Raw genomic sequence first — 144,179 nt, forward strand, 5'->3', positions numbered from 1 at the left:
TGACAGGAAAATTACCCTCTGACTGGCTTACAAGAACATCACAGACTGACTGACTGACAGGAACATCACCAACTGACTGACTGATATGTACATTTTTTTTGTACATCACCATATGACTGACTGACAGGTACATCACCATCTTCCAGGCTGACAGGTACATCATCATCTGTCTGGCTGGCAGGGACATCACCATCTGACTGGTTGACAGGGACAGTATTTTTTTGCAGCATCTTCCTGAGAGTTTTCTTTGTCACATTTATTACCTGTCCTCTTTTTCTTTCTTGGTTCATATTGCCTGTAGATTTTTTTTTTTTAAATTGCATGTAAATTTCCAAGACCGACACCAATTTTGTTGTCAATGAAGAAAATACACTTCCAAAAAGAATATCTATATTTAGAAAAAAAGATGAAGTTTGATGGTGGTAAAACAAGTTAAATTATCAATAATCTCTTTATAGAGCAAAAGAGTTAGTAAATGTTATCAGTTCTGTTCATGCGTGTAACATTGACAGAAAAGTAAAAGGTTGTATGTCAATGTTACGTACATGAAGACCATAAGATGAAAGTGGTGTGCTTAATAGTCAACTTTGGAGAAATAATATTATTGCTGCTCAGTAATATCTAATTAATCATTTAGGTTATAAAATGTTATATAAAAGTCTGACTTTAAGGAAGTAATACCATGTAATACCTTTGCATGTAACATAAAAAAATCTCGACACAAAATATTGTTGTCAATGTTACTAACTAGTGTTAAAAGACAAATTAAACAGGAAAACTTGAAAACGCTTTCATTTGTAAAATAAAAATAAAATAATAGCTCCATATGCATGATATGGTAGTAAGTTTTGTTTACGCACATAACACTGGCCTGAACATGTAAAAGTCTAAATAATAGACTGTGTCAATGTTACATACACAATTTCTTAATTGAAAAAAAGTTTAATTTGGGTTTACTTTATACATTATTTTTTAAAATAAGTATCATAATAATAACTTTGAATATTAAAAATTAGATTAACTGTTGATTTCATCACAGTAAAATCTTCTCATGTAACACAAAAAAGACCTGACACGAAAGTTGCTGTCCATGTTACTCATAAAGTTATCATATAAGCATCAAAGAAATTGTGTGATGACAATATTTCAGATGTTAGATAGTCATTTATAAACTCAGATAAATTCATTTTAAAGCTCATATCAGAGGTTTGGAAATCAATGCTTTTAAAACATTATAATTCTGGGTTATGCATGTAACATTGACAGGAACACCAACAAATGATGAGGAAAAATTGTTAGTCAATCAAGCAAAAAAATAAACACAAATAATAAAAACTCATTTATTTCTTTAATATCATTTTTATGAAGCAAATTTAAATTTCAACAAGATTTTATTGATTGAATAATTGTATGAACATTTATTAGGTTGTAGCATGTAACCTGGACGCAGAAGATGGTGTCAATGTTACATGCCTTTAAACGATAAGAATTACAAGTAAATATTGTAAAGTCTAGAAATCAAGAAAGATCAACAACTTCTCTGTTAAGAATTCAGCATAAATTTATATTTGATTTGATATTATGCACTGGCCATTTATGCATTAAGTGTAATAAAGTAATATTGTTTTTATTCTGGTGTCAATGTTACATTTTATGTTTTCAAATTAAGTGGCCAGTTATCTTTATAATGCTGAGAAAGAATACAAGTACTAATTAATCAAATTGGCAATTAATCTGTGGTATTTCATGTAAAAAATTAGATTGATAAGGCAAACCGTACAAAAAAAAGCTCTTGCATGTATCATAGACACCAATCCTTGGTAAATATTTCGTGTCAATGTTATGTACAGAAATCTCTCCAGCAATAAAATGAGTATCGTAAGGGTCAAACCTGTTTAAATACAAGATAAACTTATATTTTTTGATAAAATTGCAAAGCAAGTCACACATCATTATCAAAGAACCTAATCTACTCAGAAAGTGCATGTAACACTTCATAGTGAGGTCAAATTAACCTGGTCCCACTCTCTTATCATCTTCTGGATCACTGGTAGATGCCAAGTGTGAAAGATAACAAAGCCACCTTTTAATGTAATTGTCAGCGGGTTGAAATGTGGAAAAAATAATTATGGTAATGCTTACTATAAAAAATGTACAACTGTTATAAAAAGATGAGTATTATTGGGCAGTATTGACACGAAAATGAAATAAATTTTCTTACCTTCTATATTTTTCAAACTTCTATTGATTGATGAAAATGATGAAATCCAAATTGTACCCATTGTTGACACCTTTCAAAATTTGCAATGCTGGACCAATAACTTGTTTCCAAAGCTAATTAGCTGGTAAAAAGGTGCATGTAACATTTGTTGACGCGAAAAGTTACATGCACTTGTCCATTTTCAAGCATATTTTATTTGCAGAAATAATCGGATTCTGTACAAAATGGGGTTTCTAATCGATAGACTGATCATTTTGCAGTTGATTTTCATCTATTACAGTAGAACAATTCTTCAGGTATATTTTAAATATGACTTGGGGTTTTGCCACTGCAGAAATGTCACACTTTTTGTCTACAATTTTCCACTGCCGGCACATAACAAGGGCAGATTTCTTGTTGATTTTTTTAATTGGATCCATTTTTTTTGCATGTGGCAATAAAGATTAACCCACTTTGATATTTAAACAATGTTTATTCTCCATATTTGCATGATTTCTTTATTTTTTTATTGGATAAACACTATTGACCCTAAAATTTCATTAGCGAATTCCTGCCCATCATGATCTACAAAAGAACAGGAACTTAGCAATGCAACATTAATATAATTATGCTTCCAGTTTACTAGGGAATGCATGTCTACGGACAAGACATTTTTTCACTTTATTTTGTATATCCAACTTTGATGGCATATATCTCCAGCTAGGGTACTGCAATTTTGATAAATGAGGTAGTTTTTGATAATGTATATACTAGAAGAGAAAACAAAACACATAATAGCATAAATTTGATTTATTTTTCTCTTTTATCACTACACTGAGCAAGCTAAAAACAAAAGTACAAAATTCCATAACAAGCGCATAGTATTCAACTTTTTATCATAACTTTGTAACCACTGAAGATTTTTTGTTGCAACAACCAGTAAAAGAAAGATGAATAAATTGTCTATAACAGTGAACCAATAATGTAGTTCAAATTAAGTTCACTCATTAACTATCAATTGACAAAAACAGCTAAATTTTAAATGAAACAATATAACGTGAAATTTTGCCCATTTTCAGCATGTATTTTGGTGGTTTTTTTTCAAAACGGTAACACCTATACATGATATTTGATATTCATTGTGAAACCCTACATTCTCTTCTTCAGTTCAAAGATGTATTACTTATGTAAAGTTTATCTTCTGGTCTTTACAAGCCTATAACATAGACCCAATATGAAATGCACATCTGATCTTGGCTAGGCCGATAACCATGTTGTCTCATTGATTTCATGTAAGTTAATATTATAGTTCTAATGAATGGACTCAAATTATAAAAATAACACACTAAACCAATAAATAAATGATGCTGGTCATGAACTTAAAAATAAATAAGAACAAAATAGACTGAGTAATATTTTTCTTTTTCTATTTGAAAAAAATAATAATAACATTAAAAGAAACTATGCATTTTTACATTTATATAAAAGTATTTCAGAGCAGTTTCTGGGGGCTAAGTCAACAATTATGTTTTAGATCACAAGTCAAAATTAAGTCACACTTTATGTCAGTATGATAATGCTTTGAATAAGATTGATTAAAATGATACTCTGAAAGAGATTGTTTGAAGGCAGCAACCATTTGTTTTCAGGGAGGGGGGGACTATGGATTAAATTCATTTTTTTCCAGACAAGTTGAAAACAATTCTTCTCTTTCAATTTTAGCATTTCATTTAATGGCAGTTGAGGGTAAAACAAACATTTTTTTTTCTTAGGGTCAAAAACGAATTATTTTTTATCCAAAAATTGGAAACAAACTTTTTTTCTTCAAAACAATCAAAAGCCACCACCCCCTACCCCCTGCAGAAAATCAAATGGTTGTTGGCTGCCTAAGTTGAAATTTATGACAATACTTTCTCATTTACTTTTGCTGGATTCCTTTATCACAAAAAAAAGTATTATTTTAAACAACGAATGTGTTTTATGTCAGTGCATCTAAAGCAGTTAAAGTTGTGCAAAGACAGTATAAGATTTCCTTACCTTGGTTTAGTTAAGTCATACATTTCACTGACTTAAAGAGAATAATTAATCCAGTCAAATATTCACAGCTGATCTCGCCATTACTTTTTCAAACAAACATACTAATTAAATGTGTGTACATTGACTGTGTTCAGATGCAAGGTGACATCGATGTGAAAGACCGAAAAACTACAATATCAAAAAATGTCTTTCTTTTGGAATTTAGTTCAAACGGGGTTTCCCAAGGGGTAATAGAACGTTATACTTTATGATATTTTAAAATTTTGAGATACGTATTATTAATTGTTTGTATAGTACATATAGTCTTTGTTAATCTGTGAAAAACAGAAGAAAATAATTTTAAACAACGATCAACGGCATTACGGGATCGTTAAAACACGGCCAATTTGACATGTTTGAGATTTTTTTTTCCTTTTGATAATAAACTCCATGCTCAACAAATCGAAATAAATCTATTTCAGACCCTTATGGCAAGTAGGAAACTGAAAAAAAGATAAACTTCCAAATTGGCGCCAGATTTGATAGAACATACAAATCAACTTTTACAAGCCTTTTTATAATACTCATCACATAGCAGAAATATGACTAAAATTTTCACTTTAATAAGTCATGTAACGCTCCCTTTTCCTATTTTGCCCTGTCACATGAAATACTGTGTTTACTGTGTTTTTCTTGATAAATTATTTAAGTTTTACATATATATAGATTTCTGTCAATAGTTGTGTCTACGTGTTTGATAAGTACAGATGATTGGTTAATAGCCAGTGTATTTTTCACCAATTTACTGTTATCAAATGAATATCGTTCATTTTTGAGGAAGCTCGCTTGTCATGTTTTGGAATTTTGGTAAGATTTTCGGAATTCTAAATTGAACACTAAAAATGTTCTAATATTGTAATGGGGAGTGAAAAAAATTTTCTTCGTTTCAGAGTCAAACAGACGATGAATAAGGGTGATTCGTACTATGATTTGACGATAAATGTATTTTAGCTGTATCGGCATATAGGCAAATTATAGTTTGGTAAAAACAAAATGAAACATTTTACAAGAGCGTATTTATAAGCGTGCAAATGATTGATTTTTAATATAAATCTTTTTCTAAACGACTTAAGTTATTTAGGTTTTTTTTTTTTTTTCAACAATGTAAATGCGTAAATGCTCATGAAAACGTTGCTATTGTAAAAGCGTTCTGGTGTTGAACATGATGCGTTCAAATTTACCATTTTCCCCGAACGCCATGTGTTCAAAACATGTCCGCGTACATAACAGTGCGTGACGTATTAATGTACCGGAAGTTTGGTTTTTGATCGTGATCGAAGAAGCTTCACTTAAGAAATTTAACAACAAAACTTGATATAATAGGTATGTTTATCTATATTTATAACACATGACGAACATTAAAAATATTTTTTTTAGTATGAAATCAACAAATGTCTACTTGGACAGGACACACTGAAGTATAAATGGAAGAAAAACATTTTCGAACACAAAACTGCGCCCCTCCCCTCCCCCTTAACGGTGCTGTAATGTCATAATTCGATTAAAAAAGTAGGCGGTTCTTTGAAAGAATCAAAAAATTAATTATCATGTTTTAAAAAAAAATTAACCACTGTAAATTTATACGTAAATGTTAAATGATATCGTTGCTATTGTAAATGTGTTCTGGTCTCGAACATGTTGCGTTCAAGCTGATCGTTTTCTCTGAACATGACTCAAACATATAGAAAGCATTAAGAAGATCAAACGATCATCTACACTTTTGAGGATGTACATTTTTTAATAAAATAAAACCAATGCATAAGGATTTGTTCACAAATACAAAAACTGTCATGACATTGCAATGTCAAGACAGAAGTTTGTAAACAAAAAAGTCATAAAGCAACACTAATTTTAAATTTCTCATGTATATGTTATTTATAATAACTTTGTAATTAGTAATTCTTTTTAGCAAATGTCCACCCTTATGCACTGCATTCATGTATTGTAATGTATTCCTATGTTACTTTTATAGGGTACAAACACAACTACAGACTCGTGCATACCGCGAGAATAAAGAGAACATGTTGCAGTTCAAGAGATGACTACTTATCCTGCACCATAAAAGTACTATATGTAAGTTTAAGAATTTTTAATAGGAGTGTCCATTGACTTCTTACAAGTTTTGTTATTGCAGATTTATCAATAAAATGTGCACCATTCACTTGTTTACATTAATCAGAAAGCTATTTGAGCTAAATTCGATGCAATTACATCAATTATCCGTATACAGATCATAAGTGAAAAAATTACTAAATATCTTTCAAAATAAAGGCAAATGGTAATTAGTTTCTTGAAATGTTAGCAGTTAATTTAGTGACAAGTCTAAGTTGACGATAAAGCTTTGCCTAAAACACCTATGAGCAGTTGCTGGACACTTCCTATCATTTTTTTTTAAAGATTTAGAGCACGAGAGCACATATACTTGAAAATACATCTTATCTTATAAGACAAGTATCAGTAATGGAATTACAAAAACGAAAAGTTTCTAATTCTTAAGGAATGTCGACATGATGAATAATTTGTTTACTCATACACTTCATATTTTACATTTTAGAACTTACGGTTGATGAATAACAAGGTTAAAGAGTAATTATAACCCAAGGAGACGAATCGTCTAAAAATGGAAGCTCAAAATCAGTTGTAGACGACTCAAATCATGTTTAAAAGTGCCCAAGGAAGCAGTGTTACATGAACACCGACTCGACTACTAGCAGCATATACACAGGGATTTTATGTTTGATATTGACTATCTGAGTGCTATGCAGCCAGTGGATTATGGAACATTTTGGTGATAAACGAGCCAGTGACATCAGTATTTGTAAAGAAATTCAGAACAGTGTTTGACTTAAGAAGTTGCAAACGATGAGTTACACTATGTTCATAAGACACTAGACTTTGTTGCAACATAATAATTTTAAATATATGACGAACATTTTGTTTATGAGTAAATATTTAAACACATTTTGCAAATTACAAATGTTATATTTCTAACTTGTCTAACTTTTCATTTTAAAGTTGCTTCAATATTTCACATTTTATTGTACTTTTTTTAAATGTTGCCTTTTTAATCAATAATAAAGACGTTTTAATCAATTAAAATATTTGTTTTACAAGACCACAACAATGTTTCAGAGAATATAGCACTTTTTCTGGAACATGTAAAATTGTATTCCAGTAATATACACTATGTGTTCTGGATATTAACACATATTTCTGGAACACAGTCCGAGCGTTCCAGAAGTGTTACAAGGCTTAGAACGCGTAACGGCATACAATTTTGCTCACAATGACATGTTCCAGATTCAAACACTAGGCGTTCAAGGAGTACACGCTATCCGTTCAAGAATAACACATAGCGTTCGAAAGATGCACACATGATGTTAAAAACTGGAACATGAAAGTTAATATCTAGAACACTGTTACGCGTTCCAGATTCAAACACTAGGTGTTCAAGGAGTACACATTTTCCGTTCAAGAATAACACACATAGCGTTCGAAAGATGCACACATAATGTTAAAAACTGGAACACCAATGTTAATATTTAGAACACCGTTACGCGTTCCAGAAGTGTTACAAAAGGACGTTTAAAAAGTGTTCAGATTCTTAACATCCTTATTTACAGTGTATCCGACTGGACGCTTGTAACGTCACGACCATCAATGCGTTTTATTACATTAACATTCGGTGTAATTAAACAGATATATCATGTTATTGAGGGGTATTTGCGAAAAATACCAGTCTTGAGAATGAATTTCCCTCGCCTTACGGCTCGTGAAATTTAACATTCTCTCGACTGGTATTTTTCGCAAATACCCCTCCTTAACATGATATATCTGTTCATAAATCGTTCATAGGTAAAAAAAATTTCAACATGGATAAATTTGTTATTTATTCGAAACGAAAGAAAGATGAAGAGGAGAGTCCAAATTGTTAGACTAGGACTGCAACTGACGATAGTGGAGAATCATCTCAGACTGAAGCTTCTCTGACAAGTAATACATCTTCATGTACACATCCCCCTTACCCATATATCGGGTCTTTACAACACCAACAAACAATACCTGACAAGAAGATTGCTATCTTAACACAAAAATGGACGGAGAGTCACAGCTTTAAATATCGTTAGCAGAGTATGCTGAATGTCTGAATAAAACAAATTTTTTTTTCGCAGAGTTTTGTATTTGATCAGAAAGCGTTCTTGGTCATGCTGCTATGAGCATATCAGGTCCGTCCTGCGTCTATGACATCGTAAACTTGTTGCGTAATTACTTGAGGATACCTGTATTATATACACTACCAACAATTTGACTTGCATTTACATGTACATTAAATGCCGCTATATAAACAGTACTTTTAGGAAACATCACTAATCAGTACATTAAATGCCGCTATATAAACAGTACTTTAAATCAGTACATTAAATGCCGCTATATAAACAGTACTTTTAGGAAACATCACTATTCAGTACATTAATTTTTATATCCTTTTTAGTAATGTTGGGGAAAAGTTGTTTACAGTACTGAAAATTTCATTCATTTTTCAGTACTGAAAATTTCAGTCATTTTTCAGTTCTGAAAATTTCAGCCATTTTTCAGTACTGAAAATTTCAGACATTTTTCAGTACTGGAAATTTCAGCCATTTTTCAGTGCTGAAAATTTCAGTCATTTTACAGTACTGAAAATTCAATCATTTTTAAGTACAAAAAGTTGTAGTCAAATAGTTATCAAAGGTACCAGGATTATAATTTAATACGCCAGACGCGCGTTTCGTCTACATAAGACTCATCAGTGACACTCATATCAAAATATTTATAAAGCCAAACAAGTACAAAGTTGAAGAGCATTCAGGATCCAAAATTCCAAAAAGTTGTGCCAAATACGGCTAAAGTTATCTATGCCTGGGATAAGAAAATCCTTAGTTTTTCGTAAAATTCAATGTTTTGTTAACAGGAAATTTATAAATGACCCCATTTTTGATATTCATGTCAACACCGAAATGTTGACTACTGGGCTTTTAAATCAAGACCTAATAAAAAAAAAACCCGGTTATGCTATCACAAATATCATAAGCCCCAAGGGCGAGTTGGGAATAGAAATATAGAATATATATATAGGGAAGCCGTATATTGATTATTATTTCTAATGCAGCAAAAATACTGCAATCTGATTGGTTGACTACCCCGGTATAGATAACAACCCACCCTTGTTCACCCGGGGATAAATAAAATTTTGCCAAAATTTAAAAAAAAATGAAATTTTGCCAAATAAAATTAAAAAATAAAATGTTGACAAAAATTTTCTGAATTTTTCCAAAAATAAAGTAAAAAAAAGTATTTGACAATGTGCAGCAACATGGACATTGAAAAAATATTACGCTGGAAAATTTTCATCACCATTTTTACAATTTTACATCCTGATTTCAAAATGAGTAAAGGAATTGTTCATAAGAAATAAATTCGTTATCTTGGTGTAATCAGGGGTGTACGGAATTTATGTCTATGTGGACGACAAAACATACCAATAAGAGGTCATGTAGAGGAAAGAAGCAACTTTATTGCTATTTTACACGAAATAGCTAGAAGTGATGACAAGCTCTCAGACTGCATTGACTGGCTGGCGTTCCACGCAGGAAGTCGGACGACATACTTGTCGCCTGAAATCCAGAATGAGAAAATTAACATTGTGGGGCAACATGTGCAGGATAGTATTATCAACGCCTGTCGTGAGGCTAAATACTTCGCTATTATTGCTGACGAATGCACGGATGTTTCTATACGCCCCTGCAGTGAGTGTCTTTATGTACGTCATTTCCGAATAATTTGGGCGGGAAGAGGCTCGTGAGGGTAAAAAGGGAATGTCCAAAATGGCAAATACCACGACATAGAGGGGAATTTGACCCAAATACACCGGCAGTGGTAAAAAGCATGCAAATTCGTTTGAAATGAGAAAAAATGGTTAGAATATGCGAAAAAAAACACTGGTTTCCAACCAATCAAAATACAGCATGCTCATTAACATATAAGGTGTAATTGTATATTGTAAGGTGCACATGTCCAACTAACAGTATTCATCTGTATTTGAACACAATTTCAAGATTCATTAGACAATGTTAAGTTTTTTTGGTTTGGTCTATTTCTCAGATACATGTACACGTATTATTACCGTTAGGGCTACTATATTAAGTGTATCGGATGATTGTCAGGTGTACATGACTTTTGTCTGGTTTGCAGGTGAACTAAGTTATCATTGATTGATGGTTGTTTATGCCACTTTCAGCAATACTGTGATATTTTGAGGCGGTTTTCGATGCAATTAGGTGCCCAGAATATCAGATGTCAACCAATCAGAATCCACATAGAATATTATTCATTTGTTTCCCTTGCCCGAGGGAGATATGTTGATTTGTTCACCTAATAAAATTAATGTTTCCCCGAGGCCAATGCCCTAGGAAAATGTGACTTTTTTTTTATGGCGAACAAATCTTTATATCACCATCAGTCAACAGTCAATGAAAATTAATGTAACTTTTTACTTTCTGAACATAAAGAATCAATTCATATACAGGAGCAATGTCTTTATCTACATCAGTGGCGGATCCAGAACTTTTCATAAGGGGGGCCCACTGACTGGCCTAAGGAAGGGCCCGCTCCAGTCATGCTTCAGTGATTTTCTGTATAACCAACCAAATTTTCCCCACGAAAGGGAGGGGACAGGGGCTCTCAGACCCCCTTTATGTGCTTGCTATAATAAAAAAAAGCATGACTTAAACATTTATTATAAGGTATAACTACCCTGGCTACCGACGAAGTCTTTAGGGAACTTTAGGTTTGCACTCCGTCAGTCTGTCTATCCATCCGATGGTCAGTCCGGCAAATACGTTTTCCACACTTTTTATCTTCACAAGTTACACATCGCTATTTGCAAAGTAGTCAAAACGTTATGTATATGTACCGCTTGTAAAATCACACGAGATAGTCCCGATCTTCAAAGGATAATATGAAGTTTCGTTCAATGTCACAAGTGATCGTGGTAACCAAACCAAAACCAAAAAAATACATACAGCGTTATGATATCTTGTATTAAAATGTGTTCTTAAATGTATGTATTTTTTTCAGGAAATTTAATCTAGAAGCCTACAGATTTAAGTGTGCATGTTCCTTTTTTGTAAGACCAAGCAGTGAACATTCATAACATTATAACAGTGTCACTAGACCAACAAACAAATCTTGAGTAAAGATGTTTCTGTTTGCTCCAACGATCAATCCATGACTTTTTATCTAAATACATTGTACATTGAATGAGAAATGCCAGAACAGAACTGCCAACTTCAGCTTGAGAAAAAAAGCAAAGTTTAAGCAGTCAACCTTTATGTTGATTTAACTAAGAAAACAAGTAGCAATATTGCCTCTACTAGTGAACCATTTTTTTTATCAACATATTACCGATGGACTTGGAATTGAAGGGAGGTATTCTTTGATCTCTTTTGAAGAGTTGTCTCATTGGCAATCACACCACATCTTCTTTTTTTTATAATTATTATATATTGATAATATTTGTGTCAAGTAATTCAATCAACAAACTGTTTGGCATTTTATGATATAAAAACAAAAAATCCCTCCCCCAGCCCCCCGAAAAAAGTATGAAATAAGAAAATTAGTCGATTTTTGGCAGGAATCAGAAGACGGTTAGATGCGGTTATCTACGAAAGCCGAGAAGGCTCACCTATAATTCAGAATTCAACATTCGGAATTCGGAATTCAGAATTCGGAAATATTTGTTTCATTATGTTATAAACTTAGTTATTATTGTAAGAATTACTATTTTTTTTCATTGTGATATGAAAATTTAATACCTGTCTTTATATCATCTACTCCTTATATAAAGAAATTCTATTTATTTGTCAATGGCATAATCTATATAGGAGGGTTTGCTTTCATTTCGACTTTGTGTGTTTACTGGTTTGAAATCGACCCCTGTAATCCTATGGTTTTAATTTCCACCCTTACCACCATCCCAACATACACCACTACGCTGTTTATATTCCTTGTCCGTTTATTTACTCTCTAAAAACATGCATGTTCATCAAACCCCGAAAATATCTTATTTCGAACAAAAAGCGAAAATCCGATTAGCGTTAAAATTCAATATAGAATTACATAAAACTTAGGTAGTAAAAGCTTTTTCATGATCGAAAGATAATATCTCTGGCAAAACTTTGTAAAAAAAGTATTCTCAATTATCCGTATTTTGACATGTAGATACGGACCTCCATATAGTTTATATCTATAATTTGGAAGGGATTATTTAAGGGGAAAAAGCAAGGCGACAAACAGGTGACGCGGATTCTAGCACTTTTCTAGCTTTGAGCTTGCTCTTTCTCAATAAAATTGAGAATGGAAATGGGGAATGTGTCAAAGAGACAACAACCCGAACAAATAAAAAACAACAGCAGAGGGTCACCAACAGGTCTTCAATGTAGCGAGAACTTCCCGCACCTTAAAATTCAGTTCAAGAGAAGTCCGAGTCTGATGTCAGAAGATGTAACCAAAGAAAATAAACAAAATGACAATAATACATAAATAACAACAGACTACTAGCAGTTAACTGACATGCCAGCTCCAGGCTTCAATTAAACTGACTGAAAGATTATGATTTCATCATATGAACATCAGGCACAATCCTTCCCATTAGGGGTTTAGTATCATACCATCATAACATATATGAGAAGAACATAACCCGTGTCATGCCAACAACTGTTTTTAGAATAAATGTGTTTAGTTCCGATGCAAAGACCTTATCAGTGACTCAATATTAACGCCAAAATATGCAATCTTTAATGACTTGACAACAGTATCGTAATTATATCCCTTCTTAATAAGTCTATTCAAAGGTTTTGTAAGTTTCTGAGGTGAATACTGACACCTTTGTGCTTTATAAAGAATATTTCCATAAAAAATTGGATGTGAAATACCTGAACGTATTAGAAGTCTGCATATTGAGCTATATTTACGAATGATGTCTTTATACCGATGATAAAATTTAGTAAATGTTTTGACTAGTTTGTGATATCGAAAACCCTGGTGTAATAATTTTTCAGTAATACATAAATTTCTCTCGTTAAAATCTAAAACATTGTTACATACACGAGCGAATCGTACAAGTTGAGATATATATACACCTTCTCAACACTATGTTACATAGTTAGGAGTCTACTACAATCTCTTTTTTGTCATTTGCCCTTGTATAAACGCATGTTTCAGAAGGGAATTTACTAGTTCCGTGTTTGCTCCAACGATCAATCCATGACTTTTTATCTAAATACATTGTACATTGAATGAGAAATGCCAGAACAAAACTGCCAACTTCAGCTTGAGAAAAAAAGCAAAGTTTAAGCAGTCAACCTTTATGTTGATTTAACTAAGAAAACAAGTAGCAATATTGCCTCCACTAGTGAACCATTTTTTTTATCAACATATTACCGATGGACTTGGAATTGAAGGGAGGTATTCTTTGATCTCTTTTGAAGAGTTGTCTCATTGGCAATCACACCACATCTTCTTTTTTTTATAATTATTATATATTGATAATATTTGTGTCAAGTAATTCAATCAACAAACTGTTTGGCATTTTATGATATAAAAACAAAAAATCCCTCCCCCAGCCCCCCGAAAAAAGTATGAAATAAGAAAAAAAATAAGCAACCCACTTTCATTAAATAGATTTATAGAATGTTGCCTATTTTAGTCTTTCAACTTAAAACTCCAAAATAATAATAGTCATATCTAGTAAAAGTTGTTTTATAGTTTCACAACAAATAGTTTAAGAAATGAAACCAATGTTATCCATATTCATTTATTTGCCTGATTTACTTGTTATCTTATTATAATCATTGCTGTTTCAACTTTGTAGAACTTAAAATTTGTTTTTAAATTAAAACTACAATCTCTTAATCTTACTATGTATAGCCTAGTATAGCATGTGGATCGACAAATGTATGCATTATTCGACAGAGATCAGTGGCCAATAGCTCAATTAGTAGGTTACCCCTACATTGAAATTAACAATACAACAATAAGCAGATAGCCAAATCCTAAACCAAATTATACATGAGTACCAAACCATTTATGTATACTTACATGTATATAATATAATGCTTACACAATTTTGATTTAGTTTTATTTTTGTAAACTTCCGTCAAGTTTAGTTATCAAATCTTATGTTTTGATAGCATGGTTAATATGTTCAAGAAAATATTTGCGACACCTATGTAAAATGAAAAGGCAGCTAATTCAAACCTTGAAATTCAGTTATTCACCAAAATGTAACCAGTTTCCAACAACTTGCATGCAAAATGTATATTTGAGATGTCGAATCAGGGAAAATAGGAAGTCAAAGGACCAACACAATTTATTTTTATTATTATTTCATCCAATTTTAAAATTTTTACTTTAGATAAAAGAACTTTCAAAAATTTCAAATATATTTTATAACACTAATATATAATAGGTTGATAGCAAAAAAAAACCCCGGTATATATGTTTCCATTCTGTTACAAAACTAGAGGGTCCAAGGACCCTGTGTCGTTCACCTGATATATTTATTTACAATTGATGCATGACAAATGCAACTGTTGTACTGTCGTTTAGTTTCAGAGATATAATACTAAAAAGTGCGTTTGAAACCCGTTTTATTTCAGCCATGTGGGCAGGCAGGGTCATCATACACAGTGGTCCGTGGATAACCTAGTGGTGATTTAAACCAAGTTTGTTTAAATTTGACAGTTGTTTCAGGGGAGAATTTTGTAAAATTTATCTAACGAGAAATGCAAAGTAATGAAAAAGTTGTGAAGTTGTTTCGTTGTTGCGCAACCTCCCCCCCCCCCCGCTCCCCATTTGACAAAAAAAACCAAAAAGGTAATAAAAAATTATCATACAAGGGCAATCTATCCTATTAATGATTACTGCAAAATTCAGTTGATTGTGCAAGGGTTGTATAGCCAGCTGGGGTCGTTAAAAACTCTCTTTTGTTGTTCCAGATAGATCTTGACCTGATAAACAATTTTACCACATGTCAGATTTGCTCTAAATGCTTTGGTTTTTGTGTCATAAGCCAAAAACTGCATTTTACCCCTATGTTCTATTTTTAGCCATGGCGGCCATCTTGGTTAGTTGGCCAGGTCGCCGGACACAATTTTTAAACTAAATACCCGAATGATGATTGTGGCCAAGTTTGGTTTAATTTGGCCCATTAGTTTCAGAGGAGAAGATTTTTGTAAAAGATATCTAAGATTTACGAAAAATGGTTAAAAATTGACTATAAAGAGCAATAACTCCTAAAGCGGTCAACAGACCATTTTTGTCATGTTGACTTATTTGTCGATCTTACTTTGCTGAACATTTTTGCTGTTTACAGTTTATCTCTATCTATAATAATATTCAAGATAATAACCAAAAACAGCAAAATTTCCTTAAAATTACCATTTCAGGGCAGATAAATCTTGTCCTGATAAAAACTGCATTTTATCCCTATGTTCTATTTTTAGCCATGGCGGCCATCTTGGTTGGTTGGGCGGGTCACCGGACACAATTTTTAAACTAGATACCCTAATAATGATTACAGATACCCTAATAATGATTACAACATGTAGCATACAGTAGTTGTCTAAGTCTTAATTTAAATTGACAAAGTGTAATCTTAAGTCATTTTCAACACAGGGTTTTCATAGATTTCAAAATTATTTAAGGATGCACACATGTGATTCCATATCTGTTTTAAGAATATAAAGAAATATTATATCTACTGATTCCATTCAAAAGTTTTTGTATTCTAATGACATAGTTTTGAGCCCCGTGGCTTAATGTTTTGTCTTGCAGATATAGTTGTATTGTGTTTCACATTGTTTGTCGTCCAAGAATCCAGAGTGTGTGTAGACTGCTAAGCATTCTCCTTGACCATCAGGTTGTCCTGGTGACCATCTAGGAGCAGTAAAAGCTGGATGACCAGTGCCCCAATTCCATTGGCCGTTGTGTTTTTCTCCATTTGTCCAGACAAAATTGGTTGATGTCTGTAATTAAAGAAAAGAATGCATCATTCAGGTAGCTGGAAGAAGCAAACCAGCGTGGGGCTTACATGGATATAGTTATACACCCAATTGTAATTTTATAGATGTATCCATTTTGCCTTCTGTACCAGCCGGGATTCGACCCTGGGGACCCAATGTATAGTATTCCACCTCTCTTCCAAATGAGGTAAAGGAGTACTAGTGCAGCTAATGCCGGGCGGTTACTCTATACTAGGTAAGGAGAAATATAGATTCCTACACTGCAACAAGTGTATTACGATATTTCTCCACTCGAGACAGTTAATTTTATTATTTAAAGCGCGAGGCTTGCCGAGCTCTTTAAATAACTAAAATTTAACTGTCGAGAGTGGAGAAATGTCGTAATACACGAGTTATAGTGTAGGAACTTGTTTCTCTTATGATATTTATCCTTCTTTTTCAAAGATTTTCTGCGACGTCATCAGGCATGGTCGCCTTTTTTCATGACGTCACAATAGGAAAATTCAGAAGAAAACAAAACATTTAGACGTCATAATCAAATTTCGACTAATCATTTGCCGAAAACAGATTTTTCACTAGTGAGGAGAAATATTTTTCTCACACCGGTCAGGAAATGTGAAAATTGCACAAAAATTAGAGAAGCACCGCTACACTCCCATATCCCAAAAGGTTTATACTATATAATGAACATATCAACATCATGTTCCCTGGTTAGGTATTTCTCTAACCTTGGAGTTGGATTTTTTGGTAGGAGCCAGTATTTCAACAGGAGAGCGTGATTTACCTTCCAAAATCAATTACTGTTCCAGTCTGATTTTGAACCTTCGACACCTGGTTTAGTGAGCCGCTCTATCAGCTAAGCTGAATTAGTACTCCCATAGCGCAATTTATGGATGGCGCCTTTATATATATCTTCTAGGCACGAGAAAGCACCGCTTCATTTTCCCATTTCAAGAGTCATTAAACTATAAAGAATATCACTTATCTTGATTATGTATTTCTCTAAAAGAAAGACATAAGATTCCAAAAAGGCAGTCACATTTTAATTAAAAACACGAAAAACAAGCTTACAACGCCATGGCAAAAAGCAAAGAACGACCAAAAGACAAAAAAAAAAAGTATACAAAACACAACATTGAAACCAATAAAAGCCTAAGCAAAATGAACTTCACCAATATCCGGTGATTATAGCAGGTGCTCCGGAAAGGTAGGCAGATCTAGAAGTGGGTTTTTTAGTTGACTTTTGGGTGTCAATTTTTCAACAGGAGAGCAAAATAAATTGGTTGATATTATAGCAAATTCTGTCAAGATGAAAATAGTTGTGTTTGCATCATCAGATTAAAAGAATATGCATTCACAATAAAAGTAAAAATACTCCGCCTTTAATTTTTGCTTCTATACTATTGGTACCAAGTACTATATATACTATGGTTCTTTCGAATTAACATAATTAAACAAACGAATCCGAAGGATGAGTTTGTTTAAATATGTTAATGAGTAAGACACATGGTATATACAATTAGTAATATAAATAAAATGATTGACAGCTTGAACTAATATAAGAAATTGATCACGTTACCGTTTTATCCAAGGAGATGAAAGCTCGCGCAAGTAATTTTTGCGCCCCGTGTATGATCGTATGCGCAGGTAATTTCATTATGTCATCAGAAAGTAAACAAAGATGTCGAAAGTTATTTTACAGAAACTATAGAAATGCTTGTTTTTTTGCCCCTTTTGGCCCTTAATTCCTGTACTGTTGGCATCATAACCCCCAAAATAAATCCAAACCTTCCACTTGTGGTATTTCAGATTCATGTGGTACAATTTCAGAGCAATTGAAATACTTATACAAAAGTTATTATTCTAAAAGTAGAAAATGTTTGTTTTGGGCCCCTTTTTCCGAAACGGTTGAGACCGCTATCCCCAATATCAATCCCAATTCCTTTTGTGGTATTGAACCTTCTCATGAAATTTCATAGAGATCCATTCACTTAAACTAAAGTGATTGTCCGGAAACCAAATGTGTCTTCGGACGACGACGACGACAACATCATACCATGATACGATCCCAAAATTGTTTCTGTGGTCGTATAAAAGGGGTGGAGCTTCAGCCATGGAATAACATGAAAATGAATATTTTGTACCATAGTTAAGCTCAGCCTTCTTTCCTTTGGATTCTAGTTGAGTTGCATATGTACTTAGCAAAGTATGGTACAACACCAAATTGCAGATAATATACCATGGTTTTCCCTCAACACACTTTTTAAGCAAATTATGTCATTAAAACATCCAAAGAAAAAAATCAATTTATGTTACAAATTGATAAAAATTCAACCAAACATTAATTTACCTCACAGTTATTTCTTATCTTTATTTTATAGGAAAATAAAAGTTTTTAATATGAATATATTGAAAATTGAAAAATTGAAAAATTGCATAAAGTAACGAATGCCTATTGTATAGTTGATAAATATAGATTCTACAACTGTATCGAGTGTGATACGATATTTATCGCCGAGCGTTTTTGATATTTTAAAAAACTCTCGAGTGTGGATACATATCGTATGGCACAAGATTTCAAGGTCATTGGTCAGTGAATTCAAAACGGAAGACTGGAGGTCAATCACTTGTATAGTTGTGGAGAAATACTGATTTGAAATACATAAGGGGAGAAAACTATAAGGGTTATTCAAAACACTTTGACTGAAATAGGTTGAAGTTGCGCCTTATTGTAAACAGTTATTTGGCTAACACATCATATCATTTACTGTCACAGTTTCTGTGGAACAACGATAACAAGCAAAATTCAAAATTTAGAACATGACCTTGACCTCAATTTCCTTCAAATGGACCAAAGATTTCATATCAAAAGACTGTAGGCCTCTACGACTTATAACGTATGAATTTATCCAACAAATCGCCCATCTTAAATTTTCAAAGGGAAATAACTCCCATAAGATGTCTTCCGATCACTCAAGTCAAAATAAACCAAATCATTCTCAAGAGTAGACGAACAATTTGGTGAAAACAGTTTGCTAAAATCTTTCATGGTTTTACAGATATAGCGATAACAAGAAAAAAGGGACGCGGGGAGATAACTCCTATAAGAATTAGTGTTCGGTCACATAGGGTGAGTTTTGAAACCCCCATTGGCTAAAAAGTCCATTCGATATGTTGTAAGACAAAAAAGCATCTCAGACGGCAGAAGAAAAAAAAAAAAAATTAGAAGAAGAAAAACAAAAGGTCTTTCCACGGAAAGTGGAAAGACCTAAAAATAATCAACAGGTCAGGAAAGGGATGAATCGATTAAGAGAAACTGTATTATTTCATACGATAGTTTAATTTCATAATCAGGGATTCAACTTGTTTTCTCCAAAAATCTTATGACAAAACTTATATTGAAATGTTTATGACTTGAGAGTATTTTTTGAGAGAATGTTTATAATCTGGTGAACTACTAACTGTATAAAAATATATCTCCAGGAAATACATGTCACTGGGGAATTCAACGTATAGTTTACCTGTAAATGAACATCCAAGGAGCTCCTCATACTGTATTTAGTGTCATTTCAATTTAACATAAGAGTATTCATTTTTGATATTTGATTACGTATTATAATTTATATGTTAGAAGTATATTTCCTCTGCTGCATAAATATTAATATATGCCAAAAACAAATATGTGTGATTCAATTTAATTTGAAATATAGAAACAATAAAGGGGACTAACATGCACCCAAAGTAGAACTGTCACTAAAAAATGTTATACTTTTATCTATAACTAATAAATGCTGAAAAAGGGAAATATCATAGCTTTAATAATACACTAGGGAATGAAAAAGATGTTTGGAATGTCAACTTCTTGCTTTTAGAACTTTGCTGACTATGGCAATATTTCTCTAAAACTTGTTCTTTGCCATTATATACTATCAGTAATATGGTTTGCAACTGACCGCTTACGGATCCATAGAGGGTTACATATAGAAAAATCCATAGGGGTGAGGCCGAAAGCTGAATCTCCTATGGATTTTACTAACCCTCTATGGATCCGTAGGGGGTCAGTAGTGAACCATATAACGAATTTGTCGCACACGGGACTTTTCCAGCTTAGTTATGTATAAAAACAAGCAATGAAATACAAAAACATTAATCGATGGCGTCACCATTTATAGTAAACGTGACGTCATGAACCCAATATGAAATCTACTAACACCATATGGATCCCAAGGGTGTCGCCATGTGACGGCGTCAAACCAACCATATCGTCACGTAAACGGCTAACAGACGTATAAATCAAAATTTGAAGGGTGGGTCATTGGATTTATGATGTTAATAAAAATTGGAATGAAAGACAAATCATTTGAATTTTGGCACTACAGTAGAAAAAAATAAGGAAAATTAAGCAATAACTTTTTTACTTTTTAACACCACTCTAACAATTTGTTTTATGACGCTTCTTATACAAGTACTGGGAACATTGGATGTTTGTGCCGGACTTCAAAGCCTATGCTCCAACGACATTAGTATTTGGACTCACACCAGAGATCAAATTGGAAATTTTTGTCGGTGTTGCTTGCTTAAAAAGTTATATCAAAATCATCCTGAAAGTAAAGTTTCTTTTGATCGTGAAACAGATGGTTGTTATACGTACCTTGACTCTCTGAAGAACTTTCTTTAGAAAAAAACTTTCATAAGGTAAATCTGGCCAAAACAACTCTCCTTTTTGTTGTTTGCATGCTGCCTACAATGGAAAGAAAATTACTATATAACAAGAGACTGTCAGAGTGAAAGCAGACCGGATTTTTTAACATTTATTCAATATAAGAAGGACCATTACTCCTGAACGGTAAAAGTGACAAATATCAATATTGAACTTGACCTCCATTTTGTCATCACTAAAATTTGAAAAGCTTTGGTTGAACGGTCCATGAGTAAAAGCACGGACACGACTGGAAACACTATTTTAAAATCTTTAAAGAACCACAACTCTTGAAAGGTGAAAGTTATGCTGAGTTCACACGTAATTCGAATTCGATTCGCATTAACTAATTCGAATTAGTTTAATTCGCATTCGAAACGTTTTACGTCCTAACGTCGATTCTAATTCGAATTGCAATGCGCGTCAAATTCGCTTTACTGTCCAAACGACGTTAACTTTTAATTCGTATTAACAAAAGCGTATTTCTAATGCAAATTGAATAATTCGAATTAGCAGCTAATTCGAATCAATTCGAATTAAAAAGAAGAACGCGAATTCGATTCGAATTAAATGTTCGTGTGAACGAGGCATGAATATCGTCAATATCAAACTTGACCTCCATTTTGTCATCAGTAACAACATTTTAAAATTGAAAAACGGACACGACTGGAAACATATTTTTCCAACCTTTCAAGAACCGTAACTCCTGAACGGTGAAAGTGAAAATCGAAAATCGTCAATATTGACCTTGACCTCCATTTTGTCATCACTAATCTATAATACTAAAATAACGAGGTCCAATTTGTCAGCCGTCATCGGGTAAAAACGACAAATCAAAAAATTCAACTTTATATATAGCTAATATAGGACAATGGTGTAGAATTTACACCACTCTAGACCCTTTTGTTTTCCAAATAAATAATATAGCCAAAAATTAACAAGTTCCGGATCGAATCCGATACCGATACCAAAAGTATATTCACCTGTTACCTATTATCTTATCTGTACTTTCCGCATCTGATAGGCGCACCACCAAACGGTGTATTTAGGATTTTGCTATATATACACGGGTCATAATCACAGGGTTGACACGTCTTAATTCAATCGTTGTCAAATTTTTCCCTATTGTAGTATTTACATCAGTAAGACTTTCTAAGATAACAATACGAATACTAAAATCTGGACTTTAAACAAGGCGTATAGGTACAGTTTTCAATTTGTTAGCGGGTATGACGTAAAACAGCGAATCAAAGAATTCAACTTATATAGGACAATGCTGTAACAGTTGATTAAAAAATACTCCGTTCTTGATCTGATGAGATAATCCCTTTTGAACTGGTTTTATAGTTTGTTCTTATGTTGTACTGGTTACACAACTGTCCCAGGTTTGGGTAGGGTTTGCGTCTTCAAACATGTTTAACCCCGCCACATTCTTAATGTGCCTGTCCCAATTCAGGAGCCTGTAGTTCAATGGTTGTCGTTGGTTCATGCCTGTCATATATATTTTTCGTAAATAGTTTTGTTATAATTCACACCGTCCTCCTCCCTCCAGCCCCAACTGCATTATAAAAGTGGCATGTTTTTTCTAGATTTTAAAATGAGATCGCTTCCCCTACTTATATATTGGGTGTCATCTCTTATGTCTGATCGACCGTTATGAGAAGTGCCGCGTACTGTCTGTATTTCATGGATTCATATTCCCAAACATGACAATCATCAAACCACACAGTTGGCGTCTTGGTAGGAGCTGGAGTTGTTCATCTTTTCGGAGCACCTAGTTCGTCCTGTTTGTCATCTTTTTTCTGGGCCCTAGGTTTGTATTTGTCTCGTGATTTTCCTCATTTTTGACTGACGCTTCATTTGTCGTCATTTTTCGGAACAAAATTAAATAAAACTTAGTTGAGTGATACAAGGGGTTGAAAGTGTTACGACCGAAGAGGGCGGGTAGGGTTATCAACTCTGGGATATTTATTTATGTAGTTGATAGTGGCGAAACCTCACTCCCTCGATACGAAAGGGGGAAAACGAAGATCTAGTAAAAAGAAGGTAAATCAAGACACAAATACAAAACCTAGGACTAGAACAGCACAGAATGACAATCGACACAGAAACGCCGAAAAATAAAGACAAATAAAATACATGGACTTGTAAAATGACAAGGGGAGGACGAGGATAAGGACTGAGCAGTTGCAATGCCAATAAGCATATGTGTCAACTCCGATTTTTACCTTCGGAAATCCGGTTCAAAAGCACAAACATTCTTACCTGGGCCCCACTGTGGGATTGTATATCAGCAAAGGCAGATATGTAGTAACAGAAACCAAATGCATGCCTCCAGCCTTCATTACATGCTGAAATAAAAAATAGAACAAAATTGGAAACTTGCAGATTTGTCCACTTCTATGGTTTTAAGGTTAAGGAACAGTAAATGTCACAGATTTTGGTTTAATTTTGCATGTAACTTGGGCTCAGTGTATTTGTTTGTGATTAGGTCTAGTTTATGGTGAACCACAAGTGGTTGGTCAATCATATTTGGTAGTTGTATTAGCACATCTCATTTCCATGAAGATTATTTGGCCCTCCCTGTCCCCTCAGTCATGGTCTTTTGAAACTTTTACTTATTTTACATGTATTAGTTTGTGATTGAGTCAGTTCAAGGGAAACCATCAGTGGTAGGCCAATGTTAATTGGTATTCAGTTGTATAAGCATTTGCACTATTAGTTACACAGTATGCAATTGTCCTAATACGAGAATTTATCGGGTCAATAAAATTCATATCGGGTGAGGCGAAGCCAAACCCGATATGAATTTTATTTACCCGATAAATTCCGTATTAGGACAATTGAACACTGTGTAACGAATTTATCCTGATTTTATTATATTACATATTATTATATACAAATTCAATGTTAGGACAATATCAATAAATATATTTTAGATATTAAATTAAAAAAATGTGAAAAATAAAAAATATTATGACTACAAAGCAACTCAATTGTTTTTTGTTTTTTTTTATTAGGTCAATGGTATAAGGGAGATAATTCCTATTGACGTAATAAATAAGGGAGATAATTCCAATTGACGTGATAAAAAATTGTACTGAAATTTATTAGGACAATATCAGCCAATCAAATTGCGAGAAATTATTCTAAATCAGGATAAATCTCATTTCCATGGAGAATATTTGGCCCCACCCCTTTGTTTTCATTTATTATTTTGTCAATAGATGAACTGCTAGTGTTAAGTCAATGATATTTGGTATGCAAATTTATTGGCATTTGCAAGAATCGTTTCCATTGAAATTATATTGGCCCACCCCCTCTTCGTGGTTCATTGACTTTGAAACTTTTACATAGTTTACAAGTTAATGTTAAGGTTTGTTTAAAGGGAACGACTTATAATAATTCAATGGTATTTGGTATGCAGTTGGCATTGGCACATTTCATTTACATGGAGATTATTTAGCCATGTACCTCTGTCATGGTTCATTGACTTTGATATTTGCATAACTTAGGTTACATGTTAAAGTATTGTTATTTTAATTTCAACATTCGCATATAAATCAAAATTACAAAAAGGCGAGACATCTCAGTGATAACAGTTTATATATGTATCAACCAATCCGTTAGCTTGTAGGTAGTGAAAAACGTTATAAGTCGACGTTTTATGGTCTATAACGCGATGACGTTATGATGATTTGGACGTTTTTTTTTCACCTAGTACACAACTTTGATCGATGTATACCGTAAAACGAAGTCGGTGACCCTACTATTATTTTACATTATAGAAACGGTAATTTTTGTTCCAAGAACATCTATAGTTTTTTAAGAAAAATCTAAGGAGTAAAATTTGGAAATTTGATGATTGAATGACAAATTTAGTGCTTTCTAAACAAATTAGGGCACCTATTTTGAACTCTTACGATTTTTTTTATATATTAACTATTACTGACAGCATGTATTTAAACGAATATTTCATTCAAAATCACAATGGTTTATTTGGTCTTTCCATGTAACTTGCTCTCTTGAAATGTTATTAATCAACTCTCTAAGTTTTTGCAGTTGATTCTTTTTAGATTATCATTATTTTAAAACTGGGTACATCAAAAGTTCGAGTCCTTATGTTTAATAACATTAACGGTACCAATTTTTCTGCACGCTATGCGCATTTCGACAAATAATGTCTCTTCAGTGATGCTTTAATGTACGCGTAATGATTATGAAAATAGAATTTTATATTATTAATTATGATGCATCAACAATGAATATAAAAATGTACTGAAGATACAGTTATAAAGATTTATGAAATATCAAGATTTTTACGAACTTAAATTTGCTAGATATAACAAATTGCATAAAACACCATGTAAGGAAAATACAATAGTGTATGGTGTAAACATCAACAAAATTAGTGTTTCAGTCTTCACGATGAACTGTCAAATCTACAGGCCCGGAGCTCAATTTTTATTTTTTTTAGTTAGATTCTGTTGGCCTGTAGATATGATTTTTACAGGCCCAAGAGCAATTTTACAAGCCTGGGCAGGGCTGCCACTCAGCGTGAAGACTGGTGTTTGCAAAAGAATTTTTACTTTCAATGAAGAAAAATAGTGAAAACATTATACTCACATCCCCTTTCACTTGCTGATATTTGTACTGGTGCTGGTGCTGAACCGCTAGACCCTATCAATTAAATAATATACATTGAAAACAAACAAAAAACGAATATATTTTTTTTATATATATATCATGTTTGACACCATTCAAACAAATATCGACACACACAACACTCACCAGTCCAAGTTAGCAAACTGCCAATGACCATGACATGATTGGGACCATGGCATGGTTGATACCATGGGAACGATTATTAAAACATGACACCAATCAGTCAAATCCAGCAATGACCATGGTTTGGTTGACACTATGGGAACGATTATCAAAACATTACACCAATCAGTCAAAGTCAGCAATGACCATGGCATGGTTGACACCATGGAAAAGATTATTTAAATATTACACCAATCAGTCAAAGTCATCAATGACCATGGCAAGGTTGACACCATGGAAACTATTATTAAAATATTAAACCAATAAGTGAAATTCAGCAATGATCATGTGATGGTTGGCACAATGGAAACTATTATTAAAACATTACATCCATCAGTCAAAGTTAGAGTCAGCAATGGCCATGATTGACACAGTGTGAACCATTATTTAAATATTTCATCCATCAGTCAAAGTTAAAAATGACCATGGCATGGTTAACACCATGGGGACAATTATCAAAATAATACCCTTGGCTAGCGAAGATGGGTTTGGTCTGATTGGGACCATGAGAACGATTATTAAAATATTACACCCATTAATCTGTCCATAGTTGACACTGTGGGAACGATTATTAAAACATTACACCTATCAGTCAAAGTCAGAGTCAGCAATGGCCAGGATTGACACCATTGGAACGATTATTAAAAAATAACATCCATCAAAGTCAGCAATGAGCATGATTGACACCGCGGGAATGATTATTAAAACATTACACCAATCAGTCAAAGTCAGCAATGGCCATGATTGACACCGTGGGAACGATTATTAAAACATTACATCCATCAGTCAAAGTCAGCAAAGTCAAATAAAAAGAACTCTTTATATTATTAATTTCATTCATTCGTAACGCTTGTCTGAATTTACCTTCGTACACCATGAACAGGGTATAAGTTTCTGAAAGTTTTTTTTTATTTGTGCGATTACTTTTTAAAACATAACACTTGTCAGTCTATATCGGAATTACCTTGTATTACAAAATGTAAACTATTTCTGAAACATTGAAACAGAAAGCATCAAACAATTACAGTAACATACCATGAGTTGGAGGTGACGTTCTTGTTTCTCCAGTCACGTGGTTTATATAGATGTAGCCATTACCATTAGATTTTTTCTCCCAACCATATGGCATACCGCGTTTTAGTCTTAGACTTTCACCTACAAGAATGAAAATAGTATTTAAGAAATGTTTGTTAATCTCATTTTTTCAACCTTTATTAATCTGAAAAATTTAACTCTGATAGAGATGCTCTATTTGACTTTCTTTGCCATAAAATACCAAACTTTTCTTTACTGATCTTTATTGGACAATCAGCAAAATATATTTATTAAGCTGTGAAGACAATCAGGTTCTTATAAATGTTATTGGAAAATTTGATCAAGTGAATAAACTATAAACCAAGGACCATTTTTACAGTCGAAAATTGTATTGTAATTGTGTATTCTAAAAATTCTATGTATCTATGCTAATCAATGTTCTTTTTCCTTATACGTCACGTCGTGTATTCTCTCCTTAATTGGTAATAAAAATATATCTTATCTTTTCTTTTTTTTTATTACGTTAACAATTGAATATTGAACAAAAATTCAATGTGTTCTTTAAAAAAAATCATAAAAATGATAAATGATGTGCCTGTGCTAAATCGATCTGCCTCGGCCATTTGTCGTCCGTTCTTTTTCTGTGTGCATTCTGTTAAGTATTATTGATTTTTATAATCTGTAGTACTATTATGTTTTGATGATACATGTTACAGCCGATTCCATTGAGCGTGCAGGCAAAGGTAATATCTTTGGTTAACTTGCTTGCTAGCTGAACCGTAAAGTCATTATTAGGTAAGGCATTCTACGTAAACCCTCCCTTCGAAGTAGCCTAGTCCTACAGACAGAGATTAGTTTAATATTATCATTGAATCGGATTTTAGTTACTACTTTGTCATGTTTTTTGTGAACTTGTGTCGTTGATGTTTATTTGCGTTGTTTAAACTTGAAGAGTGTTGCAAATTAAATTCGGTGTATTCCTTTGTAATAAAAAGAGTGCAAAAACAGTTTATCAGTGTCATTACCCGCACGACACGAGACACTTACTTTTAACATATAAATGAAAATCACTCTCTGGATTTGTAGAAGCATGCATTGGTGATTACGGAATAGAGAATAATTGTCAAAAAAAAAGAGGTAAATGGACAAAAAAATAAATCATAAAGAATGATAGGGTGTTAAAATATAAAGCATACCTGCAAAAAAGTAAAAAAAATGGGTAAAAATATACTGATTACAGTACAATGTCGAGTTATTAAGTAATTACTTTATATTTTTAAAGATTAAAAATAATGAGCAAAAAATTCAAGAATACAGAAATGAAGTACCCCCAAATTGACGTTTTACATTTGAAGAGAAAACAGGGATTCTATTAAAAAAAGACGAAAAGAAATGTACAATAGATTTTTCTAGAAAGAGAAGTTTAGATATAATGCGTACTATTCCTCTTTCTTCTGTGTATAGATTTGGCTTCAACAATAAGTGCCGTACAAACGACGAGTAGAAGTGTTATCATAGCAACACGTGTCATGATGATTTACTCTCTGCTTCCCGTCTTGAAAATATTGTCTGAAAAATAGAGGATATAACAGTTCTAATAACCAAGTCGTCTGCTGATTTTTGGATGAGTCTGTAAAATCAATATCTACCAACTAACTACATGCTTAGAATACAAAGTAACATGATATTTGATATGTGAGTAAACTTCTATGGAAAAGGGGATATGTGATCTTGCTCGCATAGCTACTTAAGTAAAGGTTCTTTTATATAAATTATATGTAGGACTCACATTAATGGCAGGTTCTAAGGCAGATTTCAAATCTATGGTAAATAGAATAGAATAGAATAGAATATTTTTATTTCCCAAATTACAGGGCCCATAAAGGGCATAAAATCAGATACAATTGATTTGAATTCATGACATCCCAAATCAATAGCAGATTTTTTAAAATGCAAATCTATGGCAAATTACTTCGAACTAGTTTCCTGATCTATGGCGGATTTTCTAGTTTCCTAATCTATGGTAAATTTCTGCGAATGGGGGAAAAGTCAGTACTGCCAGTACACGTCTGACCACTGACTTGCCTTAATAAAAAATAAATATAACTTTCACCACCAGAACAGATATTTGACAAAGGCCTAAATATAGCTAAAATGATACCGATAGTTATTAGAAATATACGACAGATTTTTTTTTTTTTAGTTTCGAAATCCAAAGAAAGTTTATGATACATTATACATATTAGACAGATAGTCGCTGTAATATAGCTGAATTTCAAAAATGCAGATATTATATTTAAAGAAAATTAGAGAGTACGATAGGGTTTAACAAGTAACAAGAAAACAGCATAGCATAACAAAATAAATAGCAAAAAACATACCAAAGTCACAGTAAAAACTCGTAAAATCAAAAAAAATAAATAAAGACAACGCCAGCAACACAGACGAGGAGAAAAAAAAAAATACAAGGGGCGGAAACAAACACATAACACAAACACCGAAAACACCAAAAACCAAAGCATGGAACAATTAATGTGAATTATAATGAGAACCGAGAGTGAACTAAAGTGCTCCGGAAGAGTAAGCCTTTCCTGCTCCGCATGCATCATCGATTGCTAAGGTAGCACTCCACAGTTAGGTGTGTAGTTTCGCATTTTGGCCCCTGTGGATTTTTCAAATATGAGAGCTAGTGTGCAATAAAATTCATTTTTGGATAGCTGAGTATTAAAATAGCCTTAGTATTGGGTTTATATGAACATCAAGAGTATGTAATGTATGTAATATAGGCTGTTTTCTGTATGACAGTCCGTATTTGCATGTCCCTACCATACATTGGTCCGGCAATTATTGTAATGTTTTTTTCCAACTTTTTATCGCACGAACTTTGTGATTGGATTTTACGAAAAAAAGAGGCGAAAGACACCCATGTTTTATTTGATCATTAGGAAGATTTATGAAAACAGTTTCTAAAAAGGTATTACTCAAAGGCATTGAAATTCTAGTTTGATCCAAATTTTGGGGGAATATGTGACATGTCCACCCCCCTTTTTGCAATATTCTATGGTAAATAAATGCAGAATGTTGCCATGGATACACATAAAAGGAATTTATTTTCACTCTTTTAACTTTTGAAAATCAAATCTATGGAATATACTGATTACATACATATGCACACGTACAACACAAACAGTTAGGTTAATGTATTAGAAATCCACGAATAGGAGATGATAAAACATGTTGTGGCTCATTTTTAATTTTATTTTCTAACTGTGGAGTGCTACCTAAGTTTGGACATTGACACGGATTATTAACCGTCATCAAAATGGGGATTAGAATATTTATTTAGGAATTTTTTTTTATCATAACCCCCCTCCTCTTTTTGAAATTAATAGTAGTTTCCCTATAGGCCCGCTTTTAAGTACAAGTCTATAAATTTTCCTATTATAATCGAAATAATTCTATCATGCCATGCTTTATGCAAATTTTAATATTGTTGGAGAGCATTATATTTGTCAACATTTTACACCTCGCTCACGCTTGGTATACAGATATTGACAAATATAATGCCTACCCATGTTAAAATGAGATATAGCATGGCATGAAAGAATTGTTTTTTAAACCTAACCTGTCATCTGGAATGGGATTCGAATGATCATTCTATGTGTTCCGTCAAAGTTAGTGGCGGCGATGGCGTGATATGACGCTATAGTTTACTCTTTTAGCCGGAAAATTACAAAATTTCAAAATCTGCCATAGGCATAGATTTGGAGAAAATAAAAAAAAACCTGCTAAAGTGCCATGCTAGATCTGGAACCCACCATATGATATGATAGATTTGAGACATACAGTTGAACAGTGTAGGAGATAAAACATTTACAAAAAATTACAACATATTTTTGATTCCTGTATTTGTTGGGACACCTATAAATCTTATTTTTTACTTTAAATTTTCAGTGCAGAAACTTGGAGATGTATTGGAAGATTTATTGGAAAACTTATCCTCTCATATTATAGATAGTTGTAGTAAACTGTAATGACCAGTGACCCCCCCCCCCTTTTTTTAGTTCAATTTTTACCCAGTTAATGAGTTATATTATTTTATAACAACTGTGCTCGTTGTGTTCTTCTGCTTGTATATTCTAAAATTCATTGAACTTGCTTCAATCTATAACATTGTGTCTTTAAACAAATTGAATCACTTGTAATCATTAGTACGAAATTAATGCTGATTAGTCTGCTCCTTGTGGGCGCTGTTATTAGCAATAACATATTTGTTTGTTTGTTTGTTGGTACCCGAAACGCGATAATGATACAGATGTTCCCTTTTTGTTCGTTTTTTGGTTTGTTAATTTGCGGAATTGTTAAGTGTTAAGGTGCATTCACACGATACGATTTTCCATTCGATTTTCATTCGATTTTTACCTGTGCACCTGCTTTCGACTAAAATCGTACCGTGTGAACAGTAAAATCTGAAGTCGAAAGTGAAGTCGAAACGTCGTTCTGAAATCGAAACGTACGCTATTTCCATTCGACTTTTTAACTGGAATCGGATCGTGTGAACGCTAAATCGACTACATTTTTAGTCGATTGAAAAAAAATCAAGCAAATAATTCTTATCGACAATATTCTAATTTTCACATCATTCGCATCGTTTTTTATCGTAAAGGGAACAGTGTCATCTTTTGCTCATAAAGCTGGCTATTGACACCCTACAGTATATATATTATGTCAACCTAGTATTTTAAATTACGCTGATTAAACTAGAGATTTGAGAAAAAGCTTTTTTTTTCGGATAGTGAGGTGGCCCTATTTTAGAAAAAAACCAAACCATTTATCCTGATTGCACCTGATTTTCAATATTTAAAAATCATTTTTAAACCATTAGCATTTCAATTTGATAATAACCAATTTGAAAGGCTAAAAATAGGAATATTGAGAATTTCTCAAGACATTTAAACGGTTTTAAATGAAATACAATGTAAATATATATAGAAAATGTTTGCGTGGTTACTGAATTACTTTTTGAAAAACACTTACGTATACGTAAAATATTGTTCGTTATTTTTTTTTAAATGCATTTCATTCCGGACCCCCTTTTTACAAGACCTTTACTTATGAATTACTAGTACACATGTACTTATTTGAACTTACGAATGAGAGTGCAATGCAACACGTAAGCGCGTTTGTTGACACTCATTCTCTTAACATGGCCGACATGATAGCCGTCGAAATATTGGACAATAACGAACAGCAGAAAGTATCAGAAGACTTGGATTTCATAGACCTATATGAAAACGAGCCATCTCTATGGGACGTAACTTCCCAAGTGTATCATGATAAAATTGAGAGGAAAAGGGCCCTACAGAGAATTGATGGTAAAATAAACATAGGAGGTAAATGCTTTATATGTAATGAATATACAATATTTTTCAAAAAAATATTACCAAGTAACCGTATGAGCGATTTTTATAAAAAAAAGATACCAAAAGATGTAAAAATGTCTGAAGTTTTATTGTTTATTTAGTCATAATTTCGTTTTCATCATCTGGACTGGGTTGCTCAAATCTATGGCTAAAATTAGCCATAGGTTAGCTTATCCAACGGCTTATTATGTTATCCAGTGACTTACTATCCGTTGGCTATTTTTCAATTGCTCCAAGGCAAAATGGGAGTATGGTTAGTAAGCCACTGGATAAGGTAATTTAACCAGTGGATAACAGCTACTCTCTTTTAATTTGTCTTCATGTAGACGTTGCTGTTTTTCCCCAAGTTATTTACACTAATCAGAAGTAATCTGTAAATATTACATAACCCTAAGTTCAACTAAAGATTGCAACTGCGAGTGTTCCTAAACACAGGTTCAAAAGGAGATAGTATTTAATGCAAATATATACTGAATATTAGTTAAATATTACGGCTATTTAATTTACTACAGAAAATCTCAACCTTTATTTCTTGTATACCTTTAGTCACTGGCAACGTAAACTTACAAAGAAAAAAGGGTGCTCTCTAACACGACCGCGTTGATGTCTAAAAAAAGATTGTTTGTAAACCCGGAAGAAAACTATCACCACAGATTATTTTAAAATTCAACATCAAATTTTTATCATCATCAGTCATTTCTTATATTGTGAATAGATATTTATTTTTAATTTGTTTTAATTTTTATTTTCGGGGGGAAGGGAACTGACTGCTATTTTATTTATTTTTTGGGGTGGGGTGGGGGGATATAAAAACAAAAGCTGGGTCTGTTTTGAATATTGTTTTTTACTTTTATGTTTAAAAATAAATAAAGAAAAGAGTGTAGATCTCCTAAATTTTTCTTAATTATCAATAATGTTCCCAAGAAAATTATACTCTATAACTTCAAAAGTTGCGCACAATATTCCCTCATCACCATTAAGTTCGACGTCAACATGGTCAACGAGCGTTTTCTGAAATTTTGAAATCGCTTAAGGTGGCTCGGGACTATTCGACTGCGCATAATTTCACGCATGAATTATAAAAGTATTTGTCTTAAATTCGATTTAATTTTTTTTAATATTTTGATTGATTAGAAATGTCAAATCATTGTAGTTATGTAACTAATAGAATATTTTCGTTATTATCGGTATTTTTTAAAGGGTCAAAATGACAGTTCACCCATATTCACCATTTTCCCGCCAAAATTTGGGTTTTAAGGTAAAATATTTTTTCTCCCTTATCGGTGACCTATGTTTTTTATTGGCTCATTCTTTGAAGCTATATTCCAGCTTTTCATATAACAGTTTTGGACCAATTGTCATAGAACGTTTTTTTGATATTCCGAAAAAAATATGTCAACAACTCTATTTCCCCTATCATTTCATTGAAAAATGGCCCCTTTTACATACCTGTTTAAAAGTAAAATTTTGAGCTTAAATGGTCCGTGACCCCCTATTTTTTTTTGACCAATTTGAATCATTTTCTTTAAAGAATAAAATAACCAAAAATACGACACTTCTGATAGAAACTTTGAATACGCCCGAGCCACCTTAATAAAATGTGTTAGTTCCATTCATGTGTTTTTTACATGTTGTTGATTGATTCTGTCTGGTTCTTTTAATGTCTTTTAACCATATATTTGAGTAAAACACAAATGCAAATGTTTACGATTTTAATTTGGTTAGAATAATAGCAAACGTTTCAAGAAATATTTTTTCTTTGTGTGTTCATCTCGTCAGAAAATTAAAATGAGCATCACTAATATTATAATTAAATAAACAATAAAACTTCAGACATTTCTACATCTTTTGGCCAGGTACTGTATATTATGAAAATCGCTCTACGGCCTTCGTAATAATTTTTCTAAAAATATCGATTTTAGTTGAAATGATAGGACTGTTTTTGACTGGGAACTCACTTTTGTCCAGTGTATAATCAAAACTTTCCGTTCACTTCATTTTTAGAAGAAGAAAAAGTATCAATGTGTTTTCATTTACTCTTTTCGACCTTTGTATTAAGCAGAATTTTCAGAAACATTTGTTGTCCTTCTGGTTTGATATAAAAATAACGGAAACAAAGTAATGATATAAATATTCGGAATCTGCGATTTCTTTTCTGTCCAAATTGATTAAAAAAAATATGCAGTAAAGAATCTGAAGTGCGTCATTCACAATCATTTATCTGACAGCTTATGGCGATCGAGTTTGTGCATACATATTGGTTATACTTATAGTTAGATGTTTGTTTTTTTTTTCAGTTGATAAGATCAATAAAAGAATCAACAATTTGAGAACCTATTATAAGAGGGAAATGAATAAGGTGGAAGATTCTAAGAGAAGTGGTGCTGGGACATGTGAAATATATGAGAGTAAATGGCCTATGTACCAGAGTATGGACAAATTTCTCAGAACTCAAGTCAGAAAAAGAGTATCTAAATCTAATATTGTAAGTACATATGCTGATATCCTTCCTATCCACTTCAAAGATAAAGTACAACAGAAAAAAAAACCGATAAAAAAGTCAGTTTGATATATGCAACTCGAAAATGAAACTGCTTCTGTGTTAGAAATAAACAGATTGCTAAACTTACACAAACTTCTTATGAAATCGTAAATCGACGAATTCTACTAGTTGAAAAACGACTTGTACAAGCAAAATAATGCAGAAGTTGCAAAGTCGCACATTGCGTGATGTAAATATATGCTTATGTTATCGAGATACCGTACAACCCCTATATCTTATTCCTTTTCGGACCCCTAAAGAGATTTTTCGGGACGTCGTGATCGGGTGTTATTAAGATCGGGATTCGGAATTGACTCTTTAGGGATAAGGGATGTCTTTTTTTGGAATTTCTGGATGTGGGGATTTATTTATTTTTTTAATTCGGGACCTCGGTATTTCATGTTTTAAAGCCCGGTATTTCATGTTTTAAAGCCCGGTATTTCGGGATCAGGACACTCGCCTTCCCCTCCTTTTTCCCTAAACACCTATTCGAAAAATAATTAAAGCTGTGGTGCACATTTTATTTGCTAATTTTTAAACGATAACTATTTTGTGAACGTCGATTGAAAACGTATCCGCAGATTTTACTTTTTCGGTGTATGGTAAATTTATGACTTATACTATGAACGTTTTGCGTTTACATTTGTTGAAGACGTGTATAGTGTTTAATTGTAAAACTACAAGTGGTTTAGTTTTAATGAAAACTTGTTAAATTTCCGCAGCTATTTTTGTTGAATACGTGGCGCAATTTGGGTACTGTGAAGCTATTGGTGTAATATGTGGTATAATTGCAAACGAGACAACTCTTCACATGAGAGCAAATGAAACAGTTTTTGTCAAATATAAGTAGTTATCCCATCATGTAGCTGAATAATTACATATATTGTGATCATGTGACAAGGAAGAGTCACTTATAGAAAAAAAAATCATCCTTTTCATATCTAATTATGATTTTTTTATTGGCACTGGCTACGGTTACATGGAAATGTAACAATAATAAAAATATTATTGTTACATTGGAGACTAATTGCCGGAATGCTAAGTTGGGTGAGGAACCGATTAATTACAAATGTAACAATAATTACTGAGGCTACGGTTACATTACGTTATTGTTACATGAAAAACAGCAATGTACGCTAGATTGATTAAACTTAAATCTTCTATAGTTGTATTGCTTCATTCTTTCATGTGTACTAAACAATACTTGTCATGATATTAATGGTTTTAAATACTAAGAAATTCTGTATGTACACGTATCCGTGGAGGACGTAATTTCGTTCATCAAAAATGTGTCGGACTTTAAAAACAACTTACTGGATTTGTAGAAATTGTCATTGTAAATAAAAAATTACAGTAAATAAATTGTATGTTATAAATGTATGTAATAAATGTCCTCAACTTTTATTATTTAGTTCATATTACTAGTCCCATCGTACATTGCTTTTTTTCAAGTAACAATAACGCAATGTAACCGTAGCTTCAATAATTATTGTTACATTCGTAATTAAACAGGTCCTTACCCAACCATGCATTCCGTCATTTAGTCTCCAATGTAACAATAATATTTTTATTATTGTTACATTTCCATGTAACCGTAGCCAGTGCCTTTTTTTATTTCGTCGTTTACCTTTAATGGACAAATTACAAAAACTATATTATTTTGAAGCCAATCCCATCTGAGAAAAAAATAAAAAATAAATATCCGTTATTTTTGTTTTCTTATAAAAAGAAGTCATGATCATTTTTTGTTTTTGCAGAATTCTTCAACTACCGAAGGAGATGACAATGCAGATGACAGCGGAAGCGATTCTGTAACAGCAAATTCTTCCACAAGTTCCACAACTGCTAAAAAGAGGAAACAAATGTCGAAAGACAATAAATCAGATTTGCTTTTACAAAAAGCAATTGACACACTAAATATACCAGAAGAGGAAGATTCCAATGACGCAATTTTTGGAAAATATGTTGGTACATCCCTCTCGGCCATGCCAGAAAATGTTAACAAATTTATTTTAAAGAACAAAATTCAAAATTTGGTGTGTGAAACACAAATTTTAAATCTTAATCAACAATACCAAAGTTCGAATCAGCAGCAAGTACCTCGAAGTCAACCCCAACAAGTGCCTAGTCAACCACAACAAGTGCCTCGTCAACCCCAACAAGTGTCAAGAGATATGCATTTATATCCAATGAATGGTAGCCAATCCCAAAACCAAGGCTACACTCAATATATAGACGGGAACCAGTACCTCAACCTTTAAAATAAACATGTTCAAATCAGATATTTGTTGTCATATATTTTTTTTTATCTTATACATGATTCACTTCTGTTGTATTATAATAAAATAGTTAGGTCTATACATTTAAATTAAGGTTATTATCTATTTACTGAATTATTGTAATATAAAAAGTGTGTGACTTTAAATTCTGTTCATGCGTATTCAATAGGGATAAAAGTAAAAAAGTAAGGAAATTTGTATTTATTTATCTAACAACATTAGCCTGCCACGGAACCTGGCCTGTAGTGACAAAGTACTCTTTGAATTCATCCCGAATTTGTCTTGCCTGGCAAGAGTTGCGACTTCCTCCGCGAGGAACTTTCAGAAGCCCTGTTCCAATATCCTGTCCATTCTCTGCATCGTTTGCAGTCTGAATTTCTGGACGTAAATAGTTGTGTAAAGCGCAACAGCACAAAACTATTTTCTCTACCTTGTCTGGTGAAGAAAGAATTGGGGCTCTTAAAACACGAAATTTGTTACATAAAATGCCAAATGCATTTTCTACTATTCTTCGGGCCCGAGAAAGTCTATAATTGAAAATTCTTTGTGAATCATCCAATCCACACCTTTGAGGATAGGGTTTCATCAGGTATTCTTTCAGAGGAAAGGCTTCATCGCCAACCACAACAAAAGGTACTTTTTTGTCTCTTCCAGGTAATTCTTTAGGACCCGGAAAATTTATTAACTCATTTTCAATGGATTCTTGCAGTGTGCATTGTCGAAAAACTCCTCCATCACTCACACGACCATTACTTCCTACATCCACGTAGGTAAAGCGGTAGTTAGCATCAACAAGAGCCATCAGAACGATACTGTGTGTGTGTTTGTAGTTGTAATAATACGATCCACTGTTAGATGGTGCTTGGACGACAACATGTTTCCCATCTATAGCCCCCAAACAATTCGGATAATTCCATTTCTCATAAAAATCTGTTGCAATTTCTTCCCATTCTTCTGGTGTCGATGGTACCTACATTTATAAAGAAAAAAAATGTACATTAAATAATTTTTAACCTATGTCATGAAAATAACATAGGCTATGGTGTAAGGCGAGCGTTCATATTTCAGATAGTTGTATTAAATAGTACTTGATCAACATGCTTTTATAAAAAAGAAGATGTGGTATGATTGCCAATGAGATAACTGTCCACAAGAGACCAAAATGACACTGACATTAAGAACTATAGGTCACCGTACGGCTTTCAACAATGAGCAAAGCCCATACCGCATAGTCAGCTATAATAGGCCCCGATAAGACAATGTAAAACAATTCAAACGAGAAAACTAACGGCCTTATTTATTTTAAAAAAATTGTACGAAAAACAAATATGTAACACATAAACAAACGACAACCACTGCATTACAGGCTCCTGACTTGGGACAGGCACATACATAAATAATGTGTCTGGGTTAAACATGTTAGCGGGATCCCAACCCTCCACCTAACCTGGGACAGTGGTATAACAGTACAACATAAGAACGAACTATAAAAATCAGTTGAAAAAGGCTTAACTCATCAGATGGACAAAAATACAAATGGACGTTGCCGGGTACTTATAAATCACGACATTTTACACGACAGTGTTACCACACTGGGTAAGCTTTCTGAAGTTAGACATGTCACTCTACTAGGACACTTTTTCTGACTCCGAGCCGAGCAGTCATTTTTATAATAACCTGCAATTACTGATAAAGAATCTTGTTCAGATATGATTAACGATGAAATATCAGTTATCAGCCTGTGGATTCACCTAGAATTGCATATGAGTGTTGATAATTTCCAATTACCAGTAGTATATTATATTGGTGTCTCGGGTTGATACGGATGCGATATTGAAAACGCCATATGTTATTCTCTATATATAGTGCAGCCTTAGTGGTTGAGTGGTCGTCTTGCTCGTCGGGCATAGTGCAAGTGATTTGGTGCCACGATATCTCAGTAGCATGAATCGAAAAAAAAGTATTCTGCGTTGCTAAACATTTCTTTCTTTTGGCGTCTTTGATCTGATAGAGATACCATTCTTTTGTCAAATTTTATACAGTAATTTTAACCAACATGAATAGATATTGCAGTATTACTTTACTAAATACCTTCATATATGTATCTTTTAATGCTTGGTACAGTGCATCACAAACTTCTGGGATGATACTGCATACAGTAGAAGGTGCAATTCTAAAGCTATAACTCAAACTACGATAACTTTCACCTGCAAGAAATTACACACATGAAAGTCTGATTTATTAGCTTGGACGATACAATTTACTTTTATTTATATGCGTATGATTCGAATACTGTTGGACCAATGGTTGTTGGAACCCCCTTTTTTTAGCCGATCAATGCATTTAAATGGGGACATATAGTTGGAATCCACCTTCCCCTTTATCCTTAGTTGCCCCCTTTTAAAATCCACCCCTGTGGGCTTAATACTTTTAAATAATTGATGTCTGCAGTTTTTTTTAAATATATATAGGAGATAATCAAGTGTATACGATGATTTCGATAGATCTACGTTTGCCATGAAACTACACCACAATTTCAGTACAGCTAAAAATTTAACGAACGTTTTTTTTTTTAAAGCATAATGGAATTAAACCACCATCTAATACTGAGTTATTAATTCTTCAACAAACTTTTACCGCTTAAAATTAACAAAAGTTGAACAATGACTACATTAAGCATATTATATTAATGTACCTGTTGCCAAGTATCTCAACGTCAGTGATAATCTCTCCTCCGCTGTTATACAGGTACGCATATTGGTACTGCACTTTGTTATACTGTCTTTTACCATATCCAAAAGGTAAGCAAATTGCTGTGGACTGACTCTCAGAAAGTTGCGAAATGAATCGCTATCTTCGTTTGACAATTCTTTTAGCAGAGTTTGGCAAACACCAAGATCTGCTCTTCTTGTCAACCATGGTTTTATCCAATTCCGCCTAACCTTTTTCATTCGTCTTTTTGCGGCAATAGCAGCAACTATGTACTTCAAGGCTCTCTTCTTCTTACTATTCATTTTGTAACTTTTCCGTTCTTGGAAATGTCGAAAAATGACGTGTTCGGACGAATGACGTATAAATGGTCACCAAGCATGACGTCATAAAAATTCTGTCATAATGTATCACAGAGATTCGCGAAGTTCCAATTTTTAGGTAATCTGTCCCCAAAAAGTCATGAGAATAATTATCATTCATTAGCATTCGGTGTTCGCCGTTGACCGTTTGTTCACATTTCACATTAAGTCAATCTACTTGTTTCAAACCTAGATGGAAACATAATTTTGAATAAGTTATCTTGGAAATGGGTTTTGGCATTCATTAGAATTTATATAAATAAATTATTGAGGCTTTGTTTTTCAGTATGACAGTTTTTTGTTAAAAAATTATTTTCTTAGCTACTATGAATAAGAAGAGCGCTTACAGGCTCCAGGGGACCTCTGGTTAAAATTCATTTACCAGTCGCCAATCAATATTTCGATAATATTTGTTACATCTTTTTATAATATAATTGCCGACAACATGCCGTATAGACTTTAACGTATAGTTGCTGTGTTTAGAAAAATAAAGCACTTGTTCAAATTTGTTCAAAATCGAATGGAAAATCGTATCGTGTGAACAGAACGCTATACGATTTACCTGTACGACGGTATCAAGTCGAATGGAAAATCGAACGGATAATCGTATCGTGTGAATGCACCTTTACACGGACCGTTAGTGACGTCATTATATGGACACGTTTGAGGGATGGGACACATATATTTTAACCAAATAGAACTGCAGAGAATACACCTTATCGTTAATCCCGGCTGACCCGGCCGCTTGAACTTTTGACGTCAACAACACTCACTTCTCCATTGTGGCGTCAGATATTTTGTTTTATGACGTCAAAATTTTACGGGAACCTGTGTGATATCCAGTAATGGTGGACAAATAGCGATAAGGTGTATTGTTATACTTCTATCTGGTAAAAAAAACCACTTTAATACGGCCTTCAACAATAAAGAGCTAAGCTGCGCCATGAGCGCATGATACACCCGTCACTTTTCAAAGAATAAAGTTTCATAAAACACTCAGTCTTAACCGAAATTTATTTTAAAAAAAACTAAAGGGAGGTTATTTATAGGAACGAATCAAATATATTTTTTACAGGACATGATCGATACAAAGTAAAAATACATCTTACAAAAACACAGTGGACGTGGCATGGTACTAATACACCCCAACAACAAAAAGACACCCAGTTACTGACAGCTATATAGTTCAAACTCAAAGCCAATAACAACTTTTATGTAAATCATGCATCTAGCATAATTACTAAATTAGATAAACAAAAAAAAATGTACAATTCTGAAATAATCTTGGTCAGCCACACTTGACCGGAGAGGTATATGAGGTAGCGACACTTTTTTCCAAATAATAATGATGTCTTGAAAGCTATATTTTTTCGCTATGACGCCTTCCTCAGTTACTGTCCAAATTGACGTTATACAACTATCACTTTTCCTTTATGGCGTCAGACATTTTCTCTTATGACGTCAAAATTTTACGGGAACTTCTTCTGTGATACCCAGGAATGGCTGATAAATATCGGTCATAAGATTTTGCTCAGTAGTGAGTACTCCGACAGTCCTAGAGTACACAATTTTTGCTCGAAACACTATCATCATCATGACTATGTTCTGACTGACCCAAGGTGTATAGATAGGTTTAGAATAACCTTATTTGAGTTGGAGTCATTTCCCTTGGCCGCCATTTTGAAGAGATATTAAAATGGTTGACTTTTCTAGCTGACTAACCAAATTGAACTAAACATGGATACACTCAAGTCTAGTCCAAATAATTATGACGTCTTTAACGACTATTATATTTTTTTGCTTTAACGCCTTTAAAGCAAAAAATATAATAGCCTTTCAAGACGTCATAATTTTTTGGACAAACTGGCCAGCATAGCATCCCCCCACCCCCGACATCACTGTGATATAGTCACTTTAACATTTGTAATACAATACACAACATACCATCAAATTTGTTTCAAGAGATGAGTATATCTTATTTTACATCATACCTGTATTGAAAATCTTTTTGATCAATAACCGTACGTTTCAAACCTTCAATTGATGAGTCGTTTATGGCGTCGGTATTCAAGTGTAGTGACGTTAGTATGAAATGACGTCACAAAATTACGTCAAAACCACATGATAATTAAATCAGGAAGACGTTTTAATCAATGTGGCATATTTTTTGGACTTCAAGAAGTTCTTCGATTCAGAAAACATTGCTGGTAGGTTCAAATAACAAAAACTTCCCAAAGGCAAAGAAAAATAGCCGGCCCAGGGGCGAAGCTAGGTAACCAATAATCTGAAGGCACAAATTGCGGCAGGGGGTTCGGGGGAGAGCGGTCCCTAGCAGATTTGGTAGGGGTTCAGAGGGGCGAAGCCCCAACGTAAAATGGTTTTCACTTGCAGCATTTTAGTAACAAAATTTTAAAAACACAAAATTTATGGCCATATTATCGTGATAATATGCACGAAGAAAAGTTCGAAGAATGCATTATACATAATTTTACAATAACATCTCACAGATGAATTAACCGGCAGTACAATCGGATATATAAAAAAATATTTTTACAACAGTGTATCCTAAATACTGTCTGACCGACAAAATGTCAGACAAAAATTCATTCGGTCAGACACAATCTCATTAAAATCCGATGTTCTCGGAACATCACAATCTCATTAAAATCTGGAGGGTAGCGTATCAGAACATCGGATTTTAATGAGATTGGGTCAGCCAAGTTTTAAGTTAAAAAAATAAAAAATTAAGAAATAGGCATGTTTACACTGACACTACTATATTATAATAATATTATCCTTTGGACTACGCATCGACCATTCATCTTTTGATTCTTAAACCTTCACCATCCCCCGGCCATACAAACGCATACACACACGGTGGAAGCAGGGGTGGGGGTTACCTCGATATTTTTTTGGTAGGGGTGTTCCATTTTTGCCTAAAAAAAAACTTACACATTTTAATATAACATTCACTGAAATTCAGTACCTATAGTTATATAAATATCTAAAAAAGAATGACCTATTCTTATAATATACAATATTTAAAATATGACCCATGCTTATATAAGCACTAACTCATCATCACTAATAGTAATAGATTAAATGACGTCAAAAGGAGACAAATTTCCGGGGTTCATTTGGGAACTTATTGGAAAGGTGAACTTTTTCAAATGCATTGATTTAATTTAATATAATAGTTGACCATTAATAATGTAAGATTCTCAAAAGTATATATGATATGTAGATCATACCCCAAATCAATATACAGTTATCAAACGTAAATGCATTTTAATATAGGATGTCATTAAAAAGGAGGGTCATTTTTATATAAAGTCTCGCAAAATTATTACCCATATTTTTGGCACATCCCCGTATACCCAATACTAGGATGTTACCCCCCCCCCCCCCTTGTGACATACACAACAGACTTTCAACAGACTGAATTCAGTTTGAAGATTTTCAAATCTATATCAGTCAAATTACCAGTATTTAACAATTGACTTTACAATATCACAATGTACGGGGAAACGCCCCAGTTTTAATAATACAGCATAATTTACACTTCTTTATTTTTTGTTTGATGATGGTATTTTTACCAAAAAAAGTAAACGAATCATGTATCTTTGTAAAGAGACTTCTCCGACTTTCATCTTCACTCGAGTACATTTAAGCCTCTAGGGGTTACTGTTCCAGGTGTGATCTCGGTTGGATTGTAAGACAGGAGTGCGAGTTTACTGCACGAACATAAAAAAAGAGGGAGAGGGAGAGGGGTCAATTACCTAGATCGCCGTGGTATATATATTTAATTTAATTTGCATAAGCTCACTTTTAAATAAATCATGGTATGTATTTCACATTTATGAACGATGAATAAAAACGATGTAATAATAATGATGCTAAATTAATTTTAAAAATAAAAAATGGGATAATGAAATAATAAATAAACTACGAAATGTACAATTCGGCATTAATCTTGGTCAGTCATGTATAGAAAAAGGAAAATAGTATTTTTATTTATTTGGTGTGTACGAAGTCCTTTTCCCTTACCTCATCCAGTCCTCACCGCTCTAATCCAAATATTTGAAAATACGATTTTTGGAATCTGTGTTAAACCTGTGATGCGTCCGACTTTTATGATTCATTCGAATTAACCTCTCACCTGTAGCGAATTCACCCTCGAGTCTATTCATGTAAAGACCCAAAGATTGTTTTTTTACAATTTTTTCATAAATTAAAGTTTTCCTTCATAGCTAAATATTTAAGAAGTCAATTCGTGATCACAGGATGCCTATTTTGCGCATATGATTATTTTCTCTAACAATTTTGTATTCATATGAATAAGAGAGTATTTTAATAAGAAGTTTTATGTTAGGTCGCTTCTAATTTAGCTAAAAATGTCCGACTCCAAGTTAAGAGAGTACTGAGAGTGACTAATCACTCAAATGCGGCAGATTTTGACAAGAAACAGCTTGTTACATAAAAATAGGCCTTTCGTTTCGAAGTATACAGTGCAATTCAAACGACAGATTTTATGCAACAATTGTTTTCATATTTCTTTTATCAATGAATTTTATTGAAAGTTTTTTGTCCATACAACCGAACTGCGGTCTTTGTCGTGGCGAATAGTGCATTTACGAAGATGAGACTTTGACATATATGATATACACTGAACAATATAAAAAAAAAATATGCTTGCACAATTGCTAAAAAAAATTGACTTAATGGTGCCCTGAAATATATTCCTCTAACGATTTAAATTTTATTAATCTTCATTGAACAATGGTAATGAACAAATCTTTTATCTTTAAAATGAACAGATCTAATGAAAAGAAATAAGATCAAGAAGGATTTCTTAGATTTTCAAACAATTATATTTTAATTGACTAATGATGTGGTGTTTTGATCTGTGACTTTCTATCTATTTACCACCAAATTATTAGGTCCAAGGACACAGTTAATAATATCACAAATATAGTCCCTAGTGTAGGGTTATTCAACAACCGATAATTTATTTGTGATTGATACATTGTTTGAAATTTTAAAACTAAAAAAGAAAAAACTATTTTGTGCATTCGTCGATTTCAAAAAGGCTTTTGACACGATATGGCGAGATGCACTGTGGTACAAAATGCTTTTAAATAATATGAATGGATGTATGTATAATGTAATTGTAAATATGTATCAAGGTACAAAGTCATGTATTTCATATAACAATGCCTTATCTGATTTCTTCCAATGTAGTAATGGGGTTAGACAAGGCGAAAATTTATCGCCTTTTCTTTTTTCTTTATTTTTAAATGATCTTGATTCTTTCTTGCAAAATTGTAACCTAGAGGGCCTAAAATCAGTGTCAAAAGAGCTTGAGGAAAAACTTGACATTTTTTTTAAACTTTTTATCATTTTGTACGCTGATGATACTGTTTTGATGGCCGAATCAGAAACTGAACTCCAAAAACTTTTAGATTGTTTCCAAGATTACACAGATGTATGGAAGCTAAAACTTAATGTTGATAAAACAAAGGTCGTGGTTTTTTCAAGGAGACGACCTGGCATCATGTGATTTTCAATTTTTATTTAATGGCAAAAAACTTGATATTGTTGATGAATTTAACTACTTAGGAATAGTTCTAACAAGAACAGGAAATTTTAATAAAACAAAACAGTTTAATGTAGAAAAAGCTACCAAGGCTCTGTACGAAGTGTTAAGACTAGGTCGACTACATAATCTTTCTACCAATACTACTGTACGGTTGTGAAGTATGGGGTATTGGCAATAACGACATGATTGAAAGGGTACATCTAAAATTTTGTAAATTGTTATTAAGTCTGAAAACATCTACACCCTCTTATATGATTTATGGGGAGCTTGGGAGTTATCCTATAGACTTGGACATAAAAACTAGATTGATTTCATTTTGGGGGAAATTAAACTCTGGTAAAGAGACAAAACTATCATATATTTTATATAAATTGTGTTATCACATGTCTTTTAATGACAATGTGAATTTTTCATGGTTAAACAGAATAAAGACTATTCTGAACGAATGTGGTATCCCAAATGTATGGGAAACGCAATCTTTTATAAATTGTAAGTGGTTAGTTTCATTCATCAAACTTAGACTTAAAGATCAGTATGTACAAGTCTGGCATTCTTTACTTGAAAACTCTCCAAAAGCAATAAATAATTAAATTACAAACTTTTTAAAGATTTTTTTGGAAAAGAAGGTCATTTTGAAATTCTTGGGAACAAATTGTCTATTGATTTGTGTAGATTTAGGACCACAAATCACAAGCTCCCTATTGAACAGGGTAGATGGAACAATATAGCTAGAAAAAATAGAATTTGTCTTCTATGTAATAAAAATGATATTGGTGATGAAATGCATTATATATTAGAATGTAAATACTTTGAAGAAAACAGGAAACATTGTCTGTCAAATTATTATTTAAAAAATGCAAATATTGTCAAATACAATCAGATTATGTTTTCAAAAAACAAATCAGAATTGATTAAACTATGTAAATTCATAAAGATTATTAACACAGGTGTATGTGCTCCTGGCTGATATGGACTTCATATATTGTATTAGCAACTATTTTGTTTGTTCTGTCTTCTTGTAAATATTGTACATAATTCATTTGTCTTCTCTATACCTATGTAATATGGTTTATTGAGAAAATAAAGATATGTCAACAGTGTATAACTTGCATGTTTTATTTGATACACTTTCACAATTTATTTCTTGATATTAAATGCATGAAATATTAAGTAGGGGAATGTAATTACATGTTAAAAAAAATTGGGTGCTGAATCTAAATGTTAAGTAGTGATTTGGTCCAGTTCAAAAAGGTCAAATTTTATCACGTCTGAAGCTGTCAAACTGAATTTTACACCCCCTTAACACATTATTGTCAATATTTTGAGTTAGAGCTGGTAGAAGTTTCTATAATTTTGATATTATTTGTCTCACTGGTAGTACACTACACTGTAAAGATCTTTTTGAGAGAGCAGGTGCTATTTTTTTAATTTGAATTTATTGTCTAAAAGAAATGCACTACGAAATAACTGTGTTCTCGGGCCAATATCGATTTTCTGCAATCTAATTAAATATCGATCTATCGTAACTTGCGTCAAATCTGAGTATAACGAAATCGGAGGTCTAAAATAAAATCTTTAAATAATTTGTCAAAATGTACCCCACTCAAAGGCTTGAACAAAATCATTATAATAATTACATTTATTAATAACAAAACATCACTTCTGGTAATAGTTTCATAGGACAATAAGTTCTTACCAGATATTACTAAAGAAAGCTTGTTGTAAAAAGCCAGCAATAAAGGACATTTTTATTTAATGTCTGCAAGTAGAAAAATACTTCGTAGGCTCGTTCTATCTGTTTTTATACTGATTTTACTAAACATCTTTTTTTTAACCATCTAAAGAAAGGACAATCAAACGATGATGATTCGGATATTGGTGTTTGTTTTCCTAACAGTCACACATCACAAGGCTGAAGCAAGATATAGATCCTCAAATCATCCACATGCTGATCATGGTAAGTAATTGTACTGTACAGAACAGCTTTCCATGATTGAATTAATTAAATGTATAATGGTGGTCAATATTTTTTGGTGTTGACAAAATATTGTGATAAACCTCAATAACACAATTTTCGAAGGTTGACCTTTTTGTCTAAGAGTTTCAAAAACACTAACAAACATTGTTAGTGACATGAAATAATGAAGACGAAGGCAAATCGATTCTTAAAACAAAATATTGTCCTCATTCCTTTGGGAAAAGCTCGTATGAATTGTCTCTTCTGATTGCTTGTTTATTTTTTTTATTTCTTAAATGGTCTTTAAGTTATTGTTATTCAAAATAAATTACTTTTGTTTATCTCGTGTTTCGTTTAAATAGATGAAATGTTATGTATTATGATTTAATCTTTGGAACGATTATGATTATAATACTAGAAGCAATAGCTTTTCTAAAAAGTTGGCCGTCTTCAGCATAGCAGATGTCTGATGATATCAAAATCTATTATTTTTGCATTGTAGTTTCGTCCATTTAGAATTTTCCTATGCTATAAATTGTAGTAGGGTGGCAAAACGTGACAAGAGGAAAGGCCAATACATTTTTGAAGGCTAAAACACCTTTTGGAGTGATGCGTAAACAGGATAATTCTCATACCTTAATTTTTTTACCTTTCCCTCATTTCGGTAAAAATGTATCATTGTTCTTAGACTATAGTCTTTCAGTGGATTTTTTTTTATGAAAAATACTTAAAATTGACACAAGGACATTCAAATTTATAAGTCGAAAATAAACTGACACCGACATGGCAAGGCAGGGCAAAATACACAATCAGATAAAAAACAAGCAACAGTATAAAACACAAAATAGAAAAACTAAAGACTGAACAACACGAACCCCATCAAAAAACTTATAATTAACTGAACATCGCCATTTTGACGAATGACGATGCATGAGGTCGTGTGTTCCTTACCATTGTAAACGGGGACCAGAATGTTTAAATTATAATGCCATAAACCTTAGTGATATCATTTTAGGCTGTGGAGTAAATGATTGGAAACGTTTTCGTCACAGCTGTTACTACATTTCGGATGAGGTGATGAATATTGACGATGCCATGGTATGTCTTGTCTGCTTGTAGCTTTTCCGTGTTATACGATCATGTTTCAAATAAATGTACATCATTCAAGCGCTTGAAAACAAGGTCTTCACTCAAATAAAACCTCAAACTTTCCTCAAATATCGATGCAGTTAAAAGATAAACACTTAAATTATGCTCAGGGGTTGTATTTTTGACATATTAGTCGATAGAGAGTAAAATTTCCTGTTCAGGACGTTTTTAAAAGAAATCTCTTTCCTAAAATACACTACTGAACTTGATGTATGATCTATTAAATTACCGCGAATATTAAAAATGTTTTTAAGTTTCTTATTCTTTATATATCAAGACATTAGTTGAACAAAGCACACAAATGACCTCAAAGCGTCTGCTTGAAATGAATAGTAAAATGGATAAAGGGCACATCGTCATGCAGATACCCCGACGAAGGCGGAATATGATCAAATCTCACCTGATAAAAGAAAATACACGAAAATCTGCCGTGGTGCGATGGGTACAGGTACCGATATCCCTTCTTTCATCCTTCAAATCGCCGGTAGACTTTACATATATATCTCAGCGGTTTTAGTGCGCTAATTTAGGTACATACTTTACCTAAGCAATCGAGAGTTTGCTGTCGATAGTCCAATAATATGTAATTTCGCTTTCAGTTTCAAATTTCAATGTTTTCCTGATCATGTTGATATTTTTCATTTTTCATTTCAAAAAAGAAATGCGACCCATAATCATAGTGAAGCAGAACATGACTTTAATTATTTAGACTAAACGTACATGTGTCTCACATTACAGTTTTGAGACTAAACGTACATGTGTCTAACATTACTGTTTTGAAACTAAACGTACATGTGTCTCACATTACTGTTTTGAGACTAAAAGTACATTTGTCTCACATTACTGTTTTGAGACTAAAAGTACATGTGTCTCACATTACAGTTTTGAGACTTAACGTGCATGTGTCTCACATTACTGTTTTGAGACAAAACGTACATGTGTCTCACATTACTGTTTTGAGACTAAACGTACATGTGTCTCACATTACTGTTTTGAGACTTAACTTATACATGTGTCTCACATTACTGTTTTGAGACTTAACGTATACATGTGTCTCACATTACTGTTTTGAGACTTAACGTATAAATGTGCCTCACATTACTGTTTTGAGACTAAAAGTACATGTGTCTCACATTACTGTTTTGAGACTAAACGTACATGTGTCTCACATTACTGTTTTGAGACTAAACGTACATGTGTCTCACATTACTGTTTTGAGACTTAACGTATACATGTGTCTCACATTACTGTTTTGAGACTTAACGTATACATGTGTCTCACATTACTGTTTTGAGACTTAACGTATAAATATGCCTCACATTACTGTTTTGAGACTAAAAGTACATGTGCCTCACATTACTGTTTTGAGACTAAACGTACATGTGCCTCACATTACTGTTTTGAGACTAAATTATTACAATGACATGTTACATCAAATTGCTGTTTCGAGACCAAACTATTTTACCTAAAATGTTTCTGTGATAACTTCTTAGTTCTAGTGCATGTAATTAGTTGAGATTGTTTAGATATTACTCTAATTATTTGTCACTTTATTTCAAATAACAAGGGTTCCCATGTTTTCAGGCGGAGTGCCAGCAACAAGGAGGAGATTTAGTATCAATTGAATCACCGATCGAAAATTACTGGATTGCTGAAAAACTTAACAAACTTCCAAAAGTAAGTAGGTCTCAAATTATAATACAATAATTTATTTAACAACTTTTATTCATTGGCTAAAATTGACCGTCAAGTCCACAATTAACATGTCGTAAATAAAGAGTGCACTATTCTCTAAAACTGGCGATCCAGACGGTTCAGACCACCAAAAATCAGGTAGGTCCACCAATTTCGTTCTCCCCCCCCCCCCCCCCCCCATAAAAATCAAATGGTAGCTCCCTAAGAATGTTAGTTGAGCAATGTTTACACTATTTAAAGGAGTTTTAAGACAATTTTAAAAAGCATCATTGAAAATTGTCAAAAGAGACCGAAGCAACTTTTTTTATCTGCAAAAAAAGAACTTAAAGAAGAAAAAAGAGGGATAAAGATATCCGTCAGGGTTAGGGGAAACAAACAATCATTTTTGCATGGCCTTAAGGATATACAAAAATCGTTGGTCTCTTTCGGTATAGATATTTACGGGTTTTGGTAAAATTGGTCAGTATATATATGGTGGCTTATTTATTTCTGACATCGACATAATTTTGGTCGACATAGATTTATCTCGATAAGACATGATATTATCTCGTTATGTCGACTTTCGTGTTATTTTTATCGTGACATGTCATGATAAATTATCGCGATATTCCGTGATACATGCTGCAGAATGCCGACATATTTTTCTCATTTCCGTGACCCTGCCTGCTCTTGTCATTCACATAAGGTCTTGTCAACAAAGAGTTGTCGCGATCTGCCATGTTCATTATCATGGCAAGTCGACATATCACACGCTCAAATTTAAAACCTTTAAAAATAGATCATATTCGGAACTCTCTTCGACACGTGCGCAGTCTGCAGACGATCAACCACAGTCTGTTCTGGACAAGGAGTTCCGAAAATATAATCTAAATATAACTGTCGCAACATTTAAGAAAATGTCATCATAGGGATGAATGTTAGCGACTTTGCATGATATAAGTCGACTTGTCATAATAATGTACATGGCAGGTTGCGATAACTCTATGTTGACAAGACCTTATGTGAATGGCAGGAGCAGACAGGATTGAAGAAAAAGTCACGGTAACGAGAAAAATATGTCGGCATTCTGCAGCATGTATCACGGAATATCGCGATAATTTATCATGACATGATACATGTACAATAAAAATAACACGAAAGTCGACATAACGAGATAATATCATGGCTTGTCAAAACAATATCATGTCTTATCGAGATAAATCTATGTCGACCAAAATTATGTCGATGTCAGAAATAAGCCACCATATATATAGGAATAGTTAACTGTGTTAAAAATACGGATGCAGTTTTCTGTTGAGCTGTACACATTTAAATTGCATGTACATTTAAAAGAGGATTCGAAATCATGAATTTGTTTAAGGGCCATTTCAAAAAAAATGAAGCTTTTTACTTTTTGTGGTATATTTTTAAATTAGTTAAGTTTAGAATTATAACACAGGTGTTATAAAATGCAGGATAGTCAGGGCTAGCTGCATGCCAAGTTTCATGAAGATATCTCAAACCACTGCAGAGAAATGTTTTAAAAACAGGCCATTTTTGTCAGGAGTGTGACGCTTTTAGCGTGACATTTAAAAAAATAGAAATTTTCAAAGTAGAATTGAAAAAGGTGGATCGTTTTTATGCTATACTGAAATATTTCTGGTAGTTGCTACATTATTAGTCTTAAATATTTTTGTAATTTTGTCCAATAAAATTTTAAGACAAGTAACAAGTGTGGACACAGATGAGTGTGGATAGTATGTTTGAATGTTTGACAGTGTTTTATGATAAATGTAGTTCTATGATTTTCCTATATGTGTTATTAACTGTGTTGCACGATGACAACCAACCGGAGCATTAGAATTTTGCTAACTATTTGTATGGTTCTATTTATATATACTGAGTGCCAATGAAAACGCAACACTTGGTTTTTCAAAAATTTATATTAGAAATCATGATCTTTCAAAATGAATTGTTCTTGAAAATTAACAATTCTAACAATAGATAGATATCAAACAAAAATGTTTCATTGTCATCTTTCGGTTGCAATAGATAAACGAAACATCCAATGTCGAATCATCAAATCAGTCCTAACAAAAAATGTTACAACCCTGTTGTGCAGCGCAATCTCGACAGCGTCGTGGAATTGATCATCATGGACGTTTAATGTGATCTCGAGGAATGTTATTCCACTTGTCCCGCAAAGCAAACTCAAGCTGACTTTTTGATATTGGTGGTGGTTTTCATCGTCTAAACCATGTCAAATCTGATGCAAAATTTGCTCTATCGGACCTAAATCTGGCGAAACGCATGACTTTTGGCCAAGGCGGGTGCCAAACGTCTATGTAACCACCACTGACGATTTTTGGTACATAATGAATGATTTTTGGTCTACAGAATTCGATGTTTACGCCAGACAGCCGTTAAGATGTCGGCTGTGGTGCTCTTTAACTGTTGAATTTCTGCGCAAATGGTGCTTTACTGAAATTGCTCCAGAGGATCTACCGTGACCACCATTGAACTCTCGTGACCTTTGGACATCCATCAGAGTCGATATCGGATATGTTAAAGACCAAATGTATTGGTTTTGCTGAGCGTTTCTTGCTTTTTGAACCCCGGGATGTGGCTTGTCATTAACTGATCCATTTTTGTTGAATTTGTGGATGATTTGGGTTATTGTAGAGGCTACAGTCTTCTCGAAATTGTATGCTGTGAAAGGCTTCATTGGATCATGCCGGAAACTGCATGTCGCTGGTTGTCAGAAAGTCCTGGCATTTACTCAGATGTTTATTGCAGTTTCCTTACAATAAGGGTGGGAAAATTCATGACATTAGCCAAGCTTTAAATGACAAAATCGTGAAAATGGTGCGTATATTGAAAAGCGGTGAACTCGGTTTATGTCCGTTCAAAATAACCCTTACTTCGCATTTGTTCCAAAAATCACCCAACCGTAAAGTTGTCGACAATTGTCTTTAAAGTCATTTTCAACCAACTTTACAAAGTTGTAATATAAAATAAATAAAAATTATCAGACTTTTTTGAAAAACAAAAGTGTTGCGTTTTCATTGGCACTCAGTATATCTTTGTGGTGGCTTGTCAGTATCATTAGTAAAACACTTTTAATTGATCCTCAGATTAGAAGAAATTTATTGGTTTTTAGTAATGACAATGCCTAACATGATGCTTGGGCCTGATGAGCTAGAAAGTAAGCTTCTGTGCTGTTTTCTAATTCTTTGATGATATCTCCTTCAAAGCTGGTGAAAGCAAAACAAATTTGGTCAATGGACAAATAATGTTTGGTTCAAACAAAAAATAAAATGCTTTTATCTCCCTGTTACTTACATTGTACATAGAAATGATAATACTTGGAGACATCCTTGTACATGAGAGTTGTCTGTAAAATCTTTATTTCGCAAAGAATGAATTGCATAACAATGAACCGAGCTCAAAGCAAAGCACTTTAATAATACACTTAGATAGAGAGCTCAATCCAGTGATATACTTTGTACTACAGGTCCTTCATGAACATCCATCAACCAGAATCATATCTCAATAACATGCCATACTACATGGTTGGATCAGAAGTCCTGAAAAAGACATAATTTTTTTTTTATCGTATTTAAAGTATATATATGCATAGGTTAAAACTTTCACAAATTTGTGGTATAATCATTCAGTGTCTGGCAACTATCAATCGATTCATGCACAAACTGATATAGGTTGAGCATGAGTGCCCCTCCGTTGGAAATAAAAACATACCTCCACCTAATTTTAGTCAACTGATGAAGAAACATTCAAAACTATAAAATGTTATCCAAGACTTGTCAGTGTCTATATATAGCTATTCACCATCGCCACTGAATCAGTGATATATGTACACATAAATACATGTAAGACTAAAATTAAAGTACATATATAAGACTAAAACTGACATTTGGTCTTTACCTTCATTCCCCAAGTCCTGTTCAAATCTAATTCATGATAAAATAAAAATTACAACCAATGAAATCAAAGCCGAATCAAGAGGCCCCTCCCCCTTGTCTGGAAAAATATGGTTGATTATTTAGAGGACCACTGGAGCATGATCAGAGTGGGCCCTCTCTTAGGCAGTCAGTGGGCCCGCACTTATGAAAATTTCTGGATTCGCCACTGGAAATATCCCTCTAATAGACTAGCGTTTAAATCCCAGTTTTCTAATATGGTAGCTAGGTGGAACCTAAAACTAAAAACTTTGAAAAAAATATTTTAAATATATTTCAAATGCATGTATATGTGATAATATAAATTCTCCGAATTTCACTGTATTTTCCCTTTTGATGTTTTTCAACTACAGCCAGTTTGGTGTGGGTTGATGTTTGATTGTTGTACATGTTATATATCGACATGAGATTTGTTTATATACATAATACTTATTTCCCTAAATTCAAATAAAATAGATGTGAGATATTAAAGGAAACCATATGCAAATATTAAAAAAATAATTTGCATTTGTTCTGTTGATTGATAGTGGTACACATATGAAGAAATGGTGAAATCACTTATATATAGTTCTGATCAAAAGTTTCATGATAGACATGCATGGTAAATAAGTAGTAGGTTGTTTGAAGTTTGCAGCATATTCAACTTTGAAAATCTTTTTCAGGTCTACAATCCATATAAAAATCTGTATATATGTGGTATAATTTCCAATGAGACAGCTTTCCAGAGGTTAAAATAACAAAGTAATTATAGGCAACCATACAGCCTTAATAAGTGAGAGAAAAACAGTCTAGACATGTTAAGTAAGCAACAATTAATGTAATGGCCTGATTTGCAACTTATAAACAACAGGTTTGGAACCCTCCCCTCAAAAAAATCAAAGAGCAGATTGCTCTGAGGGATACGATTGCCATTGTTTCGTTGACACATGTACATGTATACATGTAGCAGTCAGTGTTCTCCCCAGAAATTTTGGATAGCATCACATTTGGCGTAAAAAAATAAAATTGTATTTTTTTTTCAATGTAATTTATCGTGTCGTGGCAACGCTTTATTTCCTTTATGTTATATACATTATTGTTTATTACAAAATGTATTATAATGTTTGTATGCTATAGGCCCTTATTTGGTAAATAAAAAATATTCTATTCCACCCTATTCTTTGTTTTTATCTTGTTGAATTCATAACTGAGAATACAATTAAACTATAACCATGATAACAGTATTTTCAGTTTATGTTTTCTATATTCATTTATAGTTCCAGAATTATTTTTTTCCTCTTAGTCTAAATAAAAATATATGTGTGGTTCCAGTTACCCTACATATACCCAGCTAAATATGAATGAACGGTTTATTATAGTGCACCCTGTATAGATACAATTGCACTAAATATGTAGGAAAAAACATGGGTTCTTAATAAAAAATTTGAATAGAAAAAATTCTTTATCATGTCTTTGAAACATATTGGTTCGTGGTACTAGTTGTTTCTTTTTACAAAATGATATATTTTTAACAAAGTTATCTACAACTGGTCTGTTAATGCTTAGTTTTCTCTTTATGTATCATTGTTTTCTGTCTACTGTGCCATTTGTGCATATGTAGTTATTGTAAAATCTGGATTTTTGTCATATCTGGTCCGGTTCCGATCAGTGGTTTACACCAAAATATTAAATGGCCGCCGAAAGCAATGAAAAATACGAAAATAAACAATGTTTGACAAGAGATTGGTAATGAATATGGCGTTTTTAATGCATTAAATGGATGAAACATATGCACAAGCCAATTTTGATCACTTTCTAAAGAAAGTACAAAACTGATTTTGCCCACAATCAAAATTTTCACTCTCGATTTAATCATTTTGTTAATAGGAAGAGAAAGAAAGTAATACTAATATATCAAAAGTCGTAAAAAGCTAAGACTCAACCTCATTTTAAAAGAGAAAAATTGTTTGTTTCTTTGAAATTTCATTTAGCAAACATATATCTTAGATTTTTTTATGATTTTCTGCTTGTCGAAATTTGCCGATTGCAAACCACGTCGTATTAATCATGTCAAAGTGACAGCTTGGGGTATTCGTATCCAAACAGTTATCACCCAAAGGGCAATTAACACCTATTTAACCACTCTAAATTGCCTCTACTGTCGACTTGAAGGGATTACAATTAAAAGTGATATATATTTTTTTATGATCATAAGTGGTAATTAGATGAAAGTTCAAAATTTAGGAACGAGAAAAATAACATCCTGAAAATAATTATAACGTCGCGGTAATAATTATAGCGTCGCGGTAATTATTATAGCGTCACGGTACCGCGACGCTAAAACGGCCTGGGGAGAACACTGAGCTGGATAATATTATTTTCAAAACTAATTCAACTGCACATGTAAAATAGTTACAAAATAGCCAATCCCGGATAAAAGTGTATGAACAATGCAATTAGGCCTATTGTGTTTTATTTTTGTACTATCAATTCCAAGTTTACTTTCCACAGCAGTCACTGAGACTCAGAGTGAGAGAAGTTATTTCACTTCGTATCTTATCACCTATTTTCCTACGTTAATTCTAGGAGGAACCCCATTCCTAACTCTTTAAATATTTAATTTCCTTTCGGTCAGTGATCATGACTCCTTTCCGTACACATTTATCGGTTTAAATTTCGATCATTTTTAATATAATACACTTTATTGACAGAAAGAGCTAATACTCGACGTATTGTTTTAATTCAAAATTCACGGAAGTTACTTCCAGAAGGGAGACAACTCGAAACAATAATATGGAAGACTCCATTTCGCCTGAAGGGGTGTTCTACGATGTGGACTATATTTATTTTAATTTAAATGATGCATATGATTTAAAATTATGCAACAATAATAACCTTCAATAGCAGACATACATAGAAAAGATCCCACGAGTTTAAAATTAATTAATTGAGTGGGGAATCCAGAGCAATTCAATCGAAAACTCCTCGAAGTCAAGAAAACTATACGCATGCGCATAATTTCCAAAAAAAACCTGGAGCAAGAACGTATATTAAATGTTTATTAAACGATCTGGATAGTTCTCTATTTCTTTATGGAAGTACAATCTCAAATATCAGTTTCATAAAGGTAAAATATAAGAAAAACTCCACTTCAGTTCTTATATGACAGAAATAGATTTATCGGAAATTCAGAGAACTCTCGCATTTTATCAAACTGGGAATTCCCTCTAACGTGTTTCTAAATATAAATACTGCGTAATTCTGATTTTCCGTGTTGTTAAAAACACGCATATAAGTCAAGGGAATTATCAAACATGAAGATTATGAAAAGAACATTATAGGAAAGTTGTTAAAGTTCAATCCCTTTGTTTGTTTTACCTTTTAAAGCAAGACAATCATAAGAATCTGAGATGTTCCTTAATGTTTAGAATAAAACGATTGACGTAAGGGCAATGCTCTGAGCCACCAGTATAAGTCTACAGATTGCTTGAAAGCAATCGTATCCCAAAAATTGTTCCAATGAAGATAAAGACAAGCCTGGAGGGGATTCATTACATTTGGAACAACTTTTCTGAAGGATGGATACGTATAAAAATTAAAATATGTAATAAGATTGCCAATAAGACAACTACCCACAAATGTTCAAATGACAAAGCAATTATAGGCAACCTTACAGCCTTCAAAAATGAGGGAAAACAGCGTATTCATTAAGAACCGATTGCCGATTGAAATAGTCGTTTATAATCAAATCTCCATCGGTTGTTTTTCTGATGTCAAAAAAATATAAATCGTACTTTTAGTTTTAGATCGTCGGTCACTATCTAGCACAATCAAGATAGATATATAACGGCATTTCTGATTGGTTAATAAAATTGGATTTCCGGTAACATAGATGTTGGTTGTTGAGTTCGCTGCAAAGTACTATCAGATTTTGTACTGAAACCAGGAAAAGTATGTATTAATAGTAATAACGAGATTTTGTAACCAGTCATTAAAGAAAAAGTGAAGCAGAGTCGGAAAAATGAAAAGGATTTCGGTTTTTTTTCAAACGACAAAGAAGCGAAAAAAAAAGGTGTGTTCTATGACATTTGCATTCAAATTATAATTGAGACACCCTACTTGGTAATGTTCATGCAGTGCATGATCGTCGCCCTACCAAGAAATGAAAAAAAGAGCAATGTCCTGTCTCGTAAAAGCAGACATCACATTATTTTCATTATGTGATTTTCATTTTCTTGTTTTTAAGTCAGTGATAGAGCCTCTTAAAAGCAGACTCTTTATTTGTTTATTTTTACCATAAATCTTATGTATACCTGTCCCATGGCCTTTCTTTAAGTTTTGAAATAAAAGAAAAAAATTGTGTTAGTTGACTGCTTGTCATTGTGTAGCCTCATATATCATAAATACTAGGAGCACTACCTGACACCAAGAGATATACGGTGTAAAGGAGGATATACTGTTAGCACACACAATAGGTCTTACTTAACATCCCCAAACATACATGACACAATGAATGCTATTAAAAAAAATGAAAAAGAAAACACACACACTCATGCTCTGACTCAACTGATCCAAGTAATAATAATAAAAAATGAATGTCTTGCATTTTGCATTCAAGAATGTACTTTGGCCAGGTTCTGGAATTTCTGTCAGATGTTTTTTTCTCCCTATGATACAGGGTTAAATATTTTGACCCATGACCATGATGACCCCATTTTTCCTTTAATTATAACACTTCAATTAATAACTCACAAAAAATTGTTTTAATACCAAGATTTTAAATTCTAGTTTATTGTAATTTCAAAAGTGCATCCTTTTTGCCTTAAACAGTCCATTGAATTCATCATTTGATTTATTGAGATAAGTATTTGAAATTATTAATACTGAAAAATGTTTTCTATGGGTTAGAACTATTTGAATAATTGCACGTCTACAGTTAAATTAAAAATATTTTCAACTAATAAAATCAAATTTAAATCTTTTCCTGAATGTCTTACAGAGTCATGCCTTCATCATTTTCCTCAAAAATTTGCAAACAACTTCAATAACTTGTTAGCTGAAAGTCTTGATGATATTATTTGATCAACTTTATATGAAAATATGACCATCTTGCTGCTCATTTACCTTATCATCATTAAAAAATAATGGTGTTTGCAAAGAACAAAATAAGAGTTCAGGAGCCCCCCAGAGTGCAGGATTTTGCACCATTTTAAAAAAAAAAATCTGGGGGCCTTGAGCAGCCCCCAAACCCCTCGCCGTGAAGGGCAACGAGCAAGCTCGTCGCACCGAACGGCTACGCCGTCCGCCGGTGTTGCCTGCTACTTTTATTATTTAGTAAAGCAAGATTTTTCATTTTCAATAAAGCAAGGGACTGATTATTCATTTTCACAACTGTATTTATGATATTCGAAAAACATACAATTTTCAAATAATTTTTTATTATAAACAACATATTTGTGTTTCCTTTAAAGTTTTATTTTGACATTTTTTTTTTTTGCATACCGAATGCTATAAATTTTTATTTTGACATTTTTTTTTTGCATGCCGAATGCTATAAATTTTTATTTTGACATTTTTTTTTGCATGTTGAATTGATATGCACGCAGTTGCGTGTTGGCATATAGGGAGCTATGCACCTGAATACAATTTAATTAAATATATTACATAACTTGGAATCCTCCCCCTTTATAAGTAGAGACAATCCATAACCTCAGAAATATTAATCTTAAATTTATATAAATGAAAAGTAAGCTTCCATAAATAAAATTCAACAATGTTTCTTAAAATTGGTAACAGTGGTATAGTCATACCCCAACATGTTGACCATAGATAGACAAACAATTCACTTGCATTCGATTCACATTTGAACTATGTGTTTGTTAATGTAAACCGTTTCAAATGTGAATTAAACTAATTCAAATTAGTTAATGTCAATCCAATTCAAATTAGGTGTGAACTCAGTATGATTGTCAGGTAGTTTCAAACTGAAAGATACTTTTAAGGGAAGGGAAAGAAACGGATAAAACCATGTGTGTTACAAACACTGTTTATTCAAGTCAGAATCCTGGATCTCAATAGTACTTTCATAATGTCAAATAAAAACATGAATATGGTAGTTACATACAATGCTTCATGTATTTAATACATATTAAATAACATTTATTTTAGTGATTGGTAATTCGGAAAAATCTGAAATTCAGGCGTAAATTGAGACAAACAATATCACCGAATGCAGTTTCTAGTCAAGTGACCAGCAAACATGGAAATTTACCTTTTGAATGAAAGGAGAACTCTTACATTGAAAATGAATGATGTAAATCTAGATTCTAATAATAGCCGAAGGGAGCTCACATTCACAACAGTTAAAGCATTGCTGAATTAGTGAACAAAGCATTTTTCTCATTAACTTGAAAATCCACCTATTTTTATAATGGAAAAAACCCGAATTTTAAGACATAAATTATAAAATTCCTGATAAAAAGCGGTGCTGAGCATGCATGTAATATGCTTGAAACATATTCAAAGAATAAAGTTTTATAACTTCCTAATGTCATTTCCAAAATTTATCAAAACCTAAATCTTACTGTGGATTCCTATATTTTTCGTGGATGTCAATTCTCCTGGATTGTCATGATTGTTGAAAACTTGCATATTCATCGATATTTGATTTTGTGGTTTTAACAATCCAGACAGACAAATAGCAATAAGGTGTTTAGGAAAACAGGACCTAAAACCTCCTTCATATAAGACAAAAATACATGGGAACTCATACTGAATGGTCAAATGTGTTCAATATGAAAATTGCAGTTAAGATGGTAAAATCACAAATCAGCCGTTACTGTAAATGGACTATGACTTTTGAGCAAATTTAAAAGTAGTCCGAGATTACTCTGACGTCCAACAGCTGTTTTGCCAGACAAGCTGGGGCCGTGGGACGTCAGAGCTCGTCCCATATCAAAAAGTGGATATTTGCCCACCCAAAATAGATGCGCTGCTTCGCCGCTTCTGATGCCGACTGACGGCCATGGAGTTATATAAATCGGGCACCAATCTGTTCATTTTTCATTTATCTCTTCATTTATGTAAGTTTCACCTACCTGCCAACCTTTATTTTTCCATATTTTAACAGTTTTCACAGTGACCCATCGATTTCGTTATTTTGCCTTTCATTTTCAAAGATAATCACGTGACCACGAGAAAACAGTGTTGATTTATGCAAATGACCATAATGTAACACCTCGTTCATTTACGATGCAAGTTATCTAAATGTCCGAGAGCTTCCGATTGTAACGTGGTCGGAACTAAATGCTTCATACAGATCTCCTGTAAAGGAGGTGAAAAATCGTGGTCGGCTACTAAATGTTAAACCTCGATCTCCTATAAAGGAGGTGAAAAAATATAAATATTTGCATATTTTGAGTCTCGAGACCACGAACTCTCTCGTAACTTGACGTCCATTTGAAAGTGAAAGTCAAAATGCCGAAAACTGTTAAAATATGGAAAAATAAAGGTTGGCAGGTAGGTGAAACTTACATAAATGAAGAGATAAATGAAAAATGAACAGATTGGTGCCCGATTTATATAATTCCATGGCCGTCAGTCGGCATCAGAAGCGATGAATCAGCGAATCTATTTTGGGTGGGCAAATATCCACTTTTTGATATGGGACGAGCTCTGACGTCCCACGGCCCCAGCTCGTCTGGCAAAACAGCCGTTGGACGTCAGAGTAATCTCGAACTAATTTAAAGGGAAATGACAGGGAAGGGGCCAAATAGTGTTCAAGGGGAGCAAATGCCCTTTCATTTGCAGGTTTCAAAAATAGAGGGAGAATAAGAGGGAAAGTTGAGTCATCTTATTAGACTTCAGTTAAATAATGACTTATGAAGTTATGTAGACTTACCCACTAATTTAAAAAAAAAATACTCAGAACTATGTCTAATTCACTTTGACTACTGATATGCAAAACTAAAAACAGAAAAATATATCATAAAATAGTGATTGAAAGATTCATAACACTTTGAAAGGATAATTCAAACACGTGTTACACGGGGAGCATGTTTGTTTACAAATAATAATGTCACGTGATCGCGCAGACCTCACATGTTGCATCGCCCTTACAATCCACTAATGCATAACCCAATATCATGCAAACATGCAACGTGAATGTGATTGGTTATCAAATAATACAGAAATAATGCATGCACAGTTTATGAAGAAATTAGTTCATCAAATAGATCGATTTTCACTTTTGACACGAATAGGTCGGGTTGACATTTCTGTCATCGGGGATAATATTGAGATAAATGGGATAAAACTGACCGTCAAAAAGGTCTAAAGAAGCACGTCAGTAGAACCTTAACATTAATAAGTAATACTTACCAAAATTTCTCTAATTAATAAACTATATAACTGATTTTTCACAAAGATAACGGTAAATAATTTCGATGGTGGTTGTGATGCTGGTTAAATTGGCGCGAAATAATATTCTTACTCCTACTGCTTTACGTAAAAAAAAATTGTATAGAATTGAATTTGACTAAAGTTGAACATAAAAAAACGTGAATATGCAAAAGCCTGGTAATATATTAATGATAAAGTTGTGTATAAATTTCTGTAAACGAATTTACCCGTATACTTCACTAAGAATTACATTTGAGCGCAAGGAGATCTTTATTGTGAATCGGTTTATTAACTCAAGGTCGAAGTTCAACATGTTTATATTAACGGAATTTTTTTGCGTTGCTTTTAAATCATTGAGGCCATCTATTTTTATTACGGGTTTCCACATCTTTAAATCGGAATTATAGAACAAATGGAATGTTGTTAGCAGAATCAAAACAGAAATGATGAACACTGCAACATTTTCAGCAAAACATAAATAGGATGGAGAATCTGTGTATTCACATTATTTGTAAAACTCTCCTTATTCCTGTGAAGCGTGTGCTTTACATCGAGGCTTTCTATGCTTATCATCGACGCCAAAGTACTTCAACCAATCAGACAACGTTTATTTGGGGCATTCGACCTGTTTTAACTCAGATTTTGGAATTTTTAAATCGAAATTATAGAAAAATGGAATGTTGTTAGGGACAACATCAAAAGATCAATGAAGGATAAAAAACTTAATTGAAATAGTTTGGGGGTGGGGGGTTGAACTGCTGCAAGATTTGGTTATCCGACATTGATTTTTTACATTTATCCATATGGGTCAATCAATTTTTCTAAAATTAAGTTAAGAGGGGGGTAGGGGGGTCAGTGAAAAAACTATGTGAATTAAGTTTTTTATCCTTCATTGAACTTTTGATGTCGTCCCTTAGTACATATAAAATAGAAAAAGATGAATACTATTAGTTAAAGCAAGTTTGGATGGGGTTCTGTGTATTTACATTGTTTGTACAACTCTCCTTACTGATGCCATATTTTGGAATTTCCGTGACCTAAATGGTTCGCGAAAATTAATATTTTTATATATAGTATAGTAATCACTGACCTTTATTGTGAAGGTATGTACAAAAAATAAAGTCTTTCAAAAAATGACACTTTTAAAACTAAAGCTTCCTTGTAACCATGTTTTAAAGTCCAATAATGCCAGTATGGGAAATAAGTTTGTATTGGTATATTAGCACTATAATTAAGGGTATGTACGTGCTCTAAATCACACATTTTATTGTTTTAATGGACACCAAAGAGAGGCACCCAAAAATGTCAGGAGTGTGACAACTGTCTTTGAACATCTACCAAAGAATACATAGGACTTAAATATTTTCTTCTTCTTTATTTTTCAGAAGTGGCTATTCCAAAGAGAAGAAAAAAAATTATTACAACTGTGATATGTTTATATCATAGAAGTGGGAGTGCATTATATATGTCAGGAGTGTGACACTTTTTTTAAAGCGTTTTCTGTCAATTCATAATTTCACAAGGACAAGTCCCACAAGTTTCTTTGTGTTAGAAATGTTAAAACCAAGTTATATTCCTATCATTTACCTCTTAAAAGTGTAATCTATCATGATTGTTTTGACACAATAAGTTTTAATTGGTCATTTTTCTATTTTTTGTGCACAGTAATGCAAATTTATCAAAGGAAATAAGTGTGTACAACTATAATATTATAAAGAAAAGTGAGGAAATGAATTTTGTACAAAATAGAACAATTATTTTGATTTAAAATGGTATATTTAAAGATGTTTCAATGATTAACCATTTAGATGTAATTCGTCACACTCCTGACATGAATTTAACGATTTAAGAAAAATATTAAGATCAGCTTTATTTTTAGGACAGATATTTGAAAGACAGCTAGTAAAATAAAGAAACTTTTGGTAAATCTTCCATTCCTTAAAACATCCACTATACTTGCTGACATAAGCCAGGCAAAATTCTCTAGAAGAAATGATTCAAAGAAAGACTTGGAAAGAGAGAACCCCCAAATACTGGCTGAATCTGAAATTAAAAAATGATCAGATGAAGTTGGACAATCTTAAACAAAATGAAAAACTACAAAACCAAGCTAACAAAAAAAGGCTTAAAGAAAGAAGAACTTTGAATTCCAAATTTGATAAACAATATAAAGAAAAACAAAGGCAGTGGCAGAGAAACAGTAGAAAAAAAGGAAGAAAGATAAAAAAGAAGTTGGGTTGAATATATATATAGAATCGAACAAAAACAGCTCAGATTCAAATGAGAACAGATCTGTGACTGTGTCAGATTCCAGATCTTCAGTGAGAAAACCTGCACAACACACAAGAAAACAACTGCCACAAAACAAAAATGCTTGGACGAGTACTTTGAAACACATCATTAAAAATGCTACACCCAGAAGAAAGGGCCTTCTCGAAGAGATCATTTATAAGCATTTTTGTTTTGTGGCAATTGTTTTTTTACCGACCGTGCAAGGGCTGTATAGCCAGTCAAGGTCGTTAAAAACTTCCATTTGTTGTTGCAATTGTTTTCTTGTGTGTTGTGCAGGTTTTCTCACTGTAGATCTGGAATCTGACACAGTCACAGATCTGTTCTCATTTGAATTTTTGAGCTGTTTTTGTTCGATTCTAAGTCCTTATTCAACCCAACTTCTTTTTTATCAATCTTCCTTTTTTTCTACTGTTTCTCTGCCACTGCCTTTGTTTTTCTTTATATTGTTTATCAAATTTGGGATTCAAAGTTCTTCTTTCTTTAAGCCTTTTTTTGTTAGCTTGGTTTTATAAGTTTTTATTTTAAGATGTTCCAACTTCCTCTGATCATTTTTTAATTTCAGATTCAGCCAGTATTTGCGGGTCCTCTCTTTCGAAGTCTCTTTCTTTGAATCATTTCTTCTAGAAAATTTTGCCCTGCTAATTTCAGCAAATCTAGTAGATGTTTTAAGGAATGGAAGTTTTACCAAGAGTTTCTTCATTTTACTAGCTGTCTTTCAATTATCTGTCCTAAAAATAAAGCTAATTTTCATATTTTTCTTAAATCGTTAAATTCATGTCAGGAGTGTGACGAATTACATCTAAATGGTTAATCCTTGAAACTTCTTTAAATATTCCATTTTAAATCAAAATGATTGTTCTTTTTTGCACAAAATTCATTTCCTCACTTTCCTATATGATATTATAGTTGTACACACTTATTTCCTTTGATAAATTTGCATTACTGTGCACAAAAAATAAAAACAATTACAAATTAAAACTCATTGTGCCAAAACAATCATGATAAATAACACATTTAAGAGGTACATGATAGGAATATAACTTGGTTTCAACATTTCTAACACAAAGAAACTTGTGGGACTTGTCCTTGTGAAATTATGAATTGACAGAAAATGTCTTAAAAAAAGTGTCACACTCCTGACATATATAATGCACTCCCACATTTATGATATGAACATATCACAGTTGTAATAATTTTTTTTCTTCTCTTTGGAATAGTCACTTCTGAAAAATAAAGAAGAAGAAAATATTTAAGTCCTCTGTATTCTTTGGTAGATGTTTAAAGACAGTTGTCACACTCCTGACATTTTTGGGTGTCTTTCTGTGTATTTTTTTTAAATGGCCCTAAAAAGAAAGTCCTGTTCTATGGCAAAAGATGTCAGTAATTGAAATCAATGATATAGCAATGTGTTAAGTGAATTTTTGTGCAAGTTTAAAGCATTTTTCAATCTTTGTAACATATGTCAGGAGTGTGACAAAATACTGAAAATAGAAGGCTTTTTCTACATACAATTACATAAAAACGGTACAATGAAATGACATTTTTATTTTTCCAAATGATCACAAAAACTCAGGGCTTTCAAAGTTTACTATTTTAACTGAAATATATTAAGATTCTTTTTATTGGCAAAAACTTCAATCACTAGTTATTATTATTTTTTTTTAAATTAAGCTATTCAATTTGATTGTTATTATATGATTTAGCAGAAAAGATGGAAATTTTGGTTTTAAAATTTTTCTTATTCTATTGACTTTCATTTGGAAAAGGTTTGAGCGATGTTTTCTTGACTGTTTTATTACCAAACTTGTTTATAAGTAGTATGGTTTCTGTTCAAATGTTTTGAGATGTATGTTATTAAATTTTAAGATTATTCAATGTGTCTGTTTCGTTCTGCTTGAAACTTTGGAATTATAAAATTTAAAGTATCGGTAATAGGGTAAGACAAAAAGAAATGAAAAATATTGAGTTTGAAATTGGACCCCTATGTCACACTTTTGCTTCATTTTTTTTTAAAATGGCCCTTAATAGAATTATTGTTTTAACATGTTAAAGCCAGAGTGGAGCGTTTTGCTTTTTATGTAAAAATAATATCAAACATCTGTAAAATTCTAACCCTACAGGTCCTTCTTACTCTCTGGCTTTATCTCCTTTTGTTTAAATTTCACTAATGATAAATGACTATATTTTAGGTAGATAACCGCTTCTTCTGGACTAGTGGATTTACAGCCGCTGATAAAATTAAAGATAACACTTATTACTGGGTATGGGGAGATTATAAAGAAGTTGGTTACACAAATTGGTCACCAGGCGAGCCGAACGACAAAGGATACGTTTGTTTAGCCGTCAACAGATGGAACGGAAAATGGAGTGACGAAAAGTGCCATGAAAAATTCAATGTCGTCTGCGAGAAGAAGGTGGATCAATGATGTGTTCTCAACTAACAGACAAACTCACATATAATTAACTACATGTGTTTTGCTTATACTATTATAATCTAAATAATCACGATAAAAGAGATTGCTTTCTGTTTTATCTACGAAGACAACCATGTATGTCGTTTAGTATTTGTTTGTTCGACTTCATTGAGGAAACATGTCATTTAAACTTAAATAAAAGATAACGAGGACCAGTGATACACAAAAATAAATTGAAGCAACATTACAAAACTTAAAGTAACATAACAAAATTGAAAAATACAAAACTTAAAGCAACATTGCAAAACTTAAAGTAACATAACAAAAATGACAAATACAAAACTTAAAGCAACATTGCAAAACTTAAAACAAAACAAAATGAAAGTATAAAAAAGAAGATGAGGTATGATTGCCAATGAGAAAACTCTCCACAAGAGACCAAAATGACACAGAAATTAACAACTATAGGTCACCGTACCGCCGGCAACAATGAGCAAAGCCGATAAAGGCCCCGAAATGACAATGTAAAACAATTCAAACGAGAAAACTAACGGCCTTATTTATATAAAAAAATGAACGAAAAACAAATATGTAACACATAAACAAACGACAACCACTGAATTACAGGATCCTGACTTGGGACAGGCACATACATTCATATAATGTGGCGGGGTTAAACATGTTAGCGGGATCCCAACCTTCCCCTAACCTGGGACAGTGGTATAACAGTACAACATAAGAACGAACTATAAAAATCAGTAAATTAAGGCTTAACTCATCAGATGGACAAAAATACAAGTGGATGTGGCCGGGTAATTGTACATCCCGACAACAAAAAGACACTAGGAACAGATCTAAGAGTACTCGCAGTTTACTGACAGCTAGTTCAAAGCCACTAACAACTAATAAAAAAGGCATACATCTAAGACTAAATTATCAATCCGTACACATCCAACATCCAATGGATTTAGTGTAAAGACGTCATAAACAGCCAGAGAAAAACATCACCTTGTGCAATGCCAAGATACAGATATCGACAGATTGTAGATCCATGAATGTGTATTTAAGGAATAACTGTAATATTTTTTCTGTCTATTTGAAATAACATCAAAAATGTTGTGCACACTGAATAACCCGCATAGGGGGTTATTTTAAAGTGTGCACCAAATTTTTTATGTTATTTCCAATAGACAGAAAAAATATCACAGTCATTTCTTATAATTTAATTCTAAATTCCATTTTAAACCGGAGTAAACCATGAAAAAACGTTGATGACGTCATGGTCACATGACAAAATAATGTCTATGAGCTGATAAACAAAACAATTGCGGCCAATCAGAAGACGCGTTACATCCAAAATTAAATTATATGTATACAACATACTAGTAATATTTAGTTTGCTTTAATTCACCAATAAAAACAATATTCAATGATCTTATAACAGTGTTGAAAAGCAACATTTTAAAACTTAAAATGAAAATAAAGAGATTGTGTTTGTTTGCGAATGGGACAACTATTGGTCTAAAGTAAGATATAAACCATTATTGGTCACCCTACGACCTTCAGCAATGAGAAAACCACATATCGTACTAACGGCCAAATTTATAACAATACAATTTACGAAAAACCAGTATAACAAGACATTAACCAATGACATCCATTGAATTACAGGCTCCTGATTTTTGACAGGTGAATAAATAATTGTTGGTGTTTAACATGTTTGTGAGTAGTGGGCCCTCCCTCTAACCTGGTACAGTGATGTAAAATTAATAGATCTTTTCGAAACACAAAAAAATAAAAGACACACAAAGCACCGATATAGGTATACTCACAGTAAATGAAATCTAGATTACAACTCATAAATAAATCATATTCTCCCAGTCTCGAGACTTAAATATAAATTGATACACATCTTATTGATTTAGTGTAAAGAAAACGTCATATGCAGTCTATGACAAACGTGACCTTGTGCAATGCCAACATATCAGGAACAGTTTCGACAGGATGTTGGACCACGAAGGGACGCCCACCCTCAAGAAAAACCAGGTACATGTATATCATATTTCAATTGTCAAAGTTGGTATAAGGGCTCAAACTGCACAAGATGCATCCATCCATGAATTTTGAAATACATGTCACACATTTGACCTCACAAAGAACGGAGATCTATTGAGACCAGACAACGGTATTCTTGGAAGAGGTCCCTGCATGGTAAGGGTCCGGATCCTATTAGTATTATGAAGTCTCGTAGACATATAATTCAAAGTTAGAGCAATTTTGTAAACAGAAACATATGTTTTAGAGTGCATCATTGGTATTATACGTGCAAAGGATCAGTCATACTTGTCTTTTTTATTTTTTTGAATATAATACAACAGTTTTGAGTTATAAAAAACTAAGGGGATGTAGTATGATTGCCAATGAAACAACTATCCACCAAAGTTCAAATGAAGTGGCGTAAGCAATTATATGCAACCGAGTGCCCATTAACAATGAGAAAAAAACCATATTGTATGGTCAATTGTGGAAACTTGCAAATGGATGACAAGCATACCACTGCGTATATAGAAATTAAACAGATTGTTTTTTTGTTTTGTTTGTTTGTCTTAATTATTTAATTGGTTAACCCTTACCATCTGTGATCGTCATATGACAGGCTTACCAAACCACCGTTATTTGGGTCCAATGGCTCTCCATACTTTTAGAGGTCAACTTTATGATACTTATTTCGAAATTTATTCATGTCCCCTCAATCGGAGGCTATCTAGTGTCCTGTTTCTCATCTTGAGCTCAAATACGAACTTGGAAAATTGAAATCGGATAAAAGTGGGTTTTTCTGGAGGGATGGACTTCCCTTCGGTATCTTACACATGAAGTTCAGAGGCCTAACACTTGCAAAAATAATGCAAACCCGCAGTCATATAACTACTGATCGTAATTATTATTGAAATACGCATAGGAAACGATTACTTCCTGTTTCTGGTCCAGTTGAAGTCGAAATTATTGGAAAAAATCGTGAAATTCCGTAATTTTGGTCCAGATGACCTTCTTTAGAGTGCTGTACCCATATCAGTTTCTCTCCGACCTATCAACTATTGATGTTACTGTGTTAACTAGAGTCAACTCTACATGCAGACTACTGCTGGATAGCTATATATATCAGCATCCCTAGGTCTTTGTGGTTAAGAAATAGGACGAAAAATCGTCAAAATTGATGCTTTATGCCACTGATGACCAACTTTGTGTCAAATTCTCGCCCAACCATCCCTGCCTCATCATCCCGACCACAGCGCCCCGTGATCCTCTATATTACACTCTGATCATAGATATAATAGCTATTACTAGTATATCTATGCTCTGATCAATAGGAACTTTTAATAACGACTCATTTAAGTGTTATGAATAAACTCAGCTGATATGTGTTTTCGAACGAGCAAATATAAAGCTCATCTAACATTTAGTAATTCAGTAATTAGAAAACATGTTAAGGTTTAATGACTAATTACCTGTGAAATAGACGTGAAGACAAAAAACTGTATAATTAATGAAGATATTGTTATAAAACATACCGATCATAGGTTCAAGATTTCCAATAAGATCAGACTTGCTTGGAACATGACAATTAAATACAACACATGTTCGGGATTAATTCTGAGATTTGTAATTACATGTTAGTAAATATATCAAAAGTTTATATAGTAACTTACATCTTCAAGTTACTATTTTGAGCATTGTAATCATACATTTTATCAAAGATTTATATAAAAACTTACTACATATAAAGGATTTATATTAGTTAGATCTTAGAACAAATTACTATATAAATCTTTTGGTTATATATGTAGTTTTCGGAAATCATATCTATCAAGAACAAACCAATTGGACATGGAGTTTTTAAAAAGATGACAAATTTGTGTTCAGTTATAATTTAAATTTCTTGATAGAAACAATGGCGTACAGATAAACAACGAAAATACCAATTCTCTCTACATTTTGATACACCAGAATACACCAATACCAAGAAACTAAATACAGTTGAAGTAGAATCACAAGGAAAACACAAATTTTAAAAATTGAAAACCAAGGCAAAACATACTACACAGTATGAACAAATCAACGACGATTTATATTATAATAATGTCACAGAATTATCGGTCTTTGCGTCTGGGATTTAAAGTTTTAGACTTATAGTGCTGTATTGAAATGGACATGCATGATTAGTTTTATACTGCGCTGTCTTGAGTTTACTAAAGTTTTTTTTAATTTTTTATATATTGTTTATTATAATGGCGCTAAAATGGGTTCCACTTTGACGCTAAAACGTGGGTCTCATTGTAGGTTGCTCCCCTCCGTAAAATATCCAGTATTGTCAAGAATTTCAATAACGGCCGGGAAACAGACTAGTCTCATTGGGGTCTAAGCGTGACGCGGGTATGCCAATTTTATGTAAGCGTGACACGTGAAAGTCAAATTATTGTACCGTGAAAATGGGAAATGAAGTCTAGCGGGACACAAAACTGTAAGCGGGATCCGGGATCAGAACCCCCCATGCAATAAGACCCCCTTAATAAACGTTCGATTTGTTTCGCTTAAATGTCCTCCGCCGCAATATTCCTAATGTCACACCAAACAACCCTCTTGTCAACACTTTTGTGATTGTTGCAGGAGGGTGGACAAACTCGAGATGTATAATAGATACGAAGTACTATTTCCCTTTAAAGTACCAAAAACATGAGTGATGTCCGGTTTTCATGCAGGATCACTTGCTTCACACAGTGGCACCGTTGTCGATGCGAATACATAGTTAGATTTTTGGGCTAGTTGGAAGAATGGCTTAATACAAATTGGAGAAAAGACACTGAAATCATAAAAACTGTTCACAAAAGAAGCCAAAAACACGCATTAACTGATACATGGATTATTCAAATCTGTAAGTTAACCTCTGATTAAAACTATAGTTAATATAAAGATATGGTATTATATCGATGCCAGTGAGACAACTCTGCACCTGATATTCATTTTCAAAAACACACATCAAAATTTAACCTCCCAATAAGGATGCAGTACTTATCCCACCTCCATCAATACTTCAAAATACACACACACATTGCATTAAAAATCGTAAACGGAATAAAGGGGATACATCTCGAGATTGCAAAAACCCATCGGTCCAGCACCCCATTCACCCGAAAGTTCAAGAAATCAAACATAACAAGTAAGAGTCCGACATTGTATTAATAAAAACTCTATGCTAAAGTGTTCTGGATTGATGTGATGTCTGAACTAATCTTGATATCGATAATTTTTTTAAGAAACAACTGTGTGTTTTTTATTAAGTACGATGAATTAGCAAACGCACTAGAGTCATATCAACATTTGCATACACATTTTCGCTCTGGAAGAGTATCCGTCAGCTTTTAACGGATTGTGATCCTATGAATTCACTTTATACGTACATGTACCTCTATCGTACATCTTATTCTCTTCAAGAACGATTTTGATTGGTTAGCTGTCTCAATGACGTAGCCCAACAAGTCATGACGTAGCCCAACAAGTCATACACGTAGTTGTTGAATAGACAACTTTCGAGTTCGATGCATTTCCGTCAAAAACTCTGGTTTTAGTGAACGTCATTTGTGCGTTTAGGGGCGTCGTCACTTCCATTCCAATGTTGAGCGAGTGGTTGGAAAACTACAATTCTATATTGTATTATACGACAAATTGAATTCTCAAAATTGACAATCAGCATTGATGTCATTAGGGAATTGTCATTAAGTACCTACAGAACAACCATTATTTCTAGTTTATCCTGCACAATGACGATCACCAAGACGCTTGATGAACGTAAATAGTGCAGGGATACAGGCGACCCCCTCTGGTCAATCGTAACTACTCGGCCATTCTCGCTACGCAGTACAATAGCCTCGTATGCACTACGGAGAAATTCTTCTTAAATTGTTGGCCGGAATTGTAGTGATCCGCGACACAAAGAAGTTCTATCCTCCAGGTGGCGCTATAATTTGGTTACATATCACAGAGTAATCAAGAACTTTAACTCTGCCAAATATTTTGGCGCGAAAGAAGGAGCAAAGTAAATAAGTAATGGTAAAAAATTTGTACCATTCCAGTCGAAAAAATATAAAATTCAATCGGATCGGAAAATTTTCCGGACAGGAGCAAGTTAAATCAGTAGTGGTAAAAAAAATGTACCAGTCCAGTCGAAAAAATATAATTTTGAATCGAATCGGAAAATTTTCCGGACAATGATTCCTCCGCCTAATGCATACGAGGTTATTTCTTCGTGCAACCAGAAAGGCCGAGTTGTTCCGATTGCCCCTCTGGTAAATGACGTCATAAAGGCGCGTATAATTGACGAGTTTTTTCCGGTGACGGATGAACTCGAAAGTGGTCTATTAGAGTAGACATTATGAGACAGTTACACATCGACACAAAATAAACAACAGGCAACTGGTGGTCGAAAGACAATCTTTAATAAATCAAGAAGAGTTATAAAGCAACAGTTATGAACAATCATTCATTTGTAAATTGATAGGAATAATTTTGAATCATATAGTTACCAATAAGAAATAGCGGATTGATTTAAAATTTAAACAAAAATACAAATGACACAAATCTAAGACATTTAAATCTGCAATTAAATATTAAAAATAATAAAAAATACCTTATTTATAACTCAGTCTATATGTATGGATATTTTCGGTTTATCATCTTAAACTTTGATAAATACAAGTTTCGTTCGAATTAATTGTTAAAACTACTAGCATCGTGCATGATGTTGAAAACATGATTTACAGTTACCATCAACCCCGAAACTACTTTGTTTAACTAACAAACCAGTCTATCGCAGCCTTAGATATTTTACGTCCTTGAGTTTCATGGATGCCCACAGTCCACTTAGATTCATCTATTTTCCCAGTAGTTGAAGCGATTAGAAAGTTCCAGTACGGGTTGGAGGTAAAAGATACGTTGAATGGACCATTTTTCGAATAACCTATTGATCGAATATGTTGTGCTCCGACGTCTTTTTCATCTTTATTTATGCCAATATTATCTGCATTCAGTACAGATACATGATGACTTTGAGGATGTGACGCGGACTTCACAGTGAATCGCACCATTTTACCAGCTTTAACTTCCTGTATTAATGTTGTCTTTGAACCATGTATGGACTTTCCTGATGCACTGTTAGAGAAGACATGTTTCCAGGGTCTTGAATCAATAAACCATTTAATTCGCTGTCTGTAGTTGGTTTTCCCGCGACTTGTATGAGATCCAATATTGTATCGAACTGTTTCTACAGCTCCCGTCGTAGCAACATTTTCCCAGTACCAGTAAGCATCTGAATGGAATGTCTTGCCACTATTTGACACATGTCCTAAAACCTGCGCTGTCACGTGACCATTTCTAATAATCAGTTCATCAGCTTCAATGAGGTAACCTGAGTGATAATGTAGTCTTACTCGCTTTCCATTTAAAATCGCTGATCGTAAATAATCTAAAGAACCATCGATCGATTCACCATGTTCGTCGTGTTCATATGCTAAAGACCAACATGTGTCGGCCAACCATATCATTGGTAACTTGTCGGTAGTATGACCTCGATCTTTATGTTCACCTATGCTCCATCTTGAAATATCACGCGATCCGTCTGTTGACCAAATTGTAAACCACCAATAAACATTCTTCTGAAACTCAATGTAATTAGAAACGCTAGTTTGGCTTATATGCCAAAGATGAGTACCAGATACAAACGATTTTTTCTTGTTGTAATGTAAATTTGTGAACTCGACAGCATAACTTCTTCTAGCATCTACTCCATGAATCTCTGCACCATGCCTGATAACATTCATTAAGTTGTTTACATTACCACAGTATGGGAACCCACTCTCGGTAGTACACAGAACTGGTTTCGCCAGAGTCGAGTCACAGCCTAAATGCCTAAAACACAAAGACGAAAATTGACTTGCTCAAATTAGTATTAGACTTTTTATAAATATATGCCATGTGTGTTTGCATTGCCTGATTATTATTTTATATCGAACTATAAAAGAACAGAAAGAAGTTTATTATGAAAACAAGGAGATGATTGGAATGATTGCCAATGAGACAACTATCCACCAAAGTTCAAATGAAAATGAATTCCACCTTCAACACTGGAAAACAAATCCATTCCGTATATGGTCGACAATAAAAGGCTCCGACATAAAAATATGAAACAATTTAATTGAGAAAACTAACGGTTTAATTTAAAGGCGCACTGTTGGTTTCAGTCATTCCCATTAGAATATATATAAAATATGGAAAATATGTATAGTCGCCAATGAGAAAACTACTAAACAGAGTTCAAATGACAATATAGAACTAAAAAATAAAATATAAAGAAATAACAATAAAACAATAAAAACAAATCAACAACGAAATCCCCCACAAGTCTAGCAAACAATTTTAGTTATTTTTTTCATTTTAAGGTGTATTACGCAATAAATTTATGTAATAATTTATCATTAATCTTTTATATACTTTAGGAGCCTAGAGCTGTCCTTTGTTAGTCTGGTATGATTTTTTATTTTAGGTTCTTTTGTGTATTTCGTAGTTTAGTATGGCGTCCATTATCACTGAACTAGTATATATTTTTGTTTAGGGGTAAACTGATGCACGCCTCCTGGTGTGTGATTTTCTTGCTGCATTCGGCTGTTATCTGCACTTTGGTCGGGTTGTTGTCTCTTTGACACATTCCCCACTTCCATTCTCAATTTTATGTCTACATGTTAGATGCATAACTTTGTTATATGATTTCTTACTCATTCGTATATTGTTCATATACTGGTATATAACCTACAGTACTAGTACCTTGCAAACCATTTTATGTTGTATTTAACTTTACTTTCCGACGGCGATTGATGGACTCCCACATACCAACGGGACATGTGTACATTGCCTGTGGTACACACATTAAGGAACCACCAATATGCCTTGGTTTGGTGTGAATCAAATCCCCCTTTACTGATATGAAAAAGTGCTTGTGCGCAAATTTCACCGTTCAAAGAATAGACGTTTTGTGTATCAGTTGAATAAAGCTCATCTAATATAATTCGAATCTTTGAACCAGAAACTACAGCATGGCGAAGATCCTCTTTACTACCAGATACAACTTTTCCATTCTTGTCTCCCTCCAAAACCTTCAGCCATTTACTGTCACACGACACTAAATATTTAAAAAAAAAAATTAAAAAAATAGTAATTACAAAAACATGAAGGTCTCTTTTACTGAATCCATTTTATTTTAGAATTAAAAACTTGCATATATTTTAACCTATCGTATCAAAAATCTTACTACAGCATTTATTTCGATTGTAAAGACATAATCCACAAAATGCAGGGAAAAAGTCAATGTGTACATGTATAAGCTTTAATGGAAACATATTTTTTGACTGAGATTTTCGCTTTGATGCAAACATTGGAGTCAAGTAGTTTAATAGCTCTTGCTCATCGAACAGGACAGTGTCTTATCTTTTAAGTACTGTATATTGTTTCTGATGAATTTAGAAAAGTCTTCTTTTTATTGTGAAAAATGCCATTTAAAACATGGTTCTGTGGTTGCTTTAAATTCATTATTCTCTATGTCATTTTGACATCACATGTTAGCCATGGCTAAGTTCATTAAAAAAATAAACCTTATCATTTAAAAAAACCGGCGATTCTTTCAAAAACAGTCATCAAGAAAATTTTGTAACTATTGTTTTCTTTTATAAGAGCAGTGTGCATTCATATGCAGACTGTGACATCGTGGTTTAATGATACACAGACACAATAAGAAACAAAGTATTTGTTCGTTTTTTCTCAACCTAGCTGACCTATTTTTTTTTTTTTTTTTATCTTGAATAAAATCAAGACCTTAAAGTACTAATCATGCTAATGTACCAACTTCATATACTTAAAGCTTAAACACCGCAAAAGAAGAGTAATGGTATAATTTACATGCAACAGACAAGCCAGTCACATTTAGCTCTAAGATTTTCACCTTAAGTTTTCATAAAAAATGTATTATTCATATACTAAACTATAGCAGCGAACGTTTTACGGATTTTCTTCAAAACATCAATTAATTCATCGGACTATTCTACAATATAAACCAAAAGGGAAATAACTCAAGTTACTTCAATCAAAAACTGTACAAAAACAGTAATATGATAATTGAAGGGTGTGATTAAAAATACTATAGATGCTTACATTTATTACCCTTTGTCGGACCAAATTGATAAGATTTCACTTCTTCTGTAACTATTGTCACCAATACAATCAGTTGAAAATAGACTTTCATTTCCATAGATTGTAACCGTTGATAAGATTCTACAAATAAAAATGTATTGTGTATAGTAATAATAATATGTTTATATTGTATTAATCCAAAATTCTATTGAAAATGACATGCACTTTCTTCTGGAATGGATTATGCCCTCTTTACAATAACCTCAGAAGAAATTTGACTGACTATATAAGAAAAATACCTCAGTTTAGTTAATCCAAACAGAACTGATCTTTTTACATGGATCATGAGTAATGAAGATCGCAGGTTTTTTTTTTTTATCTATTTTATGTGCATACCCTGATAAAGGCCTGAAACTTAGAAAATCAGAAAATTAGTTAAAAACTTTATTAGATAGCAGAATTATCTCCCCTTGACCACTGACCCTTAATTTCCTCATGCATTTGAACTATTATTTTATGTTTCTTTAATAACTCTGTAATATGTATATCATGTTGTTTTTAATGTTATGCTCTTAATAATAATTCTTTATTTGCAAAACAAACAAAAACCAATTTTGGTTATGGCAAATACAAAACAAACATAATGAACACTCGACAAAATTATAATAGATATGATAAAAACAGTTCCTTAGTTGTAATGGGCCGTTTAATAAGGGAAATAGAAATATTGTATTGTATTGTATTGTATATAATGTTATACTGAAAGATGTAGTATTTTAATATTTCTATTATGATACAAAATAACCTAAAGGCGAGACATACAGTTTTCGTAATACTAAAAAAAACCACTTACCGTATACTTCAAATAACTGTACTCGGTCTGAACTGTTAATTACAATAGTTTAAACATGTTTCATGTATTGACATTCGACTCAAATTACACTGTTTTCCTAGAAATAATACACGTGTTTTTCCTTGAAATTCTAAAAAAAAATAAAAAATTGTAAACTAATATCCGCTTATTAAAACATATTTGTATTGATGTTTTTTTTTTTTTTTTATTAAAATAAGCGATTTTGTTTTTCAATATTTAATTAGCTGGCTTTCACCAAGTAATTTTTTACTCTTTATTTCACCTGATGAAATACATGCACATTTTATTTTGCGATTAATATTTCGTATAACTATTATAACTATTTTATTGAGGTAGATGTGTTTTTCTTACGTCAGTTGCACGCGGAATATTTTGGTAAATAAAATAGAATCCCACCATTAATTATATTTGTTGACCACTGTCCTTTGCAAGCTAGGGATACGCATTCAAACATATTTAATTAAGACACACTGACGGGGTTCGATCATTGTTTAAGGCAACATGATTACCTTCCAGTAACTGTTCAATTATTTGTCATATATTTTCCACTAAAATGACGAGGTCCGATTTGTTAGCCGGCATGACGTTATGACTGATCTAAGAGTTATCTTTGACAGTAAGATTGTTTAAAAATTGTCTACAACATAATTTCTTTTTATTAATAATTAACAAGTTCAAGGTCGAGTCTGGTACCGAAACCAACATTATATGCCACCTGTTATACCTTCTCTAATTATTTCAGTGGTTGTCTGCATCTATGATTCACTGTTTCGTAATTAGTTAAACAAGAATGTGTTCATAGTACACGGATGTCCCATCCGTGAACTATCATTTTCTATGTTCAGTGGACCGTGAAAATGGGGGAAATCTCTAATTTGGCATTGCAATAAGAACGATCATATCATAAGAAACATGTGTACTAAGTTTCAAGTTGATTGGACTTCAACTTCATCAAAAACTACCTCGACCAAAAATTTTTAACCTGAAGCGGGACAAACGGACGGACGAACGGATGAATGTACGGTACAACGAACGGACGGACGCACAGACCAAAAACATAATGCGTATAAAAGGCGCATAATAAAGTTATTTTAGTCTTAGATGTATGATATTTTTTATTAGTTGTTATTGGCTTTTAATTAGCTGTCAGTAATTGCAAGTACTCTCAGATCTGTAATGAGTCAGTACCTGCATTTTTCTTTACGTCCTTTGTAGATCAGTGATTTCTGACTAGAAGTATATATAACTTTCCATCCACCATCAAGTTAAATATAGTCCATCACCAACTATATATACATTTATAAACATAATGTACAGTCTTAAACATCATATACATTCTTAACTAACAAAACCTTTGGATAGACTTATTAAGAAGGGATATAGTTACGATACTGTTGTCAGGTCATTAAAGATTGCATATTTTGGCGTTAATATTGATTCACTTATAGGGTCTTTGCATCGGAACTAAACACATTTATTCAAAAACCAGTTGTTGGCATGACACGGGTTATGTTCTTCTCATATATGTTATGATGGTATGATACTAAACCCCTAACGGGAAGGATTGTGCCTGATGTTCATATGATGAAATCATAATCTTTCAGTCAGTTTAATTGAAGTCTGGAGCTGGCATGTCAGTTAACTGCTAGTAGGCTGTTGTTATTTATGTATTATTGTCATTTTGTTTATTTTCTTTGGTTACATCTTCTGACATCATACTCGGACTTCTCTTGAACTGAATTTTAATGTGCGTATTGTTATGCGTTTACTTTTCTACATTGGCTAGAGGTAAAGGGGGAGGGTTGAGATCTCACAAACATGTTTAACCCCGCCGCATTTTTTGCGCCTGTCCCAAGTCAGGAGCCTCTGGCCTTTGTTAGTCTTGTATTATTTTAATTTTAGTTTCTTGTGTACAATTTGGAAATTAGTAGGGCGTTCATTATCACTGAACTAGTATATTTTTGTTTAGGGGCCAGTTGAAGGACGCCTCCGGGTGCGGGAATTTCTCGCTACATTGAAGACCTGTTGTGACCTTCTGCTGTTGTTTTTTTCTATGGTCGGGTTGTTGTCTCTTTGGCACATTCCCCATTTCCATTCTCAATTTTATTTTTAAACACACATTGTCTATGTACAGCGTACAAAAGGTTCCAACTGGTGCCTTTAATATGGCTGAGTAAAGGATGTGTGAGCGATCTATTCTTCTCCTTAACCTGAGACAATGGAATAATAGCACAGTACAAACTGTGAAAATGGGTTGAAAAGGGTTTGCTTCATCATATCGATACTATACATAAAAGAATAATAATAAAAAAAAAACAAGAATGTGTCCAAAGTACACGGATGCCCCACTCGCACTATTGTTTTCCATGTTCCATGGACCAGTGAAAAAAATGGGTAATAATTTAATTTTGCATTAAAATTAGAAAGATTATACTATAGAGAACATATAAGTTTCAAGTTGATTGGACTTCAATTTCATCAAAAACTACCTTGACCAAAAACTTTTAACCTGAAACTCCCACTTTCATTTTCTATGTTCAGTGGACCGTGACATTGGGGGTCAAACGTCTAATTTGGCTTTAAAATTAGAAAGATCATATCATAAGCAGCAAGTGTACTAAGTTTCAAGTTGATTGGACTTCAGCTTCATCAAAAACTACCTTGACCAAAAACTTTAACCTGAAACTCCCACTTTTATTTTCTATGTTCAATGGACCGTGAAATTGGGGTCAAAAGTCTAATTTGGCTTTAAAATTCGAAAGATAATATCATAAGCAACAAGTGTACTAAGTTTCAAGATGATTGGACTTCAGCTTCATCAAAAACTACCTTGACCAAAAACTTTAACCTGAACGAACGCACAGACGGACGAACGGACGAACGAACGGAGTCACAGACCAGAAAACATAATGCCCCTCTTCTATCGTAGGTGGGGCATAAAAACACATAGTGTACCAAACTTTGACCATTCACACTTACTGAAATGTAATTGAAACTTCAGACTAGTCAAAATGGGAAGTCATTCTCAGCCTTCACGGACATAGGATAATAAGTAAACGATTTGGCTTGTAGAAATATCCAGTTGTACAATGAAAAAAGAAATCGGAATGTCCTACTTTTTTGAAATTAGGGAATACGTTTATTAGTGGAGAACATTTGTGTACATCCTACTATTTCGGATCTCCCGAGTTCTCTTTACGTAGTGTGTGAAGCTCGTATTTCTCAATCTATAGTTTACAAGTATTTTCAGATTATAGATTTCACTAAAGTTAAAAAGGTTCGATAATTGAATTTTCAAGTACTCTTCAACTGACATCATTGAATTAAGTTTTGTTTGACAATGATATCGTTCAAACTTGAAGACCAAAGAACATAACATCTAAATGAAATTTTTATAACGCGTGCACAAAGAGGTTAGGCAGGTATGTTGAATGATTTAATTTGATTTCGAATACCACCTATAAAGAAAACATAAACTTTCTATTTAGGTGTGTTAGCATATCTGTAGTACCTAGTTTCCATATTAAATCTCCTTTATTTGCAAGTATTTGTATTTAAGTCAAGAACAATTTTAAACACACTTAATCAAATAGATTGTTTTTAATTTATTGAGAGAAAAAAACAGCTATCAAATGAACAGTATGAATTTGTATAATAAAGTGAATGAAATTATTTGATTTTTATTATACACTAAATCACATAAACGGTTTATATAGAAGAAAAACTATATATATACACGAAATGATATGTACTGTTATATCAAAAACATTTAAGAAATTATTTCAAAATTGTAAAAGAAATATGTTTAATTAAAAATAAACAAATCCTAATTTTCAAATGGTAGGTCCATAACTACTACCTTAAAACACAATTTCGTCATGTGACTTATAATTGCTTTTAGGTGGCACGGTAGTATTTGTATTCCAGAATTTAGGTTGCTCTTTTGTGTACCCGTAAATGTATCTAAACAGTGTGATTGGACAAAAATACAGTATCAACTGAACATACTTTCCCAAACTGAGGGATGAATCCGGTGTAGAAAAATATGAAATAATTTTACATACAGATGAAAATGAATTTTTGAGAATTTTTTTAAATTTTGTATTCACTGCACCATAAAAGACCTAAAAGTACTAGTGGCCTTAGGTTTTTAGAAATAGCAAAAAAAGTAAACGGTCATGATACATATTCAAATTCATTTCTGAATAGTTAAATGAAAGTACTTCAGTTAACTGTGAATGTAGAATTTTTTGCAGTGTTAGAAAGTGGTGAAAATTCTAAAAAGGCTATCATTATCGCTTATGGGCCAGGAAATACTACCGTGCCACCTTAAAGCTTGACTGTCCTGCTGCAGTGAGAGTTAAATCACGACTTATTGTTTTATAGGATTAATAGCCATAAAAATTAGAAGATGTGGTATAATTGCCAATGCGACAACTTCTATGTATTCATTGTATGTCGCATAGTTCCGTAATTGTTTGACTATCAATTTTTATTTCGGTTTCGGAAGATACATGTTTATTTTTTCTTCTGTATGTGTTACGTTAGTTTAAAAAAATATCAGTATCTAGTAGATAAGGTATGATTGCAATTGCCAGATGGGATCAACGTACGTAAATGTTAGCAAATATTCAAAGCTTGGACATGGATTACATGAGCAATCGCCAATGACAAATGACACTGTAGTTATTGCAGGCATGCTGTGAATTAAACATGTATCTTATATTACATGATTCAACAATATTGTATAATCATTACCGCAGCACACTGTTAGTCGGAAACCAGGCAATAAAACATGTTAAACGGATTAGATAAAAAGAAACATATGTTGTACCGACTTTCTGTGCTGTGTCTGATGACTTTTAGCACCTGGTGTAAAACAAGAGAAAGTTCTAGTAAATATTGATGTTTATTATTTGAAATCAGTAATCAAAGTGCTACAGATTTTACACAATAAAATAGCAAGTCTCACTTGATAATAAATTTAGAATTTCACAAATGAACTAAATTAAGGGACATAACTCTATGCAAATTTTAACTAATTAAATAAAACTTGCCCAAACTCTATTTTATCAAGTGAAACAGCTTTACAAAACTTAACGTACAGGTTAATGCATAATACAATATGTTAAATAAACCGAATCATTTCGACTAAAAGAATACTTAATTTCAAATGTTTTGCATAATAATTTGTTGTTATGGAAACAATAAACTTTTAAAATTAATAAAATCATTGCCATACTATCTTAATATTTAATCGCATAAAATCTTATACCAAATACAATTTATTTCTGAATAAATTGGAATGTAAAATAACTTTGCATAATTCTTAAACAGTATTTACTCTTTTTTCAAAATATTAAAATAAAGAATATACCCATGTTGCTTAGCAACAAACATGTACTCCTGTCACGAGTTCCGTGTATGTGTGTATTACAATAAAATTAACTAAATTCAATTTAAATATAAGTTCTAAAGTCAATTCAAACGTTCAAACAATTTTGTAAACAAACTAAAATCTTGCGGACAAGTGTCACTTTCCAAAACCTAGTTTACGAACTTAATATGCAATCTATTACAAAATATAAAAACACAACTTACAGAATAATAAAGAAGAAAATAAGGTTTCATGTCTTTGTTATTTAGCTTTCGATTTAACTCAATAATCATTGCTTTATCAACAAAAGACATTTCTCCCGGCAAATAAAAATTACAAATTATCTCCCCTGGACATTATAATACTTAAAAGTTAATACGGATACAATATGAAATATTTCCGGACTTTAAATAAACTTTTAAAAATAACTATTATAAAATTAACTAAATGTTTCTAAACATAGAATAGATTTGAATTAAATAAATTCTTGAAACGTTTCTCAATTGTTTACATAAATAAAGCATCGCGTCCTAAGCGTAACCAACACAAAAAATAATTAATCTCAATGGAAACAAATAAAATCTATACAAAATATATACAATTAATTTAAGTGAATATCAGAAAATGAATTTTAACTTAAGTTAGCTTTACCCAAAAATATAAAGTAATTTAAAACTCTTTAATTTAAATAAACAAAAATACAAAAAATATAATTCAACTTACCTGGTGTAAAACAAGGGAAAGTTCTAGTAAATATTGATGTTTATTATTTGAAATCAGTAATCAAAGTGACCGTTGAAAACATAGATTGTTTCCATGCGGGCGTGGTCACATGATCACTGATTTCTTAACTTTCTCCTGTTTTCACCAATCAAAAATTACCTTGTAATTTAGCTCCCTTGACCACAACCTATTTTCACTGGTTGGTCAATAATCCAGTCATGGGTGACAGGTGTTATAAACAATTTCACACATGAGTAATAGGAAAAGGTTGTTTAACAAAAGCCTTAATTTACATGTAAGGTACATAATCCAAAGTAAATAATTTAGCACTTACATGTCTCTTTGTTATCCGTCTTAATTACGTAATCTAAATATTAAAGTTGTATGTCATTCTTCTTTATCAAAAATTAACATTCCAAAAATAATGTAACTTATGTAAGGAGAAATTTTAGAAAATAAAATAAAATTTAAACTTCAAAATACTTTAACTCAAATTGTAAAAATTGAATAATTTTCACTTAAGTTTTGGTCTGTTATATTAAAATTTTGTCTTTGGCAATTCATAATTTTTCTATAACAACTCTTCCTCAACCTCACTAAGCTTTGTCCCAAAGCTTGAATTTGAAACATCATCTGAACTGATAAAATAAAAATAATAATTATATATATATACATGTAAAAAGAATAAAAGTATGATAAACATAATGTAAAAGTTCATATAGAGTCAATGTTTATATATCACAATCATGTGAATGTAGTTTTGTGATCTAATGCCCATAAAATACTTAAGTTAAAAAATTAAAAATACATATATGTATGGTCATAATTGCAGATATTCAATAAGACACTTCCAAAATTTCAAAGTATGTATGTTAATACACTTGTAACAGGGAGGCACTGAGGTATTGCTTGTTTGCAAATATGCATTTAATAAGTATTACGGTACCAATTTGCATATGAGGAGGAAGATTAACACTTCACACTAAAATATGTGTGTTTTAAAAATAGTACTGATGCAGTTTTCCAATAATGAAAAATCAAGTTAACCAGGTGCTTTAGTGCAACAGAAAAGTCAAAGTACCAATACATTTTCATATTAATAGACAATATAACAATATAAAATTCAAATATAAAACATGAAAATGAATGATTTCTTATATGCTCACTCCTTGTAAGCGCATGATCTGCAATCTCACGATCTGCAATCTCTATGACATAATGTAATCTAAAAATATGTTTAATATAACTGTGTTCTAAATCCTACAAAAAGAAATAAACTAAATATTAATACACTCCAATAATTAACTCCTCCACTTTGGCTCTCGGTAACATTTCACTGAACACTTAACTTCATCATATATAACTATAATATTGGAATGGATTCTAGTTTCTCAGGACACTAAATTGCTAAAATAAAAAAAAGAAGATGATTAGTCGAATGAGCACGGCCGTACTCTAGCACTACTGACAACAAAACACATATGCATTCTGTTAGGTTTTATGAATTGCCAAAGACAAAATTTTAATATAACACATATATAATGAATTGAAAAGCTGGGATATTTACTGATTACATAATACACCTTTAAGAATAACCCCATTTTATCACGTTTATCCTGATTACTCATTACTGTGAACTTAATTCCAAAGCAATAGCAAACAAATAATAAAGTTACGTAGCAACCAATGCTCGACTTCAAACAGCAAAAGGTTAACATTTACAAAAACTGTAGATGAGCAAATTGTTTGGCAAGACGTGAACGATTTCGTTTTATTAGCCGAATATGAAAAAGGACCGTCCAATCATTTTATATCTACCATATATCACTTTTGTACTAAAAATAATCAATATCTCCTTTAGCCAGGATGAAAGGATTTCTGTGTGGAAGAGTTTTTTTTTCCTTTCGACGAAACTGTAATTTTGTATTTGTGAAAGAAGGAACATAACATAATACTCTGTTCAAATACAAATCCTTCTGCTGACTCATTGACATATGCCCTACATTTCATTTTGGTCATTGACATATGCCCTACATTTAATTTTAGTCATTGACATATGCCCTACATTTCATTTTAGTCATTGACATATGCCCTACATTTCATTTTAGTCATTGACATATGCCCTACATTCCATTTAAGTCATTGACATATGCCCTACATTTCATTTTAGTCATTGACATATGCCCTACATTTCATTTTAGTCATTGACATATACCCTACATTTCATTTTAGTCATTGACATATGCCCTACATTCCATTTTAGTCATTGACATATGCCCTACATTTCATTTTAGTCATATATATATATATTGCATCTGTCAAATTATCAACAAAATACAGAAATGAATCTTAAGTGTGTTGTCTGCTGTACCCGCTTTTTTTTTTACATTTTTACCTATTATGTCTACTTATTTGTTTTGCTCCCACATCGTTGTCAATATAAATGAATTTTATACGACTGTCATACAAATGAGAGATTAAGCTACCTGTAAAACCAGGATTAATCCACCATCTTCTACATAAGAAAATGCCTGTACCAAGTCAGGATCGAATATGACATTTGTCCATTCGTTTGATGTGTTTGAGTTTTTGATTTTGCCTTTTGATTAGGGACTTTCCGTTTTGAATTCTTCTCCATAAATATGAGTTCTCCTGTTTCAATTATTGTCCGTGCGTGACTATTTTAAAGGGGTTATGTCCCTTGGAAATATCAATTATGTCGTCGAAAAATGCATTGTAAGCGCTTTAATGTGTACACATTTTGCCATTTTCTTTTCATGATTGTCATATCTAAGAACTCTGTTCTTTTATTAGATATGAACCACCATAGTTCGTTTTCTATTTTTTATAACATTTTGATTATGTATACTCAGTCAAACCATAAAATTTATGTGCAACGAATATTTTTTGGTAGATCTTAATTGTGTAGTAAGGATGTAGTTTTTATCTTTACAGGAAATAACCTGTAATTTGACAAAGATAAACAATGGCAACACTGCATCAAATATCCAGGGTCCTAGTTACGTCTTCAACAATTGGACTTACAATGTAATAGCCAGATAAAACATACATGACAAAGGAAGACAACTAGGAAGAGGGATTAGGTTAAATCAGATAAATAAACAGGCTAAAAGTATTCAAACTCAAAATGAGGCATACATCGTGATACATGATCCTAAAAATATATACACCTCGCCAATCAGAATCGTTTTTGACTGAATTTATAAATAATCAAAATATCAATACAATGAACTAAATTTGTGTTTTTATAAGATAACATATATATTAATGGTAATTGAAAAGTGAAAGTTTGGACTGTTTTCATGATTGAATTTTTGACTATTTCATTTTGGGCAAATGGTTGTAAAATGGCAAAATAAAATACAAGATAAAGTTTCAACTTATACTGACGTTTTTGAAAAATTTGCTTTGCATTATACACAAAATTCTTTTTAAAACTCGAGAGTGACAATTTGTGAATACATTAAAGTACAATTAAGGTCACTAGCGAATGTATCCTCCACGCTTCCGGAAAGTTCATTTACACGTCGTCCGGTGCTTTGAACTAAACATCGTTATGTTCTAACAGGAATTATTTGCCATTCTTCAATTAAGGTTGCTCGTAATTCCTGTTAATTCTAGCAGCAATTCTGTTGTTGATATTTCGAACAATATCATCCAACACATGCTCAATGGGATTCATATCCGGTGACATGACTGGCCAAGGAATAGTGTCATTTACCTCCTTGCGTATATAATCTGAAACAATGCGTGCCCTGGTGGCTTAGCATTATCGTCAATGAATGTTGGTCTAGTTGACAGATTGTGATAGTCAATATGTGGCACAACGATATCCCGGGTATGTTATCGCGATATTTGGGACACGTCATAGTCCCATCCAGAAGATAAAAGTCCATTTTGCAGTTAAATGAAAAGCATCTCCAAACTGTCTAACCCCTACCACCAAACGCTGTAGTTCCAAGAATGTACTGTTTCCTGTATTCTGTATTCCGAGGACGTCATACGCGCATGCGCTCATTAATATGATGTTGGAGAAATCTTCTCTCGTCAGACCAATGGATTTGACGCCACTGTCTCAAAGTGCTATTGCAGTGACCAAGTGACCACTGATGTCGAGCTGCTTGACGACGCCTACGAGTCAGCAATGGTGTTTTGTCTTGACTACGGGCACGTAAATTGACACAATTTAGTGTACGATTAACAGTCACTTTTAATTGCACGAAACTTGCAAGGATAAAATTTGTATGTAGCTTTACAAAAAACTTTTTTTAAGATACCTAGGAATAGAATTTGTACCTGAATTCTTACCTGTCGATTAACAATAGATTAACGAAATATATGGAATCAAAGCAGCATAAAATTTAATTTTAGAACAAGAAATAAAAGCAAAAACATTTAGGTGTTGCTTAACTTTTGGCGAGGTGTATATAATGATATTTAATATATAGCCTTCCAACGATAGTCTGACATCTATATATATTACAAGATTTAAATCGGATGTAGTTCACAAAATAAGTGTAACAATACTAAAGGAAGAAGTCACACCCAAGATACGACACCACAAATACATGTATAGTTAACAGGTATGAGGAAATTCATTGATATACTCATATATCACTACTTTTCATCATTTTACGCATTAGTTTCATGATCATGATCATCCAAGCTAAAATGTTGACCTTGTGCAGTAACAAAAGTTAGATTGTATACAAAAACTCAAATACATTGAATACAATAATTCAACCATCTTAGTCGTGTTTTACACTGCAAAAAGGCAAACATATTTTAATCTTAAAAAGTAATTATATAATACCGAAGTCCAATGTGACGTCATAACGGGGGAAGTCCATAAAACGATTCAAACTTCCATTGGTCGTTTTTCGGTTTTTGCTATGGCACTGTAAGTTATTTTCGGACTCGTTGTAGATTGGTTATCCATTTGATATCTTTCGCCTATCATTTCAACAAAAAGAACAAACAACTGTCATTTTCCTGACATGTAAAACAGAGTAGCACACAAATAAAGTAAAAGGATAACCTTTTATTTGTTTATTTTTGTTCCCCGATCTAAAATTAGATTGGTTTGAAAGATATGATTTATCATATATTTCCTTTTCATTCCTCATTGCAAAGAAGATGAAACAGAAGTAAATAATTTCATTTATTTGATTGCAGCTTTAATACATTCTTGCACGAACAAGTCTATATTTTTGTCTTTTTTTAAACAAGTTAGTTTACCAATTGTGATATTTATGCTTTTTAGTAGACTGTTATTTGCGGTTGAAATTTCATCTCAATCTTTAATTTGATGTGCATGTAAGAAAAAAATGTATACCCTTGTAAGGGAATAAACGGGAACATACAATTAACAAATTCTGCTGAAATATATGAATTTAAAGGGAGGCCGGATACGAATTTTGGCATTAGTATTATAAATCTGATATAGTGTTATCTTCCACATATTCTTTTCTTGATTTTTTTGTACAAAAATCAAAGAACCAATAAATCTTAAAATTAAATCCAATGTAATTATCTTAACATAACTGTTATCTTCTATAAAATGGAAAATGTAGTAAATCCCTCGGCTGTGCAGTATCCAAACTACAGATAAAATAAATATTACCCGGTGAAAAACACAGAAAAGTACAGGCGCCAGGTAAGATCATATCACGTTTACATTTACATGTATACATTCAGGAAAATTAATTCCATATGTTGTTAGTGTCTTTTTAGGATTAGTTAAGGTAAAGTACTTTATATTCATTTGATTTTAGAAATGAAATAAAGAGTCTAGTTTGTCATGTTTGTATTAAGAAGAGAAAAGGGAATTCATGTTGAATTCAATGATTTGAAAAAAAAGTTATCATATTATTTAAGCTGTATATATAACACAATAAAATAAAAACTGCTTACATATAACTCTTGATCTTTAGATCATAGAAATGCAGAATGCAACCCGATAGTGTTATTAAAACCTTTACATATAAACTGTACTGCGCTACATATTCAGATCGCTTTTTTAATCCCCAATTCTTTATACATTTTATGATAAGCTGGTGTATTTGTAGTCTGATTTGTTTAGTACAGTAAATAGCTTTAGATAAATCAACTAGATTGTATGTTCGGTACTTGAGGCTTGAAAAAAAATATACTAGTAACATATTTACAAATATATACTTTAGTATTGACAACAAAATATGAGGAAAATCAGACAACGTCTGAAAGGTATTAAATACATTAAACTGAAGCTCAAATCTCTTAACAAATCAAGTATCGTTTCTTCTTTATCATCAATAGAGTATATGTATACAAAATACATATTGTTTACAGCACAAAATGTTAATCTATGGTCATTATGTACTCTACACTGAATTTCCATAAAAACAAAAGATTTGCTAAAGGAAGTGGTTAAATGAAATTCCAATCTTTGTATGGTATGGAGGTAATAAAAAATAAACAAACATTTATTGATTGTCAACTGGTCTCCCGTAGATGCAGTGTTGTACAAAGCCTTGAAAAAACACAATAAAGTATATGTTGTGTACATTTTATTATTTTGTACAGGTTATTACTTGTACAAAAACTTTGGAAGAGTAATTTATTGTATGATGCCATCATACAAGTTATTACTTGTACAAATATAATTGTACCAGTAATTACTTGTACAAATATAATTGTACCAGTAATTACTTGTACAATGTTTGTTGAGAAAAAGATAATAACTTGTATAACACATTATCTTTGAGTTATGTTTGTTTCCTCTTCTGCCTTAAATGTTTTATTCAAAAACTAATTTCTTTGGGTTTGTAAGTCAGGATTTTCTTTGTCAATTGTTGGGTACTTTTTCTTTTACTTATTCATTTGTGTGTTTATTTTTTCTAATCATTCAGCGTATGTTTTTTTATAAATCTATTTTGAGTTTGGTTATTTTTTCTGTGTAGATGTATAAGTATTATTTTTTAAATGTTAGAAGATTACAGACAAACGACGGGCGCACATAACATCATAAGCTAACATAACTCATTGAGCAAAATGTAGCTAAACAATGTGTTGCCACATACGAATTAATGGTACAAAGTGACTAAGTGGTTAAATGCAAAAAAAAAAAAAAAAAAAAACCCCAAAAAACTTCTACCATTTATTTTCAAACATAAAATCATAATAAAAAGTAGCAAAATAAATGTAACATCATATATTGGTAGCAAAAGTAAGCTACCGTGATGGTAGTTCGATATCAGTCTCTGATGCAAAGCTTTTTACAAACTCCTAATTTGTATGACGACACGTAATCGACAGTTACAAGACAAATGATTTGGATTGACTATTAAGGAGGCTTTATTTTGGAACTTTTTATGTACATAATACATTTAAAAACGTGCGTTATTGTCATTCTAAAATACGATAACCTAACTCACCATAGCTGATTTACATAAATTAGACAATTATATATACCTCTGTCTTTTTTTCTATTTATTAACCCTAATAATATTAGTTACACAGTGTTCAACTGTCCTAATTCGAGAATTTATCGGCTCAATAAAATTTATATCGGGTGAGGCGAATAAATTCCGTATTAGGACAATTGAACACTAACGAATTTATCCTGATTTTGTTATATTACATATTATTATTTTCAAATTCAATATTAGGACAATATCAACCAAATGTATTTTAGATATTTAATCTAAACTGTGAAAAATTATAAAAATATTAGGATTATAAAGCAACACAAATTTTATTAATTTTATTAGGTCAATTGTATAAGGGAGATAATTCCAATTGACGTAATAAAAAATTGTACTGAAATTTATTAGGACAATATCAGCCAATCAAATTGCGAGAAATTACTCTAAATCAGGATAAGAAATTTTCCAATTAGTCTTTTATGGTTATATGTACGCTAAACTGGAAACAAATCTTCCTTGAAAACTATCTGCGTTGTCTTCTATTACCTGTCAAATTAAGTTGGCGTGAAACAGATCATTAGTCTTAAAACCAAAGCAACATATTGTTACTTTCAATCTAAAAAAAATATGTTTTAGTGACGATTTAAAAATATTGTGCTTTATCTAACTGAGAATATTCTTAAATACAAATAATAGTGCCATATACTAAAATGACTAATTTGTCTTGTTTAAACACTTTGTTGACATAATAGCATAGGCTTCATTAATCGAGTCAGATTTATATGGTAAAACTTAAGTATGTTTAATATTTCAATAAATCCACAATTTCGTCATGAGGAAATGCATGTACCAAGTCAGGAATATGATAATTATTTACCGTTCGCTTGATGTTTTTGAGCTTTAGATTTTGCCAATTGATAAAGGAATTTCCGTTTTGAAATTTACTTGGAGTTGGGTAATTTTGCTATTTTACCCTTTGGGATAGTCATTGTCAATTTTATTTTAAGTATTGTTATTCAAGATATCTGTATAGGAAGCACACCACGTCCATTATCAGCAGCAACAAGGTCAATACAAAAGGTGTGTCATCATTTACAATAAGGAAGTATCGCGTAATTTACATGACATCAGTGACTCCATTCCTATTGGTCAATCAGCTAGGTTTATCTTGGAGATGAAATCGACAATTATGTTCATTCATCCTTTATGTAAGATTTGTGTGATAATTACCACACAGATAACATAAGTTTAACAACTTTTAAACTCATTTATCTGCCTGTATGTCCCCTTTAAGATACAACATATTTTACTATCCAACAAAGATAATAATTCGTTGGTACGTTGTGATAAAATTCAATTACTTGTACTAGTCTCAGTGGCATTTCATTTGTTTATTTATTATACAATATATAGCATAATGTCTCTTGGACTAAAGGGTTAATATGAACAATCAAGAAACACAATTCAAAGCGGAAAAATACGAAGAGACAATTAAAGCACTAAACTAATCAACTCTTAATTATTTTTATACACCCTATATAATGCCGAATATCAGTTTTGCAAATGCAGTAGGTAGCTCAGATCAGTATTTGCTGTACACGATTGTTGAAAGAGTTACATGATAGCTTTAATTCTATTATTGATTTCATTGACTGACATTTTGAAGTAAAATTATAACTTTTGTACAAATACCATGCCAGTTCCAAAGTTCTAATTAGTGGGCGGAAGGTACAATCCGAGATATGATTATATCTTATACACCATAAAAAAATAAATATGTAGAATGCCGTACAAATTAAGAAATGTCCTGTATCTTTCATGAAACAATTTAAATTTTTTTCTAGTCAATAAACTGCAAAGAAAGTCTCTTGATTGTCCTTGTTTTGTTGATAATCGCTCATTAATTTCGTTATGTACTTCACAGTAAAGTCATACCGGTACCAAGACTGATAAATATAAACACATACTTGATGTTAAGTTGAGAAGCACTTTGGTCCTAATAGATGTTAGCTACCTTAATATTTTTATAGGTATAACTTATCGAATCATTTTGGTCGTGTAAGTGTTTGAAGTATCATCGAAAAAAGCTTGGTTGTTTGACTGTTCTCAAACGTCAATCAAACACGAATAAGATGACATAGGTATTTTATATACACTTGAACAATGTCAATTACATAAAGTGTTTAGCTATATTGAATAAAAAAATGGATCAATATTTTGGTAGAAATTCATTTGAAAAAAAAATATTTAAAAAAAGGGATTGCAAAATTAAAACATGTACGTGCTATCGTACAACATGCGTTCGAAGCTATATTTAACTTTTTATTCATATGGTGACTTGACAAAAAATATTGAGAGTTGTCGATATAAGAAGCAATTTAATATGTTACTATTTTTTTCTTTAATTTGAATGCACAAACTCATTTATTTCAATTAAACTTCTAAGATACGATTTTGATTTTAAAAAATAAAAAGATTGTAGGGGTTTCAATCACAAAACGACATGGACTTATGGAAGAATGTGAAAAGACAAATACTTCACATACATAAGACTTGAAATTGCGCAGAAACTTAAACAAATTCATTTCAGTTCTTTGATTGAAACTGGGCATGTTATGTGTTTTATGTATATTTATAAAAAACTAAAACAATGTAGTCGAAATTATGTCAATGTGTAAATCTTCTTCTTTACAAGAAGTTAATCCTTATTCATGTTGTTTGAAGAGTTTTCATTCGTGAGTCATTGTTTCATTAATCCTACCCCATCTTTTGATTATCAACGTGTAGATCGCTTGAATTCAGTTCTTCATATGTCAAAATTTGATTATGATGACATATGCTTTTGCTTTCCTCTAATTGCTTCAAACACAAAAAGTACTAGTCTCAATGATATTTAAAACAATCTGGTTACACAAAAATACAATTTATAGCGTCAATTTCTAAGATATAAAGGAATAATAAGCATATTAAGAACAATACACAAAATATGAATTTGACAATTAAAAGTGGCAAAAATGCAAAAAGGCAAGAATTAAAATACTCAACTTTTTTTTTTAACGTAATAATATCTTTATTGCATATTTGCTGTAACAATTTACTAAGTTTATAGCTTGTAACTTAGTATCCCTCATACTTTATAAAATATAAAATATAAAATACTCAACTTTGTTACCAATCCAAAGACCAAACCAATCATAATATTAAAACTGCCAGTAACTTTTCATATGTATGAGTAAAAATAATAGAAAATTGGTTATATATAACTATTGGTATTTAAATCAAAGAAATACAGAACGCAACCCAGTAGTGTTATTATATCTTTTACTTTTAAAACTGTACTGTGCTACATATTAAACAAGCTTTTTGGACCCGATATCTGGTTCCATTGTATGTCAAGTCGGTTCATAAATATAGGAAGATGTGGTGTGAGTGCCAATGGTATAGTTTATATATAGAAGATGGCCTAAGAGGGAACATTTTCAAAGAGATTGGATGTTCGGAACTTCAGACGTTTTAAATATTATATAACATATCTTAGAATATAAACTAATTTTAATATTAAAAAAATAAAATATGAGGAAAATAAGACAACGCATTAAAGCTAAATACTTTGAGTTGAAGCTAAAACCTCGAAACAAACCAAGTGTTCCTTTCTTCTTTATCATAAATAATGTATAATTTAAATTTTGAATAAAAAAAAAATGTTTATAGCACAAAAATAAAAGTAAGGGCATAAGTATTGTACACTGAATGGGTATAAAACAAATACTTTACTAAGGAAGTAATTAAATGAATTGCATTGTTTATATGGTATGGATGTAACAAAATATAAATAAAAAATCCTTTATTATCAATTGGACTCCCATAGAAACCGTGTTGGTCATAACCTGAAACAATCACAATAAAGTATAAACCAAAATGACAAAGAACCGTACATATGCATATATTCAATAAATACAGTGATAAAGTTAAAATTTAATCAATATATTATCATCTATCAATGGCCAAAGAATTAATCAATCAAATACTTCATGTATGTATAACTCTTCATTAACCGAGCCAGATTTATATGTTGAAGCTGACATATGATTAATATTTTAATTAATCCACAATTTTCCACATGAAGAAATGCATGTACCAAGTACATGACAGTTGTTTTTCATTTACTTGATGTGTTCGAGCTTTTGATTTTGCTATTTGATAAAGGACTTTTCATTATAAAATTTCCTTGGAGTAGGTTATTTTTGCTATTTAACTATTCGCTATAATCTGTGTCAATTTTAGTTTTTAGTAATTTGTGATACATGTAATCTTTGTATACTAAGCACACCACGATCATTATCAGCAGCAACAAGGTCAATACAAAAGGTGTGTCATCATGTCAACAAGGAAGTATCGTGTAATTTACTTGACCCATGTGACCTCTGGGACTTCATTCTTATTGGTCAATCAGCCTTAACTTTTTAGATGAAATCGAGAAACGTGCCCATTCATTATTTATGTTAAATTTGTGTGACAATTACCACACAGATAACATAAGTTTAACAACTTTTAAACTCATTTATCTTACTGTCTGATTATTTTAAGATCCAACATATTTTACTATCCAACAAGGATAATAATTTGAAGGTACGTTCTGATAGTACTTGTCTCAGTGGCATTTATTTCGGTTATCCATTGTACAATATAAGCGCTAATTTGTGTCAACAAGAAACACAATTTAAAGCGGAAAAATACGGAGAGCCAAAGCACTACAATAATCAAATTTTAATGAATTTCACCAGTTTAGAAATATTATGGAAATTTAAACACCCTGTATATAACCGAAAGATTTACAGTAATAGTGTTATTTCTATTATTAATTTCATTGACTGACATTTTAAAGTAAAATTATAACTTTTGTACAAGTACCATGTCAATACCAAAGTTCTAATTAGTGGACGGAAGGTACAATCCGAGATCTGATTATACCTTATTTATCAACCATAAAAACAATAAATATATAGAATGCATTACAACTTAAGAAATGTCCCGTATCTTTTCTCGAATTTTGTTTTATTTCTCTCTTGTCATGGGCATGGACAGTCTCTTAATTTTCCTGTTTTTTTTATAATCCTTAATTAATTTCGTCATGTACTGCCCAGTTAAGTCATACCAAGACTGATAAATGTAAACACATACTTGATATTAAGTAGGGAAGAGCTTTGGTCTTTTTTTAGAAGTTAGCTACCTTAATATTTTTATAGCTATAACCTATCCACACATTTTGGTCGTGTAAGTGTTTGAAGTATCATCGAAAAAAGCTTGGTTGTTTGACTCGTTCTCAAACGACAATCAAACACGAATAAGATGGCATAAGTATTTTATGTGCACTAGAATGTCAATGTCACTTACATGAAGATTTAAGCTATATTGAAATATAGAATGGATAAATAAATTATTCAATCTATAGCGTCAATGTTCAAGATAAAAAGGTAAAATAACACAAAGAGACACACAACATATAAATTTGACAATTTGTAGAGGAAAAAATACGATAAGGCAAATAATCAAAATACTCAAGAGGGACGAAAGATACCAGAGGGACAGTTAAACTCATAAATCGAAAATAAACTGACAACGCCTGGCTAAAAATGAAAGAAGGCAAACAGACAAACAATAGAACATATGACACAACATAGAAAACTAAAGAATAAGCAACACGAACCCCACCAAAAACTAGGGGTAATCACAACTTTGAATGAGTAGTTCAAAAGTCAAAATTGAAATTTACACACCCTATAACCGACTATTGGTACCTCAGGTCAAATAGGTTACCCTCGTGAATCAGATCAAAACATGTTGATCACCATTGTTGAAGGAGTAAGTTGCAGTTATTGCTTTAGTTTTATTATTAGAGTTATTGAAAGTCAAATTATAAATGGTATAACATTTCAATACCAAAGCTATTATTAAGGGACGAATTTTACATTTGTACAATACAAGATCTGATTATAATAAAAGTCAACAGACACCAAGAGTGCCATAAAAAATGATGAAAAACCCTGTATCTTTCAATAAAACATTGAATTAACTTCCTAGTTATCAATCTGATTAGATGGGAGACCCTGTTGTACCTTTGTTTTGTTAATGATTCAACTGAAGGTAACAGGTCTTCTGATAGGCTAAACATGTTAAACTTTATATTATCAGCTCATGGATATGATGTGGTGATGTCAGCAACGTTTTTTCATGATTTACTCATGTGATTTAGAATTAAATTATAAGTAAGGATTGTAATATATTTTATGTTTATTTGAAATAATTTTAAAAATGTGGTCAACTTTTAAATAACACGCATGGAATATTCAGTTTGCACCACATTTTGAAAGGTTTATTCTTCATAGTTATCTTAGCTATTATAATATTAAAGCTGCCAGTAACTTTTCATGAGAAAATATAATACAAAATTGATTATATTTAACTCTTGCTATTTAAATCATAGAAATACAGAACGCAATCCAGTAGTGTTTTTTTATCATTCAAATTTAAAACTGAATTGTGCTACTTGCTGTGGAACCGTACCTCTTAAGTCCCTATGTTATTTTTTGACTGTTTGTGATATGTTTAGTAATGTAAATTGGGACACAGAGATTTGGTGTTCGGAACTTAAGGTTTTGTAAATACTTTTTTTTCACATATTTACAAATATAAACTAATTTTTATATAAAAAAAACATGAAATATGAGGAAACTTAAAGCTTAGTACTTTGAGTTGAAGCTTGAACCTTGAATCAAACTAAGTTTACCTTTCTTCATTGTCATAAACAATGTATGATTTGAATTTAAATACAAAAATTGTTCACAGCACAAAAGTACAATTATCGCCTTAAGTATTGTGCATTGAATTGGTATATAGCAAAAGCTTTACTAAAGGAGGTAAGTAAATAAATTTACAATGTTTAAATGGTATAGAAGTAATATAAAATAAACAAAAAATCCTTGACTATCAATTGGACTCCCATAGATGCCGTGTTGTACAAAGACCTGACACAGTCACAATAAAGTATAACACAATATGACAAAGAACCGAATATATATTAATATTTAATAAATACAGTGATAAAGTAATAATGTAAAAAATATGATTATCTAGGATCAAGGACTTTCCGTTTTAAAACTTTTAGGTTATTTCACTTTTTTACTATTTGCGATAATCAATGTCAATTTTAGTTTTAAGTAATCTGTAATACAAGATATCACTGTATACTAAGCCCACCACGACCATTTTCAGCAGCTTAAAGGTCAATACAAACGGTGTGTCATCATTTACAACAAGGAAGTATCGTGTATTTAACTTGACCTCAGCGACATCAGTCAGTCCATTCCTACTGATCAATCAGGTTTATTTTTTAGATGAAATCGAGAAACGTGCCCATTCATTATTTATGTTACATTTGTGTGACAATTACCACACAGATAATATAAGTTTAACATCTTTTAAAATAATTTATCTTACTGTCTGTTTATTTTAAGATACAACATATTTTACTATCCATCAAGGATAATAATTCGGAAAACACAAGTACTTGTACTAGTCTCAGTAACATCTAATTTGCTAATTCATCATACGATATACAGCAAAATGTCTATAGAACAAAGGGATGATTTTAATAAGCAATAAACACATTGAAAATCAGAAAATTATAAAAGCCAGAGCACCACATTTATCAACTTTTGATAAATTTCACCAATTTAGAAATAAGAAAGGAAATTTATACACTCTATATATTGCCGGATATCAGTATTGCAAATGCATAATGCAAAATTTGTCAGATCAGTATCGGCTATATATACACTAGTGTTGAAAGAATTGCATGATGACGATAGTTCTCTGATTTTCATCGACTGATATTTTGCATTTAAATTATAACTTTTGTTCCTGGGCAATAACAAATTTCTTATTAGTGGGTGGGAGGCGATATATGAATATATCTGTAGGACTCAAATCTATGGCGGGTTCCAAATCTATGGCAGATTCCTAATCTATGGTAAATGTGACGTTACAAACGCCAAACAACTCAAATCTATGGCAGATTTTTTTTCTCCAAATCTATGGCAGATCTGTGGGAGAGAGTAACATATAACGTCACAATTGAACAATGCCATATAACATCTTCGCCGCCGCCAACGATGGCGGAACCCATAGATTTGAACACCATTCAAGATGAAGTTATTTTCCTGACAAAAATTTGCCGGTGGTTTAAAGGAAGATGTGACCTACTTTTCCGAAGAGGGACAAGATGTGCTGTCAATGCCCATGATAAGGGCACCGCTATTTTCAGTATCGCATATTTTTTAAAAGGAGTTTTGGTAGTAGTCGTCTACGGTCTACGGCTGGCAAAGTTTATAAATTGAAAGATCAAATTACCGGATACAAATTTGATTTAAATCCACATCAAATAAAAAAGATGAATTAACGATATCGCTGAAATAGATATTATTTGAAAATTCAAACTGTTGATTTTTATTTGTTACTTTTTTATATGTTTTTAAATAAAAAGCGGTCTTCTTGTTTGTTAAAGGACTTATTAGTTGGTTTAATGAATGGGTTAAACAGATACCATGCACAGATTAAAAAATGTTTATTTTTTACAGAGCACATCATTTCATCTTGAAGTCTGTATTAAGGTTTATGAATTTATAATTTATGACCTTTTTTGGTTGACCATTATGGAATGTTTATTTCACAAATGTTCATAGACATGTTACCGTTGTCGTATATTTCCTCTTTCTTTAGGCAAGGCATTGGTCGAAAATGAACTGCATTATTTTTTTTCCATTTGCAAAAAATTGCCATAGATTTTGAAACAATAAAAATCCGCCATAGATTAGGAAACTACAAAACTTGCCACAGATTAGGATTGTAAAAAATCTGTCATAGATTTGGGATGGCATGACCATATTTACCATAGATTAGGAATCTGCCATAGATTTGGAACCCACCATAGATTTGAGTCCTACATTTCTTATAAACCACCAAAAAAACTAGATATTTAGAATGTCATACAAAGGAAAAATCTTTTCATGAAACAATCTAAATTCATCCTTGTCATTAAACTGCATAAAAAGTGACTTGAGTGTCCTTGCTTTGATAATAATCGTTAATTAATTTCGTTATGTACTGCACAGTTAAGTCATACCAATACTGGTAAATGTAAACAAACACTTGATGTTAAGTTGAGGAGCGCTTTGATTCTTCAAGAAGTTAGTTACCTAAATATTTGTATAGCTATAATCAATCGAGCTATTTTGGTCGTAAGTGTTTTGAAGTATTATTGAAAACTGGCAGAAAAGACTTCTTCTCAATTGTTAATCAAAATTAATAAAAAGTAAAATGAAACATATTGTTTAGTCATAAAAAAATGGACAATTATAACCACAAAATTGTTGGACATTCATATCTTTTGGAAATAACGAGTCCATACCATGCATTTAGATCTTTTATCTTTATTTGCAAAAGCGTTGTCGGTTCATTTTTACTTTTTCAAAAATGTCTTATCAATACTTTACGCCTCTCTTTTCAAAATGTTTCTACCGACACCGTTCCTGTACTTACTATCATATTACGTTCATTCGACGCAATTTAACTATATGTTATCATGATGACTTGAAAATACATTTTGAAGGTTGTACAACAAAGATGCAGTCCTTAATGTAATCTATTACTAAATTTCTCAATATCTTATTAGCATAATCACATTGATTTCTATAATCGATGTATGAAACGGATTGATACAATTGGATTTCAAAAGAATAGAATTAGCATGTTCGAAGAGGTTACAATTACAAACTGGGAATATACATATATACGAGAGCAAAGGGTAGAACAATATGAAAAGACAAATACTATACAAAAAGTCATGCTAAACTCTCAATGACTCCATTTTCAGAAAACGACATCTGTAACAAACATAAACTTTTAGCTACCGCTTTACAAGCAGATGCAATGAAAGTCCCAACTGAATATTGGCTTCCGAAGCTACACAAACACCTTACAAATACAGATTTATTTCGTCTTCAAGCCATTGTTCCACTACTAAAATGTGTATTCTTCTTACCAGTACACTTGATACAATCAAAAACCTGATAATAAATTGTTCAGATAAGGCCTTCGAAAATAATGGAATTAATTACTTTTGGAGTGTCAAGAACTCGTTGGAAGTACTTGATAAATTGCATGCTTATATTGGTGATTTTGAATCTGTCCAAAGTTTTGATTTTTCTACCCTATATACCACATTGCCTCACATTCTCATTAAGAAAAAAATCACACACAAATGGGCATTCAAAAAGTCAGAATGTGAATATATATGTTCAAACTCTTTTAGGTCATTTTTTAGTAGCAATAAACAAAAAAACTATGTCAATTGGACATGCTTTGATACTATATCTGCCCTTGAATTTTTACTAGATAACATTTTTGTTCGCTTTGGAGATTCCGTATATCGTCAGGTTATCGGTATTAAAATGGGGACTAACTGTGCACCACTTATTGCGGACTTGTTTTTGTATTGCTATGAGTTACAATTTATGACAAAAATCAGCAAAGACCCATCGAAACAACACCTGATACACAAATTTAATAATACGTTTAGAGATATGGATAATATTTTTGCTCTCAATAATGACGACTTCAGTATGTATACTAAAGAAATTTATCCTGTTGAAATTCCTTTAAATAAAGCTAATACTAACAATGACCACTGCCCTTTCCTCGGTCTTGATATCTACATCATTAACGGAAAGCTTAATACTAAAATTTATGATAAAAGAGATGATTTTTCATTTCCTATCGTTAATTATCCATTTTTAGATGGTGACGTTCCCTTGTCACCATCTTAAGGTGTTAATATATCTCAACTTGTACGATTCGCTCATGTATGTAACAATGTTTTAGACTTTAACGAGAGAAATTTATGTATTACTGAAAAATTATTACACCAGGATTTTCATTATCACAAACTAGTCAAAACATTTACTAAATTTTATCATCGGTATAAGGACATCATTCGTAAATATAGCTCAATATGCAGACTTCTTATATGTTCAGGACTTTCACATTCATTTTTTTATGGAAATATTCTTTATAAAGCATAAAATGTCAGTATTCACCTCAGAAGCTAACAAAACCTTTAAATATACTTATTAAGAAGGGATAAAGTTACGATACTGTTGTCAGGTCGTCATTAAAGATTGTATATTTTGTAAATGTAAATGTAGAGAAAACTATGATATGGTTTTCCTGGTAGACACTCATTGTAAAAAAGAACTCGAAAGGTATTGGCATGCAGAATATGGGGGTATAAAATTATATTTGGGTCACATACCACGAGCAGTAGGGTTGTGGCTATCTTGTTTAGAAGCACTTTTTCTTTTGAATTTTTTTGGCAGAAAGTGGATAAAGATGGGAACTATGCAATTCTAGATATACAAATTTTCAATCATAGAATGACAATAGCAGTAGTATATGGACCCAATGAGGACAAACCCGTTTTTTTATGAAATATTCCAACGAGATATTGAAAATTTTGGTAATACTTCTGTAATAATTGGGGGTGATTGGAATTTACCTTAAAACTATGTTATGGAATACTTTAAACTATTTGCATAAAAATAATCTAAAAGCTAAAAAAAGGGATTATGAAATAATGGCAGAAATAGATCTGGTTGATGTTTATAGGGAATTACACCCAGAGAAAAAGAGGTTTTTCCTGAAGAGGACCTAACAAGAAGCAGGAAAGACTGGACTACTTCCTTGTCTCATCGGATTTTCAACCACTGATCACCTCATGTGATATTGGTGTTGCATACAAGTCTGATCACTCACCCGTATCTCTGTCCGTTCAATTTAATACAAATGAAAAAGGCAAAGGCACATGCTTTATTATGTGACAAAGAATTTATTACTAATATTAAAACTTGTACTGCTGATTGTATTGAACAATATAAAATAGTTGATTCTGAAAATAGGGAAGAAATAGAATTTTCGATTACAGATCAACTGTTTTGGGAAACATTAAAACTAATGATACGAGGTAAATCAATATCTTACTCGTCTTTTAAAAAGAAAGAACGCAGTAGGTTAGAAGGAGACCTAGAAATTCAATTGAACAATTTGAGCAATAATGAAAACATCAATGATAAAAGGGAAGAAATTACAAGTATTGAACTTCAGCGAATCTAGAATAAAAGGGGCAATAATGAGAGCAAAAGCAACATGGCAGATTTTAGGAAAGAGAAATACAAAATATTTCTGTGATCTAGAGAAAAGAAATTACAAAAATAAAGTAATTCAAAAATTAACTTTAGATAGCGGGGAAACTATCACTGATCAAGCAAAAATTCGTGCAGAACAAAGGCTTTATTATGATAATCTATATTCATCTAAGAAAACAATTATAAATAATATACATAGGGCTAATTTCTTTTCTCTGGAAAGCCCATTTATCAAAATTATCTCTGATGAACATAATATTAATTTAGAGGGGGAATTAAAAAGCTCAGAACTTCAAAATGCATTAAAAAATAAGAAAAATGGAAAATCTCCTGGTTTGGATGGTTTTACCACTGAATTTGATATTTTTTTTTGGCACGACATTAATTATTTCATGCTGCGTTCTTTCAAAGAAGCATTTAAAATAGGTAAATTATCAATTTCACAAAGACAAGGAGTTATCACCTGTCTACCCAAAGATGGAAAACCCAAACATTTTCTAAAACATTGGCGACCTATTTCACTACTTAATGTAGACTATAAAATAGTATCAACATGTATTGCGAATAGAATAAAAAAAAAGTCGTTGATTACTTAATTAGTGAAACTCAAACCGGCTTCATGAAAGGCAGATATATTGGCGAGTGTACACGTGTGAAGTAGAACTTTATATGCGAAAATTTGAAATTTTTGGGTTTTGGTGACACTATAGTTAAATGGTTCACAACCCTATACTATAACTCAAAAAGTTGTATTCAAAATGATGGCTGACTTTTTTGTAATAGAGAGGGGGTACGACAAGGGGATTCACTGTCTCTCTATCTTTTTATTTTATGATTGGAACTGCTTAGTGCATCAATAAAATATGATAACAACATTAAAGGTATAAAGATTAAAAATTCTGAATTTTTACTCAGCCAATATGCTGATGATTCAACTTTGATCCTAGACGATAGTGAAGAATCTCTAAATAGTGCTCTGAATAAGTTAGACTTGTTTTACTCTTGCTCTGGTTTGAAGGCAAATTTTGAAAAAAAACAAGTTATATGGAATGGGGCAAAAAGGGACTGTTGTGAGGAGCTGAACACAAATAAAAAAATAATATGGAACCACTCGGGAAATTTCAAACTCCTAGGCATTCAACATTGTTTGTCAAAAGTTGATATATGTGTTGATAATTATTTAGTAAAAATTCAAAAAGTAAAAAATCTCCTAAGTGATTGGTCATTTAGAAATATTACTATATATGGAAATTGTAGTTGTGAAAACTCTTGCCCTACCGATTTTAATTCAATGTTTTATGGTTTTACCTGACCCATCTCTAGATATATTTTAAAAGCAGATTCAAGCTATGCTATACAAATTTGTGTGGGATGGTAAAGGAGACAAAATTAAAAGAAATATACTTATCTCAAATTATGAGGATGGGGGTTAAAAATGCCACATATTGAATCCTATATAAAATCACTGAAGCTATCCTGGGTTAAAAAAGTTTTAAACCCCACAAATTATTCATCAATGAAGGTGTTATTGGCAGATCATCTTGAAATGAATGGTGGAGAAAATATTTGGCATTTATCAAAATTAGCACAAAATTTAATTTCAGCATCGGCCTCACAGCCCCAAGGGACATTTTGTCTCAACCATTATTTTTAAATGAAAATATTATGATTGATGGAAGAACAGCTTTTTATAATAGTTGGATGATGAATAATTTATTTTTCATAATGATCTCTTTAAGGAAAATGAAGAATTTTACATTTTTGAAGAATTTATTAGGAAATATAATTCAAAAACAACTTTCCAAGAGTTCTATGGACTAATCATTGCACTTCCAAAGGACTGGAAAAATGTTATTCATTCACAAGTATTTTTCAAACTAAAAACTGTCGGTCACAAAACTGTAAACGCCATAAAAACATTGGATGAAGTATCGAAACATTTTTATTTTGGCCTTAATACTGATTCAATTATAGGGTCTTTGCATCGGAACTAAACACATTTATTTAAAAACCAGTTGTTGGCATGACACGGGTTATGTTCTTCTCATATATGTTATGATGGTATGATACTAAACCCCTAACGGGAAGGATTGTGCCTGATATTCATATGATGAAGACATAATCTTTCAATTAGTTTATTTTAAGTCTAGATCTGACATGTCAGTTAACTGCTAATAGTCTGTTGTTATTTATGTATTATTGTCATTTTGTTTATTTTCTTTGGTTGCATCTTCTAACATCAGACTCGGACTTCTCTTGAACTGGATTTTAATGTTCATATTGTTATGCGTTTACTTTTCTACAATGTCTATAGAGGGAGGGTTGAGATCACATAAACATGTTTAACCCCGCCTCATTTTTGCGCCTGTCAGAAGTCAGGAGCCTCTGGCCTTTGTTAGTCTTGTATTATTTTTAATTTTTGTTTCTTGTGTACAATTTGGAGTTTAGTATGGCGTTCATTATCACTGAATTAGTACATATATTTGTTTAGGGGCCAGCTGAAGGACGCCTCCGGGTGTGGTAATTTCTCGCTGCATTGAAGACCTGTTGGTGACCTTCTGTTGTTGTCTGTTCTATGGGCGGGTTGTTGTCTCTTTGACACATTCCCCATTTCCATTCTCAATTTTACAAGATTCAGGAGAAGCTACAACAACAAACGGTCTTAGTTCTTGCTCTTCAAGTAGAACATTTAATGACAATTTTGATAAAAACCTGGCATGCTATATTTTTGCTGTATATTTATGCAAAAAAACACCAAAAAAATCGAAATCATGTCAATCTTTAAAAAAAAACCACTTGTGCATGTTGCTATTTAAGTTTTCGTTCACTTATCAATATCCAATTGGGTTTCTAATTTGATTTATACATTGCCGAAACTAGTTGATTACCTTTTAGTTATCAACGTATGGATTGCTTGATTTAAGGTCTTTATTTGACAAACTCCATTATGACGTCACATGGTTTTTGCTTTCCTCTGATTGCTTTAAATACAATTAAGAACTAGTCATACAATGCTACAATGTAAGTCCGAACAGAAGGTTAAATTTTTAAAAAGAAAACAAAAAATGTAAATTTGACAATTTAGAGTGGAAAAAATGAAAAAGGCAAAGAACCAAAATATCTATATGCAGTGACTTTAAGGTTGCATTTCTGTAAATATCTAAAATGGAATTTCCCTAAGGAACTCCTTTTCGGCTAAAACTGTATCACTTTTACTATAAAGTTTGAAAAAATTATATCCTAGAATGGAAAATTTATATGCACGACTTTTTTTTTTTCAAGGCTAAAATAAAGGGCTGTGCGACATATTTTCAACATTTATATTCCCCGAACTTCAAAGATGTTAAACTTACACTAAAATTCTGTAATACCCTAACCTTGACTTTAGGGTTCCCATAGATTTCATTAAGACCAACATGCATATGCTTATTTACTGGTAACATTCATTCCTTTATAAAACATAGAGATCATATATGGTAACCAGTACGTAAACAGAATTAAATATTTATGAATATTATATATCTCCCCAAAAGAGGTGTGGTTTGAAAAACAGCTGTATTGAACAAGCGCAACCTTTAACTAAAATCATAATGGAAAGCTAAAACACATCAAACGAATAGATAACAACTATCACAAATCTGACTTGGTACATGGATTTTATAAAGTAGAAAATGGTGAAACTGGTTTTATAGCTAGCTAAACACCTAACCTATATGACAGTTGCATTTAATTTCATACATACCTAGTTAGACAATTATTTAAAGAAAGAATGCAAATAACAACAAGTACATCTTAACCCACCATATATTTGAAACGTATTGTTTAGCCCAAAACATTGAAACTCAAACCTATATTCATATGATGACTTAAAAAGCAACTGGAGAGTTTTACAACTAAAAAGCAATTTTAATCTTTTACTAAATTTCTAAATATTTTATTTGCACAAACAAATTATTTTAATTTTTTTTTTATCTATGTAACAGTTTGATACAACTAGATTTCAGAGTTATAAAAATTAGAATGTTCAAAAGGTTTACAATCAAAAACTGGGAAAAGTATCAAAAATATTAAGCAAAGGGAAGAAAAATATGAAAAGACAAATACTTCACATGCAAAAATCTTCAAATTGATCAGCCCTTAAACAGATTTATCTCAGTTCTTACTCTTTATATGGCACATTTCGTGACAATTCGATTTTACACCTAGCATGATATATATTATTTTTGCTTTATATCTACACAAAACTAAAAAGAAGTCTAATAAAAGTCATTTCAATGTTTTAATCTTCTATACTAGAAAAAAACTTTTTCATGTTGTTAGATCTAAAATTCGTGTATCATTGTTTAGTTATGTTTTCGTAATTATTTGCCGATTTATATTGCTTATCATGTCTTATAGAAAGAATGCAATCTTTCAGAGGAAAATCGGAAAAGACAAGTAAAGTTTATCTTAATATGGTTATCAAATTATTAGAAAACCAGATATTTACCGAATCTGGTGCGAAATGTCTCTACTTTAGAGAGTTAAAACGCTGGACAATTTTTTGAAAATTTTATTGTCTCGAACGGAGAAATGTATATCGACTTTTGAAGAGTTCAATACACTATGTATGGACCTGTACATATAAGATTGACCGATGGTACTTATTTTAGAAATGATAATGACTTGATGTTCCTTTTTTCTAGTAACATCGATTCAACATGATTAAAAAAAAATGTGATGTCAAGTCCATATATCAAAATAATGCAAAATGCAAAATATATAAATAGAAAACACGCGACCAAACAATTAATAAAAAAAAATAAGATAAATGAAACCATATGGAATATTTGTCCAATATATATTTTTGAAGAGGTCAATACATAAATGGAGTTTTGGACTTTAACCGCTCAAAATGCCGAGTAACTTTCTTTCATGATATACAAGTGAAATAAACATGATGTAGCACAATTGTCAGTGAAACCGTTTGTAAAAGGCTTTAAATACAAGTAATTAGAAGGTAAGACTGAATTTTCAGAAAGTGAAGTTTGAAATCGAAAATGCTTTTCATTTCAAACGAATGTGTTCATGAAACTAATAAAAGTTTAGTAGGTAAATGAACAATTTATTGGGTACTCCTTAATCTTTACAAAAGTGGTAGATATTCAATATTGCCAGTCACTTGGTTAATTATCTATAGTGATGTTCAAGTGGGTATTAAGAACATACATGCATGTATAAGCTGAACTCTTCGATTGCCTGTCACTGTTAAACGGGAGATATATTTATAACTCTCGACTTCTGTTTGAAGTGAGGCAATACATACTTTGTACTCCCATGTTCGTTTGGTTCCATCTGAACGTATGCACTATTCGTTGAGCAAGAAGATTAACTACTGAATTGGCTGTTTTTATTGGACAACAGTTATATTATAGAGCTAAAACAACTGTTTAATGTTAGAGATGTATGAGACGATGAAATGTATTAAAACTGTCGAATAATGAAATAAGATGTTTGATGAGGAAGTGGTAACTCTTAAATGCAATCCGACAAAATATTTTTAAACTCATGTTTTAAAGTTTGTGTCCTCTTTTCGAACCCTCCCTCCCACAAAAAATAAATAAAATAATCATATAATACAATGAAATCTTATAGTTCTCCAAATGCATCCATAGTAACATTGTATATCAAATCAAATGAAAACAAACGTATTCATAATTTTGTTGTTATTTTCGAAAATCAAATGAAAAATACTTAAATACTTCATTTTTATTCTATATAATTTGCTATAAACCTGCATTAAACTTCAATGTAAAGTTTGGTAAGCCCTGGAAATATTTATTCTTGCACACTCATATTCTAATTGTGATCAAAAGTCATGATGTTTTAACTGATGTTCTTTCCTAGTGACTGTCGCTGTCTTTTTACTAATAAAAACATTGAGAATTAACTGCATATCTAATGCGGAAATTGAGAGCAAATATTTGCGTTATGACGATGATGATAATTGATCACCATGTGTTATGCTTGTTATGCTTGTTATCTTAATATCTGTCCATGTATGATAACGATATTAGATCCTTATTACAAATACAGACGTCTAAGGTAAGAAAGACTTGTGTTTCTCGTAATGGATACAAACATTATAAATTATGATTATACATTGTTAAGATTGACTAGAAGAAAATAGGAGCAAAATTTCGTTCAATAAATTAATCATCGAAACCTTTATTTGAATTTTATCAGATCCAGGCTTGTATGGTTTGTTAATTGCATTTATTGCAATGTTGTATCTTTACCTTAATAATACATTTTGTGTAGTGTGTGGAGGTTGGGGGGGGGGGGGGACACGAACTGCTAATGTATAGTAATATTAATGATGATGGTAAATTGATTGTAGATTTTGATTTACCACTATCCAAAAACTTAAACTTTTACGTCAAAACGGGATTTGTATTTAATGTCAACTGTATGTTTTGCATATAACCACAAACTACCAAGCATTACTAAAGAGACATTGATTGTCGAATTGCGCAATTGGTGCAGAAAAATTAGTACTGTTTACGTGTTTTTTTTTACAGAATCCGATTTGTTTTTATCCGACTAGACCACATTTTGTTTTTTCTCAATGAGTCGTCATAAGGTTAAATTTTATACCAATCAGTCGACACTAAGTTATATCTATTTATACCTTGATACTTAAATTTGGGAATATTCCTTTGATTGATATAGTTGTTCAAAGTTTGTCATATTGTTACACTCTAATTTGATACTTAGTTTATATTAGCTAGAATTTAAAATGCTTTTCAAAGGATTGGCTGATTGCTAATTAATTTATTTAAAACCAGCACCAGTTTCTTTTTTTATTTATCTATAGCATAGTACAGTTTAATGCATGTAATAAATTGAAATATTATAGTTTGTTTCTAAACAGATCATCAAATTATGAATGTCTAAAATTATCCTAAAATGACAATTAGGACAGATTTTGGCAATTTTTTATTTATTTTCCAAAACTGTATGAGAATGACACCGTCAACAAAAACCAGATCATTTTGAAATAAAGCTATGCATACAAATAAAATTAGTTTGGTGGGCAATGCTATTTGATCCAATTGATATCTTATAAAATTTCTTACTTGCACATTGTAGAAATATTCATTCAATAGCAATAGCTCAAAAACATTTTGATTTTTATGGAAACCTTTTTATATTGTTAGATAAAGGTCACAGTAGTATACCGCTGTTAAACGATATTTTAAGTTTATATTTTAGTATATCTAGATTATTCAATTAAATTAACTCTAGAGTTTGAAAACGTTTAGATTTTATGGCTCAGAGTAAAACATTCAACTGAAATTGGTCCTATTTGTCATCGACATTTAAAGACTTGCAAGTATTTAGTTTTCTTTATCACGTACGGTATTTTAATACATTTTTGTATCAAAGTAGCTTTCACATTTTTCATTTTCTTTGACAAAAGAATACAAGAAATGGAAAACGTTCACGATTATTCTTAATAAGAGATATTATGATAAGTATCGCCGTAGCTCCATCAGTAGAGCACAGAACTACTGATAAATGATGGTTTTGAAGAAAGGGTTCGAATCTCGCTCAGAATACTCGCATTTTTTTGTGTTGTTATATTAAATTTTAATGTTTCTATTATATTTTTTGGCATGTTTTCTTAATTCATAGAGTCATTCTGGTTCACTTTGACTATGTAGTTTACTAGCATATCATTTTACATGTATCAAAGAAAAAATAATGTATCGCTTATTGTGTGCAATCCTATGACTTCCATACTCTTGACTTACTTTCTATTCATATGTTTACATTTATTACATATATTCAAGGGACAACTGCCGTCAAACTGATGTAGGTGCCTGTACATAACCAATAACACGAGATATAATTCTATAGAAATAAAGCCTACATGTTGTGGGTGTGATATACACATAACTTAAAATAAGGCCATTGTATACAAGTTTCAAAACAACAAAAAACAATTTTCGAAACCTTTTTTGAACATGGTGTTATATGTAATAAATGCAGCCAACAATAGTTTTGTCGCCAATCCACAAACTATAGATACAATACTGAAATGTTTACCACCGTTCCTACATCGGTACCTAAGTCATCAGAAAATAAAACAACACAACAGAACAAATCAGTTACACTACAAATCGTAATTGTAAGTAAAACATCAAGAAGCTGTTGCATCTCTATCAAAAAGAAGGACAGTTAAAATGACAGAAAAGGCAGTATAACATCAGTCGGGGCACTTAGCGAACTCCATAATATTATGGAATTCCGTAATTTTTGTGGAAAATTAAAGTTGTCTCCCTTTGACTAACAGGCTAAATTTAAGATGGGAGATAACTATATTTTGAAACTGATTCTCTAAAAAAAAAAACAAGGGAGACAAATGAAATCTATTTATTGTTTTCTTAACTACAATGGAAAAAAATATATAATAACATGAAGGGATGTTACCTCGGTGAAGAGTACTCGCTCGGTAAAACATTTACAAAATGGAAACACAAAATTATATCCATTTTATGTATTGTGGGTCGTTGTCTTTTCATTGTTTTATATATATGTAAACTGTATATTATGTATAATGTTTTAAGCTCATACTGAGGGCTCATATGGGCGTAAAGTGCTTTTCAATAAAGAATTTAAGGACTTATAAACGTAGAACCCTCAACATTATAACAATGGACTAGATAATATGAATTATATACCATATAAATCATAATTAAAAGCTTATTTAATACATGACATACATGTTCTTATTTTATTATGTAAACTGACAATTATCTAATCCAGTAATAAAGTGATATCTATAGAAAAATTATTACTCAAACAACAGTATTAAGGGACCGTAAAAAACACATTTTTTAAAATAATCAACAAAGGGGTGATGTTTGAACTAACTGATGATCACTGATGACTTTAATAATTTTCTGAGGATCGACATAAGGTGCATTGAATTTGTCTGATCTAAAAGTAGTATCTTGACAACTGTGCCTGGGATGAGGCTAATTCTCAACTTTATTTGTAACTAACAGTCCTGCTGATGAAAATATATGCTCTGACGGTATAAATGGAGAGGGAATGACTTAGATTAGCTTAAAGTGTAAGATTTTGAAAACTGATATTGTTCATGGCATACCTCTGTTTGGGAGAATTTTAAATGAGAGCTAAGCGGAAATATTCGTTTCGTATTTTAATTATCGAAAAATATTAGATAGTATAATTGCAGGACATACAAATACAACTATTGACAAATTGTTGATGCAATCACATTGACGTATGCGTATCTGTTTCCATATGTGTGCTATAAATACATTATAATCTGCAGAGATATATAAACTGTGTAATTATAAATCGTCTAAGCTACAAAATATTGTGTTTTATCAATGAAGTGAAATACGATACTAATACATCTGTGTACTGTAAGCTACAGTAACAAGGTATTTGATTTTTAATGGCTCAAGTGCATCAGGAAACCCCATTATAACTAATGATAGTTCAACGATTAGACATTTCTCTTAAGCTAGAGGTCACATTGTTACGCTGATCCCTCAAATTGCACTTGCCACTTTAATATATAATATTTTGTGATAAAAGTTTAGAGATTTATAATCGCCAACTTTGAAAACAGACAACGCAGCGTAGATATTAGTTATAAATTATTATTTTTGTTTTAACTTTAATTGTTAATATGCTTCTGAAGGAAAACAAACTAATCGACGACACAAAATAAAATAAAACTAAATTAATCATTTGAAAAAGTCTATATAATAGAAAAACACTCGCAACAAATTTATGAGTTTGTTTGAATGTTAAATTCGTTTGATTTTCTTTTTTCGTATGTTCTAACTTTCACGGACTTCAACGTGAAAGATTGCTGGAATTTAAATTAAATTTATAATCAATGCTAAAAGCTTGTGAAATACTAGAACTCTTTTCTTCTCGTGTTTGTTTGAATTATATGACTAATGTTATGGCATATTCAACTAAACTGGGAAGCAGCGCTGTATTTTGTTTACGTGCTAATGTACATGTAGATTTAAATAGTCAACAAAACTTAATATGACTCCGCGAGCACCACAGTCTTTCCTCTGACATATAATACAGGGGCGGATCTAGCCATATTAAAAGCTTTAAGGGGGGTCCCAACTCAGGACAAAAAAAAGGGGGGGTCCAACTATATGTTCCTATTCAAATGCATTGATCGGCCAAAAAGAGGAGGGTTCAAACACTCGGACCCCCTCCCCCTGGATCCGCTAATGTAATAGTTCTTATTAATTGCCTCGAAAAATATCACTCATACGAAAGATGTCTATGCCAGCACGAAACTGACGGGTCGGTTTGAACATGACATGACACATTTAATTATATTGCAATACATGTATTGTAATCTTTCTTTTAACATAAGCAGTATTGTTCATATGTTCAATTAATTTATTAAACTTTTCTAGGAGTTTTTGCTTAATTTCATTCTAATAATACGGTAGAGAATTAATATTTCCTGCAGGAAAAAAATGAGTAACAAGTCGACCTTCAATATTATTGCATTCATCACACAAAAGAACTACAAACAAGCTGTCCCAAGTCAGGATCATGTAATTCAGTGGTTGTCGTTTGTTGATGTATTACATATTTGTTTTTCGTTCATTTTTGTACGTAATTTAGGTTTGAATTGTTTTATATTTGTCATTTCGGAACCTATTATAGCTGACTATGTGGTATGAGTTTTGCTCATTGTTGAAGACCGTACGGTGACCTATAATTGTTAGTTTCTATGTCATTTGGTCTCTTGTGGAGAGTTGTCTCATTGGCAATCATACAACATATTTTTTATAAGATAAAGTTTAGTTCATGATTTCTGAAATCTTTCAACATCAAGAATCACTTACACAGTGAAAATTGTTTTTCTTGAACTTGAGGTGAGTGATATTTTCCCCATATCGAAGTCCTAACTAATATTTCATGTCGAGTTTTTAGCATTGCATACTGAAAGAGGAAAAAAAGGAATATTGCAGCTAGACAAAGTCTTTCAATTGCAGCTAGACAAAGTCTTTCAATTTTATTTATTCATTCAATGTCTGCACTGTAATGAAAGATTCGAATTACCTCTATTTTCACTACTGTCCCGGAATATTGTGCGAGTTAAAACAACACAAAAAACGCCAGTTTAATAATAACAGGAGGCTCAAAATAGCCTGTGTTGCTCATCTTGGTCTATATCATATTAGACAAAGACACACTTCAACATTGTAGACGAGAAAAGTATTATTAAATGATAAAAACAGATATGTTTTTTTTTATCTTATATTGGCGGTCATTTAAGTCTGTTCAGTTTCTCTCATTTATATCTTATTTAGGACTAAATGCTTAAGTTTCAGAGATATAAATCAAACACTGCATCCCCGCTTATTTACTATTTAGCCATTCTGCCATCTTGGTTAATGTTTGGTCAATGGATACATTTTTTTGAACTAGATACCCTAGGGATTGTTTATGCAAAGTTTGTTTTAATTTGGACAAGTAGTTTCAGAGGAGAATTTTTTGGCAAAGGATTACCGAAATGTAAGACAAATTGTGGGAAATTAACTGTAAAAGGCAATAACTACTTTTTGTAGACCTTGTTTTGCTGAAAAAGTTTGCTGTCAACAGTTTTTCTTCATGCATGGTAATATTCAGGATGATAGCCAAAAACTGCAAAATTTTCTTTCAACTATCAGTTCAAGGGGAAACAACACAACAACGGGTTGTCTACTGCATTGGCAGATAACTTTTGACTGAACGAACATAAGATTTGCTATAAATGCTTTAGTTTTAGAGATGTATACGCCAAAAACTGCATTTTACCCCGATGTTCTGTTTTAGCGATGACTGCCATCTCGGTGCACAAGCGTGGTCATATGCATCGGAATGAATTTTTTATCTACATACCCTAATAATGATTTAGGCCGAAATTGGTTTTATTTGGCCCAGCAGATTCAGAGTGGAATATCTTTGTAAAAGCTATCAGACGACAACGACGGACGAAGGACGACAATTGATGAGAAAAGTTTAATAAATAATCGCACTTTGTCACTTTTGGCCTGGTGAGCTTAAAAGGAGATATTGGCAATTTGTAAATTTTATATACACAGTTATACATATTTTCTTGGATTGAAAAAAAAAACCAAACTAATCATAATGCGTCTCGTTTGAATTGTTTTATCATTTGTAATTTCGGGGCCTTTCATATAGCAGACTATGCTGCACGAATTTTACTCATAGTTGAAAGTCGTATCATGATCTTTATAGATATAAGGAGATAACATATGATTGCCAATGAGACAACTCTCCATTAAAGTCATAATTTCAATAACCATTGAAGGTCAAAGTACAGTCTTATATGTACCATTTACTAGTTTTCTGGATCTTGAGTTGATTAAGAGAGCATGAAACTAAAAAGACTCAATGTGTCAGTGGCAACTCAGGTGCGGATCCAGAGGGGGGAGGGGGTCCGGGGGTTTGTTGGACGAACAATGCATTTGAATGGGGACATGTAATTGGACCCCCCCCCCCTTTGTCCTGGGTTAGGACCCCCTCCCCCTTTTTTAAAATGGCTGGATCCGCCCCTGCAACTATTTGATACCCTTTGATAATTTGATTCACTTCATGTCAAACCACCTTTTAAAAAGTCGCACTTACAATTTTGTAAATATACACGTGGCTTAAGCATAGTTTCATCAAATTTATACCGTTGGTTTTTCCGTTTGAATGGTTTTACACTAGTAATTTTGGAGCCCTTTATAGCTTGTTGATCGGTGTGAGCCAAGGCTCCGTTTTGAAGGCCGTACATTGACCTATAATGGTTTACTTTTTTTTAAATTGTTATTTGGATGGAGAGTTGTCTCATTGGCACTGCACACCAAATCTTCCTATATCTAAGAGCTGGTCTTGAGAGACTTCCCCTGGAACTACATATTAAATTTCAATCTATATTGTATGGTATACGTTTATATTCTCATGCCATTTATCCTCTTGTAAAGGAATTATTTTTTTTTGTCTCAAAGCTTAGACTCTGTGCGAATTTATTCTTCAGTTGGTTCTCATTTGTAAAACATATATCAGAAGAAACTGGTATGGATTTAGACACTTTCAAGAAATATTCCTCTCATAAGATAAATAAAACTATTAGAGAACAAATAAAATTAAAATTGAAGGATTTTTATGAAAAGAGAGTAAATGATAAGATATGAAGGATAACAGCAAACTCACTATTTATAATCTTGTAAGACTAAATAATACAAATGAAAAATATTTAACTTACTCAACATTTTAATTTAGAAAACTAATAACAAAACTAGAATAAGAGATCATAATTTATTAATAGAAAAAGGAAGATATCTTAGAAATATAGAATGCCAATATATATAAAAGAAAGATTAACTGCAACCAATTTGAAGATGAAATTCATTTCTTTTCTATTTTGTAATAGTAACAGTAATAATAGAAAAGTGTCTTTTTATTTAAAACCCAATCCAAGATCACACATTCAGGTAAATATAACAGGTGTTTTCGTCTTTCCTGTTATTTTTAGATTTCGGAGATAAAGCCACTGGCTAAAATCAAAACAGCTATAAGCATGATAAGTTAAGCTTTACGATGTTTTATATTATATAACTTCCTCAATAGTGCAAAAGAATTACAATGAAAGTTCAATGGTAATGTTCCAAAAAGACAGAATAGATAGTTATTTCAGTAAATGGTCAATACTAAATATACAATGTATACATGTATCAATGTAAATGCACGGCATCTCTTCAGCTTGCCCGCTATTATTTTATGAACAAGTCACACTAGACCACGATCGCACCACGCTCAGCACGATCTAAAAAGTATTCAGATCGTGTTGAGGTCGCGGTATGGGCGGCATTAAAATGTAAATTTTGGATGAGTTCACGATGCTACTACGACCTCATTACTTTTCTATAACGATTCCGCCAAGAGTATACCCCGTTTTCACCACGCTTGTTCTGCGACCTCACTACGATAATCACGATCTTGCTACGCTCATCACGTTCTTACTACGATTATATCACACTTTATCCGATTAAAAAACGATCTTAGCACGTTTCTTCTGCGATTAAAGAACGATTTTATCACGATCATTCTACGATCTTACCATGTTCATATGGCGATTTTACTACGCTCTCGGTAATATAATAACGTCAATATTATGTTGTCGGAGTCAATATAAATACTGTTCCATTCCTCCTTATTTTTATTTATACGTAAAATTCTCGATAACAACACAGACAGGCCACCAAAATCTACAATATTTTGTATTTGTGCATGATATGGATAGAGGTAGAGTCAGTGGGGCCTCTGATACGAATCCTGATCCAGATGAGATGTCGGATTAACCTATCACAACGTATATTGCTGATCTATCAAGATCAAATGAAGATATTTTATTGAACAATTAATAGTGGGATGATACAAATGTGTCAAGCATGGCATGTTGGAGACTAGCGACATTAGGTCCAAAGTATATACAGACGAATAAAACCTGGAGAGCTTTTACATGCTTTATTTGACAATGAGAATGAGCCCGAGCATGGCTATAAGTAAAAATGGTCGTAATATGAACGTAGTAAGGTCGTAAGACGTGCGTGATTAGGACGGCATGAGCGTGCTAGAATCGTTCTATGATCTTTAAAGCGGGGTTTACACAGGGCGATTATTGCTCCCGTTTGCGATCAGACTGCGCTTAGACTCGAAAAGTTAAAAAGTCGGATTACTATCCTCAATGATATGGAATGTCCTGTTATTGCCTGAACGCTGTAGTATACGTTCGTAACACTCGGACTCCTACGGATCGGAGAGTTTGGACAAGCACCCCGACAGTAAGGTGCGTCCCTTAACATTCGGGAAGTCTCAATCAATTTTGTCTAGTCGAATTACAATCGTTATTATGTCGTGACAAATTCTCTAGTATCGCGATGATCAAAATCGTAACATTGATCTGTGACTAAGAATTTCATTATCCCAGGAATTGATCACCTTAGCCGTATTTGGCACAACTTTTTGGAATTGTTGGTCCTCAATGCTCTTCTTCTTTGTACTTGTTTGGCTTAATAACTATTTTGGAACTTAACGTCACTGATCAGTCTTATGTAGACGAAACGCGCGTCTGCCTTTAAAAACTATAATCCTTGTGTCTTTGATAACTATTTTCTGGACAGTGTCATGTGGAACGGACATGATCTAGAAAAAATTTACCATTGCTGTTTTTTTGCCGATTGAGTCCAGATTGCATCCCGAATGCGAACAGTCCAAGATACGACTGAGTCCAGCATGCCGTCTTATGACGGAAATTGATATATGAGGTTTGAAAATTTTCAAAACTTTGTACTACAATGACGCACTGGGTCTGTTTATTAAGCGTGCTAGTTCACAAGGCAAATATAGAAAAAAGAAGAAATGGTATGATTGCCAATGCATCAACTCTTCACAAACGACCAAAAATGGCACAGAAATTAATAACTATAGGTCAACATACCGCAAAGTCAGCTATAAAAGACCCCAAAATGATAATATAAAACAATTTAAACGAGAAAAATAACGGCCTAATTTATGTACCAAAAAATGAACGAAAAACAAATATGTAACAGAAACAAACGACAGCCACTGAATTACAGGCTCCAGATTTGGGAGAGACACATACATACTGGATGTGGCGGGGTCAAACATGTTTGCGTGATCGCAACCCACTCCCTTACATGAAACAGTGGTGTAATAGTACAACATAAGAACGATCTATAAAAATCAGTTGAAAGTCTTAACTCGACAGATGATTAAAGATACAAATACTACATGAAATTACACGTGGACGTGTCCGGGTACTTGTACATCCCAAACAAAACCAAATAGACACTAAGTACAAATATGAGAGTACTCACAGTAAGCCTAATAAACTCATCGTAGATACAAGGATTTAAATTTTGTAGTTGAGCCAGACGCGCGTTTCGTCTACAAAAGGCTCATCAGTGACGATCGAATAAAGTTCGAAATTGCAGAGTTTCTACTCGAATACATTATTCTGACTCCTGGCAGACAAGATTTTCTTTTACACCTGTCAAGCAGTAAATACTGATTTTGAATTTATATGTTTGATCAGGCACAAGTCTTAATCCACGATCTTTTTCCCCCAAAAAAATCTATAACTTTCAGAATAAATCATGGTAGAGCTAAACAATTAATTTTTTGTGAGAGATGCATTCATCTGTTTACTTTTCTGTTGTTTGTTTTGTAGGTGTTTTGTTACTCAGTATTTAATGTTGTTTTGTGTACTCTTTGTCTTTTTGTAGTTTTGCAACATTTCAGTACTAGGGTTTATTTCCGTTGGGCAGCCTCTTCGTGGGTGTGTTACATGCGATACGTTTTTCGTGCAGTTTTGCAACATTCAGACATTTGAATGTGTCCCTGTCGAGCTGACACAATCACAATAGCCGCCTTTCGAACGTGTCTTAAAATATTCTTGTGTTACCTATTCTAAGATCGGTTCCGGACTTCTTTTTACTTTGCATATTGCTGTGTGTTTGTTGATTCCACATAGGATAGATGTATACATGGGGGGGGGGGGTAAGATTTCACTAAACAAGTTATATATAAATTGAGGTCTAGCAGGACGGCAACAGTGCAGGCGATTGGGTGTCCCGGCGAGGGAAGAACAAAAAATTTGCGAAAGCAAGTTTACAGATCTAACATTGTTGGGTTGATGTTAAGACGAGTTTTATATATATAAATATATATATTTATACGAGTCTAAATTGAAAACTACGTTCAAACCTATGATTGCGTTGGATAAAAACCGCAATTATTATACTCGTGCATGTAAACCAAATTTCGTTGTAGAAGGGTCTAAAAACAGCACAAACAACATTTTCCAAAAGACCAAAATAGTGAAAAAGTATATTTAAACAAAACGCATTTGACTAACAGCTCGAACAACTGATGTTCTTTAACCCTGCTGACTGCCATTATATAGCTGACTGCCATTATGTATATACATGCCGCATTTGTGCGGCTATTCTAAGTCGGGATTCTCTGGCCTATGTTAGTTTAGTATGGTTTTTTTTTACTACTTATTTTGGTTCCTTTATATGTTTCGGAGATTTTTTTTTTTTATTAAATTTCATATTTGCTGAACTTGGATACAAACATACTGTTTAGATGCAAGCAAAACCTCACTTGTGGGATTTCCTCACTGTGTCGAACAATTGGTGGCCCTGTGCTTTTTTCTGCTCTTTGGACGGGTTACTGTCTCTTTGACACATTCCCAATTTTCATTCCCAATTTTAAGTTCTAAAGTTTCCAATGAGAATAATGTCATGCTTTATACTATTCTAATATTGATATACATTATATTTGTCAATATCTAAATGGTCAGAGTCAACAATTAAAATCGTGATGTTTAAACTCCATACAGTTGCATAAAGGACCTACATGTTGTACTTATGATTTATCTGTTCTTGTCTTGAACATGTTCGAAATATTTGTGACTGGACGTAAAGAAAATAACAATCAATTACAGCGAATCAGTTAAAAGTAATATGTAGTAATATAATAATGTTTTAGAAAAAAAATGTATAAAGCTAGTTCTTTATACAGCCTCACCCTACACCTGGCTACACTAGTATTATAATACTAAAATGAAACTCGCATGTTATAACGTCCTACACATGCATTTCTTCTTTATATAGCGGATAATTATTTCGACAGGAAATCTCAATTGTTGACAGTTTAGTTGGAGCGTTTGTCTGAGATTTATTATCGGAACTCCCAGCCTGTTTATTCTAATTAGCAACAAGCCTAACTTTAACATTCCTATCTTGTTTGATAATCACATTTGATTGTTTCAACAACGCGCCTTTTTCTATCTGCGGTAAATATTGGTGAACTTTGATATATATTTCCAAGGTTGTATAAAATATGTTGTTTTAAAATGCTACACAATAAATTTGCAATGAAACCTAACATAACGTATACTTGAGAGGCGGATCCAGCCATTTAAAAAAAGGGGGGTCCAACATATGTCCCAATTCAAATGCAATAATAGTTAAGAAAAAAAGGGGGGTTCAACCCCTAGAACCTCACCCACCTCCACTCCGGAATCCCCAAACTGTAGTAAAATTTTAATTTACAAATCTACAAAAGTTACTTGCATGAAAATTGTTTTCCATTTTGTTTATAAAACTTGAGGAAGTCATAAAATTGAGAAAGGAAATGGGGAATTTGTCAAAGAGACAACTACCCGACCATAGAAAAGACAACAGCAGAAGGTCACCAACATGTCTTCAACGTAGCGAGAAATTCCCGCACCTGGTCCTGGTCCTGGTCCCTATTAAATAAATATATACTAGTTCAGTGATAATGAACAACATACTAAACTCCAAATTGTACACAAGAAACTAAAATTAAAAATAATACAAGACTAACAAAGGCCAGAGGCAGCTGACTTGGGACAGGCGCAAAAATGTTTATGTTTATAACATACATGTATGTACATGTTTATATAAAATCTGCTATTTTCGGTCGTTAAATTATTTATAAAAAATATGTTTGGCGTTACAGAAAAGAGGGATGATTCCTACTTTCAATTTTCTTAACCCCTATACGAAAATCCGTCAAATCATTTTCACCAAAATATCACATCTTTTACCTCTTCTCTTCATCCAGTTCCTAATCCCTTGACCCCAACTGACCGCCCGCTAACCCCCGCTTCCCTTCCCATGTTCCTTTATCTCTGTCCGTCTCTCAGGAAATAACGGGTTATGTGTGATCGCTTCATTTTTAAGTGATACATGTATGTGTTTACCATAAATATGTGTCTTTTAAAAGGTGTGTGGGTTCCCTAGATAATTATTTACCAAACTGTAACTTGTACAATGTAAATGTGTTCTTAGTGTAATATTTCTATGTTCCCCTAACAGAACACTTCAATGGTGAAAATTGGCATATTTCACTTGAAGACCATTTAATATAAAATCCTCAAAGAAACATTGTATTCAATGTTAAGTTGATGTGTTTTCCTATATGCAAATTTATATATGTTCCTCCCAATATTGTTTCGCTAAATAATAATTTTATTAGGTGTTCCACATGGAATATTTCACTAAATGATGTATTTGTAATTCTTGTTTGATATTTTTTATTCATCTTGTTTTTTGGTAATCAGTTTTTCTATTTATATAGTATACATATATATAGGAAGATGTGGCATGTGCTAGTGCCAATGAGACAACTCTCTATCCAAGTATCAATTTATAAAAGTAAACCATTATAGGTCAAGGTACGACCTAACACCGGACAACAAGCTATAAAGTGTCTTAAAAATTACTAGTGTTAAACCATATACAAACAGGAACGGTCTTGTTTGTTTTTTTTTTGGGTGGGTGGGGGGGGGATTGACAGTCAAATGATAAAATCTGAGTCAAAACGTAGCGGAACTTTAGCCGTGTTTTTATTTACTTGATGTATAGTCAACCCATTGTCCTTTAAACTATCGATTTTCTAGACGAAAAGGTAACATTAAAAAAAAATTGTCATTCTCTCGGCCATGTGATAGAGTAAATTAACACCCTCGTATCAGCCATCAAAATATTGCATTTTCATATGAAGTATAATTCATTTTTTGTCGTTCACCAATTAAACCATAAGTCAGGCTGTTTGTTAACTTGTTTGTATTGTTTTACCTATCATTTCGAGTCTTTGTAACTGATTTTGCAGTTTGGTATTTTTTTTTATTAGTGAAGGTCGTACGGTAACCTTAAGTTGTTAATTTTTGTGTCACTTGGTCTGTTGTGAAAAATTGACTCATTGATTACAATATCACATCTTTCTTTAAATTATGTTAATTACGCGAGCAAAAATTTAATGCATTACACGACGGTTCCCCAATGAATAGCCTTCATCTATAGATAATTATATATATGGTTAGGAATCTGATATGCTACTGTGTAACAGTAATTGTAATATTTTCAAAGTACACAAAGTCATCATGGTCACATGCAGTTGTGATAATACTAATTTGATTGAAAACCTAATACATATTTTTCTTAAAAAAATTACAAGTTGAGAAAATTTAAATAAAAGATGATCTAGTCTTAAGGTGGTATTAGTGTCTTCCTCCATCTTGGATTGTAAAAAACAGAGAACCAAAGATCTAGATTTTCCATCAAGATAGCAAAATTTGATGCAGGAATGCAGATATTTAATGTGAATTTTCATTTATAAGAGCCAATTTATAAGAATAGAACTTATAAATATTAATATTATTGCAAATGTTAACTATTTTGGCCTGTTTTTAGGTTTTTTAATTGGCATTTTAGGGGGAGGTATCTCTAAAACAGTGCATTTTCTGAAGGATTCATGGAATTTTCCTATTTTGTATTTTAGACGGAAAAAGTACGGTGACCCTATCTTTTCTTTTGATATTCTCAAAGCAGTGTCTGAAATCTATATGTTCCTGAAGTATTTAATAATTCTATCATTTTGTTTAGTTTCTAATCACAAAATGGTGTTTTTTCCTGTATAATCCATACAAAATGTGTCATTTTGTCCCGTCCTGTAGCTTGAGAAAATGCGCGTTATTATATTTTTCGACATGTATCAATAGATACTACGTTTTGGCAAAGTAACGAACAAATTCTATCATTTTTATTTAGACTCCCATACCACCTTAAGTATTTTCTAGACTGATTTAACTCATTTCTGTACAATAGTTAGTACAATCAGGGAGAATCCATGAAATGTGAAAAGGGAGTGTAAATCCCAAAAAGGCAATTCATAGTGGCGAGAGGAGCTAGGTGAAGGACTACTTTATCCTTTAGATACATATAACTGTGAGAGCCATACTATTTTCTGTCTATTTCGATGAAAGGAGGGGTGAACATCTTGCACACGCCCTATCATAGATCGCCACTGGCAATGACAAGACGCGATTCTTTTATGATTAAGTGGTAAAGTTGTTAAAAAAACCTTAAAACATCAATTCTTAAATTTCTACACAAATATATTTGAACAAAAATTTGAAAAAATAAATAAAAAAAGTAAATTGTATTTATATAAAAGTTTAAAGCAAAATTTAGAAATGGAAAACTACTTAAACTGTAAATCTTTTGAAAAGAGAAGGAACATAACAAAAATGAGAATAAGCGATCATAATTTAATGATAGAAAAAGGCAGACATTTAAAAATACCTAGAGAAAAAAGACTATGCACATCCTGTAATACAATGGAGGATGAAGCCCATTTTATTTTATACTGCAAAAAAATTGCTAAACCAAGAGAGAACTTTATAGGAAATGTAATTAAAGTCCATTAAACATATGCCAGATTTTATGTCCTGGCAAGAAAATGAAAAAAATACATATCTTCTTTGTCCATCAACCTCAAAAGAAGTTGAAAGCTTAGGGTCCTATTTTAAACAGGCATTAAAACTGAGGACAGGGGACTCTTGATTTATTTATAAAATATATATTTATATATCATATAGATAGATTGTTTTGCTTTTTTGCTTTTTTTGTTTTCATGGTTTTGTTTGTTAAATGTATTTTGTGTATGTTTATATTATTTGTCACAAACTTATTGTTCAGAGTTTATATGACAATAAATATTTGAATTGAATTGGTAAAAGATATGACATGGGTATAATCTGTTCTAATCTTCATAAGTAGAGTTTGAATATTGATTATATTTTTTAGTAAGACTAGACATCGTGGTTTCGTCCTTGAATCAAAGTACCTAGTATGCTTATTTTTAGACTGGACTTTAAGTACACGTATTGACGACTAATTAACCCATGCTGATCTTAAGGTGCACAGTTATCTTTGATTTCAAAACCTTTCTGTTTGAACCCGTCTTTGTTTTCTTGATACATTACACTTACAATAAACGAAATTTAACTTTTCAACTTATTAACCAAAATCGAGTGATGTTATGGTGGGAGAGGACTGACATGTAAGAATGGTGTACCAAAGATTAACATAGATATAAAATAACTACTGGAAGAAGTCCATAATTAATAATAAATTACGTCTTGTGTGCATAGAGGAACTTTGATACTACAGTTTATAAAAAAAATATAACATGTAATTATTCACTTGATATAAACAAGCTTCAACGATTTATATATACTAGTCAACAAAGGAAACGATTTGATTGAACTCCAGTGGCAAATAGTTCATGAATGGTTCCGGACGAACACAAGAAACAATACAATGCAATGTGTATCATTAAATTGAATACACTGTAATAAGGAAAATAATAGGCCAATTGGTCCTATATTTACAAAGTGTTATGTTCTTATTAAAACTATTGAAGACAAATACGCGATTTCTGTTGTTGCAATAATTGATATTTCAAAAATCTTATTTTCACCAAAAAAAATCATGAATCGATTTTGAACTGAAAACTTCCAACTTAATCAAAGTACTGAAGTACTGAACATCGGATGACTCAAGTTCTTGTGGATGGTCAAAAGCAGATGTCACAGAAAAAGATCACACCTCTGTACATTAGCTATACCTGAAACTGAGTTTAATGTACAGAGTATATTTTTTTCTGAGACAAGTTCTTGCGTGGATGATGAATAAATGACAGGAAATTCAACCGCACCGTAATAACTATGATATTGTTGAGATACAAATCAGTTTACTTGGGACTATTATACTAATATGGGGACGTAGTCCCCAATAACAGTAGAAAATTCAATAAAAAAAAAAATACGGGAAAATTTCCCTAATTTTTCATTGTACTAATGAACTCAAAATCGTTCAAATTTATTTTTTTCGTGTTTTGAAATCCCGGACCTGCACAGAAATGTACTATGTACTTCCTTTTTCCGGTCTCGTTTGCATGAATCTTTGAGTAAAATATATATTTATCAGTCTAGTATAAAAATAGGAAGGAACGCGCAATACCAATTTCATTTTACATAATTCCTTGATATGAAAAAACGTTACTTGATGATAGCGTTTCTTTGTTTACATTGTATATGACGTCATAATTTAAATAACGTCATAACTAAAATCCCTAACAACAGAACCAAAATCGGAAACGTTACGGTATTTCCGTTTCTTTTTTTTTGAACAAATATTTAAGTTACAAAATAATAATTCATACAGACTTCGTCCCCATTTACAGGTAATGCCTGCCTCATATTATAATAAACGTCACAGAGTATGTACTGGTTTGTTGTTATTTTATTATTAATATAACAGTTACATGTACAGTCCTTGGATGGTGTAAACTTCCCACTAACACCATACACCATTACACCATACACCTTACAGCATTACACCATACACCTTGTACCATTACACCATACACGTTACACCTTTGCACCATACACCTTACACATTACACCATGCACCATTCCCCATTCTATCTACACGATCCGAAATTACCCATAATGCAATTAAATTTCAAATATTAAGATTATTATTATTGAGTATGTTTACAACTCGAAAAAATAAAATAAAAAGAAATTCGTTTCAACCAATGAGATGTCGTACACCATCATTCACATCATTCCCGATCGCTAGTTACACAATCACACCATTCCTCAAACACCATTACACCATTCCCCTTACACCATACACCACAGCACCATACACCACAGCACCATACACCTTAGACCATTACACCATTACACCAGTACACTATACAATTTTTTGGAAAGTTAACACCATCCAAGGGCTGTATATATAATTTCCGAATTATTTATGTATATGCCCGTCCCAAGTCAGGAGCCTGTAATTCAGTGGTTGTCGTTTGTTCAAGTGTTACAAATTTGTTTTTCGTTCATTTTTTAAACATAAATAAGGCCGTTAGTTTTCTCGTTTGAATTGTTTTACATTGTCTTATCGGGGCCTTTTATAGCTGACTACGCGGTATGGGCTTTGCTCATTGTTGAAGGCCTTACGGTGACCTATAGTTGTTAATGTTTGTGTCATTTTGGTCTTTTGTGGATAGTTGTCTCATTGGCAATCATACCATGCACATCTTCTTTTTTTATATTTCATCCATTTGTATATCAATATATTCTACTATGCTTTTAATAGTGCAGTGTAAGTGCATGGTGGACACTCTTTTGTAAGAAATCGATTTTTCTGAAAGATTAGATATGAGAAGCCATTCATATTTTCCCGCAAAAAAATACAGAGTTACCGGTCCTTATATATTAAAACGTTTTTGAGATATTCTTCCGCAAGCTTTAACACAATTTACAACTTCAAACGTTTAATGTTTTGCATGTTATTTTCTGTAATAAAGCACTAGCATGAATTTTATTAAATGGCGTGCATATATATTTCCAATTTCCTTACTATTTCCTATACCTTTCCTAAGATTATAAATATAAGGCGATGTTGTATGATTGCCAATGAGACAACTTTCCACCAAAGTTCATATTAAGTAGATGTTAGCAATAAGAGGTAACGGTACGACCTTCAACAATGACAAAAGCCGATACCTTAAAGTCGATTATGAAAGGCCAAGACATATATAAAAAGTGAAACAAATAAATTGAGAAAAATAACGGCATAATTCACAAATCAATTGGGAAAAACAAAAATTAATGACATGAACCATTACAACCACTAAATTGCAGGTTCTATACAAAAGACAGGCGCATACATAATGTGGCGGGTTTAAACATGTTTGTGAGCGCTCAACCTTCTAACATATGAACAAACTATAGAAGCCAGTTGAAAATGGCTTGTCTCATCAGATCGATACAAACAGAAAAAAAAACTAACTAAAACATAGACAGGACGTGACAGAGTATTTATACATCTCTTACAACAAAATATAAAAAGTAGAGACCTAAGACTATATATATTGATGTTTCAACTCATGATGGGGTTCAACTTGATTTCTTAAACTTAGCCTTTTGAATATATGTTTAGGCTACAACAGTGAACTAATGGAAGAAATAAATGTCTAAAAAAACCGAATGATATAAACATACAACAAAAGTGCCTAACTATATAAGTTTAACATAGAAAAGTATACGACGTATAATTGATTTTAAGACCCAGAAATATTTTCCAGTTAACAAACATATATACATAAGTACGTGTACGTACAATTGAAATTAAAATGAGATTTATAGAATAAATTATCGAAGAATCCAAAAAGAAAAATATTCAACGAGTGACCGAACAACACATGAATTTGCTAATGCGCGCAGCCTATTTGAATTCTTTGATTCGTTATTCTTTTTATTACATTGGCAAATGGCTTTTTTTTAAGTAAAAAGGGTAAGAAACTAACATGTATATCTAAATGAGATTTAAATTTCACACACATTATTTGATAAGAAGATACCAAGTCAATAGCTGATAAAGAAATTAAGAAAACAAATGGCACACATACAGGTGAACTCGTTTGGACCCTGCAAGATGATTGACCAAAAGGAAAAATGTAAATCCTATAATGCACTGGTCATTAGTCATTTCTTTGCATGTCTTCTGCCATAATCATAACAGACTAAATGCACTGATCCAGGGTTTGGTGTTTGAAGGCTCTACCAATGTTGGGAGTTAAAGAACCATATTTTACCCCAAAAAAATGGATGTAGTCTTATCTATGAAATATATTCATTTCTTAAAAAAAGGGGGTGGGGTAAAATTGAAGAAAAGAAAATAATAAGCAACTGCGCATCCAATTTAGGATTTCAAGCATGTCAGTCATTGTGATTACAATTTCTAAAACATATCATTTATTCATTTTTTTTTCTAATATATTTTTCGGTGTTAAAGAAGTTATCTTGTCCTCCCCTGAGTGCTCCGTATAAAAACATTTTGGGGGAAAAACACAGATACATTGGATTTGACAGTTTGACACCACCAATTATTTGTTTTCATGCTGCTACTCGTTACTCGACACGTTACTAGGATAACCTTGGGGTGATATGTATAAAACTACTTATCCGAAAGGACGGATTTTTTTCTACATGTCCTATACGATAAATAAATAATACGATAAGAACTGTCCTACTAAAAAGCGCTTGGGAACGCCCGAGAGCGCCCGAGAAAAGAAAAAGCGTCCGAGGAAGAAAAAAAGGCCCGGGAGAATAAGTGATTTCCTGAATGAAAAAAAAAACATTGCGTGTTTCACCCGTATAAATGGGGATATTAACGATGCTAAATCTAAAGTGTTTAGATAGTGTTGTTGCACTTTTACATTTTAGATTTAAAAATTGTATATAAGTTGGTAAATATAAGTATATAGAAGAATCATGAACGATATTGTCCTCGATCAAAACGTATATTTAGTTAGTTTAAAAAAATTCAGTTCCCGAGGTCTAATATTCGCAACTGCATGGTGAACACTTGTTCAATTACTTTTACCGTTCTTAAATAATGTGCAACTCTTTTAATTTTATAAATTAAATTAATATTTATCTGGGAAATTTGAGAAACGTATCTGTCGGTGTTTAACGATTTATAAATCTTCAGCATAAACTGTGATCCATTATTAGCTTTTCGAAATAGTATTCATATATTATTGTTAAAATTGAAACATTCATCTCTATATATTTTCCCCGGGCGCTAATTTTTTTTCCACGGGCGCTTGTTCTTCATCCGGGCGCTCCCGACGCTTTTTAGTAGGACCCGATTAGATATCTGAACTTAAATAGTTTTAAATTATTGAAAAACAATAGTTAATAGTTTTAAATAGTTTTAAGGAGTATGATTGAATTTAAGTAGAGTAGAACTCGTTTTTATAGTTTTACTTATAATTTTGCAAGTTAAATTAATCTAATCGTTATTTTTCAGTACAATATGAATTATGTTGAAACAAAGTTACAATTTCTTTTAAAAATAACAGTATTTTTTAAATAGTTTATTACAGTGTAGAAAGTTGAACGTTATTCTTTACGGGATTCCTAAATGTTATGACACCTTCAGTAGGTCAGTCTAGTCATTAAGAGTTCAAATAATAGTCGTCTGCAAATGCAGCTGGTGGATATTTGATTACATTGTTTTTATCATCTCTGGGAATCAGGTTAACTTAGTGTGAAATTTTCTGTCTAATGTTGCAGACGTAAACAGTTCGCTTTTATTACAGCGAAAACAATGTTGTGAAATTATAATAAATGTTGTAAATATTGGATAAAAAAAATTAGTTATAAGAAAACATTCAATGTCACTGCTTTAGAGGAGATGATACTTTTGCAAATTTAAATGTGAAATTACAAAAAATCCTAATGCAATTGTTATAAAATATATCATATAACAAATACTATGATAAAAATATAAAAATATTTATAACTGTCATACAAGCGCGGAATATAGTTTCAATTGGGAGATATATTCTCCGTAACACATGCGAATATCAACCAGAATACAGGTGCGCCTATACATGCGATTTCTTTATAATAAATAACTAGAGGCTCTAAAGTACGAAGCCCTGTTGGTCTCACACAGATTATAAAGTGTCTTTTAAAGTCCTGCGCTGATGATGTGTAAAGTCTAGCGCTGGAGATATAGAGTCTAGCGCTAGAGATGTAAAGTCTAGCGCTGGATATGTAAAGTTCAGCGCTGAAGATGTAATGTCTAGCGCTAGAGATGTAAAGTCCAGCGCTGGAGATCTAAAGTCTAGCGCTGAATATGTAAAGTCAAGCGCTGAAGATGTAAAGTCTAGCGCTGGGGATGTAAAGTTTAGCACTGGAGATGTGTAAAATCTAGCGCTGGAGATATGCAAAGTCTAGCGCTGGAGATGTAAAGTCAAGCGCTGCAGATGTAAAACCAAGCGCTGGAGATGTAAAGTCTAGCGCTGAAGATGTACTATCAAGCGCTTGAGATGTAAAGTTAAGCGCTGGAGATCTAGATGTAAAGTCAAGCGCTGGAGATATAAAGTATAGCGCTGGAGATGTAAAGTCAAGCGCTGGAAATGTAGACTGAGATCTAGATGTAAAGTCAAGCGCTGGAGATATAAAGTATAGCGCTGGAGATGTAAAGTCAAGCGCTGGAAATGTAGACTCCAGCGCTGGAGATGTAAAGTCCAGCGCTAGAGATCTAAAGTCTAGAGCTGGATATGTAAAGTCAAGCGCTGTAGATGTAAAGTCTAGCGTTGGGGATGTAAAGTCTAGCGCTGGAGATGTGTAATATCTAGCGCTAGAGATATGCAAAGTCTAGCGCTCAAGATGTAAAGTTAAGCGCTGGAGATGTAAATTCAAGCGCTGGAGATGTAAAGTCTGGCGCTGAAGATGTAAAATCAAGCGCTGGAGATGTAAAGTTAAGCGCTGGAGATCTAGATGTAAAATCAAGCGCTGGAGATATAAAGTCTAGCGCTTGAGATGTAAAGTCAAGCGCTGGAAATGTAAAGTCCAGCGCTGAAAATGTAAAGTCTAGCGCTGAAGATATAATAAAATTAACGGTATCAATTTTCTTGCACCAGATGCGCATTTCGACAATACATGTCTCTTCAGTGATGCTCGTGGTCAAAATATTTGAAATCCAAAGCTTATAAAAAAGATGAAGAGCTATAATCCAAAAGGTCCAAAAATTATAGCCAAATCTGTGAAAGGAATCAGAGCTTTGCATGAGGGAGATACATTCCTTAATTTATAACAATTTCTATCATTTTGTAATAGCAAATTTTAATAACACAAAAAAATCCGTATTTTCATGCCAGTACCGAAGTACTGGCTATTGGGCTAGTGATACCCTCGGGGACTAATAGTCCATCACCAGAGGCATCGACCCAGTGGTAGTAATAAAATTAACGGTATCAATTTTCTTGCACCAGATGCGCAATTCGACAATACATGTCTCTTCAGTGATGCTCGTGGCCAAAATATTTGAAATCCAAAGCTTATAAAAAAAAGATGAAGAGCTATAATACAAAAGGTCCAAAAAGTATAGCCAAATCCGTATAAAGTGTAGCACTGAAGATGTAAATTCAAGCGCTGTAGATGTAAAGTCTATCGCTAGAAATGAAAAATCGTGTTTTATAGTGTGTTGCAAATAAGGATGCAAGAAAAGCCTCGGTCACATCTTACCGGATATCTCGAACGCACGCCTAACGGAAAACCTTTTTTCAATCCGTTCATGTCCGTTAGACGTCCGTTCTTATTCGTAAGACGTCCGTCCATATCCGTTGCATGTCCGTTACGCGTACGTTTTATCCGTCGACGTCCGTTCTGTCCGGTGTAAAATTTTGAGCATATTCAAAACGTTGAACGGACGTCCAACGGATAAAATGTCCGTTGAACGTCCGTTGAACGTCCGTTAGGCGTCCATTTTGTACGGTACTCGTCCGTTTCGTTTCCATTTTGTATACGTTACGTGTCCGTTATACATCTGTTGGTGGTCTGGATGATAAACTCACCAACGGACTTCTACCGGACGTATAACGGATAAAACGGATGTTGAACGAGTGAGATCGGACTTCTACCGGACGTATAACGGATATAACGGATGATCAACGGATCTGAAACGGATATATGCCAATTGAAATTTTTCGTCAGAAATGCCAATTATTGGTATGTCAGATTTCTTAAGGTTCATGAATTCTTATTATTCATAATCAACCTTAAAGTAAGGGCGATTCTTCACAATCAAGCAGCTCTTATTTCAGACGCTGACCTTATGCGGTATTTTGAAGAATAAACCAAAAACAGTTACACCTAAACATTTTACTCCCAACGGATAACAATTCTGTCAACGGACAACTTTTATTTTCATTCGTTAGACGTCCGTTCGTGCTTCGGTCACACCTTACCGGATAGCACGAACGGACGCCTAACGGATGAAAAAAAAAAGATGTCCGGACAGAACGGATGTCCAATGTATATACGGATGGTATGCTGCTTTCACGAAAAAATACTTTGGGTAGCACTTTACCAAAGAGAATAAGCCTTCTGCAAATCTCTTCGATCATAAGCTTAAGTTTTATAAAAATGTCCATGAACCAGAGTTTGAATGGTGTCGAAACTTTTATATTGACTGCTTTATTTGAATGAACGAATCAGTACATTGCTTTAAAATTAATGCACTTATATAATAGAATCGAAGAGTACATCGATAGAGTATGGTTATTAAATTGGGTATGTTGTAAAGGTTAGATGAAATTGTCTACGTTTTTTTATTCTTCTGTAATGTTTACTGTTTTCAGAGTGTTTTTTTTTGTTTTCTTTTTTAGCCATGGCTTAGTCAGTTTATTTTCGACTTGTGGGTTTTTATGTCCTCTGGGTATCCTTTGCCTGTTTTTTTAGTTATGATTTTTTTAAAGTAAAAGAAATAGCGGATAAATGGTTTATTTTTAAATAAATTGTTACATATGTCAAATTCAAAACATTGCCAGTGTTTATCTTATGAAAGCACCAAATGTTCTAACAGGACATGTCTACCGAAACAAAAACATATTCCAATAAAATCGTTATCAAGATATGATCGATTTTTTAATATCTTGATGCATTATAAGCATTTCCAAAATTATTTGATTTCATAATATTAATCCACACATTATGATATCTTATAATATTATTGATTTTCATAATATATCTTAAATTATGGTGTACCATAATATTCGTTATGGTGTAATGTAACTAGCACTTTACCAAAGAAAATAAGCCTTCTTCAAAACTCTTCAACCATTAGCTTTAGTTTTTCAAAGATGACCACTAGACCATGAGAGTTTGAATGGTGTCGATATAGGAGTATGTTTATTAAATGTGGTATTTTGTAGATGATAAATGATAGTTATGGATTAACCGTTTTACAGATGATATCGGATATGTTCCTTATTTCATAACTAAAATCCCCTTTCCTTTTCACGTATATGACATACCGAATTAAAGTATTTACCGGGTTTGTAATAACATGAGCAACACCACGGGTGCCACATGTGGATCAGGATCAGCATACCCTTCCGGAGCACCTGATATCATCCACAGTTTTCGTTGGGGTTCGTGTTGCTCAGTTTTTACCTTTCTGTGTTGTGTATTGGGTTCTATTATTTGAATGTTTGTCTTTTCTTTTTTAGCCATAGCCTTGTCAGTTTATTTTCGATCTATAAGTTTGACTGTCCCTCTGGAATCTGTCGCCCATCTTTCACAGAGAGTGGTTATATTGTTTTAGTATTTTGTAAGCGCGACATTTTTGTAAACCTAATAGGAAGTAACATTCATATATGTAATATATTATTGTATTAGTTTAAAGCAATTTAATGGGACGTCATATATCTTATATGAATTTACTCGTCTAAACTTAAATTGGAGAAAAACAGCTTCCTTACGACAAATCACGATAATACAATATCAACCCGGCTTTTTACAAGTCTTAAATGTTGACCAGGATTCAAGTCTTGCTAGTTCACAAAGTGTCAGTCTGTTGTCTGCTCTCTGGCTGGAGTGTTGTCTCTTTTATATATATTCCCTATTTCGATCTCAATTTTATGTAATTAGACATGACGTCCTACTCGGACATATTATTGTGAATCCGGAGCAATAAGTCATTACTCTCAATAAAAAAATACTACTTAATTCGGAAATTAAGGAATACAGGTGTTATAGTTTTAGAATATTAGCCGATATAATAGAACAATTTTTAAACCTTTATACAACATTTCTCGTAGCTTTTATATTATATTTTATTGTTTGAATCAACTGAATTACCATTAAATGAATTGCGATTAACACGTAGTGATTGATATTTGTTTGGAGTGTTCAAATCTCTATATTATAAATATTTAATATATTTATTTATATTATTCCATATTATATTTTGACTAACAAACTTCGTGTTTTGACTAGTATGATGTGCAAAGAAGTCAACGAATAAATTTGGATAAATAGAAATAGAATTTTTTTTTTTCGATTTTAATATTATATATTAACAAACAAAAATAAAAGTCTTTTATAAATGTCGTCATGCATAAGTCATCATCCACATTTCATACAGTACTTATATATTTATTTCCAAAAGATTATTTTGACAGGTTGCACTCCCATTAGTATGTTGTGATATAATTTCAACTAGGCATTAATATTATGAGTTCATTCTGCAATGTGTATAAATTTTCATATCAAACGTAAATTATGTCATCTGTTTCTTACCAATTAATCATACTGCTGAACTAAATAATATTGTATTACATGACCTTGTTTCGCTTTGAAATAGTTTAATATTTACAATTTCTTTCTTCTGCTGTTTTTATACTTGTATATAAATTAATTTTGTGGTTCTCAAGAACCAATATGTTATCTTAATTTTTTAAGAATTTTTTTCTGCAGATATATAGAAGTCAAATGAACAATAACTGAATTTTGATATGCAACGTGTTATGTAGGAAAATAACAATCATACATGTCATAGTGCTGTTTTAAATACTCAGGTTTATCTATCATCAAATATTGACCAACGTCGAAATAAATATGTATTGGTAATACATCAAAATGAATATCTAATTTCTACCTGCCTATGTTTATAGATTATGTTTTTTTAAATTCTGTCTTGATGTCTCGATTTTTATTCTAAGATGTACATTTACATGTAAGACAACACAAGAGACTTTTCTTTTACAGACACAATTTTAATTTTAAAGGATTTGAAAAGAAACATTTCAAATTTGATGGTGACAGAAAAAATACGTTGTATGCATGTGTATTCGAATTAATGTACCCACCTTACCCAATATACACAAATACACATAAGCAACATTAAAACGGTCTGCAACATAAACTGAATTTGAAACAATAACAATTGCATGTAATGAGTTTTTGTGGATCAGACCATTAATTAAATTTCGTCAAATCAAGACATATAAACACGTGAAAGTAATGTGTTTCTATACCTATTGTGTACATAGTCATTTATAATTTATAAAGACGTCTGAAGGATGTGTACTATTTTTTTGTAACATTTCCCCTTGATAAAACTAATGTATTGAAAACGAGGTCAACTGACACACTTATACATTTATTATTTATTTTCTAAAACACGAATTATTCATTGTTTAAGGAACGATAATACATTTAAGAAAAATATGGCTTATAAGACGACACGATTTGTCTCCCTTGTACAAAATACTGTCCTAGATAAAAGACATTGAAGACGAAAGCATTTTAAATATGACGCGAGAAAGGCGACGATTGTCGGATGAATATAATCAATAGATGATCATAAAAATAGCATTTTAAGATTAATAAATTACGGAACTTGTTAGCAGTACCCAAAACATTGTTTTTCGGACACATCAAATTTAATTTTTTCATGCATAATTATGAAATTCAATAATATTCAAAATTATGGATACGCATAATATAACTGGAAATATTATTTAATCTCATAATATTATGGATTGTCATAAAGCAGTCAAATTTAGCCAATTCCATAATATTATGGAGTTCGCTAAGTGCCCCGACTGAACATGTGATAGTAATATAGGGTGATCTATGACCAACTGATGTAAGATGTTCTCCGGTTAAAATATATACATGTATTATCTTATCTTATCTTATAGACGACAAATTTAGATATACATATATTCAGAATGAGAAAATCACGATTTGAATTTGTTCGATATTATTTGGCTCCTTGACCAGTTACGTGGTATGGCACCTTGCATAAAGGATGTGAATAATAAAATAAAATCAATATTAAAAAATCAATAGTCTTGGCCTTGTTTTTGTAGGAATACCTGTTAAAGGTATGAAAATAGATGATGTGACGTATTTTCATGTACTATAATTAGCATCTATCGGGCTATTTAAAACATGATTTTACCTATCTTATCGAATGAAACAAATTACCGGCAAATTGGCTCTACCTCTTTAGCACGAAATATAGCACTATTCATTCATCCAACCAATGCTTATTAAAAGAAGTAAACATTTGATAGTTTATATTCCACCAAATCACAATATTGAGTTGTATTATAAAACATACGTTACTCAGGTTAGTCTCAATTTACACAGTTATTATATTATGTAATTTTGCATGATCAAGGACTAAATTAGTTCGTCTAAGGCGTATGTCTTTGGTATGATACAATTACTTTTTAAGCACAGGTAAATGAAAGCCATTGACTTTTTTAAAACCCTGGTGACAATTTATTTTGCCTTCAAAAGTCCACGGCTTTGACTATTTAGAAAACCATCCTAACATCACATCATGAGAGAGATCGATTTAACAAATTGTTACGCCTAACACGGATATGTAAAAATCACAAAAAACGAAAAAAGTAAAACGCATCAACCGACTGGACGACACATGTAAAATCTTGACATGGTGCACGCATTTTCTTAAGCAGAAAATGATGGAGTAAACCTGGTTGGAATGTGATTATTGAGAACGGTTTTCTATAACTGTATCGTGAACTGACTGAATATGATGAAGATGTTTATCAAATTTTAATAAAACCAATCCATTAAATGTCATTGTTGAACATTCGGTGTTTGAGAATCTGTGCCACGCCCATGTTAAATGCATGGCAGCATGTGAACGTTGTTTCAGGATAGGCAATAAATGATCGATAGATCGATAAACCATTCAAGGACTTCATGCCGACTGATTAACGTGTATATTTGTCTGTATACAAAAAACATTTTTGTTCTTTTCCTATTTCGTTTATTATTTTTGTTGTGTGATATTAAGTTGTTTTTGTGTATTCATTATATCTCAATTATGAGGAAATAAAGAAATGAATGAATAAACACTTTTAAATTTTGACGTGTCGAGTGAAACAGGGGAAATTGGTGCTATTTGTGATCGACTTCTAAGGATCTGCAAATATTTGTTGTCATTTATCACGTAATGTATTTTAATACATGTTTGTATCAAAGAAGTTTTCATGTATTTCGTTTTCTTTGGTTAATGAATACAATAAATGATAAACAGCCACGATTAGAGGATTTGAACCTATCCGTTTAATTGAATAGTTATCAAAGGTACCAGGATTATAACATCTATAATAATATTTAACAAATATTTTGAAAAGAGAAAATGCATTTATATTCATTATTCGATTATATTCAAGTAGAACTAACATAGTGACATAAATATTCCAGTTAATATCTCTTTAAAACACAGAATAAGCACAAAGAAGGTAAAGCTATACATTCATCGAATCATTGCCTAAGTAATAACTCACAATATTGAGGTGTATATTAAAACATACATTACTCGGGCTAGAATTGAAGTGTTTTCTGGAGAGTTTTGTCTTTTGCTTTTTTGCCTTGACGTTGTCAAAGTTCCCGGATCAAATAAAAAAGGAGACGCCAAATATACTAAAGTGACATCCAAACTCCTGGCATTTATGCTAAATCTTCTTATTGATAAAATAAGCATTATGAGAAAAACTTAAATTACCAACGCCGTAGCAGAAAAACAAAAACAAAAACAACAACAACAAAAGAAAAACAACAACAACAAAAGAAAAAAACAACAACAGACTGAGCAACATGAACTCCAACTTGGTTGATGTCAGGTTCTTTAAAAGAACAGACAGATTTTGCTCTAGATGCAGTTATATGTTTTGAATTTTTCCTTGGTTTTTGAGCCGTTCTAGTTCCATTTTATTGAAGAGAAAAAAAAAGTGATACTTAACGTTACCTCAACGTTGCTTTAAATGATTCAACTTCCAAAAAATTTAAAGAAGGGAACTGACCTTTGCAATCTTTAAAAAAAACAGCAACAACTTCTGTTCTTTGTGGATTGATTGTTTTACATAAAGTCTTAACAGTCCGAAGCAACGATTAATAATTTGTAAACCTATCTAACAAGTCCACGAAAATAAGCGAACAAAAGAAGAAACGATTACGTTCAAAATTCACTTTCTGCCGACCTAAACATAATTATAGTAAATTAATAACTACACTGGAAAAGACAGAAAATAGTAGCTTCCATTCGTGCCAAGCTCTTTCTTTTAGAATTAAGTTGCTTTAGTAAGGGTTCCACCTAGCTGTAGTTATCAGGGTAAAAACTAAAAGGTGGAGTATATTGATGTAAGATGATCACAAAAAATATTGTTTCTGACGCTGTGTGCTTATGTTTTTGCTTTACATTTATTTTGTAGTCGGTAAGTATAGTAATCTAAACTCGTGTTCAGGCACATTGTATTATATAATAATATGTCACCCTATACATTTTGTTAATTATAGGTGATGATATAATCTCTTTATGATGTCAATTTTCCAAGTCTTCGAATGGATGTAATGCCACTACTTATTCTGATCATCTTATGGGTATGAAATTACATTTTTTATCCTATAAGACAAACGAAAGTAATGCATTATATGAGGAATTGATATCAATAAATTTAAAGAAACAAGACAATATCATGACGACTTAACCGATGAAATGATAAAAAAAAGAAATCAAATATTTACAAAAAAAACCCCAACCAAACGCAGGACCAAATACAGTTCCTAATCCGCTAATGACAACCATCGTCTATTCGTTTGATGCGTTTCAGTTTTTGATTTTTACCATTTGATTAAGGATTTTCCATTTGAAGTTTGAATTACCCTCGGAGTTCGGTATTTTTGTTATTTTACTTCTTACTCTTATTATTAATATGTCGATGAAAAGTCATATATCATAATATAACATTGTTTCAAATCCTGGTTGACAACAAAAACAATACAACTATTAAACTAGCAATTGCAACACCAACGATAAAACTATTAACCTTCAACCACTACTAGAAAAACTGACGCTAACAATGAAAAGATGAATAAATTCAAAAATATGTCTGGGTGCGTTATGAGATTCATATATTAATCTAAAAATTGAGAAAATAGCAAAAATAAAAAAAAAAAAGAGTGATGAAAACAGTGTAAAACTCCCATTGACACTATATAATCGTATATTTCACTACTAGTATCGATAAAAAGAGGATACTCAAAAATATATATCGTTATATCAAGGTCGGCTTACGCTTTTTTTTTATATTGAGTAAGGAATTATTACCAACTGCCATTGAGTTTTACGAATTAAATTCTGTTGTTTTTTTTATAAATATATAAGCATTTCTGGATATTTTGTATAGAACTAATTGAAAGATTTTACCTTTTCATATTTTCCAAATATTTTCCTTTGCAATGTCACTTGATCGTAGCAAATGTGCAGCAACAGTGATTTAAAGGGAAATATATTGTTTTAATTCAATAACAATTTTCAGGGTAGCATTGCTTTGCTCACCGTCAACGGAAATGACATGGTATTAATTGAACTGAAAATTATGAATGCAAGATGCCAAGGAAACAGCTGTAACAACTATAGATTTAAAATTTGTCATGCAGGAAAGGGGTGAGTAAAACTATTGCAAACTACGCGTAAGTAAATGACGCTGGCTCTAATTGCCAAATATGTACCTTCATATGAATGTTTGATTTTGATGGATGGCTTTTAAGTAAAAGATACTACATAATGTGACAAGTTAATCAGATATGAATACATATTTAGAGATGTGAAATGTTTAAAAACTTAACCGACCTATTACTTGAATGATTTTAAAGTTTTCCCTGGTATACTAGCTTTTAAAAAAAAACCAATAGATAACCACACAAAGACTGAATCCGGTTATCAAAACATGAAATGTTGCTTTCAATATGCAAATAGAATTATTTCTTATGTTGAAAGAAAATCATTGCATTTTCTTTTCTTCCAAAAACTGAAAAGATTTAGTATAAAATCATTTCCTCAATATCTTTATGCCTAGCCTTACGGATCTTTTTCGAAATCTACAAGGGTGTATTTACGTGCAATATATATGGCTCTCTCTTAACACGGGTCAGCACTGATCGTCCCCTTCCGATACACAATTTATGACTCTGTAAAACCGTCAAAATTACATTAAATTGATAAATTCAGTAACACTTACCGTTATCTATATGATATTGTTTCGTTAAACATACTGCCGAAATTTACCCCAAAAAACTTATTTAAATGAATAAACTTAAAACGGTAATAACTCACTCATTATCTGTCCTTCCTATATTTAAATATTTCGGTTTTACACGAGAAACTCCGCACTAAAATTCACGACAAAGGGAACTCTATTTTTAATTGTCCCTTTTTGGATGGTAATTTTCCTTGTTACCATCTTGCAGTGTTTATATTTCACAATTCGTTTGCTATGCACGTGTCTATTTTTGATTTGATTGAACGTAATCAGGAATTAGCCAGGAATTTCGTTACCACAATTTACGTAAAACCTTAACTTAATTCTTCCAAAGATTATATGTTTGGTTTTGAAGTTTGGTTGTGAATTTATTTATTTCAATTTATTTCAAACGGGATAACACTTCCCCACTTTAACGATGATGTTGTTCACCGTGGTAATTATATAAATTGTTTTACCAGTTAATCAAAAGGAAAATTGATATTATTGTTATAAACGTAACTATATTCATGCATAGACCTACAATCAGTCGATACCTGTATCTTGGCATTTCACAAGGCCATGTTTTTATCTGACTGTTTACATGTATGACGTCTTTACTCTAAATGCATAGAATGTTCGTTGTGTACTGATTGATAATTTAGTCTTAGATGCATGATTTTTTTTAGTTGTCAGTAGTTTTGAACTGTCAGTAACTGCGAGTACTCTCAGACCTATACTTTTTTTGTTAACTAAGATATATAAGTACCCGACCACTTCCACTCTGTGTTTTGTTAGATGCATTTCTATTTGTATCCATCTGATGAGTTAAGCATTTTTAACTGATTTGTATGGTTCGTTCTTATATTGTACTTTTACATCACTATCCCCGGTTTGGGGAGACTTATGATCCCGCTAGCATTTATGACCCGCCACATTATGTATGTTCGTGCCTGTCCAAAGTCACGAGCCTGTAATTCTGTGGTTGTCGTTTGCTGATGTGCTACATAATAGTTTTCCTTTTTTTGGTGTACATAAATAAGGCCGTTAGTTTTCTCGATTGAATTGTTTTACCTTTGATAATTCGGGCCTTTTATAGCTGACTACATGTATGCGTAATGGGCTTTTTTTTATTGTTGAAAGCCGTACGATAACCTATAGTTGTTAATTTTTGTGTCATTTTGTGGCAATATTTGTAGCAGCAGATAAAATTTCTTAAGTCTAAGTGATGTAAAATCCACCGAGAATCAACTATATCGACATATGTTTCATCACGTGTTTAATCTTCGAAAGTCACAATGTAGGTAATGAGATGGCATCTAGATTAGTAAGATAATCATGAAAAGATGATACGTTTTATTGAGCCCATGCCTTGAAAATTGTTTATTTATAGCATGTTATAATTTGAGTCACTGCTTATGCCCTTGCAAATTATAAAATGGCATCTGATGCAGAAAGAGATTGTTTATGTTTTTATTATCACTTGTTCAATTCCTCTGCTGTTGGACTGATAGTCACCAAGGTAATCACCAGCCTAGTAGCAAGTAGTTTGTTATCCTAAACAGCATAATAACATAAAAGTATGTTTGTATTGATATTGTCAACATCGTGATGTAGACTGTATCATGTTATTATTGTGTTTATATTAAATTTGTAATTGTAGACAATAACAAGTCTATATATTGTTAATACTGTATAACAAGTCTATACTTTTGTGGTAACTTCGATCGCATCGTAGAC

The 144,179-nt window shown here is 32.3% G+C and overlaps 4 protein-coding genes and 2 long non-coding RNA genes across 8 annotated transcripts; 3 read left to right on the forward strand and 3 right to left on the reverse strand.

The window, feature by feature from the left end:
- Positions 1–5,443: 5,443 nt before the first annotated feature.
- On the forward strand, positions 5,444–7,375 carry LOC143075264 (uncharacterized). Its single transcript, XR_012978274.1, has 3 exons — positions 5,444–5,599; positions 6,249–6,349; positions 6,831–7,375. It is a non-coding gene; the product is annotated as an uncharacterized LOC143075264 (long non-coding RNA).
- A 6,740-nt stretch (positions 7,376–14,115) lies between these two features.
- LOC143075270 (lithostathine-1-like) lies at positions 14,116–42,331 on the reverse strand. The gene is made up of 7 exons (XM_076250636.1): positions 42,206–42,331; positions 28,340–28,468; positions 26,900–27,019; positions 25,664–25,717; positions 23,303–23,388; positions 20,990–21,079; positions 14,116–16,341 (listed from the first exon to the last, which is right to left on the reverse strand). The coding sequence occupies exons 2-7, from the start codon at positions 28,428–28,430 to the stop codon at positions 16,132–16,134; spliced, it is 651 nt and encodes a 216-aa protein (XP_076106751.1). The 5' UTR covers positions 28,431–28,468; positions 42,206–42,331; the 3' UTR covers positions 14,116–16,131.
- On the forward strand, positions 31,912–37,175 carry LOC143075265 (uncharacterized). The gene is made up of 3 exons (XM_076250629.1): positions 31,912–32,292; positions 34,620–34,807; positions 36,622–37,175. The coding sequence occupies exons 1-3, from the start codon at positions 32,031–32,033 to the stop codon at positions 37,123–37,125; spliced, it is 954 nt and encodes a 317-aa protein (XP_076106744.1). The 5' UTR covers positions 31,912–32,030; the 3' UTR covers positions 37,126–37,175.
- Positions 42,287–67,759, forward strand: LOC143075272 (perlucin-like). Of its 3 annotated transcripts, none has more exons than XM_076250638.1 (5): positions 42,287–42,421; positions 47,658–47,770; positions 48,786–48,868; positions 50,504–50,596; positions 67,434–67,759. In XM_076250638.1, the coding sequence occupies exons 2-5, from the start codon at positions 47,674–47,676 to the stop codon at positions 67,668–67,670; spliced, it is 510 nt and encodes a 169-aa protein (XP_076106753.1). In that variant the 5' UTR covers positions 42,287–42,421; positions 47,658–47,673; the 3' UTR covers positions 67,671–67,759. The 3 variants fall into 3 exon arrangements, with proteins under 3 accessions (XP_076106753.1, XP_076106754.1, XP_076106752.1); XM_076250639.1 differs by having other exon boundaries at positions 42,308–42,421; positions 47,648–47,770; XM_076250637.1 differs by having other exon boundaries at positions 42,336–42,486.
- Positions 67,760–74,132: 6,373 nt separating this feature from the next.
- LOC143075274 (uncharacterized) lies at positions 74,133–78,869 on the reverse strand. The gene is made up of 4 exons (XM_076250643.1): positions 78,742–78,869; positions 77,910–78,029; positions 76,530–76,884; positions 74,133–75,617 (listed from the first exon to the last, which is right to left on the reverse strand). Exons 2-4 carry the CDS (start codon positions 78,004–78,006, stop codon positions 74,501–74,503), a joined length of 1,569 nt encoding a protein of 522 aa, XP_076106758.1. The 5' UTR covers positions 78,007–78,029; positions 78,742–78,869; the 3' UTR covers positions 74,133–74,500.
- Positions 78,870–83,588: 4,719 nt separating this feature from the next.
- Positions 83,589–86,355, reverse strand: LOC143075275 (uncharacterized). The gene is made up of 2 exons (XR_012978276.1): positions 84,364–86,355; positions 83,589–83,631 (listed from the first exon to the last, which is right to left on the reverse strand). It is a non-coding gene; the product is annotated as an uncharacterized LOC143075275 (long non-coding RNA).
- Positions 86,356–144,179: the final 57,824 nt, after the last annotated feature.

This window comes from Mytilus galloprovincialis, chromosome 5 (assembly GCF_965363235.1).
Source record: "Mytilus galloprovincialis chromosome 5, xbMytGall1.hap1.1, whole genome shotgun sequence".
Lineage (NCBI taxonomy): Eukaryota > Metazoa > Mollusca > Bivalvia > Mytilida > Mytilidae > Mytilus > Mytilus galloprovincialis.

What these genes read in the sequence shown, in the direction of transcription:
- LOC143075270 (XM_076250636.1), bottom strand. Translation starts at nt 28,430, where the DNA reads ATGACACGTGTTGCTATGATAACACTTCTACTCGTCGTTTGTACGGCA. An exon ending in AACGTCACCTCCAACTCATG is followed by an intron (nt 25,718 to 26,899) that starts GTATGTTACTGT and finishes TTTAATTGATAG; the next exon opens with GGTCTAGCGGTTCAGCACCA. An exon ending in ATCAGCAAGTGAAAGGGGAT is followed by an intron (nt 23,389 to 25,663) that starts GTGAGTATAATG and finishes TTTTTATTTCAG; the next exon opens with CATGTAATGAAGGCTGGAGG.
- LOC143075265 (XM_076250629.1), top strand. Translation starts at nt 32,031, where the DNA reads ATGTACTTATTTGAACTTACGAATGAGAGTGCAATGCAACACGTAAGC. An exon ending in TGGTAAAATAAACATAGGAG is followed by an intron (nt 32,293 to 34,619) that starts GTAAATGCTTTA and finishes TTTTTTTTTCAG; the next exon opens with TTGATAAGATCAATAAAAGA. An exon ending in GAGTATCTAAATCTAATATT is followed by an intron (nt 34,808 to 36,621) that starts GTAAGTACATAT and finishes TTGTTTTTGCAG; the next exon opens with AATTCTTCAACTACCGAAGG.
- LOC143075272 (XM_076250637.1), top strand. Translation starts at nt 42,368, where the DNA reads ATGTGGCATATTTTTTGGACTTCAAGAAGTTCTTCGATTCAGAAAACA. An exon ending in CGGCCCAGGGGCGAAGCTAG is followed by an intron (nt 42,487 to 47,657) that starts GTAACCAATAAT and finishes AACCATCTAAAG; the next exon opens with AAAGGACAATCAAACGATGA. An exon ending in AACTTAACAAACTTCCAAAA is followed by an intron (nt 50,597 to 67,433) that starts GTAAGTAGGTCT and finishes ACTATATTTTAG; the next exon opens with GTAGATAACCGCTTCTTCTG.
- LOC143075274 (XM_076250643.1), bottom strand. Translation starts at nt 78,006, where the DNA reads ATGGAAATGAAAGTCTATTTTCAACTGATTGTATTGGTGACAATAGTT. An exon ending in TCCGACAAAGGGTAATAAAT is followed by an intron (nt 76,885 to 77,909) that starts GTAAGCATCTAT and finishes TTAAATATTTAG; the next exon opens with TGTCGTGTGACAGTAAATGG. An exon ending in AACATAAAATGGTTTGCAAG is followed by an intron (nt 75,618 to 76,529) that starts GTACTAGTACTG and finishes TTTGTGTTTTAG; the next exon opens with GCATTTAGGCTGTGACTCGA.